General features: G+C 44.0%; 2 protein-coding genes across 4 annotated transcripts; both read left to right on the top strand.

Annotated features, from left to right (window-relative positions):
- Window positions 1–41,332: 41,332 nt before the first annotated feature.
- On the top strand, window positions 41,333–84,624 carry u2af1 (U2 small nuclear RNA auxiliary factor 1). 3 transcript variants are annotated; one of them, XM_060833897.1, is made up of 9 exons: window positions 41,333–41,441; window positions 51,168–51,255; window positions 57,867–57,933; window positions 69,576–69,625; window positions 72,739–72,837; window positions 73,045–73,178; window positions 80,068–80,160; window positions 81,367–81,450; window positions 84,332–84,624. In XM_060833897.1, the coding sequence occupies exons 1-9, from the start codon at window positions 41,398–41,400 to the stop codon at window positions 84,459–84,461; spliced, it is 789 nt and encodes a 262-aa protein (XP_060689880.1). In that variant the 5' UTR covers window positions 41,333–41,397; the 3' UTR covers window positions 84,462–84,624. The 3 variants fall into 3 exon arrangements, with proteins under 3 accessions (XP_060689880.1, XP_060689881.1, XP_060689882.1); XM_060833898.1 differs by lacking the exon at window positions 81,367–81,450; XM_060833899.1 differs by lacking the exons at window positions 57,867–57,933; window positions 81,367–81,450 and adding an exon at window positions 56,860–56,926.
- A 25,557-nt stretch (window positions 84,625–110,181) lies between these two features.
- cbsa (cystathionine beta-synthase a) lies at window positions 110,182–136,116 on the top strand. Its single transcript, XM_060833888.1, has 16 exons — window positions 110,182–110,256; window positions 110,987–111,150; window positions 111,814–111,920; window positions 115,621–115,755; window positions 115,837–115,916; window positions 121,555–121,689; window positions 121,872–121,941; window positions 122,317–122,408; window positions 125,209–125,334; window positions 125,509–125,593; window positions 125,822–125,927; window positions 126,180–126,257; window positions 126,498–126,632; window positions 130,436–130,544; window positions 132,075–132,159; window positions 135,495–136,116. The coding sequence occupies exons 2-16, from the start codon at window positions 110,990–110,992 to the stop codon at window positions 135,596–135,598; spliced, it is 1,608 nt and encodes a 535-aa protein (XP_060689871.1). The 5' UTR covers window positions 110,182–110,256; window positions 110,987–110,989; the 3' UTR covers window positions 135,599–136,116.
- The last annotated feature ends 8,063 nt before the right edge of the window (window positions 136,117–144,179 follow it).

Genomic DNA, 144,179 nt, shown 5'->3' with positions numbered 1-144,179 from the left:
GCCTGTACTGTGCTGTACTTTTCTGTTTTAGATTAGATTACTTACAGTGTATAAACAGGCCCTTCGGCCCTACAAGTCCACACCGACCGTCCGAAAAGCAATCCACCCAGACCCATTCCTCTGCATTTACCCCTTCACCTAACACTACGGGCAATTTAGCATGGCCAATTCACCTAACCTGCACATTTTTGGACTGTGGGAGGAAACCAGAGCACCCAGAGGAAACCCACGCAGACAATGTGCAAACTCCACACAGACAGTTGCCTGAGGCGGGAATTGAACCTCGGTCTCTGGCACTATGAGGCAGCAGTGCTAATCACTATGCCACCATGTCACTCACTATGCTCTATGGCAGTGGTTTGAAACAGATTCTAAATTTGCATATTAATCAATCAAAACTTGCATCTCCTTTCTAACAGAGTTCTCCGTCAGCCATTTTAGGTTTGTCCATTCCACTTACACCAGTTGTATGATCCTTTGATCCATCGGTGTTGGACTGGGGGGGACAAAGTTAAAAATCACACAGCACCATATTATAGGTCACCAGGTTTATTTGGAAGCACTAGCTTTCGGAGCGCTCAAGGTCATAGTCCAACAGGTTTATTTATTTAAAAAGCTGAGCTATCATGAGAATGCAATTTAAAAGAATTTCTGGGATTTACATATCAAAGAACAGAAACCAGCATATCTCATCATAAAAGGTGAAAGGTTGTTTATTGCATCACATCTCCATGACACCAGACTCCTTTGGCTATAAATTCTGTGAGCACAAACGTAACCTCCACAATCATCTGATGAAGGAGCCGCGCTCCAAAAGCTAGTGCTTCCAAATAAACCTGTTGACCTATAACCTGGTGTTGTGTGATTTTTAGCTTTATGAACTCTGTGTTGGTGTGCCCTCTCTCACTGCAACAGACAAAGGAGTGTTGTTCCAAAATCTTGTGATTTCAAATAGACCTGTTGGACTATAACCTGGTGTTGGGTGAGTCCTAAGAAGATTCACGTGTCTGATCCTGGGTTTAGTGGGATTGCCTTTTGAGGAGAGGTTGAGTATGTTAAACCTGTACATGACAGCCAACCTAATAGAAAGATGCAAGATTCTTAGGGGTCTTGACAGATTAAATACGGAAAGGTTGTTACCCCTTATGGGAGAGTCTACAATCAGACACATACTCTCAGAATGAGGGAAATGAGCAACTGTTGTGATAGACAAGGGTCACCAAAGTACAATATGAAACACACTTATATTGAGTTTATTAGTGACTGTACAGGCCAGAATTAATTCTTTGATGAATAGCTGTCACATACACAGGCACAATATTTAAATGAGGTGAAATCCAAACACACATTCTGTGCCAAAGCCTGACAAATAGAACTGCAGATGCTGGAAACTAAATCCAAAAACAGAAATTGCTGGAAAAGCTCAGTAAGTCTGGCAGCATCTGCGGAGAGAAAGCAAAGTTAACAGTTCTCTCAGAGCAGTTATTCTGCGGAAGTCTTTACAGAAAACGCAGAGACTGGGTCATTAAGTACAGTGAAGGCTAATATAATCAGTTTTTTTAATTGGCAGGAGAATTGAGGGTGAGAAAGAAAAGGCAGGAAAGTGGAACTGAGGATCATCAGATCAGCCACGATCGCACTGAATGGCAGAGCAGATGGCCTCTTTCTGCCCCTCCATCTTATGGTCTTATGGAAAGGATGTACTTCCTATAGGAACAATTGCAACAGACGGGAGAGACTGCTGCGCATTTGGCACTGATTTTTGTGTCCTCACTATCCATTGGAGCAGTGCCAGATTGGAGGGTGGCAAATGATCATGAAAGGGAATAGGGATAATCCTGGGAATTACAGACCAATCAGTCTTATGTCTGTGGTGGGCAAAATATTGGAGAAAATTCTGAGAGACACAATTTATATTATTTGGAAAACCATAGCTTGATTAGAGATAAGCAACATGCCTTTGTGAGGGGCAGGTCATGCCTCACAAGCCTTGTTGAATTCTTTAAGGGTGTGACAAACACAGTGAGGAAGGTAGAGCAGTGGATGTGGTGTACATGGATTTTAGAAAGGCATTTGATAAGGTTCCCCATGGTCGGCTCATTCATAAAGTGAGGAGGTATGGGATACAGGGAAATTTTGCTATCTGGATAAAAAGTTCACTGGGCCACAGAAGACAACAGGTGGTGGTAGATGGGACGTATTCAGCCTGGAGCTTGGTGTCCTGTGGGGTTCCGCAGGGATCTGTTCTGGGACCTCTGCTCTTTGTGATTTTTATAATTGACTTGGATGAGGAAGTGGAAGGCTGGGTTAGTAAGTTTGTCGATGACACAAAGGTCGATGGAGTGGTGGACAGTATGGAGGGCTGTTGTAGGTTGTAACGGGACATTGACAGGATACAGAGCTGGGCTGATAAGTGGCAGATGGAGGTCAACCTGGAAAAATGTGAAGTGATTCACTTTGGAAGGTCAAATTTGAATGTACATTACAGGGATAAAGGCAGAATTTTTGGCAGTGTGGAGGAACAAAGGGATCTTGAGGTCCATGTACAAAATTGTCACCCACATTGATAGAGTTGTTAAGAAGGTATATGGTGTGTTGGCCTTCATTAGCAGGACAATTGCGTTTAAGAACCATGAGGTTATGCTGCAGCTCTATAAAACCCTGGTTAGACCACACTTGGAATATTATGTTCAGCTCTGGTTGCCTCATTATAGGAAAGATGTGGAACCTTTAGAGAGGGTGTAGAGGAGATTTACCAGATCGCTGCCTGGACTGGAGGGCATGTCTTATGCTAAAAGGTTGAGGGAGCTAAGGCTTTTCTCATTGGAGTGAAGAAGAGTGAGAGGTGACTTGGTAGAGGTATACACGTTGTTGAGAGACATAGATAGAGTGAATTTGCAGAGACTTTTTCCCAGGGCAGAAATGTCTATCTCAAGGGGACATAATTTTAAGGTGATTGGAGAGAGGTTCAGGGGAGATGTCAGAGGTCGGTTCTTTACACAGAGAGTGATGGATGTGTGGGATGCACTGCCAGTAGGGGTGGTACAGTCCGATATATTAGGGACACTTAAGCAGCTCTTGGACAGACACATGGATGATAGTAAAATGAAGGTTATGAAAACTGGACTGAAGGGTCTGTTTCTCCTCTGTATGACTCTATGACCTGCCGTCCCTGATATCAGTCGAGTGAACAGGTAGAACAGGTGGGCGGCATGGTGGCACAGTAGTTAGCACTGCTGCCTCACACTGCCAGAGACCCGGGTTCAATTCCCACCTCAGGCAACTGTCTGTGTGGAGTTTGCACATTCTCCGCGTGTCTGTGTGGGTTTCCTCCCACAGTCCAAACATGTGCAGGTCAGGTGAATTGGCCATGCTAAATTGCCCATAGTGTTAGGTGTAGGGGAATGGGTCTGGATGGGTTGCTCCTCTTTGGAGGATCGGTTGGACTTACTGGGCCGAAGGGTTCAGGCCTATTTCCACACTGTAAGGAAATCTAAGTTAGTTTGATCTTCGAGTAGGATAAAAGGCCAACACAACATGAAGGACCTGTACTGTTCTATGTTCTAAATGTTCACTCAGCTGATATCAGGGATGGCAGGTCATAGAGGAGAAACAGACCCTTCATTCCAACCAGCTATCCCTCAACTGAACTAGTTACAGAATCCTCTCCAACAACTGACCCACCAGTGATGGCAGAGTCACCAGGCTGTTGTCCTGTAGCTTTTCCATGCAGCCATCCTGAAACAATGGCACAATACTAGTGACACTTGAGTCTTCTGACAACTCACCAATGTTTTTAATGATAAATATCTCTGCAAGGGGCAGTGCAATTTCTTCCCTAGCTTTCCACAATGTTCTGGAACACATTTGATAATGTCCCAGGGATTTATCTACCTTCATGGGTTTTAAGACCTCCAAGGTCCTCTGAGGAAGGAATAACAGCAAAACAGACTATTACTGAAATGGTGATAAATAGCATCATGCTGCTGTGCAGAGGGATCTGGGTGTGCTAGTGCATGAATCACAAAAAGTGGGGGGTTTGCTGGTGTAGCAGGCAATTAATAAGGCAAATGGAATAATGTCCTTCATCGCTAGAGGGATGGACTTTAAAAACAGGGAGGTTATACTGTAGCTGTATCAGGTGCTGACGAGGCCACACCTGGAATACTGTGTATAGTTTTGGTTTCCTGCCTTGAGGAAAGATGTGCTGGAGTTGGAGGGGTGCAGAGGAGGTTCACCAGGTTGATTGGGACTATACTCATTGGAATTTTTTTTTATAGATATTTTTATTGGGAATTTAACATTTTGACAAATTTACAAAAATAAGCAGAATTTTCAAGCACAAACATTAATATAAAAATAGATCTTAAATATATAGTCATCAAAATTCAACTAATCCACAATCATCCAGAGTGTATAGTTGAGTCGCTTACATCCTTCAAATAAGAGAAAATGTTCTCTAATACACTCATAACAGTATGATAAAAAAGGAAGCTATTTCCAAACAATAAGAACAAAAAAAATTAAACATGTTTGAATGGAGATCTTCCCCCTTGTTCTCAGGGGGCCTTACTACCTTTCCAACGTTCCACCATATCCTCTCCCAAACAGTGTCCCACCTTCGACCCGGGCGCTCCTTAATAGGATTTAGATATAATACCGAGCTAGAGTTAACAGTGAGCGCCGCACCCCCACCCCTCCCCACCCATACCTGAGTATATCTAATAGCATCAATGCCACATACAAACACACATAACTATAAAATTACAACTCCAACAGATTACAGTTAAGTATAATAACATAGCAAGGAAGACAACCCCGCTCCCAGAGGCAAAAGTAAAGTAGAATAAAGTATCCATTTCTCCCCACGGAGTGTGGGAGAGGCAAGCCAACATAAATTGTCTCTTACGATTTATTTAACCGAGTCTAAAAGTTTCTTAGCCTCTTCCGATGATCTAAAATTATACTCGGATCCTTCGTGGGTAAAGCATAACGTCGCTGGGTAGCGTAAGGTGTATTGAATATCTAAGTCCCTTAAACATTTCTTCACCTCATCAAACGCCTTCCTCCTTCGTGCCAAAGCCGGGGAGAAGTCCTGAAATAACATAATCTTGGATCCTTCATGAATCATAGCTTTAGGATCCTTTCCAAGCTTTCTGGAGGCATCCAGGAGTATCTGCCTCTCCCTATAACTCTGCAGCCGGAACAGGACCGGGCGTGGGCGCTGGTTTGGGCCAGATCCGCGTACTGCGACCCGGTAGGCCCACTCCACCCTTACCCGGTCAGTTTCAGCCCCCAGGTTTAAAAGCTGGGGCAGCCATCGCTCCAGAAATGCTGCTAACTGTCCCTTCTCTTCTTGTTCAGGGAGGCCCAGCAACCGAATATTCTTTCTCCGATTTCTGTTGTCAATATCATCCATGTAGATTTCAAAGGCCCGGACTCTCTGCTCCAGAGCTCGCACCCGTTCTGCAGCTGTTTGAGCTGCAGCCTCGGAGGTCGTGGCCTTTAGCTCCGCCCCCTCCACTCGGCCCTGCAGCTCCTCCATGGTTTGATTCTGTTTCTGCAGCTTTTCTTCGAATGCATTCCATCGCTGTCGGGATTCTGCGATGAAATTGACGAGTGTCGATTCCAATCTGGCAATCATCTCTATAAGGCCTGTTTTTACATCAGCTGCAGCCGGAGGAGAGGAGGGTGGGGGAGGGGTCTTTGTTTTCTGAGAGCTGCGGGGTCCCTTTGATTTACTCATTATCCACTCAGTATTAGACTGTTTAAATATAATATTCAGCAGCTAATTAAGATTAAAGAAATTTTTTGGGTGGTTTGGCAAGTGTGGTGGGGGCAGGAAACCCACTTTACCCAGGTTTTGGGAAGGGCTCTGTAGACTCAGACTTGCTGAGTCGCCGCCATCTTGGATCCCCCACTCATTGGAATTTAGAAAATTGGGGGTGGGGGGGGGTGTTATAGAAACATCAAAAATTATGAAGGGAGTGGTAAAAGCAAGGAGATTGTTTCCATTGGCGGGTGAAACTAGAACTAGGGGGCATAGCCTCAAAGTAACAGGGAACAGATTTAGGACTACGTTGAGAAGGAACGTTTTCAATCAGAGGGTTGTGAATCTGTGGAATTCCCTGCTCAGTGAAGCAGTTGAGGCTTCCTAGAATGTTTTTAAGGCAAAAATAGACAGATTTTTGATCAGTAAAGTAACTAAGGGTAATGGCAAGCACATGGGTAAGTGGAGCTGAGTCCATGGAAAGATCGGCCACAATCTGATTGAATAGCAGAGCAGGCTCAATGGGCCTGTTGGCCTACTCCTGCTCCTATATATGTTCTTAAGAGATTAGTTCTACTTGGCCTGTATTCACTAGAATACAGAAGGACAAGAGGGGATTTGATTGAAATGTATAAAATTCTAACAGGACTAGACAGATGAGATGGAAGGAGGATGTTACCCCAGCTGGGAGGTCTTGGACTACGGCATAGATCATCTCAGACTGAAAGGAGGCAAGATTTCTTCACTCAGAGTGAAGTGAATTTGAGGGATTCTCTACCACAGAAAACAGTGGAGGTCAAAATCAGTGAACACATCCAAGAAAGTTAAATAAATGTTTAGATTTTAAAAGCATCAAGGGGCATGGAGAGAAAACAGGAATATGGCCCTGGCACAGAGGATCAATTCTAATCATACTGAATGACGGAACAGGCTACAATGGTCCACTCTTGCTCCTAGTTTCTATAGAACAGTATAACATAGGAGCACGCCCAGGGACCAACCTTGTCTGCTCCTTCCAAGCCCCTGGCCCAACTTTCAATCTACCCCACACCTCAGAACCAAAATCCAAAGTATGTCCAGCCATTTTAAAACATTGGGTTTGTGGATCCAGGATTTCTCTCAGCTTTGCACCTCTCAACCAGGAACAAAAGTTGCAGTCCGTCTATTTCTCTTCATATTTCCTTAGCTAACAATTGTGAAAGAGCTATTGGGGTCTGACACAGCAGTGTCATCATCTCACATGACAAAGCTGTCTTCCTGTGCACATTCTCCCTATATCTGCATGAGTTTCCTCCGGGTGCTCCGGTTTCCTCCCACAGCCCAAAGATGTGCAGGTTAGGTGAATTGGCCATTTTAAATTGCCCAGAGTGTTAGGTGCATTAGTCAGAGGGAAATGGGTCTGGGTGGGTTACTCTTCGGAGGGTCAGTGTGGTCTTGTTGGGCCAAAGGGCCTGTTTCCACACTGTAGGGAATCTAATCATGATGCCATTCTGAACTAATTCCATTTGCCTGCACAAGGTTCTTATGCCTCTATTTCCTGTCCGTTCCTGTATCTGTCTAAATGCTTTTTAAACATTGCTATCATATTAGTTCCCTGGCAGCACGTTCCAGGCACTTAACACCCTCTTTGGAAAGAAAATGTGCCTCCCACAACTCTTTTAAACTTTCCCCCTCTCACCTTAAACCTACATCTCCTAGTATTTGATTTTTTCATCAAAAGAAAACTCTCTCATAACTTTATACATTTATATTAGATCGACCCTCAGCTTCTGAAAACAATCTAACCCTCTTCATAACTAATACACTGCAATCCAGACAATAACTTGTAGCCAGTCATTTGAACACAGCATTCTTCTCTCATGCCCACATGTCCTGGAGAAGGGTTACACCCAGAACGTTGACTCCTCCCCCTCTTGATGCTGCCTGGCTTGCTGTGTTCCTCCAGTCTCCTACCTGTCTACTCTGAATTCCAGCATCTGGAGTTTTTTTGTCTTTACACATCAGTCCTGGGCATCCTGCAGTGTTCCAGTGAATCTCAGCGCAAACTGGAGGAACAACGTCTCACCTTCAGACTAGGCATTTTACAGCCTTGTGGACTTAATATGGAGTTCAACACCTTCAGGTTGTGAACGAGCTCCCATTTTTTCCCTTTCTTTTAGCTTTGATTTGGAGACGCCGGTGTTGGATTCTTCTCGCTTGTTATCATCCCCTCTCTACACTCCCCCCAGCCCAGAGAAGACTGTCTATTCTTTCAAGTCTAGCAGGAGACACAACATTGTTCTACCATTCTCCCATCCCGATCACTTAATCTGAACTGTTAACATCTTTTCTCTATCAGCACCCTACATCCTCTGCTCCTTCCCCCAAACTATACCAGAAATGCTGTCCCCCCCCACACGCCAGCTCTCATGAAGAGTCATCTAGAGTCAATACCTTAGCTTGTTCGCTCTCTCCATGGATGCTGTGTAACCTGCTGTGATCTCCAGCATTTGTTGTTTTCAATATCCTGGTAAAGCTCTGTTGCACCCTCTCCAAAGCCACCACATCCTTCCTATCGCGTGACAAACAGAACTACACACAATAATCCAAATGTGGCCAAACTAAAGCTTTATACAGCTGCAACTTTTATACTCAATGCCCGACAGTTGAAGGTAAGCATGCCATAGAGTTTCTTTACCACCTTATCCACTTTCAGGGAGCTATGGACTTGGGACCTCAAAATTCCTCAATGTCTCTAAGGGTCCTGTCATTTACTGTCTACTTTCCTTTCATTTGGCCTCCCAAAATACACCACATATTGCCTGGACTAAACTCCATATGCCATTTCTGTGCCCAACTTTCCAATTGATCTATGTCTTGCTGTATCTTCTGACAAGCTTCCACACCCTCCACAACATCAGCAATTTTCATAGAATCGCAGAATCCCTACAGTGCAGGAAGAGGCCATTCAGCCTATCAAATCTGTACCGACCCTATACAAACCCAGCCCTTGCACCTTATTCCCAGGAATCCACATTTATCATAGCTATTCTACCTAGCCTGTTTGACACATCCCTGACACCAAGGACAACTTAGCAATGTCAATCTAACTAACTTGAATATCTTTGGACTGTGGGAGGAAACTGGAGCACCTGGTGGAAACCCATGCAGACACGGGGAGGACATGCAAACTCCACACAGTAATTGAAGGCTGGAATCAAACCCTGGTCCCTGGTGCTGTGAGGCAGCAGTGCTAACCACTGAGTCACCATGCAGCCCTTTTCCTCATTCCCTAACTGGGAATCTAACCATAAATGCTGTCCCCTCCATACTTCAGCTCTGATGAAAAGTTATCTAGACTCAAAACATAGCTTGTTCTCTCTCTCCATGGGAATCTAACCCAGGTCATGGCAGTTAAATTGCATAATCTTAACTATTAGATGACCGGAGAAGATTAGAATTGGAATCCCTGCAGTGTGGAAACAGGCCCTTCGGCCCAGCAAGTCCACACTGACCCTCCAAAGAGTAACCCACCCAGATCCATTCCCCTATTACTCTACATTTCTCGCTGACTAATACACCTAACTACACATCCCTGAACACTATGGGCAATTTAGCATGGCCAATTCACCTAATCTGCACATCTTTAGATTGTGGGAGGAAACCGGAGCACCCAGAGGAAATCCACGCAGACACAGGGAGAATTGGAGAAGAGAAGGTTTAGGGGAGATCTGATAGAAGTGTATAAGATGATTAGGGGTTTAGATAGGGTAGATACTAAGAACCTTTTACCGCTAATGGAGTCAGGTGTTACTAGGGGACATAGCTTTAAATTAAGGGGTGGTAGGTATAGGACAGATGTTAGGGGTAGATTCTTCACACAGCGGGTTGTGAGTTCATGGAATGCCCTGCCCGTATCAGTGGTGAACTCTCCTTCTTTATGGTCATTTAAGCGGGCATTGGATAGGCATTTGGAAGTTATTGGGCTAGTATAGGTTAGGTAGGATTCGGTCGGCGCAACATCGAGGGCCGAAGGGCCTGTACTGCGCTGTATCCTTCTATGTTCTATGTTCTAATGTGCAAACTCCACACAGTCAGTCGCCTGAGGTTGGAATTGAACCCGGGTCTCTGGCGCTGTGAGGCAGCAGTGCTAACCACTGTGCCACCGTGCCACCCACAATTTCATTCATAAATTCACTAATCAGGCCACAGACATTTTCATCCAAATCATGTACATATATTACAAATAATAGAGGTCCCAGCACTGATCTTTGTGGAACACCCCTGGTCAGAAAAGTACCCCTTCACAACCACCCTCCGCCTTCTATGACCAAGCCAATTTTGTATCCAACGTACCAACTCACTGTAGATTCTATGTGATATAACCTTCTGGACCAGCTTACCATGAGGGACGTTGTCAAATGCTTTTGTAAAGTCCATATGGATAACATGGTGTGCAAGACCGAAAGATTCGATCGGTATTGAGGATTATAGAGCAAACATGGATAAACGGAGTTGAGGTACAGGGGAACCAATGGGCTAACAAGTCATTGAGGGACTGAATGGCCTATTCCTGCATGTTTCTATACAACTGCCTGACTGAATATAAATGTTCTCGCTGCCTTTAGAAACACAGCCCACTCACCCTAGCATTGCACAGGCAAGGTTTGGAACCCAAATTCAGAGACACCCCCAATTTGGCTTAGAGACAGTTCTGGAATTTAACAAGCTCAAGCCAAGCAGACTGCTATTGCTTGGGTGGGGACTTCATTGGGGAACTGTGGAGTTGTAAGATTTGGGGATGCAGCCATTACACCGAGTGGGATCTGTATTTACAGTGAGCATGGACTTCAGATTTATCAAGGCAGATCAGAGGGTAATGCAGCTGGTGACAGGTTTACCAACCCTGGTTTGGTTTCTTTTGTTTAACTGTCTACAAGATGTGGGTATCGCTGGCTGGGCCACATTTACTGCCCATCCCTAGTTGCCCTAGAGAGGGTGGTGGTCTTGTTGAACCACAAAGTGGAGGTTCTGGTGTCGGACTGGGCTGGACAGAGTTAAAAATCACACAACACCAGGTTATAGTCCCACAGGTTTATTTGGAAGCACTAGCTTTCAGATGCTTAACAGCAATCTAGGTTTGTTCAATATATTGTATCAGGTGCATGCATGACAGTGTGATCTTTGGCTATAAATTCTGTGACTGATGATCCTGCTCCACAATCACCTGATGAAGGAGCAGCGCTCCGAAAGCTAGTGCTTCCAAATAAACCTTTGGACTATAACCTGGTGTGGTGTGGTTTTTAACTTCTTGAACCACTGCAGTATATGTACTGAATGGACAGTCATAATGTTGTTAGAGAGGGAGTTAGATTTGTGGATATTGTAGCTAACTCTAACCTATCACAGTTCCCAAAAGCAATGAGAAGTACTATCCAGCAATTTGCAGGGCTTATTCAATTCTCCAGAAAACATCAGTAAAACAGATCCATGCAGAATGCAGGCTGCTGTGAGATGGCCAGGCTGGCATCCGCCCCATTGTGCCCAGGCTCTGGCTACTCTTTTGATGCAAGTTAAGCAGATAGTTTGCGTGCTGATTCTACCATCCCTGCAATTTGTTTGTTAGGAGCCTCAGTTTCCAGATGAGAGTTTTAATCTATTAAACAGCGGATCCATTTTCCAGTTCACAGCCACAGAACAAGCTTGGCAAATCCTTCCTGTGCGCACTGTATAAGAGCAAGCATGATGTTTCACACAAATGTTGGCCAGAGTTCAGGCCAAGCTCAGCACTTTCCTCTGACTGGTCTTTTGAGTGAAGGCAGTTATGGTGTGAGTGAGTAAATCCTTTGATCCCAATGATCTCAGCCGAGGTACTGAGTCAACATTGGCTCTGCTGCCTGAGGCTCCATTTTCATCAGTACAATCTCAAATTCTAGTTCACCTGGGAAACCTCTGAACATGCTCAAATTCAATCAAAGTACCATAATCTGACAGAAGAAATGGGAACTCAAACTCGCTGCAGCATCTGCCTTTCAACATCGACTTTGGTTTCATGTTCTGCCCTGGAATTTACAGTGAGCAATAGATGCTCTGAGATCACAAAAAATGCAGAGCAACAGTGAGCAGTATATAAACATTCTAACAATGAATGGGGAAAAGTCATGGGGAAAAGGTTATAGGATTCTGGATTAGTGGTGCTGGAAGAGCACAGTAGTTCAGGCAGCATCCAACGAGAATCTGGTTTCCAGCATCTGCAGTCATTGTTTTTACCACCCTGGGAAAAGGTTCTACTCTATTATAAGGATATGATAACTGTACATTTCAAAAAGAATGACAATACCGGGCACAGTCAAGGTGGATTTATGAAAGAGAAATCACTTTTGATAAAGTTGTTGCAGCATTTTGAAAACATTGCTTGCGCCTCACCCAGTAGATACCATATTTTTGAATTTTCAGAAGCTTTTGAAAAATTCTGAACCAGAAATTTGTCTATAACATCAGAGCACGTAGTTTGGAAGAATTTAGTAGCATGGATTGAGATTTGGTTAACAGACAGAAATCAAAGAAATAGGAATAAATGGCTCACTCCCAGAATGGCAGCCTCTTAACAGTGAAGTAACACAAGGATCAGTGCTAGGTCCATAGCTGTTCACAATCTGCAGAAAGGATTTGGATGTGAGGACAAATGTGCAAATTCTTAAGGAATTATAGAAAATAACAAGGAGCCAGTACATCTCATATGCAAAATGTTACACAGTGTGAGGATCAAACTGCCCCAACTGCCAGTTTGTCTGAAGGCGTACAGATCAGTTCTGATGGTCAATGTGTCCCAAAGAACAACTATGAAAATTGGAAACTAAAGACAATCATTACCAGAAAAAGTTAGTCAAGAGGAAAATGTGACTATTCTAAGTAGAGCAGAGAAAGTCACTGTAAAATATAAAATCTGGATGCATGTACAAGGTGAGGGGTAGGATGTTAGTGCCATGAATTGGGAACATGAAGTACAAAGATGCAAGGCAAGAAAAGTTGCCTGGACTGGAGGTTGTGTCTGATGAAGAAAGGTTGAGGGAGCTGGGGCTTTTCTCACTGGAGTGAAGAAGGATGACAGCAGAATGAGTAGTAGTGTGCAAGATGATGAGAGGCATAGATAGAGTGGATAGCCCAGAGACTTTTTCCCAGGGTGGAAATGGCTATCATGAGGGGCATAATTTTAAAGTGATTGGCGAAAGGTTTTGGAGAGATGTCAGAGGTAGGTTCTTTACACAGAGAGTGGTGGGTGGGTGGAATGCACTGCCAGCAGTGGGAGTACAGTCAGAGACATTAGGGACATTTAAGCGACTCTTGGATAGACACACGGGTAATAGTAAAATAAAGGATACATAGGTTAGTTTATTCTCACAGTAGGATAAAAGGTTAGCACAAACATTGAGGCCTGAAGGGCCTCCACAGTGCTGTACTGTTCTATGTTCTAAAGTGTAAGCTCAGGAGGTCCAAGAGCAAATATGCCTCTAGAAAGACACCACAATTTTGAAATAAATCCAATAATAAGTGGGGGGGGGCATCAAACAGAGCAGTCCTGAAAGAGATAGAGGGCAAGACAGAGAGCAAGGTTTAACAAGGACAGAAATTTGCAGTTTTTGAGAAGATTTGTAGCTCAGGTTGAGGTTCAGGTTGTAAGTTTGTTCGCTGAGCTGACCTCCAGAGTCTCACTGATGATGTTCCCTAACATGGTGATGAAATGTCTGAGAACAAACCTTCCAGCTCAGTGAGCAAACGTACAACCTGAAGGACAGAAATTTACTGCAGACCAAGAATAACACCAATAGCAGCGACCCATGTGATCAGGAATTCTTAATATATGAAACATAAGACAGTACATGACATCAGCAGGCACTGTGGCCCCTGGTGTTGTGCTGAACATGATGCCTAAATTAAACGAATCCTTTCTGCCTGTCCTTGGTCCATATCCCTCCATTCTTGCATATTCATGTGCTTATATTGAAACCCCTTGCACATCCCTATCGTATTTGCCTCCACCATCACCCATCTCAGCACATTCCAAACTCTCTGTGTACGACCATAAGACCATAAGACATAGGAGTAGAAGTAAGGCCATTCGGCCCATCGAGTCCACTCCGCCATTCAATTGTGGCTGATGGGCATTTCAACGCCACTTACCTGCACTCGGGCGTAGCCCTTAATTCCTTGCAAGATCAAGAATTTATTAATTTCTACCTTGAAGACATTTAACGTCCCAGCTTTCACTGTGGCAATGAATTCCCCAGGCCCACCACTCTCTGGCTGAAGAAATGTCTCCTCATTTTCATTCTAAATTGACCCCCTCTAATTCCAAGGCTGTGTCTATGGGTCCTACTATTCCCGCCTAACAGAAACAAACCCCCAGCGTCCACCCTTTCTAAGCCATGCATTATCTTGTGTAAGAAACTTGTCCCTCACATCTCCTTTGAACTTTACCCCTCTCACCTTAAATGCATGTCCCCTTGTATTAGACATGATTGTCAACCCGAGTTATGTATCATATTATTATAAGACTTCAATCAACCTCCGCTCAGCTTCTGCCACTCTAGAGAAAATAACCCATTTTCCTAGCTTCTCCTTATAGCTCATTCCCTCTAATCCAGGGAACATCCAGATAAACCTATTCTGCACCCTCTCCAAATCCTCCACTTCCTTCCTGTAATGTGGTGATAAGAACTGAAATGCAATAGTTCACCTGTGAGCTAACCAAATTATTATAACACTGCAACATGACATCCTGACTCTTGTAGTCAATTCCCCAATAAAGCTTGTCATACGCCCTCTTTACCACCCCACCAACTTGTGTGGCTACTTTCAGGGAGCTATGGACTTGAACCCTAAGATCTCTCTGTACATCAATGTTATTCAAAGTTCTGTCATTGATTGTATACGTTTCATTAACATTCGATCTGCCCAAGTGCAGTACCTCACCTCACACTTACTTGGATTTAACTCCATCTGCCATTTCTCTGGCCATATCTACAACTCATCTATATTCCAGCATATCCTTTGACAACTTTCACACTGTCCACAACTCCCCCGATATTTGTGTTGTCTGACCACGAACAAAATAGAAAAGAAAATTCAAAAAAGATGCCAAACAACAAGGACTACTGGAAAGAATTTGGGGTTCACACAGAGGTCCAGACTGGGGACAACCAGCCTATCAAATGGGTGGAGATGCCTCCAATGGGAGTCCCCACAATGAATCTCTGGAGCTGGCCATCAATGAATGGAAACTATGGGGAGGTTCAGAGGCAAACTGGGAAACATCTGACAGAGGTACCAGAAATCATGTGAAGAGCAGAGAATCTGCCCATGTTCTGTCTGATGTCATGGCTCCCACATAATTCCTACCATGGACCAATTGGCAGCAGACATGGAGGAAGAATATCTCATCTTCCTCCTTGAAACCTTCAACCACACGACATCAACACTGATTTCACCAGGTTCCTCATCTCGCTTCCCCCTCACCTCATCCCAGATCCAACCCTCGGCACCGCCCTCTTGAACTTTCCTACCTGTCCATCTTCCTTCCCACTTATCCGCTCCACCCTCCTCTCCTACCTATCACCATCACCCCCCACCTTCATCTACCTATTCCACTCCCAGGTACCTTCCCTCCAGCACCCCCCACCCTTCCATTTATCTCTCAGCCCCCTTCCCCCCTCCACATTCCTGATGAAGGGCCTACCTTATGCCCAAAACATTGACTCTCCTGCTCCTCGGATTCTAACTGACATGCTGCGCTTTTTGAGTGCCACACTTTTCAACTGTGATCTCCAGCATCTGCAGTCCTCACTTCCTCCCAGCAGACATGGTGAGTTAGGACCAGTAGAACAATCAGTGCCCACCCGATATGCACTCACACACATGCCGTTCATTGGCTCACAACAAGAGGAGACTGAGGGACTCTGGCATCCTCCAGGTGCAGCACACACCCCAGCCAGCCAGAACCATCTGCCCCTCCACCCACAGGTCACCAGAGGATGCCTCCCAAAGTCACCTGAGGCAAGGTGGAAAAGCAGCATCAAAGTGAGCAGTAGAGAAAGAAAGATTAATATATGTAGAAATCCCAGGTGTCAAAATTCGACTTCACACTGGATTATTATCAAATAGAGAGAGTAAATCTTAGCAGGACTTATACACTTAATGGTAAGGTCCTAGGGAGTGTTGCTGAACAAAGAGACCTCGGAGTGCAGATTCATAGCTGTTTGAAAGTAAGAGGAGCAAGTAGTGAAGAAGGTGTTTGGTATGCTGTCTGTGGGGCGGCACGGTGGGTCAGTGGTTAGCACGGCTGCCTCACAGCACCAGGGACCTGGGTTTGATTCCTGTTTCAGGTGACTGTCTGTGTGGAGTTTGCACATTCTCCCCGTGTCTGTGTAGGTTTCCTCCGGGTGCTCTGATTTCCTCCCACAGTCCAAAGGTTTGCAGATTAGGTGAATTGGCCATGCTAAATTGCCAAGTCAGGGGTAAATACAGGGTACGGGAATGGGTCTGGATGGATTACTCTTCGGAGGGTCGGTGTGGACTTGTTGGATGGAAGGGCCTGTTTCTGCACTGTTGGGAAGGTAATCTAATCTCATCTTTTATTGGTCACAGTGTTGAGGACAGGAGCTTGAAGGTCATGTTGCAACTGTACAGGACATTGGTTAGGTCATTTTTGGAATATTGCATACAATTCTGGTCTCCTTCCTATTGGAAGGATGCTGTGAAACTTGAAAGGGTTCAGAAATGATTTACAAGGATGTTGCCAGGGTTGGAGGGTTTGAGCTATTGGAAGAGGTTGAACAGGGTGGGGCTGTTTTCCCTGGAGCATCGGAGGCTGAAGGGTGACCTTATTGAGGTTTATAAAATCGTTAGGGGCATGGATAGGGAAAAAAACAAGGTCTTTTCTCTAGGGTGTGGGACTCCAGAACTAGAGGGAAAAGGTCTAAGGTGAGAGGGGAAAGATATAAAGGAGACCTAAAGTGCAACTTTTTCATGCAGAGAGTGGTGCGTACATGGAACAGGCTGCCAGAGGAAGTGGTGGAGGCTGGTACAATTGCAACATTTAAAAGGCATCTGGAATGGTATATGAATAGGAAGGGTTTGGAGGGATATGGGCTGGTTGTTGGCAGGTGGGACTGGATTGGGTTGGGATATTTGGTCGGCATGGATGAGTCGGACCAAAGGGTCTGTTTCCTTGCTGTACATCTCTATGACTTTACAGAAACATAGAAAATAGGTATAGAAGTCGGGCTTTTGTACATACATTGCTGCTCCACTATTTAATATAGTACTGATAGCTGATCAACTGCCTCAGCGCCATATTCCAGTTCTCTCTCCATACTCCTTGATGCCTTGAATGTACAGAAATCTATTTCTACCTTTACCCCACACAGTGACTTGGTCTCAACTATTTTATGTGGTGACAACTTCCACAGCCCCTTGTCATAAATTTATTGATTTCAATTAGATCTCCGTTCATTCTTCTAAACTCTAGTGAATACTGGCCCAGTCAACCAAGTCTCTCCTCACATGACTATCCTGCCATCCCTGAAATCAGTTTTGTGAACCTTTGTTGCACTCCCTCGATGGTAACTATATCTTTAAGTATTCTTAGGAAAATAGACCAAAACTGCTCACAAAACTCCAGGTATACTCTCACAGGATCCTGGATCAGTGGAGCAGGAAGAGCACAGCAGTTCAGGCAGCATCCAAGGGGCAGCGAAATCGACGTTTCGGGCAAAAGCCCTTCATCAGGAATAACCTGCACATCCGCAGTGAGACTTCCTTACTCCAATATTCAAACTCTCCTGCAATGAAAGCCAATATACCATTTACCCGCCTAACCTCTCACTGCTCCTGCATGCTTACTTTCAATGAATGTGTACAAGGAAAGCACAGTTTATTTTCTACATCAGCTTTTCCGATTTATTACCATTTAAATAATAGGCTATCATTCTGTTTTTCTTACCAAGTGGATAACGTTATACTTATCTATGTGATACTCTGTCAGTTATGCTTCTGACCACTTTCTCAACTCGCCTAAATTGCCCTGAAACCTTTTTACAAACTCTTCATCACCCACACTCCAGCAATAACTGGTGTCATCAACAAATGTGGAAATATTGCATTTGGTTTGTTCATCTAAATCAAACGTACATCAATATCTGGGGTGGAAGCACTGATCCCTGTGGTACCTCACTGCTCACTCCAAAGGCAACACATTTATTTCCACTCTCTGTTTCCTGTCTGTTAACCAATTCTCAATCCAAACTAGTATATTATCAACATTATCATGTGCTTTCATTTTGCACTCTTATTTCACGCACTTAAAAGCTTGAAAATCAAAATAGATTCCATTAACTCTGGCTCTCTCTCTTCTATTTTGTTCAACATATCCTCAAAAAACTCCGGTTACTTTGTCAAATACTAATTTTCTTTCATAAATTCATGTTGACTTTGTGTAATCCAATTTTCTAAGTGTCCTATATCAAAATCTTTCTAATAGATGGGGACATTTTCCCTCCAATCAATATTAGGCAAACTAATTATTCATGTCATAAAAACAGAAATTGCTAGAAAAGCTCAACAGGTCAGGCAGCATCTGTGGAGAGAAATTAGAGTTAATATTTTGGGTCCAGTGACTCTTCCTCAGAACCGATGGCAGCTAGGAAAATGTGTGTTCTTATGCAGAAGTAAACATGGTGGGAGGTGTTAGGGAATAATGATAGGTGGAGACAGAGCCCAAACAGGGAGGAGAGTTGGACAGTTGAAAATTGAAGGTGAAATTGATAAAACTTTCCCAATTCTGGATGAGAAAGGGAAGCAGTATCAATGATATCATCAATATACCAAAGAAAGAGTTGTGGGTGGAGGCCGGAATAAAACTGGAACAAAGAAGACAGGCATAACTGGGCCCATGAGGGTACCCCTAGCTACCCCTGTGACCTGAAGAAAATGAGACGAGTTAAAAGATAAATATTTCGGGGGATCCAAGATGGCGGCGACCCAGCAAGACTGAGTCCACAGTGCTCTACCCAAAACTTGGGAAAAGTGGGCTATCCACCCCCACCACACTCACTAAACCATTTATAATAGTTGTTAACCTTAAATAGTTACCTATTAGTACATTTAAATAGTCTAATACTAGCTGGAAAATGAGTAAAGGGAAGGGAACAGGCAGCTCTAAGAAAGCAGGGACCCCTCCCCCACCCTCTCCCTCTTCATCTGCAACAAAGGTGTCTTCAGCTACTTCAGGAGATTTACCAATGAAGATGAGCTTTGAGGAGATGTTTGCCAGGTGGGAGGCGAAGATTAATGCTTTTATCGATGAGTCTCGGCAGAGCAGAGAAGCACTATCAGCCGAGCTGCAGAAGCAGGGCAGAGACATTCAGGAATTGGAGTGCTGAGTCAGAGAGGTGGAGTCGAAGGCCGCAGCCTCAGAGACTGGGATAAAATCGGCAGCCGACCACATCCGTTTTCTCGAGAATCGAGTCCAGAACCTAGAAAACCACATTGATGACCTCGAAAATCGATGTCATAGAAAAAATATTCGGTTGTTGGGCCTGCCCGAGCAGGAAGAGGGAGGTCAGCTGACAGCATTCTTAGAGCATTGGCTGCCACAACTTTTAAATCTGCATAATGGATCAGGCCAGGTAAGGGTAGAATGGGCCTACCGGGTCACAGTACGTGGGCCCGGCTCAACCCAGCGCCCACGCCCGGTCCTGTTCCAGCTGCAGAGCTATAGGGAGAGGCAGATGCTCCTGGAAGCCTCAAGAAATCTGGGAAAAGATCCCCAAGCTATGACCCACAAAGGATCCAGGATCATGCTGTTCCAGGACTTCTCCCCAGCTTTGGTCCGAAAGAGGAAGGCATTCGATGAGGCGAAGAAGCGTTTAAGGGACTTAAATATCCAGTACGCCTTACGATATCCAGCGACGCTACGCCTTAGCCACGAAGGATCCATATATAACTTCGGATCACCGGAGAAGGCTAAGGAATTCTTGGACTCTCTTAAATAAACTGTAAGAGATTGTGGACGCTGGTCTGCCTTTCCCATTATTTTGGTTTACATCCCTTCATCTTTTCTTATCTTTCCCCCTATGTGTGTATGTATATATATATGTTGGGGCGTTTGGTTAATGTTGATGGGGAGAGGTGGTTACCTTATTCTATTTTACTTCTGTTTTTAGGAGCGGGGTTGTTTTTCTTTCCCCTGTTATTTTGTGGTATTATATTTAAGTATTACATGTTGAGATTGTAATCTTATAGTTATATATGGTATTAATATTCCCAAATATATTTAGATGTGGGTGTGGGTGGGGTGTTCACTGTTAACTCTAGCTTTATATTATATTTGAATTCTCCTCATTTTATTGAGGAATACCTGGGTCAAGGGTGGGGCACTGGTTGGAAGAGGGTAAGATGGACTGTGGGAGAGGAAGTGACGCTCCCTGGGAACAAGGGAGAAAATCTCCAATTCGGAATGTTTTATATTTTTTATACTTAGAAAGAGTTTTTTGTTATATTGTTTTGAGTGTATCAGAGAATCTTTACTTTTGTAAATCTTGTATGCTCCATGCTGGGGATGTTCTAGATAGGGTTTCCCCTCCCGAGGGGTCTCGGATCTGTCCAGATGATTATGGCTGAACAGTCGGTTAAGTGGTGCACCTGGAATGTCAAGGGGAGTAATTCGCCAGTTAAAAGGAAGAAAATATTATCAAATCTTAAGAAGGAGAGAGTTGATATAGCTCTCCTACAGGAGACACACCTGTCGGATAAAGAACACTTAAAATTACGACAGGGTGGATTTGATCAGGCCTTTTTTTCCTCTTTTAATTCAAAAAGCAGGGGAGTCGTTATCCTTGTCCGGAAGAACTTCCCTTTGAAAATTCTAAATCAGATAAAAGACGAATCTGGACGATATATTTTGATTAAAGCCCTCATAAATGGAGAGGAATATGGGATCTTAAATGTATACTGCCCCCCGGCACACCCCTTTAAATTCATAACGGAAGCTTTTTCAAAACTGATGGCCTTTGGTGCCCGTCATACAATTATAGGGGGAGACTTTAATTGTATTATGGATCCGGAAATAGACAGGATTCCCAAGAGTGCCGCTGGAGTATCTCCCAGATCTAGACAACTGGCGGACCTGAATAAAGAATTAGGATTGGTAGATGTATGGAGATGTCTCCATCCACAGGGTAGAGATTTTTCTTTCTACTCTAATCCACATAAATGTCACACAAGAATTGATATGTTTTTTGCCCCATCGATTTTTCTAAACTCTATAGCAACCTGTAAAATAGGTACTATAGCAATCTCTGACCATGCCGCTGTATACATGGAAACTAAGGTAAAGAACAATGGGACATCTGCTCGGCATTGGCGTATGGACCCCTTCCTGATAAAAGATAGCAAATTTTTAAAGTACTTCTCCCAAGAACTTAAAACTTTTTTAGAAATTAATACTGGTACGGCTAGCAATCCGTCAATGATGTGGGAGACCATCAAAGCTTATGCACGAAGTTTGATCATCTCCTATTCAGCGACCCAGAGGAAAATGAAGGGAGAGCAACAGCGTCTGCTCGAAGCTCGCCTAAAAGCAGCCGAAACAGCAGACGCTGATAGACCTTCTATCACAAAATTGCAGAGGATTACAGCTCTTAGGACAGCTTTAAACACCGCGCTTACTCAAACGGCTAAAAGGGAAATATTATTTGCGAAACAAAGATTATATGAATATGGCGACAAACCGGGTAGATACTTAGCATTTCTTGCAAAGAAAAAGAAAGCCCCTCAAACTATTCCGACCATCAAGGAAAGTACAGGTACCCTGACTCATGATCATAAAAAGATCAATGCGACCTTTAAAGAATTTTATTCTGAACTATATAGATCGCAGGATTGTGAAGATAGGATTAGGAGGATGCAGTCATTTTTTTAAAAATTTGACCTTCCCGGGCCTGACTCCGGAACAGGTGTCGGCCCTAAATACCCCTTTAACAGTCCAAGAAATACTTGAGGAAATTAGGCAACTTCAGAGCGGAAAAGCACCGGGCCCAGATGGTTTTCAAGCTGAATTCTATAAAGAATTTACAGGAATATTGGTTGACCCACTTATGGATATGTATAATTTTGCGCATAGTCAGGTCTGTCTCCCGCCCACGCTGAAAGAAGCAAATATTTCTCTTATCCTCAAAAAAGGAAAAGACCCAGAAGATTGTGCATCTTACAGACCAATATCCTTACTAAATGTAGACTTTAAAATTCTCTCAAAAATGTTAGCACTAAGACTAGAAAGGGTACTGCCATATATTATAAAGGAGGACCAGATGGGATTTATTAAGGGCCGCAGATCATCCAATAATATCAGAAGGGTCTTGAATATGATCCAAGCCTGTCATCAGGGAAAGATACCAGGAGTAGTAATTTCATTGGATGCGGAAAAGGCATTTGATAGGGTTGAATGGTCATATTTATTTTACACATTGGAAAGGTTTGGCGTTGGACAGGTGTTTACCAAATGGGTTTCAACATTGTATAATGACCCCAAAGCAGCTGTTATTACTAATGGGTTAAGATCGGATGGCTTCAGTGTGGGTAGGGGCTGCCGTCAAGGATGTCCTCTCTCACCATTGTTGTTTACACTGATAATCGAACCATTAGCAGAAGCCATCCGGACTGATCCTAATATAACGGCCCCGAGGATTGGTACACGTAAACACAAAATTACCCTCTATGCAGATGACGTTCTCTTATTCCTCAGTAATCCTTTAATGTCAGTGCCTCGTCTAATTCAAGTTATTAATACATTTAGTGCATTCTCAGGCTATAAAATTAATTTTTCAAAATCGGAAGCCATGCCAATGGGTGGTCTGGCTATGATACCCCACTTAATGGACGGATCCCCTTTTCCCTTCCGTTGGTCCCTGGAGGGCTTCTTATATTTAGGTATTTTTATCACGCCAGTATTTGATCAGCTGTATAGGGCTAATTTTGTACAATTAATGGAAAGGATAAGGCAGGACCTCCAGCGATGGAGAGACCTTCCGATTTCCTGGCTAGGGAGAATAGCATTAATTAAAATGAATGTTCTGCCCCGTCTCCCATATCCTATGAGAATGCTCCCGCTGATGCTGCCAAGGCTAGCCCTACGTAAATTATATGGCTGGTTGGGCTCCTTTATTTGGAACCATAGACGGCCCCTTATTAAGCTGAAGAAGCTACAGCTTCCACAGGCAAGGGGAGGACTGGACTTCCCAGACTTTAGGAAATATCAGTTAAGCTCCCTACTAAGTTACATAGCTGATTGGGTTTCATCTGATCCACAATCAATTTGGCTGGATATCGAAGCCTCCCAAGTAAAATACCCACTTATTAACCTTTTATTTTCAGATAAGAGGAAAATCATTACAGACCACTGTAAAAATCCCATAATATTAAACACAATTAAGGCCTGGAATATAATGCGGCAAAATGAGGGTAACTCACATAAAACATCCCCCCATGCACCAATAGTAGGCGCATGGGGATTCCAACCGGGGATTACAGATGCCACCTTTAAACTCTGGAGATCCAGGGGCATCTCATGCTTAGGGGACCTATTTAAAGATGGGATCCTGATGTCCTTTGAGCAGCTGCGTCTGAAATTCGGAATACCTAATGGGGATCTCTTTCGATACTTCCAAGTTCGAGATTATATACAGAGGAAGACTACATTAATAGATAGTCTTTATAAATCAGACAGAGAACGTAATGTCTTACGACCAGCGGGGGCATCCTCCGTTAGTACTATATACCATTTGCTACATGATGGAGTCTCAGGAGACATGGATGACCTGCTTAAAACATGGGAGCAGGACTTGGGGCTAGAAATCTCTGAGGATATGTGGAATGACATTTGGGAAAATGCTAGAAGAATTGCTATCTGTAACAGAACTCAGGCTATCCAACTAAAGATACTTCATAGGGCCCATATAGCTCCGGCTCGACTGGCAAAATTTAAGGCAGGAGCATCTCCAATGTGTCCTAAATGCAAAATAGAGGTGGGTACTCTTGTACATTGTCTGTGGACTTGTCAGAAAATCCGCAGATACTGGACTAAAGTGGCAAATACCCTGACAGAAATTTTAGGAACGGAAATTAAGGTGGACCCTGTATCTCTCCTTTTGGGCTTTTCGAACCTCTCATCTCTGGATATGCACGGGAAGAGACTATTTTCTATTCTCTCTTTCTGTGCAAGGAAAAATATTTTGGTGAACTGGGTGGCTGAGGGCCCCCCTGGACTTTCAAATTGGCACAGATTAATTATGGAATATATCCCCCTTGACTTCCTCACAAATATGGTGCACCGAAAGACTGAATTATTTTATAAAATATGGCAGCCCTTTTTGAATTATATAAATGCAGATATTTCGGCTATCCTAACAAGGGCTTTTATTTAGTGAAGATTTCAGACCGGGCTGCTCCGGGGCCCCTTGGGAGAGGAATCCTGTGCGAATACGGGTTTTATTATATTTGATGTTTATACATTCCGAGCATGTAAGAGACTTAGGTATACACTCTGGTTAGTTATAGGTTAGATTAGTAGAAAGTTGAGTTTTTTTTTCTTTCTTTTTTCGTTTTTTTTTCTTTTTTGTTTTCTTTCTTTCTCTTTTCTTTGTTAAATTATGACTATTGTATATATGATTTAATTGTACATCAATGTTTGTATTTGAGAGTTTTGTTTATTTTTGTAAATTTGCAAAAATGTTAAATTTCAATAAAAATATCTACAAAAAAAAAGATAAATATTTCAGGGTGAGGATGAGCTCAGCCAAGTGGAGGAGGCTGGCTGGTGGTGGATGGGGACGGTCTAGGCTTTGTTCCCGGAAGGAGGAGGCTGGCTGGTGATGGATGGGGACGGTCCAGGCTTTGTTCCCGGAAGGAGGAGGCTGGCTGGTGGTGGATGGGGACGGTCCAGGCTTTGTTCCCGGAAGGAGGAGGCTGGCTGGTGATGGATGGGGACGGTCCAGGCTTTGTTCCCGGAAGGAGGAGGCTGGCTGGTGGTGGATGGGGACGGTCCAGGCTTTGTTCCAGGAAGGAGGAGGCTGGCTGGTGATGGATGGGGACGGTCCAGGCTTTGTTCCCGGAAGGAGGAGGCTGGCTGGTGGTGGATGGGGACGGTCCAGGCTTTGTTCCCGGAAGGAGGAGGTTGGCTGGTGGTGGATGGGGACGGTCCAGGCTTTGTTCCCGGAAGGAGGAGGCTGGCTGGTGGTGGATGGGGACGGTCCAGGCTTTGTTCCCGGAAGGAGGAGGCTGGCTGGTGGTGGATGGGGACGGTCCAGGCTTTGTTCCCGGAAGAAGCAGAGAGACCTGAGACCATCCTAAGAATTAGGAGGGCTGATAGGGGCAAGTAAGACTAAGGAAAATCCAAAGATATTTTATACGTATATTAGAAGAAAGAGAGGAGCTAAGGAAAGAGTATCCACTGAAAGGACACAGGAAGAAATTTATGCTTGGACCCAGAGGAAATAGGTGAGGTCCTTAATAAGTACTTTACTTCTAGGAGAAAAAACACGGATGGTGTAAAATTAGGGACATATATGTTGATATTTTACGGCACATTGTTATTAAAGAGAAGGTGGTCAAGGGTATCTGAGAAACATTAATGGAGATAAATCCCCAGAACCTGTTGGGATGTATCCAAAGATACTGAGGGAATCAAGGGAGGAGATTGCTGAGGTCCTGACAAAGATCTTTCTATCCTCATTAGTCACAGGTAAGATCCCAGAAGACAGGACAATAACCAATGTCATTCAGAAACTAAAACAGAAGTTGCAGGAAAACCTCAGCAGATCTGGCAGCATCTGCAAACAGAAATCAAAGTTATTATTTCGGGTCCAGTGAGGCTTCCTCAGAACTGATTGAGGCTAGGAAAATGTCCGTTCATATGCAGAAGATAGAGTGGAGGAGGGGGTAGGGAATAAATAACAGAGAGAGAAGAACACTTGGACAGACAAAGAAGCTGGCTGGAGAATGTTGGTAGTGAGTACTGGCAGACTATGTGATAACAAAGCCTGCTGTGTGTGGTAGCGGACAAGGACGTGGGAGTGTTCAGACTCTAAAATTATTAAATTTGATATTGAGTCAGGAGGGCTGCAGGGTCCTCTAACGGAAAATAAGGTGGTGGTTTCCAGCTTGCACTGAGTTTTGCTGGAGCACCGCAGCAAGCCTGCGACAGAGATGTTGGCTGGGGAACAGGATAATGTTTTAATGTGGCAGGCAGCTGGAAGCTCAGGACTTTTCTGCAAGCAGAATCTGCAAAGTGGTCATCCGGTCTGTGCTTTGTTTCCCCAATATAAAAGAGACCACATTGTGAGCAGCAAATGGAGCAGAGTACATTGTGAGAAGTTGCTGCTTCACCTGGATGGTACGTTTGGGCCCTAGGGTACGAGGAGGGAGAAAGTCCTGACAAATCTATCACTGCTTCAGAGGTCAGATTAGTAGCTTTAGCAAGCAGAATTAAGGAGAATCACAAAGCCTTTTATTCTTATATAAGCAGCAAGCGGGTAACTAGAGAAAGGATTGGTCCACTAAAGAATAATGAAGGAAGGCTGTGTGTCGAACCTGAGAGAATGGGTGAGATTCTGAATGATTACTTTGCATCAGTGTTCACTGAGGAGCGGGACATGAGAATGTTGAGATTAGAGATAGAAGTTTGATTACTCTGGATCACGTTGACATAAGGAGGGAAGATGTGTTGGGTAGGCTAAGGGATATTAAGGTGGACAAATCCCCAGGACCGGATGGGATCAATCCCAGGATGCTGAGGGAGGCGAGAGAGGCAATAGCTGGGGCCCTGACAGATATCTCTGTGGCATTCTTAAATACAAGTGAGGTGCCAGTGGACTGGGGAGTTGCTCATGTTGTCTCCCTGTAAAAGACCGGTAGTAGGGATATTCCAGGTAACTACAGACCAGTGAGCCTGATGTCAGTGGTGAGGAAGTTGCTGGAGAGGGTACTGAGAGACAGGATCTATTTATATTTAGAAAAGAATGGGCTTATCAGTGATAGGCAACATGGTTTTGTGCGGGGGAGATCGTTCCTTACCAACCTAATAGAGTTCTTCAAGGAAGTAACCGTTGATAGATGAAGGAAGGGTTGCTGATGTCATGTACATTGAATTTAGTAAGGCGTTTGATAAGGTTCCCCATTGTAGACTAATGGAGAAAGTGAAGTCACATGGTGTGCAGGGTGTTCTAGCTAGGAGGATAAAGAACTGGTTGAGCAACAGGAGACAGAGAGTAGTAGTTGAAGGAAGTTTCTCAAAATGGAGAAAGATGACCAGTGATGTTCCACAGGGGTCAGTATTGGGGCCACTGTTGTTTGTAAGATACATAAATGATCTGGAAGAGGGCACTGTTGGTATGATCAGCAAGTTTGCAGATGACACAAAGATTGGTGGAGTAGCAGAAAGCATAAGGGACTGTCAGAGAATACAGGAGAATATAGATAGACTGGAGAGTTGGGCGGAAAAGTGGCAGATGGAGTTCAATCCAGACAAATGTAAGGTGATGCATTTAGGCAAGTCTAATTCTAGAGCAAACTATAATGTAAACGGAAGAGCCTTGAGAAAAGTTGATGAGCAGAGAGATGTGGGAGTTCAGGTCCATTGTACCCTGAAGGTTGCTGCACAGGTGGATAGAGTGGTCAAGAAGGCATATGGTATGCTTGTCTTTATTGGACAGGGTATTGAGTATAAGAGCTGGCAAGTCATGTTAACATTGTACCAGACATTGGTTCGGCCGCATTTAGAATACTGTGTACAGTTCTGGTCGCCACATTACCAAAAGGATGTGGACACTTTGGAGAGGGTGCAGAGAAGGTTTACGAGGAAGTTGCCTGGTATGGAAGGTGCTAGCTATGAACAGAGGTTGAGTAGGTTACGTTTATTTTCACTAGAAAAAAGGAGATTGAGGAGGGACCTGATTGAGGTTTACAAAATCATGAAGGGTATAGACAGGGTGGATAGAGACAAGCTTTTTCCCAGGGTGAAGGATTCAATAACAAGAGGTCACATTTTCAAGGTGAGACGTGAAAAGTTTAAGGGGGATACACGCGGTAAGTACTTTACACAGAGGGTGGGGGGTGTCTGGAACACGTTGCCAGCAGAGGTGGTAGAGGCAGGTACGATAGATTCATTTAAGATGCATCTGGACAGATGCATGAGTAGGTGGGGAGCAGAGGGATACAGATGCTTAGGAATTGGGCGATAGGTTTAGACAGTGGATTTGGATCGGCTCAGGCTTGGAGGGCCAAAGGGCCTGTTCCTGGGCTGTACATTTTCTTTGTTCTTTGTTCTTAATTGTTAGCCACTAACAGTCTCCATTAACAGCTGTTCACCCTCCCAGCTATTCCTTCTGATATCCTATGCATTCTCATCCCACATGCTTCTCGTGTCGGTGACTTACACTGCCTTCCCAAGATACACAAAGCCAACACAGCTGAACGTCCCATTATATCAGGCAATCTGAGACCTGTGTGAGAACCTATCTGGCTATGTCGCGGGCAACTCGAAACCCATTGTACAAGGAACCTCCAGCTTCTGTCACAACACTACAGACTACTCACAGAAACTCAGCGTCCACACATCAGTATTGCAAGTACACAAATAATCTCAAGATGTTGCACTTTGTCTAGTTTCCACCCTGAACACACTACAAAAACCATCCCTTTTGGACAAGCCCTACCTATACACAGGATCTGTGCTGATTAGAGGAACGCAATGGACACTGAAGGTACTGAAGGACGCCCTCATAAGAACAGCATACAACTCAACTCATCGATCGCCAGTTCCAATGTGCCACAGCAAAAAACTGCAATGACCTCCTCAGAAGACAGACATAGGGCAAGACCGATAGAATACCCTTCATCATCCAGTACTTCCCCAGGGCAGAGAAACTGCACCATGCTCTTTGTGGCCTTCAACATGTCACTGATGACAATGAGCACCTCACCGAGATCATCCCTACACCTTCACTTCTTGCATTCAAACAACCACCAAACCTTAAACAGACCATTGTTTGCAACAAACTACCCAGCCTTCAGGACAACATCAAACACAATACCAATCAACCCTGCCACAGTAACTGCAGCAAGTCATGCCAGATCAGCGACGTGTAGGAACAATATCCACCGTGAACATGGTAAATACTCGTGTGACTCAGCCAATATCGTCTATGTCATGTACTGCAGGCAAGGATGTCCCGATGCATGGCATATTGGCGAGACCATGCAGATGCGACAAAGACAGATGAATGGACACTGCACAACAATCACCAGACAGGAATGTTCCCTCCCGGTCAGGGAACACTACAGCTGTCAAGGGCATTCAGCCTCCGATCTTCGGGTAAGCGACCTCCAAGGCAGACTTCAAGATACTCAACAATGTAGAATTACCAAGCAGAGACTGATAGCCAAGTTCCATACCCATGAAGACGGCCTCAACCACGATCCTGGGTTCATGTTGTGCTACAGGTGACTCCACCGCACTGTTCTGTATCTGTAAAACCTTCCTTATTCTCCTGTTATGACAGCATCACCTTGATCAATTGTTATGACCTCTCTACCTTAATTAGTTTGTACACTTTTGGATTACTTATTACACTCTCTCTCTCTCACCCTCACACACATTTTCTCTTAAGTTAGCATGTATGCGTGTGTGCACACAAACACATACATATACATCTATGGGAGAATCATTTCATTCAAGACATTTGCTTATTTGCAGATACATTCTATTTTGTTCAAATAACACTCAACTTGTAGTCACAGTCATTCAATGTGGCATTTTATAAACTCCTCCTTCTGGAACAAGACCAGCCTGATCTAAAACTCAAAGACAGATTCTGAACAAGGCCTCACACCTACAATTCAGTTTCTGACCTGAGATGTCACCTTTCGTATCTCTGCCTGATTGAAGTTTGGAAAGTTAGGCAGGCACTGATAAAACCTTAAATTATCTCTGGTCAGTGACTTGAAACAGATTCTGAATTTGTATCTTAATCAATCGAAACTTTAATCTCCTTTTTAACAGAGTTCTCCACCAGTCATTTTAGGTATGTTCACTCCATTTGCACCAATTGTATGATCTTTCAATCTCTCTGCTTATAAAATCTGTTAAAAATCACACAATGAATCCAAGATGGCGGCAGTCTGAGAGATCTGCTGTGCTGGGCTCTGTGCCATATCCCAGGCAAGCTAGACCTTTATCCTCCCCCCCTTGCTAAGCTTCCCAGGAGAAAAATTGATAATATAGAGTTGAAGAACATCTCGAGCTGCTAAAACAGTGATTTGACAGCTCTAGGATCAGGATGAAGGCAAATAAAGGAACAGGGGTGAAAGGAGTACAGCAGGCAGGGCACTCCCCTATTATGTCGGGGATGCCTGTAGCCATTGCTCAAACTCCCACGGCAGCTCCTTTGGATTTAATAGGGCAGCAGCATTCACTCTCAGAGTTTGCTAAACACCAAGTACAGATTGAGGCAGCACTGGAGCCGATCTCTGCCAGGCTGAAGAGGCATGAGCGGGAAATCCAAACACTGAACCGACGAGTGGAAGCGGATGAGCAGAGGACCGCAGTATCGGAGACTGTGGCAGAGGACACAGGAGATGGATCTGAATGCTGGACGATCAAGTCCGGGTACTTCAGGAAAACTAAAGTAGAAGGAAAAACTTACAGCTCCCAAAGCGCGAGGAAGGCGAGGACCTGGTTGGATTCTTGGAGCAGTGGTTCCTGAAGTTCCTGGGGCTGGAGGTAGAGTTGGGCCAGGGCCAGGTGAGTGTGGAGCAGGCCCACTGGATCGCAATGTGCAGGTCTGGGTTGGATCAGCACTCCCGCCTGGTCTTAATGCAACTCCAGCACTATAAAGAAAAACAGTTACTGATGGAAACAGCAAGAAGACTGGGAAGAGATCCACAGGCTTTAACACACAAAGGCTCAAGAATAAGGTTCTTTCAAGACTTCTCTGGAGCCATAATTAAGAGTCATAGAATCATAGAGATGTACAGCACGGAAACAGACCGTTTGGTCCAACCCAACCAGATATCCCAACCCAATCTAGTCCCACCTGCCAGCACCCGGCCCATATCCCTCCAAACCCTTCCTATTCATATACCCATCCAAATGCCTCTTAAATATTGCAATTGTACCAGCCTCCACCACATCCTCTGGCAGCTCATTCCATACACATACCACCCTCTGTGTGAAAAAGTTGACCCTTAGGTCTCTTTTACATCTTTACCCTCTCACTCTAAACCTATGCCCTCTAGTTCTGGACTCCCCGACCCCAGGGAAAAGACTTTGCTTATTTACCCTATCCATGTCCCTATTAATTTTGTAAACCTCTATAAGGTCACCTCTCAGCCTCCAATGCTTAAGGGAAAACAGCCTGTTCAGCCTCTCCCTGTAGCTCAGTTCCTCCAACCCTGGCAACATTCTTGTAAATCTTTTCTGAACCCTTTCAAGTTTCACAACATCTTTCCGATAGGAAGGAGACCAGAATTGCACGCAATATTCCAACAGTGGTCTAACCAATGTCCTGTACAGCCGCAACATGACCTCCCAACTCCTGTACTCAATACTCTGACCAATAAAGGAAAGCATACCAAATGCCTTCTTCACTATCCTATTTAACTGCGACTCCATTTTCAAGGAGCTATGAACCTGCACTCCAAGGTCTCTTTGTTCAGCAAAACTCCCGAGGACTTTACCATTAAGTGTGTAAGTCTTGCAAAGATTTGTTTTCCCAAAATGCAACACCTCGCACTTATCTAAATTAAACTCCATCTGCCACTTCTCAGCCCATTGGCTTATCTGGTCCAGATCCTGTTGTAATCTGAGGTAACCTTCTTTGCTGTCCACTACACCTCCAATTTTGGTGTCATCTGCAAACTTACTAACTGTACCCCTTATGCTCGCATCCAAATCATTTATGCAAATGACAAAAAGTAGATGACCCAGCATCGATCCTTGTGGCACTCCACTGGTCACAGGCCTCCAGTCTGAAAAACAACCCTCCACTACCACCCTCTGTCTTCTACCTTTGGCCAGTTCTGTATCCAAATGCTAGTTCTCCCTTTATTCCATGTGATCTAACCTTGCTAACCAGTCTCCCATGGGGAACCTTGTCGAACACCTTACTGACGTCCATATAGATCACAGCTACCGCTGTGCTCTCATCAATCCTCTTTGTTCCTTCTTCAAAAAACTCAATCAAGTTTGTGAGACATGATTTCCCACGCACAAAGCCATGTTGATTATCACAAATCAGTCTTTGCCTTTCCGAATACATGTACATCCTGTCGCTCAGGATTCCCTCCAACAACTTGCCCACCACTGACGTCAGGCTCACTGGTCTATAGTTCCCTTGCTGGTCCTTACCACCTTTCTTAAACAATGGCCAACCTCCAGTCTTCCGGCACCTTACCTGTGACTATTGATGATACAAATATGTCAGCAAGGGACCCAGCAATCACTTCTATGGCATCCCACAGAGTTCGAGGGTACACCTGATCAGGTCCTGGGGATTTATCCTTTTTTATACGTTTCAAGACATCCAGCACTTTCTCCTCTGTAATCTGGACATTTTGCAAGATGTCACCATCTATTTCCCTACAGTCTATATCTTCCATATCCTTTTCCACAGTAAATACTGATGCAAAATACTCATTTAGTATCTCCCCCATTTTCTGCGGCTCCACACACAGGCCGCCTTGCTGATCTTTGAGGGGCTCTATTCTCTCCCTAGTTACCCTTTTGTCCTTAATATATTTGTAAAAACTCTTTGGATTCTCCTTTACCCTATTTGCCAAAGCTATCTCATGTCCCCTTTTTGCCCTGCTGATTTCCCTCTTAAGTACAGTCCTACTCCCTTTATACTCTTCTAAGGATTCACTCGGTCTATCCTGTCTATACCTTACACATGCTTCCTTCTTTTTCTTAGCAAACCCTCAATTTCTTTAGTCATCCAGCATTCCTTATAACTACCAGCCTTCCCTTTCACCCTGACAGGAATATACTTTCTCTGGATTCTCGTTATCTCATTTTTGAAGGCTTCCCATTTTCCAGCCGTCCCTTTACCTGTGAACATCTGCCTCCAGTCAGCTTTCGAAAGTTCTTATCTAATACTGTCAAAATTGGCCTTTCTCCAACTTAGAACTTCAACTTTTAGATCTGGTCTATCCTTTTCCATCACTATTTTAAAACGAATAGAATTATGGTTGCTGGCCCCAAAGTGCTCCCCCACTGACACCTCAGTCACCTGCCCTGCCTTATTTCACAGGAGTAGGTCAAGTTTTGCACCTTCTCTAGTAGGTACATCCACATACTGAATCAGAAAATTGTCTTGTACACAGTTAACAAATTCCCCTCCATCTAAACCCTTAACATTATGGAAGTCCCAGTCTACGTTTGGAAAGTTAAAATCCCCTATCATAACCACCCTATTATTCTTACAGATAGATGAGATCTCCTTACAAGTTTGTTTCTCAATTTCCCTCTGACTATTAGGGGGTCTATAATACAACTAGGAGAAAGTGAAGACTGCAGATGCTGGAGATCAGAGCTGAAAAATGTGTTGCTGGAAAAGCGCAGCAGGTCAGGCAGCATCCAAGGAGCAGGAGAATCGACATTTTGGGCATAAGCCCTTCTTCAGGAATGAGGAAGGTGTACCAAGCAGGCTAAGATAAAAGGTAGGGAGGAGGGACTTGGGGGAGGGGAATGCGATAGGTGGAAGGAGGTTAAGGTGAGAGTGATAGGCTGGAGAGGGAGTGGGGGCGGAGAGGTTGGGAAGAAGATTGCAGGTCAAGAAGGTGGTGCTGAGTCTGAGGGTTGGGACTGAGATAAGGTGGGGGGAGGGGAAATGAGGAAGCTGGAGAAATCTGAGTTCATCCCTTGTGGTTGGAGGGTTCCTAGGCAGAAGATGAGGCGCTCTTCCTCCAGGCGTCATGTTGCCATGGTCTGGCGATGGAGGAGGCCAAGGACCTGCATGTCCTTGGCAGAGTGGGAGGGGGAGTTAAAGTGTTCAGCCACGGGGCAGTTGGGTTGGTTGGTCCGGGTGGCCGAGAGGTGTTCTCTGAAACGTTCCGCAAGTAGGCGGCTGTCTCCCCAATATAGAGGAGGCCATATCGGGTGCAGTGGATACAGTAAATGATGTGTGTGGAGGTACTAGGTGAATTTGTGATGGATATGGAAGGATCCCTCAGGGTTTTGGAGGGAAGTGAGGGGGGAGGTGTGGGCGCAAGTTTTGCATTTCTTGCAGTTGCAGGGGAAGGTGCCGGGAGTGGAGGTTGGGTTGGTGGGGGGTGTGGACCTGACGAGGGAGTCACGGAGAGAGTGGTCTTTCTGGAACGCTGATAGGGGAGGGAACACTTTAACTCCCTCTCCCACCTTGGCCTCCTCCATCACCAGACCATGGCAACACGACGCCTGGAGGAAGAGCGTCTCATCTTCCACCTAGGAACCCTCCAACCACAAGGGATGAATGCAGATTTCTCCAGCTTCCTCATTTCCCCTCCCCCCACCTTATCTCAGTCCCAACCCTCGGACTCAGCACCGCCTTCTTGACCTGCAATCTTCTTCCCAACCTCTCCGCCCTCACCCCCTCTCCTGCCTATCACCCTCACCTTAACCTCCTTCCACCTATCGCATTTCCAAAGCCCCTCCCCCAAGTCCCTCCTCCCTACCTTTTATCTCAGCCTGCTTGGCACACTCTCCTCATTCCTGAAGAAGGGCTTATGCCCGAAACATCGATTCTCCTGCTCCTTGGATGCTGTTTGACCTGCTGCACTTTTCCAGCAACACATTTTTCAGGTCTATAATACAATCCCAATAAGGTTATCATCCCTTTCTTATTTCTCAGTTTCACCCAAATAACTTCCCTGGACATATTTCCGGGAATATCCTCCCTCAGCACAGCTGTAATGTTATCCCTTATCAAAAATGCCACTCCCCCTCCTCTCTTGCCTCCCTTTCTATCGTTCCTGTAGCATTTGTATCCTGGAACATTAAGCAGCCAGTCCTGCCCATCCCTGAGCCATGTTTCTGTAATTGCTATGATATCCCAGTCCCATGTTCCTAACCATGCCCTGAGCTCATCTGCCTTCCCTGTTAGGCCCTTTGCATTGAGAGAAATGCAGTTTCACTTGTTAGTCATACCTTGTCCCTGCCTGCCCTGACTGTTTGAGTTGCTTCTGTTCTCAACTGTACCAGTCTCAAGTTGATCTCTTTCCTCACTATCTCCCTGGGTCCCACAATCAACCCCCCCAACTCCCATCCCCCCACACACCTTACTCGTTTAAATTCTCCTGAGCAGTTCTAGCAAATTTCCCTGCCAGTATATTAGTCCCCTTCCAATTTAGGTGCAATCTGTCCTTCTTGTACAGGTCACTTCAACCCCAGAAGAGATTCCAATTATCCAAAAACATGAATCCTTTCCCCATACACCAGCTCCTCAGCCATGCATTCATCTGCACTATCCTCCCATTCCTGCCCTCACTAGCTCGTAGCACTGGGAGTAATCCAGATATTATTACTGGGAGAAAGGCATTTATTGAAGTCGGGGGAGGGGGGGGGAGGTGGAAACGTTATGGACAATGGTACAGTTTTTCTTTGCTTTCTTTACCCCTTTACTCTTCTCTCTCCCTTCTTGTGATTGCCGGTTTTATAGATTCTGTACTGCCTTGGTGTAAAACCTGATTTATTTAACATTTTGAATAGTTGGTTATTATCTGGGGATTTCTCTTTGTTGTCCTTTTCTGGATTGGGGATGGCTATATCTGTGGTTAAGATGTATGGAGATGAGGTGTGGAGGGGGAGTGTGGGTGTCCATGGTTAACTCTCAGAATGTAAATAACATGTTCTCTTTGTCTGTGAATTGCCTGGGACTGGGGCATGGCCTCAGCTGGAAGGATCCAGGACGGTAGCAAGGATTGAGGATTGCTTCCTATGGGCAAGGGGGAGATCTCTAGTGAATTGGGATTTATTTAGGTGCTTGTTTCAGTTAAATATAGTGGTTAGCTTTTTAGTTATAGTAGTTTTCATAGGAGTAGTTTTTAGATTTTATAGAGTTAATGTTTTTCTTGCTCGATGCACTTCAGATAAGCTTCCTCCTGTTGGGAAACCACGGGCTTCCTGGATGACCATGGTTAGTGATTTGTTCAGGTGGTGCACCTGGAATATAAAAGAAAGAAGGTGCTGTCAAGCCTTAGGAAGGAAAGGATGGACATCGCCGTTGTGCAGGATACATATTTAACTGATAAGGAACATCTGAAACTGCAGGGGGGGAGGGGGTTATGATAGGCTATTCTTCTCCTTCTTTAGCTCTAATAGAGGAGTGGCTATACCAGTAAGAAGGAACCTCCCATTCCAGGTAACTGAGCAAATTAAAGATGAATATGGACGGTTCATCATTTCTAAAGCTCTAATACATGCAGAAGAGTGTGGCATCCTGAATGTTTATTGTCCCCAGCGCACCGTTAAATTCCTAATAAGATGCAGATGCTAAATTGATTAATCTTGGGGTGCGCTGTCCCATTATAGGAGGGGATTTTAACCATCTAATGGAGACTAGGGTAAGGATGATGCTAAGGGGCCTGGTGATCACACCTGCACAGTCTAGGCAGTTGGTGGGATTGGTGGGCGTGTGAAGGTATCTCCACCCTAATGGAAGAGAGTTTACTTTCTATTCCAAACCAGACGAGTGCTACATGTGAACTGACATGTTCCTTAGCCCTTCGGTTTGTTTGGACAGAACACTGGCTTGCAAAATTGGGAATATAAATACCTTGGATCATGTGCCAGTATATTTAGATGTTAAAATCAAGGGTGGCAGAATAGATGCACGGCACTGGCGCATGGACCCATTCCTGTTAAGGGATAGCAAATTTGTTAAGTACATTGCAATAGAGTTCTGGGCTTTCTGGGATACCAATTCAGGTCTGGCCAGTAATCCGCCGGTACTTTGGGAGACCACTAAGGCATATTTACAAGGCCTGTGTATTTCATATTCAAAAACTAGTAAGAGGCAGAGAGGAGAGCAGCAATGGATGTTGGAGGCCCAGCTGAAGAAGCATATGATAATAGGCCTTCAGTGGTTAAGCTGCAGTGGGTTATGGCTCTCCGGGCTGCTCTTGACTCAATGCACACACAGATGGCAAAAACGAAGTCTCCTTTGCTAAACAAAGATTGTTTGAATTTGGAGATAATCAGAAACGATTTACAAGGGATATTTCTCGGGTTGGAGGGTTTGAGGTATAGGAGGGGCTGAACAGATTAGATTACTTACAGTGTGGAAACAGGACCTTCGGCCCAACAAGTCCACACCGACCCACCGAAGCGCAACCCACCCATACCCCTACATTTACCCCTTACCTAACACTACGGGCAATTTGGCATGGCCAATTCACCTGACCCGCACATCTTTGGACTGTGGGAGGAAACCAGAGCACCCGGAGGAAACCCACACAGACACGGGGAGAATGTGCAAACTCCACACAGTCAATCGCCTGAGTCGGGAACTGAACCCGGGTCTCAGGCGCTGTGAGACAGCAGGGCTAACCACTGTGCCACCGTGCCGCCCAAGCAGGCTGAGGTTGTTTTCCCTAGAGCATTAGAGGCTGAGGGGTGACCTTATAGAAGTTTATAAAATCATGAGGGGCATAGACAGCATGAACAGCCAAGGTGTTTTCCCCAGGGTAGGGGAATCCAAAATTAGGGGGCAGAGGTTTAATGTGATGGGGAAAAACTTAAATGGGACCCAATGGGCAATTTTTTACACAGAGAGTGGTGCGTGTACGGAATGAGCTGCCAGAAGAAGGGGAGGAGGCTGATAAAATTACAACATTTAAAAGACACTTGGATGTGCAAATGAATAGGAAGGATTTAGAGGAATATGGGCCAAGAGCTGGAAAATGTGGTAAGCTTAATATAGGATATCTGGTCAGCATGGACAAGTTGGACAGGAAGTTTCCATCTCTATGAGTCTATTAGCCAGCATGACTTTGTGCAGCAGAGGTCTAGTCTCATAAATTTGATTGAGGTTTTTGAGGAGATGATGAAGACGACCGATGAGGGTAGGGCAGTGGATGTTGTCTATATGGACTTTCCGAAAGCATTTGACAAGGTACCTCACAGCAGGCTGGTCCAGAAGATTAAGTCACATAAAATCCACCTGAGTTCGTACATTGGATATAAAATTGTCTTAGTCATAGAAGATAGAATGTAGTTAGAGTCATATAGTTATTCAGCATGGAAGCAGATCCTTCGGTCTAACCAATCCACACCGCCGATAATTTCAAACTAAACTAGCCCTACCTGCCTGTGTTTGGCACATATTCCTTCAAACCTTTCCTATTCATGTACTTATTCAAATGTCTTTTTAAATGTTGTAACTGTAACTGCATCTACCACTTTCTCTGGCAGTTCATTCCACACACGAACCACACTCTGTAAAAATAAAATTTGCCGTTCGTGTCCTTTTTAAATCTTTCAGATACGTCCCACATTTCTGAATTCCCCTACCTTAGGAAAAAGATCCTCATCATTCACCTAATCTCTGCCCCTCATCATTTTATAAAACTCAATAAAGTCATTCCTCAAATTCTTACACTTCTTTCAAAACAGTTCCAGACTTTCCAGTTTATTATTTGCTACTATTTACCTGCGGTTCCTGCATACTAGTTTTCTGAAATTCATACATGAGGATATTGAGATTCCTCTACACTGAAGCACTCTGACGTTTCTCTCCATTTAGACAAGTTGCATTTCTATTCATCCAACCAAAACGGATAACCTCATAGTTACCGATGTTAAACTCCATCTGCTAAAATTTGGCACATACACCTAACCTATCAATATTTATTTGCTAATTTCCTATTTCTTTCATTGCAACTTACTTTTTCACCTATTTTGGTGTCAGTTGCAAATTTGCCTATGGTACTTTTTATTCCAAAATCCAACTCATGAATATAGATTGTAAATAGTTGTAGCCCAAGGACCAAAACCTGTTACACCCCACTAGTTACACCTTGCCAACCAGAAAAGACCCATTTATTCAAACTCGCTATCCAAGTTAATAAATTATCTCAAACCCCCATGTGATCTTGGCTTGTGTAGTAACCTTATCAAATGTCTTCTGGAACTCCAGACATAATCTACAGGATCCCAATTATCCATACTCACTGCTATATCTTCAAAGAGCTTCCATATTACTGACTGTGTGTGTTAACCAGTTAATGCAGATTGACTGAACATGTTTTGCTGAAATAAAAAGACATTTTGCTCAAATCTTTCAACTTTCGTTCATCAGGACAATTCACAAGAACCTTTAAGAGAAAACCAACGTTTATACTGCATGCTACGAAACTGATTGACTGGCAAGTAGTCTCTGACTGGTATAAGTATTGCCAGGGAGAATGCACTAATCAATGATGATTTACAGTGTATTTCTGATGAAGGGCTTACATCCGAAACGTCGATTCTCCTGCTTCTCAGATGCTACCTGACCTGCTGTGCCTTTCCAGCACCACTCTCTCAACTCTGTACTCCCAAATGACATTCTTGGTCTACGCACAGCACAGGGATTGCAGTGGTTAAAGAAGGCAGCTCACCACCAACAAGGGACAATATATGCTGGCCAAGCCAGCAGTACCCATGTTTCACAAGTAAATACAAAAAACTACCAGGTTTTGTTTCAATTTTAAACCAGGCAGATTGACACTAACTAGGAGAAAGTGAGATCAGCGTCAAAAAGTGTGGTGCTAGGAATGCACAGGCGGTCAGGCAGCGTCCAAGGAGAGTCAGCGTTTCGAGCATAAGCTCTTCATCAGTAACATGGCTCGTCAGTGGAGGAGAACTTCTTCAAGATGAGCATCCTTTGAAGAGGCTTCGCAGTAAGGTTATAATCAACTAGGATTGTAGATGCTGGCGATCACTGTCAAAAAGTGTGACTATGGAAAAGCTCAGCCGGTCAGGTAGGATCCAAGGAGCAGGACAGTCAACATTTTGAGCATAAACTCTTCACCAGGAATGTGGCCACATTTGTGGTCACACATCAATTGTGTTGTGCAAATTCCAGCTAGTGGGCTATGGTCAGGACCTTGTATGATGATGCTGCTCCTTAAACAAGGTTATGTCGGCCTTGTTTTTTTAAGATGGTTCATAAACACACAGGTCTATGTTTGAAGGATTTTAGGGCCAGTTTGATTATAGCTAACAGATAGTGCCTCAGGAAAAAGACTTTCAAGTTTTAAATAAATGTTTACAATGAAAGGGGAGTAGCTAGTTCTCCCAGCTCAGCTGTCCTCTGGTTTGGTTTGATTTTAGCAAGCAGTCTGTTGTGAAACTGCTGGACTCAAAGAAGCAGGTCCATTCTGAACTTCCCTCTCCATAATATCGCTCCTGTAAGACCCTGTGTTTGATTTTAGCCATGGAGGTGTTTGTGGGTATTATTGAGTGTGTTTGGAACAGTATCTTTGGGTTGGGATGGTCTGTTGGATTTTCAGGTGGATTAGGTTGTTCCATGGTCTGTTCTCCTTTGTTTTTTGTTTCATTCAGTAATCTTTCAAATAAATTCTGTTTTGTTTAAAACTGAGTTATTGGGCCAGTTGCATCACTCCTGGAAATCCACTCAACACCTGTTTAAGACAACTTGCAAAGTTAGTTCCTAATGAAGGTCTTATGCCCATAGCATTGATTCTCCTACTCCTTGGATGCTGCCTGACCTGCTGTGCTGTTCCAGCACCATATTCTCAACTCTAATTACCAGCATCTGCAGTCCTCAATTTCTCCTTGCAAAGTTACTTTCTTCAAACATTTTGAGGGGATCTGGCCTGGTCCATAATACCTGTTTGTCATGAACTACCAAAGGAATGTGATATTTGATAACCACTGGTCTTTGGAGCAGACAGCCTATTGGCATGACATTACACCAGTACTAAAAATCATTTACCACATCACTTACTTAGAGTTATAGTACAGTACAGATATTCGGTCCAAGCTGACCAGATATCCTAGCCTAATCCAGTCCCAGATGCCAGCACTTGGTCCTATATTCCTCTAAATCGTTCCTATTAATACACCCATCCAGATGCCTTTTTAAATGTTGCAGTTGTACCAGACTCCAACACTTTCTCTGGCAGCTCATTCCCCACCCCCAACACACACACCCCCCCCCCCCCGCTATATACAGACACACCTGTGTGTGAACAAGTTGCCCTTTAGGTCCCTTGTAAACTTCTCCCCTCTCACCCCAGTTGTGAGAGAAGTTAAACATTTTACAAATAACCTTGTTTGTGTCGTGTACCTTTCCCATTACTATTGTATGTTACTCCATAGTGACACAGCTCCCCTCAGCATTGGCGCCATTCCTGAGCTCACCCCTCCCCCCAGCCGTCCATGAACACTCCAGCCAATCAGGTACCGCCGCCTTCTTGGTCACGTGCTGCCTTCCTGCCCCGTCGCCGGGTGATGCGGCGGTGCCTGCTGGGATTGTTTTTGTCGATGCCCCAGTGCGTGGTGACGTTTCCGGAGGACGTGGTGACGGAAGGTCGGTGCGCGGGCCCAGCGGCTGAAGATGGCGGAGTATCTGGCCTCGATCTTCGGCACCGAAAAGGACAAGTGAGTGTTGTCCGATAGCGGAGCTGGGAGAATCTCCCGGCCGCTCGCTAGCTCGCCCCATCCGGCTCGGCTCAGCTCGCCTCGGCGCGGAGCGGCGCTTGGGGCAGAGTGCGCCAGCCTCACAGACCAGGGGCCTCCACAACATGGCGGAGCGGCTGCTCGTAGCGAGGGATAATGGGACCGAGGCGGAGACGGAGGCCCGGGGGAAAGGCGCGGGCCCGGGCGGACCCGGGACCCGGGAATAGAGCGAGGGTTAATTGTGAAGGTGGTGTGGGGGGTGGGGAAGGTGTTCGGGCCCGCTGTGAAAGCAGAGGCAGCAGCATCTCCCGGGGATCCGAAACCCCGAGGGGGACAAGATGTCGCCGAGATCCCGGCAGCGAGGCTCATCATCTCGAAACTGGGGAGAGCTAGCACAATCGCGATGGGCCGACTGTCTCTTTTGTGTTAAACCATAAGAAGTACGACACTCGGCCCTTCGAGCTTGCTCTGCCGTTAATGAGATCCATGACGTGGAGGTGCTGGTGTTGGGCAAAATTTAAAATCGCACCACACCAGGTTACAGATTTCGGACCAGTGCTCCTTCTTCATATGGCTGTGGAGCAGAATCAAAAGACACAGAATTTATAGCAAGAGATTGTAATGTCGTGCAACTAAAATTATATGTTGGACAAGGCAAAAGTGAGCACAGCAGATGCTGGAAATCAGAGTCTAGGTTAGTGGTGCTGGAAAAGCACAGCAGGTCAGGCAGCATCTGAGGAGCATCCCGAGCACCACTCTAATCTAGATATAAAGAACAAAGAAAATTTACAGCCCAGGAACAGGCCCTTTGACCCTCCAAGCCTGAGCCGATCCAGATATACTGTCTAAACCTGTCAGTCAATTCCTAAGCATCTGTATCCCTCTGCCCCCCCACCTACTTATGCATCTGTCTGGACCCATCTTAAATGAATCTACTGTGTCTGCCTCTACCACCTCTGTTGGCAACGCATTCCAAACGCCCACCATCCTCTCTGTGAAGTACTTATTGCGTGTATCCCCCTTAAACTTTTCACCTTGAAAGCGTGACCTCTCATTATTGAATCCTTCACCCTGGGAAAAAGCTTGTCACTATCCACCCTATCTATACCCTTCATGATTTTGTAAACTTCAATCTCCTTTTTTCTAATCAAAATGAACCTAACCTACTCTACCTTTCTTCATAGCTAGCATCTTCCATACCAGGCAACATTCTCTTAAATCTTCTCTGCACCCTCTCCAAAGCGGCCACATCCTTTTGATAATGTGGCACCCAAAACTTACACAGTACTCTAAATGCGGCCAAACCAACGTCTTGTACAATTTTAACATGACTTGCCAGCTCTTATACTCAATACCCTGTCCAATAAAGGCAAGCATACTATATGCCATCTTGACCACTCCATCCACCTGTGCAGCAACCTTCAGGGTACAATGGACCTGTACTCCCAGATCTTTCTGCTCATTAACTTTTCCCAAGGGTCTTCTGTTTACAGTATAATTCGCTCTATAATTGTTCTTGCCCTAAATGCATCACCTCACATTTTTTCTGGATTGAAAACTGTCTGCCATTTTTCCGCCCAACTCTCCAGTCTATCTATATTCTCCTGTATTCTCTGACAGTCCCTTATGCTTTCTGCTACTCCACCAATCTTCGTGTCATCTGCAAACTTGCTGATCATACCAACAGTGCCCTCTTCCAGATCATTTATGTATATTACAAACAACAGTGGCCCCAATACTGACCCCTGTGGAATACCACGGGCCACCTTTCTCCATTTTGAGAAACTCTGTCTCCTGTTGCTCAACCAGTTCTTTATCCTCCTAGCCAGAACACCATGCACATCATGTGACTTCATCTTCTCTATTAGTCTTCCATGGAGAACCTTATCAAACGCCTTACTAAAGTCCATGTATATGACATCAACAGCCTTTCCTTCATCGAACAACTTGGTCACTTCCTTGAAGAACTCTATTAATTTGGTACGGCGTGATCTCCCCCACACAAAACCATGTTGCCTATCACTGGTAAGCCCATTCTTTTCTAAATATAAATAGATCCTATCCCTCTACCTTCTCCACCAGCTTTCCCACCACTGACGTCAGGCTCACTGGTCTATAGTTTCCCGGAATATCCCTACTAGCCTTCTTTTACAGGGGGACAACATGAGCAACCCCCCAGTCCTCTGGCACCTTGCCTGTGATTAAGGATGCAGCAAAAATATCTGTCAGGGCCCCAGCTATTTCCCCTCTCGCCTCCCTCAGCAACCTGAGATAGATCCCATCCAGTCCTAAGGATTTATCCATCTTAATAACCTCTAGCCTACCCAACACGTTTTTCCTACTTATGTCAATGTGATCCAGACTAATCAAACTTCTATCTCTAATCTTAACATTCATCATGTTCCTCTCCTCAATGAACACTGATGCAAAGTGTTGGACACTGATGAACAAACCTAGATTGCTGTTTTAGAATGGGTTGCAGGTTTTGCTTCATTAATATGTAAACCCCGAAAGTACTTTTAAATCACATTCTCAAGTTAACTTAAGGTTTTTTTTAAAAAATTGTCATTTCAGCTCAGACAATGCATTAAAGGTGTATGGTCAGTATCTGCATACCAATCTTGAGTCAGACTGGTTCTATTTCAAAAGTTGGAATTTATAAAATAAAATGGATTGACTGCCTGCAGGTTGTGTGCTTTTTGAGCAAAATAGAATGTATCTGCAAATGCAATTTGGCAAATGCGAATTCACCCCATAGACTTGTGTGTGCATGTGTGAGAGTTCATGTGAGGGTCTGTGTTTGCATGTGTGAGTCTGACAGAATATAAGCCTGTAAGAGGGTGTGTGAGTGTGTGTGTGAGAGTGAGAGAGTGTAGTGGGATGGCCTCCAAGGCAGGCATTGTGATACTCGACAATGCAGAGTGGCCGAACAGAAGCTGATAGACATGTTCGGTACCCATGAGGATGGCCTCAACTGGGACCTTGGGTTCATGTCACACTACAGGTGATCCCACTACAGTATACGAATGCGCATACACTTACTCACACTCACACGGACCCTCTCTCTCACACACACTTTCTCAAACACGTGCACACACCTCCTCACAGGCTTATACTCGAATACTCACCAAGCATGTGCGCACGCAAGCACCCTTGCGCACTCGGATGTGCACACACACACACACACACACACACAAGTCTATGGGGTGCATTTGCAGACACATTCTATTTTGCTCAAAAAGCAAACAATCTGCAGGCAGTCAATCGATGTAACATTTTATAAATTTCTACTTTGAAAATAAACCAGTCTGACTCAAGATTGGGATACAGACAGACTCTAACCTCACACCTTTAATGCATTGTCTGAGCAGAGATGTCACTTTTTTTTCATAAAACCTTATGTTATCTCAAGAATGTGGCTTAAAAGAACTTCTGGGATTTACATATTAATGAACTGAAACCTCCAATCCATTTGTTCAACATATCATTTCAATTGAATGACACTAATCTTTTGCTATAAATTCTGTGTCTTCTGATCCTGCTCCACAGCCACCTGATGAAGGAGCAGCGCTCTGAAAGCTAGTGCTTCCAAATAAACCTGTTGGACTATAACCTGGTGTTGTCTGATTTTTACATTAATGAGATCCTGGCTAAATTGATTATCCTCAGCTGTCCTTTCTTGCTTTTCCCCATAACCCTTCTTTCCTTTAATCTGCTTATCTCAACCTTGGTAAATTGTAAGTCAGTGAATCTTGATTGGGGAAAAGAAATTATTGCAGAGGGTTCTTAGGGATAGGATTTACTCACATTTGGAAAAGTATGAACTTAGTTCCGATAATGTGGAGATGCCGGTCAGGCTCACTGGTCTACAGTTACCTGGAATATCCCTACTACCCTTCTTTTTCAGGGGGACACCATGAGCAACCCCCCAGTCCTCCAGCACCTCACCTGTGTTTAAGGATACCGCAAAAATATCTGCCAGGGCCTCAGCTATTTCCCCTCTCGCCTCCCTCAGCAACCTGAGATAGATCCCATCCGGTCCTAGGGATTTGTCCACCTTAATAAAGTTAAAAATCTCACAACACCAGGTTATAATCCAACAGGTTTATTTGGAAGTGCTAGCTTTTGGACCACTGTTCCTTAATCAGATTAAGACCATAAGACATAGCAGTGGAAGTAAGGCCAGTCGGCCCATCAAGTTCACAGTGCTGTTCAATCATGGCTGATGGGCATTTCAACGCCACTTACCCGCACTCTCCCCGTAGCCCTTAATTCCTTGCAAGATCAAGAATTTATCAATCTCTGCCTTGAAGATATTTAACATCCCGGCCTCGACTGCAATCTGGGGCCATGAATTCCACAGGCCCACCATTCTCTGGCTGAAGAAATGTCTCCTCGTTTCTGTTCTAAATTGACCCCCTCTGATTCTAAGGCTGTGCCCATGGTTCCTAGTGTCCCTACCTAACAGAAACAAACTCCCAGCGTCCACCTTTCTAAGCCATACATTATCTTATAAGTTTCTATTAGATCTCCCCTCAACCTTCTAAACTCTAATGAATCCCAGGATCCTCAGCCATTCATCGTATGTTAGGCCTGTCATTCCAGGGATCATCCTTGTGAATCTCCACTGAACACGCTTCAGTGCCAGTATGTCCTTCCTAATGTCAGGGGCCCAGAATTGGACACAGTATTCTAAATGGGGCTTAACTAGAGCTTTATGAACTCTTCATAGCACATCGCTGCTTTGACATTCCAACCCTCTTGAGATAAATGACAACATTACATTTGCTTTCTTAATACAGACTCAACCTGCAAGTTAACCTTTAGAGAATCCTGGGCAAAAGTGAGGACTGCAATGCTGGAAATCATGAGTCTAGATTAGAGTGGTGCTAGAAAAGCACAGCAGGTCAGGCAGCATCCGAGGAGCAGAAAAATCGACGTTTCAGGCAAAAGCTGTCTTTAGAGATTCCTGGACTAGCACTCCCAGATCCCTTTGTACTTTGGCTTTATGAATTTTCTCACCATTTAGAAAATAGTCCATGCCTGTATTCTTTTTATTTCCAAAGACCTCGCGTTTGCTCATATTGAATTTCATCAGTCATTTCTTGAGCCACTCTCCTAAACTGTCTAAATCTTTCTGCAGCCTCCCCACCTCCTCAGAGCTACCTGCCTGTCTGCCTCACCTCGTATCATTAGTGAACTCCGCCAGAATGCCCCAGTCCCCCCGTCCAGTTCATTGATATATAAAGTGAACAGCTGCAGCTCCAACACTGAACCCTGCGGGACACCACTTGTCACCAGCTGCCATTCAGAAAAAAGAATCTTTTATCCCAACTCTGTGCCTTCTGTCAGACAGCCAATTCTCAATCCATACCAGTAGCTCCCCTCGAACACCATGGGCCCTCATTTTACTCAGCAGCCTCCCATGTGGCACCTTATCAAAGGACTTTTGGAAATCTAGATAGACCACATCCACTGGGTTTCCCTGGTCTAACCTACTTGTTACCTCTTCAAAGAATTCTAATAGGTTTGTCAGGCATGACCTCCCTTTACTAAATCCATGCTGACTTGTTCTCATCTGACCCTGCACTTCCAAGAATTTAGAAATCTCACCGTTAATGATGGATTCTAAAATTTTACCATCAACCGAGGTTAGGCTAATCGGCCTATAATTTTCCATCTTTTGTCTTGATTCTTTCTTGAACAAGGGGGTTACAACAGCGATTTTCCAATCACCTGGGACTTTCCCTGACTCCAGTGATTTTTGAAAGGTTACGACCAACGCGCCCACTATTTCTTCAGCCACCTTCCTCAGAACTCTAGGATATAGCCCATCCGGACGAGGAGATTTATCAATTTTTAGATCTATTTTCTAGCACTTTTTCTCTTTTGTAATAGCTGCCATACTCAACTCTGCCCCTTGACTCTCCTTAATTGTTGGGATATTACTCCTGTCTTCTACTGTGAAGACTGACACTAAGTTCTTCACCTATTTCCTTATCTCCCATTACTAGTCTTCCAGCATCAATTTGGAGCGGCCCAATTTCTACTTTTGCCTCTCGTTTGTTTCTTATGTACTGAAAGAAACGGATGCTAATTCAGTGCCCTGAAAGCTAGTACTTCTAAATAAACCTGTTGGACTATAACATGGTCCTGTCATTTTTAGCTTATTCGGATAGGTAGAATGGCTTTCTGTAGAGAAGGTTATGTCTCACAAACTTGATTGAGTTTTTTGAATTAATGAAAAGATAATTGAGGAAAGGGTGGTGTACTCTGTTTGTACGTACTTTTACATGGCCTTTACAAGGTCCCACCTATCAGCTGATACAAAAGATGAAGTTACAGGGGATCTGTGGAGAACTGGTAGGATGGATACAAAACTGGCTTTGTCGTAGAAGACAGAATAGCAGTGGAAGGGAGATTTTGTGATTGGCGATCTGTGACTAGTCTGTTCTGCAATAATCAGTGCTGGGGTTCTATTGTTTGTAATATAAATGATTTGGACAAGAATGTAGATGGTGTGATTAGTAAGTTCATAGATGGTGCAAAGATTGGGGGAGCTGCAGTTAGTGAGGAGGATTACCAGAGGCTACAGCACATATGATAATCTGGAGATTTAGGCAGAGAAATGGCAAGTGGAATGACATCCGTATCCTGTGAATGCATTTTTAAAAAAGGTTAAGAAAGTCATTTCCCACAGGGCTGAAGCAAGTGTCATCACAGAACACACATTTTGACAAAATTATACTCTGAATACTTAGAATTGAGCAGTACCAGTGTGATACCATTAGCGTCAGCCATATGTTCTAGTGATTGGCTGATCACTTTCTGAACACCCCATGCCATCTACTTTTAACCTACCTTTGATGCATGGATGAAGAGTTACACTTGACTTATATTTCTTGAAACTTAATGACTAAAGGGGTGATTTTTCTGAAGATTTATCACTAAAGGGGTCAGCAAGGATAGATTTGGAAAAAATCTTTTTGCAATTGTGTTTGACATGGTGTGAAAATTAGAACTAACCGTGTAAAGTTTGGTGACAGTTCATGAAGAAGCAGAAGTTTGGAACTCTAATGGTATTTGATTCATGATTCGTTCATTTTAAATGAGATTGCTGAACAGTTTTTAACCGTGGTATGAAAGGAATGAGGCAAAGGCAAGTATGTGGAGTTAGGTCACAGGTCAGGCTCTTTCTGATTGGATGGTGGAACAAGATCGACTGGGTGAATATTTGAGAGTGCAAGCTCCAATTATCTTGTGATTGCTTGTAGTTGATGCTGCCTGACCTGCTGGGTTTTTTCAGCACCACACTCTAAACTCTAATCTCCAGCATCTGCAGTCCTCGCTTTCTCCTGGTAGTTAAGTTCAGCCTATGATCATTAGCAGGAAGAGGTATGGAGCCAGTAATTGAAGAACAGAATTTCTTCTGCAGTCTAAATACAGTGGCTTCAGTCTTCTCAATCTTTACTGTCAAAATATTTTCTCCAATTAATCAAGGGTTAGTAGGAGTGAACAAGATGAGACCCATCTTTAGCTCATGTTGTCAAATGCTGATAGTTTTCTGGTGTGTGGGTGAGAAGTCATGCATTTATGAAGCATTATGGCCCCAGGACAGCCTAACACGTTTAGCTCCAAGTACATTTGAAACAAACCAGGGAAATATGCTTTCTTAATAAAGAATTCTATAAGCTGAAGCTTCCATCATTGATTTTGCCTTAGTTACTTTTTAAATAAAAACTTTATAAGCATTCACTCTTAAACAGTGGAACCATTATCTGGGACTGGATAATCTACTCTTAATATAAAGCAAGTTTCTGCCTTAGATATGATCACTATTTCCTGCTGGACGTAGATAAAGCTAATCTAATTCTGATTTCTGTTGCTTTTACAAGTCACAGATTTGAAGCCAACACAGTAGCGAGACCTATTCATGTATTCCTGATGATGTGATGCTTGGATCCAATTGCTATTAGCCTGTGGGACACCTGTGATCAGACACAAATAAATCATCTGCTCCTCTGGTTTTGAAGGATACACTCTTTGACTGCAATAGCAAATTGTTAAGAAAACAATGTGATTCTCCCACAGATTGAAATTTATTAGACCATTGTGTATTCCTCCTAGAGAGCTGTGGCACCTGGATTTTGCAATCTGTTCTTAAGAATGTCAAGACATACAAAATCCAACCTTTTAGTTAGAGGTTTTGAGCATATGATAGAGATGCCTTACTTACTGTAAGCACCTTACTAATGGGGGTCCCCTGGTGAAGCAGTTGCTTGTTACTCCAATCTCCTGTGCTTGCGAGAGAACTGTCTTGAGACAATCTCCTTGTGAACTAGTCTGACTGTGAGGCCACACCTATCTATGTAATCATATGTTGTCTTGATGATGTTACTATAATAAATAGGAGAATAGGCCATTCACCCCCTTTAGCCTGCTCTGGTATTCACTAAGATCATGACTGAACTGATCTTAGCAACTTCACTTTACCTTCTGCTTGTTGTAACTCTTGGCTTCCTTTATTCAAAATTTTGCCGATCACAGCCTTGTGTATATTCAGTGAACCTTCTTCAGCTGCTGTCTGGGATGGAACATTCCAAACATCATTTTAATCAGCTTCTTAAAGGAAATGCCCTTCATTCTGAAACTGACCCCCTTATTCTACATTCTACCATGAGAGGAAGCAACCTCTATCGTATCAAGCCTTTTCAGAATTGAATGTTGCAATAAAATCAATTCATTCTTTCAAATTTCAATGAGGAGAGTCAAACTTGCTTAACCTGTCTTCGCAGGACAAGCACTTTACCCTAAGGATCAGCCAAGTGAATCTTGTCAATGCAGATATAGTCTGTCTTAAGACCAGACCTATACCTAGTACTGTAGGAGTATGCACACCTGTGCCCAGTATATTTATAAGTGGCAACAAATAAAAAGGCTTTCTGACTTTTATACACCCCTTTGCAATGGAGGCTGCCTTAATTGCTTACTGTCACTGTATGTTAACAGTGATGCGTAAACAAAGTAATCTGACTCTGTACTGCAACATTTTGCGGTCTCTGTCCATTGAAGTATTTTGGCGTATAACAAATTGAAAGAGAGAGCACAAGAGGAACAAATGGCAAGATAATGGATAGTGTCAAAGTAAGAGGGCATGTAATATAGCCTAAATTCGGTTCATAGGCAAATGGTGTACTCATTTCCACACTAACTTTTAAGGTACAAGAGCAAATCTCAATACTTTATCCTATATTTATTAATCTTGGAGGCCATGATGAATTTGGAATCTGAAATTTCTTTTCAGTATCTCAGAATTCTGTTAGATGGTTAATTATACTTTTTAAATTTGCAACTTACATTTAGATGTGAGGTCACACTGAGTGGACCCTCACCTCAAATATTGCAATCATTATAGTTCTTGCTGCTCAAACCTGTCAGAGTTTCAGCAGTTGAGCTGCTGCTGATTCAATGTCTCTTGCCCAAGTTGGGTACATCAGCAAGCCAGACCCTCTGGTATTATTTGGCTTCATTGTATTAAAGTAAAATTTGGAGCAGTTTGAAATGTAAGTGTAATGTAAAAATAAGTGTATTTGACTGAAGAAGGGGAATCATATGGAGAATATTTCTCATTCAAATTAGAAAGCACTGAGATTAAAAGTTACGTTGTGACTGAATGTTGTACTGAGCAGATGTGTCCTCTTATAACAGGGTCAACTGTTCATTTTATTTTAAAATTGGAGCCTGTCGTCATGGAGATAGATGTTCTCGTTTGCACAACAAGCCAACTTTCAGTCAGGTGAGTTTGCTATTTGTTCATAATATGAAATTATAACTGTATTCAACAGCTCTCCAGGAGCTGTCACTCATGCACATGCTAGTCAAAGGTGATGCACACTGCTTTAATGCTTTTAACAATCTTTCCCATTGCTAAGATTATTGCCGCCTCCTGTAAATCAGGACTGTTCTTATCTTTTGTGTCTGCCTACCTCCTTCTGAAATGCTGGAATCATGACTCTGGTCTACCAGTTTGCGGAAGCGTTAAACTGGTTGGGAAGTCTCCAGCTTCTTGTTTTTCCTGCCAACTTATGTACTAGAGGCTAATCCAGCCTTCCTTTATGAAGCTTTTTTAAAACAAACACCTTGGGAAGAGCAGCCAGACTCCATATATTTCTAGACAAAATTGTGCCAGTGCTGCAAGCTGTTGTGCTTTCTACTTTATCTAGGGTAAATCCATCAACTACAATTTGTACTACACATGTTTATTGATGAAGAAACAGCTGCTGCGGCATAGAATCAGGTGTGCTTTCTCACTGTGTCTGTTTTGCAGAGATTCTCATCCAGCTTGCATCATGAGTACATTAACTGATGTTGACACACCTCCTCCTGTACATCTCAAACGGATGGCTCATTTTAATGTACAATTGACCAGCTTTTCAAATCTCTACACTGGGGAAACAGTTTATTTCATTTGTTTTCAGTACTGAGTACACATGTCACTATGAGGAAACAATCTGTGTTTTGATGACTTACATTTGTCCATTGTGGTATTACAGCAGACCTTCAAAGCCCTTCATGTCATGAAGACATTTTAGTTGCAGTAACTTAATGGTTCAGTGCTGATTATTCTGTGTTGAGTTTTCAAATCCATGTGCCATTTCCCACAAATAAATAGCTATTTCCTCATCCACAAACTATCTGCTTCCCCCAGTACCGGAAGAAGCTATGCTGAGTACAGGCTTTGACTTTTAGTTTTGTAATGGATACTTCATTTCTCAAGTTGGCCCATGCAGAGCCTATGGAATGACCGTATTTTTCTGTCCTCCAATTGTTAAATGGGGCAAGATATTTTCTACTAAGTTACTTTTTCAGATTCTGTTTGCTGTATGTAATTGGACTTCAGTTTGACTTTAATTCCGATTTCAGTTATAAAGCTAGTTCTGGTGAAGGGGCTTTACAAAGTAAAACTGACCCGCACATGCCCTGCAGGTTAGTATCCCCACTTATGCCATGAAGTTTCAAATGTTGGGGAGAGCAGTCCTGCTGTTGTTGAATAGCTGAATGCAAACTTAATATTGTGCTGCATGGGGATTTTCATCAGGCAATAATTAGATATGATTGGATGAAATGAAAATCTGGAATTCAGTTTGTTTCCTTCCTCCATGTTAAAGAAAAAAATACCAGCTCACATGATTGATATTTTCGGATAGGCCAAACTTACCCTTGCTCTTTTCCCATCGGCTTGGCTGAGTGGTTAATGAAATGAGATTGAAGTTGATTGATAGGAGAGCTCTTGAGGCACAATGATCTTGTTCCTCCCTCTTCGTTAGAAGGTCCAAGTTTAGATCCCACCTGCCCCAGGCATGTCATAACATCTGAACAGATTACAAAGAAAAATCTAAACCTTTTAATTTAGATAATCCTGACCTCTACCCATCTTTTTTGAAGTCCCAAAGCCTCCAGCACTTACTGAGTTGATTTTTCTCTGTTGTTTTGGGCATAGTACAGTTGATTTGCAGCTTGCCCTCTCTGTGGCCTTTCTGTTTAATATGAGGAACAAGGAAATTGATGTTTTGGGCATAAGCCCTTCATAAGGAATAATACATTTGGGCCAAGGGGGCTGAGAGATAAATGGGTGGAGGGTGGGGCTGGGAGGAAGGTAGCTGAGTGTCCAATAGATAGATGAAGTTGGGAATGAAAGGTAATAGGAGGGTAGAGCGGATTGGTGGGAAGGAAGATGGACAGGTCGAGAGGGTGGTGCTGAGTTGGAAGGTTGGTTTTGGGATAAAGTGGGGGGAGGGGAATTGGGAAACTGGCGAAATCCACATTGATCCCATGTGTTTGGAAGGTCCCAAGGTGGAAGATGAGGCATTCTTCCTCCAGAAAGCAGGTAGTAAGGGTTTGGTGATGGAGGAGACCCAGGATCTGCATGTCCTTGGAGTGGGAGGCCTACTTGCAGGTCATTTCAGAGAAATCTCTGGCTCACAAGCACTAAGCAATCCCACTGCCCTGTGGCTGAACACTTTAACTTCCCCCTCCCACTCTCCCCAAGGATATGCAGGTCTTGGGCTTCCTCTATTTCCAAACCCTTACCACCCGTTGCCTGAAGAAAGAACGCCTCATCTTCCACCTCCAACCACATGGGATCAATGTGGATTTCACCAGTTTCCTCAATTTCCTTCCCCTCACCTTATCCTAGACCCAACTTCCAACTTGGCACCCCCCTCTTGAACTGTCCTACCTGTCCATCTTCCCTCCCACCTATCTGCTCTACCCTCCTCTCTGATCTATCACTTTCACCCACACCTTCATCTACCCATCGTACTCTCAGCTCCACACACCCCTTTCCGATCCCCCCACCCGTGCCCCCAGCCCACCCTCTCTCATTTATCTCTCAGCCCCCTTGGTCCTGATGAAGGCCTTATGCCTGAAACGCCTATTCTCCTCCTCGGGTGCCACCTGAACGGCTGTGTTTTTCAGCGTTACACTCTCAACTCTGATCTCCAAAACCTACAGTCCTCAGTTTCTCGTGTCTATTTAATACTATGAATGATACGGCCATAGGCTAAATCTGTATCATGGGCTGCGGATTAATGCTTCAAGATGGTAGTTGTCAAATGTTCATTCAACACCAGATCAAGTGTGAATTGTGAAGAGTTGAGAAACAGCTGCATTGCCCTAATAGACCTTGGTAGCTGCGTTGATGCTGAATTTCAGCAAAGTTATCATGCTTTATATTCAAGCACAAGCTGACACTTGGTATTTGTTTTTGTTACTTGTGCCTGTCTAGGTCCCACGTGATACTTTTCAAATTCCCAAACATCCGCTCCAAAGGTCTACATTTTGTCAGGGAGCTAGTTTCACCTGTCACCAGAATGGTTTTGATTCCTTCAGCTTTCCTTTTTACAATAACAGTACAAGTTATGTGGAAGCTGAAGCAGTATTGCAATGGCAAATTGTCTCCCATTAAAACTGCTGTGTCAGAGCACATCTCTGTCCCATCATAACTGCTGTTAGGGCTGATCCCTCCTATCACATCTGCGCCATTAGGGCCCATAACTGCCTTTAGAGCCCATCCCTTCCATTGTAACTGCGGTGTTAGGGCCCATCCGTTCCTGTAGTAACTGTGCCGTGGAGAATGCCTGAAGTGGTGGATATGACAGTTGTTTTTCCTGTTTAGCTGTTTGGTAATCTTTGGCCTTAACTGTTGGTATACCTATTTTCTCCCTCCTTGATATGGTTTTAAGACAACAAATTTAATATCCTCAATCCTGGGGCCATATTAGTTACTGTTCAGGGCAATGGCTGCGTCACATGGATCTTGGAGTATGGTTAGAGTGGTTAACTATGTTGATTCCCTGCAACATCCATGAGGTTACCCTTGATTGCAGCATACGTTCCAGAATGTCATTATAGTGAAGTAATGTGGCATGTGTATTTGAATTTCACTTCTCATGGCATCTTCACACCACCTGTCAGCAATGTTAGTGAAACTTCTGGCCAATATTGCAATTTAGTTTTGTAATTGGCTGTTCTCAAGACCGCCATTGTCTGGTTCTGTCTCTGCAATCTGTTAATCCTTTATATTAGCTTTGAGAAGCATTTCTACTTGCTGATCTCCCTTCTGTTGTGATGCTCCAAAGCATGTAAAATTTTCTGTTTCTTTCTGTACTATTCTGCCTCTGCCACTCTTGATCGCAGCTCAGGGGGCCTGTTTTCATTTTTGATCCTTGACCATCTCTGTCATTAGACTTGAGGAACAACAGAGTGAATACAAATGTGAACACATACACTCCACAGAAGGAAGCTGTTGCCAGTGTTCAGGAACTGTCCCTGCTCATTTTAGTTAACCCTGCAAACATCTGATACTGAGACAATTCTGCTTTGTGTCTTGTTCCTGCTTAGGTACTTCAGCTGGTGTGTTTATTGCTAAATTATCGGAGGTCGTGTTCTGCATTTTCATGGGGTGCATGTGGAATTAATTGAAATCTCTGTGCACCTCTACCTCTAAGCATTTTGTTGGCTCTTTCATCGCGGGTGCTGCTTGTGATGTGCTGCTTGCTTTTTGATTCAATGAATCATTGCAGCTTTGTAATTGGAACAGATATGCAAACCCTTTGTTAAAGCTGTCATTGCATATCTATCTCCTGTTAACGTAATAATTGAGAGTAAATCTTGTCGGGCACCACTGTGCTTGGTTTGAGATGGTAGCCATTTGCACAGAGCTTTCTAATCATACCAGCTGCTTATAACTCTGCTCCTAGGCACCAAGCTATTTCCCTTTTTAAAACTGCTTATCCATGTTAAAAATTGACTAAAATGTTCCTTTCAAATTGCAGCTTCTATTTCTAGGAGCTTGACGAGCTGCTGAACAATGGAGGTTTTATTTCTACCAATTTGTTTTGCATCTAGGTGAAAATCCCTAGTTACATAGTGCAAAATCATGGAAAATGATATTGCAGTACTAACCCAGTGCTACTGGCTATTCTGGCTACTTCAGGACAGTTAAACATTACCACTGACAAAATGAGCATGATGAAAACTACACACCTGAAATAAATATAAGTGTCAACAGATGTATCTCTGTCATGACATTTCCTTGTGAAACGTTTGGGTACAGGATTGATGACTTTGGGTGTTAGAAGTTGGCACAAATTCCATTTTGATCGCTGTGTGAGATGGAAATGCTGCTTTTGAAAAAAAAGACTGAGTTGCACATATTCCCAGCAAGGGACAGCTGTGGTTATTCCTGCTTTGTGAATTCCATCCAAGACATCGAACCTTCTTCCCATCTAATTCAGCAGCTGCCTTGTAATGTGCATTCTCTCTGATTGCAGATTAAGTTGAGTTTGTGTATTGCTTTTGCTGTCAGCATGATCCCATCTGCATCCATTTCAAGAGTATAACTACTTGACTGGCTAAAACAAGTAATTTTTCAAACATGTCTCAGTTATTAAACTTGGTGACTGTTCAGCAGGAGCTCAGGGTAAGCCTGCTGGTATATTCATGCCATTTTCCCCTGATGCTGCTCGTGATGAAGGCAGTTACAGCTACTTTTAATTTTAACATATTCATGGTGGGTGTGGAGGTCTCCACGTTTTAGTACTGAGCCTTTCCTGCACTGAATGAGAACAGGGACCAATCTCCAAGATGACGTTGTAAAGATAGCCAAATTAAGCAACACTGGGACAAAATAACTTGGATTTCATGGTCAGTGAAAGATTTTATCCCACATTACTGACTCGCTGCTTCTCTACCTCTAGGCTGCCATGTTACATTAAGCTGTATACAGGGTAGCCTCATGAATGTAGCATTGTTTATGATCATGTCAGAGTTCTCTCCACTCCGCAGTCCTCTCCATTATGTGCAGCAGCCAATGGGATTTCCTTTTTTTCTTCTGCAGACCATCTTGATTCAAAACATCTACCGTAATCCCCAAAATAGTGCACAGACGGCAGACGGCTCACACTGTAAGTCCCACCATTGGAGATCTGGGTTTTGGCCATTTTGTAGAGCAGTAGCTGTTGGTCTCACCTGATTTGAGGCCAGTTCATACAAAGATGAGGTGTAAACAAAACGTTGGCATTGATCCAGGGCTTGATGTTCATTTCCCAATAGGCACTACTATTCAAATCTTAAGTGTGCACACATGTTTGCACAGACTTTGTGGGCACCTATAAGTCCTTTCCCAGAATCCAGAGTTGGGAAGGCTGTTCATGATTAATTTGACATGAAAGAGAATGTCTCAGAAAACATCAAACCCTGGCTAGTGAGTGCTGCCAGCGTTGGCTTCTAGACATCAGGTTTTGTGCTGGAGATGATTCAATCTCACACTGAGCTCACACTGGGTAAGTAGAGGCTTTTCAGTACCATGCATTGCTGAGATGTGCCAACAACTCAAGACCAGTATCCTGATTCCGTATAACCTCAATATAAATTTGTGGGAATCTCCTGGTATATAATTCCTGATAGGACAGTCTTTGTGTACTGACTGAATGTTAGGGCCTGGAGTCTGGGGCTAGGGTCTGCAGTGGTAAAGCTGTTGTTAATTCCCGTGGTCCTGTGGCTGCACTTCCTGACGTGTTTAAAACAGAATGCATCAGAAAAGCAAATGGTTTTGTAGATGATGCTCACTATGATGTGTATTTGCGAGCTTCTGTCTTAAGCAAATTTCTGATTCTGAGATATCAACCAGTTACTGGTGGTCCTGCTGCTGTTATATCATGATATCTCCATATCTTCACAGCTTTGTCAGATGGGTTCTGATGAAAATGAAGACTCATCATTCTGAAGGGATTAACTTTTTCTTTTCAGCTTCCCATTTGCCAAGTCAAAGAGCGTAAAGTAGGTTTTAAGTTGAACATTTTTTTAGAGATGTGGTGTGAAAACCTGTTACGTTTTGTATTTCAGACCATTGCGCTCTTGAACTTATACCGTAACCCTCAAAACTGTACCCAGACAGCAGACGGTTTCCACTGTAAGTTAACAAATGTATTTGCAGGTTGTCGAGTTGTATTTATAGTCAGGAGGATGTGTGTTTTGTCATCCAATTCAGTACTTTGTAATAATATAGTTTGAGCAAAGTCTAGTACATGTATGTCTTCCAATTTTCTCAACTGTCTGGCTGAGAGGGGATGGGTGGGAGGGGACATGCTGTAGATGGCAAAGATTGGACCAGAAGACTCAAGATATTGAACAGAAATTTAATGACTTACTGAACACCTCTTCCAGGATGGGATGTCATATTCAGACTAAACTTGATTGAGGGTCTAGAATGTTGCATCAGCTGTCTTTGGGTTTGGTGCTGCCTAAGCCTCGGGTCAGAACAGTGCATCCAAAGCATAATGGACTTGGTTAATTATGTACATGAAATCCTCTGTTCAGCAGTTAGCTATGATTGGCAGCAGGAAGCTCAGTTGCAGTGATGGGTCAGACCTATTTCTTGAGTTTGAAGCTGTTTGGTGGGAGGGTACAATAAATCAGCAAAGGGATAGAAGGAAACGTAACTTCAAAAATGTTCACTTTTTAAAAAATGAAATGTTAATGGACAGTCCTCTCTGAAATGTCATAAAATTGAACAGATAAACAGTAGAGATGAGATCCTGTGAAAGTGTGTATAGACGTTTTCAAAAAAAAATCAACCAACATCACTACAATGCCAGCTTGGCTGCATGGATCTCATACTTTCACTGTGGGCCTATTTCTCTCCGTTAAACAGCAAAACTGGAAAGGGTGTGCTTTTTGCGTCCTGTTAAGTGCAGCTTTGCTGTGCTCAACTGCAGTATAAATAACGTGGAATTCAGGAAATCTGGAATAAGATTTATAAACAGCAGAAACCTTTAACTGAAAGATAAACTCTTGCTGATTAGAGCTTGAATTTGAATAAAATCATACAAGCCCCTAATATATGTGGTACAATAGTATTACTGTTCAGTCCTTGCTTTCATTGATATTTTGTGTAAAGTTGGAACATGGTTGTTTCCGGAGTCAATTTACAATGGGATATGGGAAGAGGCTGGGAAAGTGGACTCAAGGCAAAGAATCAGCAAGATAACTTTGGATGGGAGAGCAGTCTCAGTGGAAGGAATGATTGTCTATGATATTTGAAGCTCCTTTTGAACTTCAATTCATGACACCGCATGAATCATCCCATTCAATTTTTAACCATACGGTGGTGTATACCTAGGTTAATTTCATAGGATAAGGATGGTGCTGGCTAGCCAACATCTGTTGCCAATCCCCAGTTGCCCTGGAGATTGTGATGTGAGTTGCTTTAAATAAGTTTGTAGTTATTTAGGCCAGACTGTAAGGAAAAGTGATTAGATTGTCTGAAAGACAAGAGTGAACTGCATTAGCTTTTCCAACAGTCTGGTAGTTTCTGTGTCACCATTGCGGAGATTGGTTTTGATTCCAGATTTAGTTAATTCACTGTTCCCTCAAGGGTAGAAATTCGTGGCAGCTGTGACAAATTTAGGTGGAGTCCGAGTCAGATATCCTTTTTATATATGTTAAAAGCACAGCTAATTATGTGTTTGAACTGGACAGCAATTCAAGAGTGGTTTAAATTACAGCTTCAACAGTGGTTAATCTACACTGGTTCACTTAAAATTAGGCTTGGGTCTTATACAGATTTCTTCCAGTAAATTTGAATGCTATGGTTGACACTTGTGTATCTGGTTGCAGTCTGAAAAGATGATCTGAACCATCAGAAAGAGACTCTACTCAGTATCTTGAGCCTTAAAGTTATATCACGTGGGGTTCAGGGTGAGCTTTTTAACTGGATACAATGACTTGAAGGTGCTGGTGTTGGACTGGGGTGGATAAACTTAGAAAATCCCACAATACCAGGTTATGGTCCAGGAGGTCTATTCGGAAACACTAGCTTCTGGAGCACTGCTCCTCCATCAGGTGATTGTGGAGAATAGGATCATGATCACAGCATTTATAACCAAAGGAGTCTAGTGTCATGGAGATCTGATACAGGAAACAATTTTAGATTAAATCTTTCACATTGGGATATGCTGGTTTCTGTTCTTTGAATATAAATCCCAGAACTTCTTTTAAATTACATTCTCAAATTAGCTCAGCTTTTCTAACAATAGGTGTGAAGTCTGTCTGTGTCCCAATACTATGTCAGACTGGCAAGCCCTCTGCACCGTTTTAGTTTTACGTGGATTAATGCAGTTTTTGAACAAAATTAAAATATAATTCTCAAAACAAATTCATCCCATAAACTTTTATATATACATCTGTAGATGCGGCAGAGTAGGTGGGCATGAGTGCACATGATTGTGTGTAAGCTTGGTTAAGTATGAGTTGAGAGTGTGGGGGGCTGTATGTGTGTGCATATGAGAGAGAGCATGTGTACGGGAGGGTTTGTGCGGCTGAGAGTATGTATGGGTGTGTGTGTGTGTGTGGGTGTGTGTGTGTGTGTGTGTGCGCGTGCGCGTGTGTGTATGAGAGAATGTACCATGTAGTGGGGTCACCTGTAGTGTGACATGAACCCAAGGTCCCAGTTGAGGCCATTACTGTAGGTACCGAACTTTGCTATCAGCTTCTGCTCAGCCACTCAGCATTGTCGCTTGTCCTGAAGTCTGTCTTGGATAGTCACCCAAAGGTCCGAGGCCGAATGTCTCAGACCACTGAGTGTTCCCTGAGTGGGAGGCTGGGAAAGTGGACTCAAGGCAAAGAATTGAAACCTGCCTATCCCATTCTAAAATATGTAAGGTTTAATCTAAAATTGTTTAATGTATCATATTTCCATGACACTGGACTATAAAATCTGATCATGATCTTATTCTCCACAATTACCTCTTGGCATTTCGAAAACTAGCGCTTCCAAATAGATCTAAATTCATACAAGGTTAACTTAATGGCAGGAGAGAATGTGATGGTGGAGGTTTTTTGGGATTGGAGGCCAGAGACCAAAGATGTTCCATCGCGATCAGTGCTGATCCACTTTTGTTATTAATATAAATGATTTAGATGTGGATATAGAAAGCATGGTTAGTAAGTTTGCAAATGACATCAAGTTTGGTGGTATAGTCAACAGTGGAGAAAACTATCTAAGTTTACAAAGAAATCTTGCTGAATTGGGTCAATGGACTGAAGAGTGGCAGATGGAGTTTAATTTGGATAAATGAGGTATTGCATTTTGGTACAACAAATAAGAGTAGGACTTGTACAGTTCAAAGTAGGGTCTAGGGTAGTGTTGTAGAATAGAGACCACGAGGGATTCTTTGAGATTTGTGTCTGGTATAGATGGGGTGGTTAAGAAAGCATTAAGCATTTCTCAGGCCTTTGAGTATAGGAGTTGGGACATTATGTTGAAGTAATCCAAGATGATCTTGAGGGCTCTTCTGGAATAGTGTCCAGTTACGGTTATCCTGTTACAGGAAGCATATTATTAAGCTGAAGAGGATTCAGAAGAGATTTACCAGGATATTGTTGGGAATGGAAGATTTGAGTTACAAGGAGATGCTGGATAGCCTGTGACTTTTTTCACTGGAGCATAGGAGGTTGGGGGGGTGACCTTACAGAGATTTATAAAATCATGAGCATTGTGGATAAGGTGAATGGCAGATGTCTTTTCCCTAGGGTGGGAGATTATAAGGTGAGAAGAGAAAGATTTTAAAACGATGGGCAATTTTTTTAAATCACAGTGGTTTATATGAGAAATGAACTTCCAGAAGAAGTGGTGAATACAGGTGCAATTATACTGTTGAAAAGATATTTAGATAAATACTTGAAGAAATGTTTGGAGAGATATGGGCCAAGTGCAGGCAGGTGGGACTCGTTTAGTTTGGGATTATGGTCAGCATGGACTGGTTGGGCCGAAGGGTCTGCTTCCGTGTTGTATAATTATTATGAGGTGTTCGTGGCAGTTGGGTCATAAAGCACACTTGTCAGGGTTCAAGGTAAGGGCAAATCTGCATGCTCTCTGGGAGATGGCTTCTCAGGTCTGTTTACCACAAAGTGTCCGTTACTCAAATCCTCAGCTCGGGCACTTCCTGGGTATTGTGTAATCGGTAGGTTTTGATCGGGGGTGCGGCTCCTTCACAGATCCTTCATTTGGGGAAGTACAGGTCGAGTTGTAACTGAAGAAAAGCTCAGTTTAGGGCTGCCACTGTCTTGCCATCCTTCACCTCCGAAAAGCTACCTTGTTTTTGAATGTTGTTGCTTTCAAACTGTTCTGACTCTTAAGACAGCGACTTAGTTGAAGGCTGAACCTAAACTAAAATCAGTTTGGCAAAAGGGAAAATGAAAAGCAAAAAAATCATCATGTTTGTCATCACAAAACTGCTCACCCTAGGGTCATAGAAGTCTACATTGCAGAAAAAGGCCCTTCGGCCCATCAATTCTGTGCCAGTCAAAAATAATCACCTAACTGTTCTTATCCCATCTTTCAGTACTTGTCCCATAGTCTTGTATGTCTTGACATTACAAGGTTAAGTGCCTTTACTACTCATACAGGTTCTCATCACCCTAGTGAGTGAAAATTTTATTTCCTCCCAATCCCTCTATACTTCCTGACCCTTAGCTTAAATTTATGCCCCCATGGTCATTGATTCCTTCCACCATGGCAGCATCCTGGTAAATCTCCACACCCTCTCCAGTGCAATCACTTCCCTCCTGTAATGCGGATTTTTGAACTGCACTCTAAACGCTAACTGTGACCCATCCAACCTTTACGCTGTTCTAGCATACCTTCTCTGCTCTTAAGCTATGCCTCAGCTAATAAAGGCAAGTATCCCAAATGTAGCTTTATCCTTACCTGCTCCCTGAATGGGCCGATGGGCATGCACACCAAAGTCACTCTGAGCTTTCCAGGGTCCAACCATTCTTTGTGTATTCTCTTCACTTGTTTGTCCTGCCCAAGCGCATCACCTCACACTTATCTGATTGCATTCCATTTGCCAATGACCAGCCCATCTATATACTCCTATAATCAAAGGCTTTCCTCCTCGCTCTTTACCATCCCACCAGTTCTTGTATCATCCACAAATTTGCTGAACAAACCCCTACGTTCTAGTCTAAATCTTTTATATAAACCACAAACAGCATGGGCCCCCTACTAGATACAGGCTTCCATTCACAAAATAACTCCCAGCTATTACCCTGTGTTTTTGGGTGCTCAGCTAATTCTGCATCCGGTTTGCCACATTTCCTTCCAAGGGTTGTTACCTTTGGTATCAATCTCCTCTTATCAAAAGCCTTGCTGAAATCCAAGTGGACTACATCAAATGGATTGTCTACACACCTGGTTAATCAAGCTGTTCAAACATGAAGTCCCCCTAATAAAACCATGCTGACAGTTATTGATTCATCCCAGCCTCTCCAAGTGCAGATTAGTTCTACCCATCAAATTTGCTTCCAGAACTTTACCCACCCTCCAGGTTAAACTGACTAGTCTATAGTTTCCTGGTTTATCTCTTGCTTTTTATTTCTTGAATAACCATTCCATTCACTTTCCTCCAAACCTCTAGCAACTCACTTATGGCAAGGGAGGAATTGAAAATTATTTTCAGTGCCCGTAGTATTTTATCCCGTGTCTCTCAAAAGCCTGGGATGCATTTTGTCAGGCCCAGGATATTTATCTACTTTTAGGTTTGCCAGGCTACTCTGGACCTCCTTTCTATGTTACTTTAAGTAGATCACAATTGCCTGATCCCTATACCCAATTATGGCTCTCGCTGTGAATACTGGCACAAAGTATTCATTTACAACCCTACCTATGTCCTCTGGTTCCATGCACAAATTATCAGTGTGGTCGTTAATGCCTCTACTCTTTCCTTAGTTATTCTTTTATCCCTGACAGAGATGGAAATAACTGAAGGTTTTCCTTTCATTTTCTCGATTATTTTTCATGCCCCTTTTTGCTCTCCTAATTTTCTTTTTAAAGTTTTCCTCTTGCACTCTCTCTCCTCCTATACAGCCTTTGTTGTTTAGAGCCCCCAGTATCTGCTATAAGCCTCCCTTTCCTCTTTATCCGATCCTGTCAGTGCCTTGATATCCAGAGATCACAGGATTTGTGGTCCCACCTTTTATCTTCATTGAAACATGTTAGCCCCATACTCTCCCTATTATCACCCTGAACGTGTCGCACCAATTATTCCACTGTCCTGACACAGATTTGCCTCAAAGTATCTCCTCCTAGTCTACTCCAGCCAAATCATACCTGATCTTGTTAAAATCAGCTCTCCCTCAGTTTTGAGCCTTCATTTCAAGCCCATTGAACTGTTGGGGGATCTTTAGTGCACTCCCAAAGTCATTGCTTCTTTTGGTTTTGAAGTTGCATATTTTTCCCCTGACACCACAGTCTTTCGACTTCGTTGGCTGGGCACAGCTTAGGGAGGATATATTGACCTTGGAGGGAATACAATGTAGTTTTACAAGAATGATATCTAGACTTCAATAGTTAAGTCATGAGGACAGGCTATTTTCTGTAGAATTTGGAAGGATAAAGGGTGATCTGATCAGTGAATTCAGCGATTAATGGAAAAGATAAGGTAGATAAACAATTTCCACTGCTTGGGGATTCTAAAACTGCGGGGTATAGTCTGAGAATTAGGGCCAGATTGTTCAGGAGAGGTATTCAGAGGCACTTCCACACACAGGGTGAGAGAGATTTGTAACTCTCCCACAAATAACAGTTGAAGCTAGATAGGTTGTTAATTTTAAATTTGAGATAGATACATGTTTATTCTACAAAATGTAAGGGATATGGACCAAAGGCAGGTATACAGTCATGTTGGAAGGAAACTGACATTATGGTCCAACTTGTCCATGCTGACCAGACATCTCAATCTGGCCTCACCCTATTTTCCACCTTTTGGCCCATGTCCCTCTGAACTCTTTCCGTTTTTGATGACCATCCAGATGCCTGGTACATGTTGTAATTGTACTCCCCACCACAATTTTCTCTGGCAGCTTGTTCCATACATGCCCCACATTCTGCATGAAAATGTTACACCCCCACGTCCTTTTTAAATCTTTACTCTCTCACCTGTGCCCTCCACATTTGGACTCTTTTTTTTTTTCCCCCACCCTAGAAATAATGGCCTTGGCTATTCGCCCTATCCATGCTCCGCAGGCTTTATAAACCTTGACACAGTCACCTTCCAGCCTCTGACACTCCAAAGGAAAGAAGCCCCAGCCCATTCAGCCTTTCCCTATATCTCAAATTTTCCAGTCCCAAAAACATCCTTATTGATATTTTCTGCACACACTCAAGTTTAACCACATCTTTCCCATAGTGGCCTCACCAATGTCCTGTATATCCAGGACATGACATCCCAACTCCTATACTCAATCTTCTGACCAATTTAAAGGCGAGGGTGCCAAACGCTTTCTTCACCACCCTGTCCATCTATGACTGCACTTTCAAGGAGCTATGAATCTATACTCCTCAATCTCTCTGTTCGGCAGCACTCCCCAGAGCCTACCATTACGTGTGTAAGTCCTGTCCTGATTTGCTTTACTAAAATGCAACACCTCACATTTATCTAAATTAAACTCCATCTGCCATTCACTGGTCCATCTGGTCAAGATCCTATTATATTCCGTGAAAAAGATTTTCTTAATCCACTACACCACTGGTTTGGTGTCATGTGCAAACTTACCAAATATTCCTCCTGTATTCACATCCAAATCACATATATCAATGACAAAAAGCTGTGGACCCAGCACCGATCTTTGTGTCACTCTGCTAATTGTAGGCTTCCAGTCTGTAAAGCAACCCTCCTCCACCACCCTCTGTCTCCTATCTTCAAGTCCATGTTGTATCCAATTGGCTAGTTTCCCCCCGGCTTCCATATGATCTACCCTCACTAACCAGTCCATCATGCAGAATCTTGTTGACCATTTTGCTGAAGTCCATATCGAGAACCGCTCTGCCTTAATCAATCCTCTTTGTCACTTCTTAAACTCAAATCAAATTAGTGAGACATGATTTCCCACGCACAGAGCTGTGTTAGCTATCCTGAATCAGTCCTTACCTTTCCAAATACATATAAATCCTGTCCCTCAGAATCCCTTCCAACAATTTACCCACCACCGACATACGGCTCACTGGTCAATAGTTCCCTGGCTTTTCCTTACAGCCTTTCATAAATAATGGCACTACATTAGCCAACCTTCAGTCTTCCGGCACCTGTTGATGATACAAATATCTCAGCAAGGGCCCAGCATCATTTCCCTGGCTTCGCACCAAGTTCTGGGGAACACCTGATCATGTCCCAGGAATCTAACTACTTTAAGACCTCCAGTACCACCTCTGTAATATGAAGTTTTTTCAAGATATCACCATTTATTCCCAAAGTTCCCTAACTTCCATATCCTCCTCCACATTAAATAAATGAAATATTTGTTTGTTGTCTCACCCGTTTCCAATGATTCCTTACGTGGGCAGCCACCTTGATCTTTAAGGAGCCCTGTTCTCTCCCTCGTTACTCTATTGCCCTTTTGTAGTTATAGAATCTCTTTGGATTCTCCTTTACTCCATTTGCCAAAGCTATCTCATGTCCCATTTTCACCGACCTGATTCCCTCTTTAGTATGTTCCTACTGCCCTTATACTCCTCTAAGAATTCACTCAATCCTTGCTGTCTATCAGTCTATACTGACATATGGCTTATTTTTCTTGACCAAAGCTTCAATTTCTCTTGTCATCCAGCATTCCCTACTTCTGCCAAACTTGCCCCTCGCACTAACAGGAAGATAGTGTCTCTGAATTTGCGTTATTTTAAAGGCCTCCTACTTCCCAACTGTCCCTTTACCTCCAAATAGATTCCCCCAAACAAGTTTTGAAAGTTCTGAAAGTATGGAGTTAGGCACAGATCAGCCATGATCTCATTGAATAGTGGAACAGACTCAAGGAGCAGACAGGCCTACTCCTGATCCTATTCTTGATTACATGAAGTGGATGATTCTGCATTTTGCAGCCACAGTCACTTTGATCGTGATTGGAATTGGAAAAGGCAGATATGGCAGCCAGTCTATTCCCTTTTCCTGAACAAATTAGCCATTTCTGACCGTGTTTTTCTGTGAAGTCTGTTGGACTGTGGTTTGGATCAGGTTACGTTTCTGCTCAAGATTGCAGGGGCTAGGAGACAAATAATAACTAAATTGGTCTCAACTTGAGTTCAACCCACGTGGATTGTGAAATCTAATCATTGCAGGCAGGATGTGATCAGTTTATTTTAAAAAAATGAATACAGAAGCTGCAGTGTCCTCAATTGACCAAGTCAATTTCAGTTTGGCATGACTTGTATTAATTGGGTGGGTAATGTCCCATTGCATCATAAAGGTGCACATGAGAACACAAACTGGTCTTGTGTAGTAGGCTTTAATTCTATGTTTCCATTGTCTTTTATATTACTTTGGTGTAAGTTCATTTCATTTAGAAAGCTCGGTATGTTGTGTGTGTCATTTTCTGTCCCATTCTAATGTTTGCAGTCACAGGCAGAAAAGTCTTGAGTGGTCATCATTGCTTTTGCTAATGAGCTTAAAGCTGTTGCTCAGAGACACAGCAATGTCTTCTTTTGAGCTGAACCTAGATATTTTCTGATCTTACAGGAACTGACTGTAACTGAAATTAAACAATAGGTTTTCATCTTTGTTTGCAGTATTTGTTGACCCAGCAATGTCCAAAATACTGTTCACAATTCCCTTTACAAACCCGAAGGGAAGAGGCTGTCCACAACTCCAGAATAAATGAATACTGTCCACACCTCCCCACATGGACTGGAACAGATGAATATTCTCTATACCTCCCCACATGAACAGGAGCTCCTTTTTACAATTTACAATTCATTCTGTAGACCCATTTACAATGGATAAGGGAGCCAAAGTATGGGCAGTTAAACTTGTTGATGTCACATAGGTAGGAGAGGAAGTTGTGAAGAGGGCATGAGCTCTGCAAAGGGATATAGTTTAAGTGAATGAGCAAACATCTTGCAAATGGAGTGCAATGTGGGAAGGTGAACAATTGACCATTTTGGCGCAAAGAATAAAGAAGCATATTATCTAAGTAATGAGAGGCTGCAGAGCTCTGAGATAATGAGCGATCTGGGAGTCCTAGTGCATGAATCACAGAAGATTAATCTGCAGATACAAAAAGTGAACAGGAAAGCTCATACAATTCCCCTTGCAATAAACCATAACATTTTAAGAATAGAGAGGTTATGCTTCTGGAGAACTGTGTATAGTACTGGCCACTAGGCTTACACAAGATGTTAATGTGTTGAAAGCAGTTCAGAAAAGATTTACTAGACCTAGCTGAATTGAATAGATTACTTTGCATGCTAGATCTGTACCCGCTGGAGTTTACAAGAGTCAGACTTGACTTAATTGAAACATACTAAAGCTGGATTTATGTTTGAAAGTGATGAATTTAGGGGGTTACAGGGGTAGAGCTGGAGAATAGGACTAGCTGGTTAGTTCTTACAGTACCAGTGGGTCAAATGACATCCTGTGCTGTAAAATTCTTATGATTCTCTGAAGATTGTGGCTTAACTGGGTGGGTATGGGAAGGATGTTCCCTCTTATGGAAGAGCTTTATGGGAGGGGTCAGTTAGCTCACTTGGCTGATAGCTAGTTTGCAATGCAGTATGATGCAAATGGCTTGAGTTCAATCCCTGCACTGGCTGAGGTTACCATGAAGGACTTTCCCTTTGCCTGAAGTGGGTGACCCTTGGGTTAAACCTCGCCAGTCATGTCTTTGTAATGAAAGAGCAGCCACATGGTCTGGTAAGATTTTGGTGACATTACCTCTTAGAATTAGGGGTGATAAATTATGAGTGATGAGGAAAAAGGAATTCAAAGGGTTAAGTCTGTTTGGAATTCCCTTCCTCAAATGGCAGTGAATGCAAAATAGTTAAATATTTTTAAGGCAGAAGTAGATAGCTTTGCCACGTGATTGGAAGATTATCATGAGTATAAGGAATGTAGAGTTGAGGTTAAAACCAGATCAACCATAATCTTATTGAGCAGTGCAGCAAGTTCAGTGGCTCCCTGTTCACATGAATGGACAGATGTACTGTCCACATCTCCCCATGTTGTCAGGAACAGGTGAATACTGTCCACACCTCCCCTTGATAAGGAACAGTCTACACCAATATGACACAAACATGATTGGGAACTTAATTTCAGTAATGATTTCAGACTAAATGATTCCTATATCTTGGGCAATTGATGGAAGCTAATCTGGCTTTGAGCTTCTGAGTGCTATGTAATTTAAGGAATTTGATATTGAATTGATGTTTTTAAATATTTAGAGTTAAAATTTAATTGATGTGTAAACTGCAAGTTCTATAAGTGAACTGTGTTCCCTGGTTTGCAATTAGCCCACTAGAAATGAGCACCCTAAAGGCAAAGTTTGTAACTAGCAACTGCTGCACTAAACTACTCTCAACAACTGGAAGGGCACATCGGTGCAGAAAAAGCCTTCAAGTACAATGCACCAGGGTGAGAAGGCTCTTTGTGTCTTGAAATGAATTAATGTATTTAGAGTTTTGTGTTGGATTTGTATAAGGTCAATCAGATACTGCAGCTTCATTTAAGATGTCGGGTTTAATGTAAATTGCAATTGTGTGAAGCTTGTCAATTTGTCTCATGTTAGGTGCTGTTGGTGATGTTGAAATGCAGGAACATTATGATGAATTCTTTGAGGTGAGTGCTGTTTGCTTTTTTGCTATATGTGCACACGAGTGACATACTCGTGAAATGCTATGGCACTATTATTTGCCTTTGTCATTGTCAATATATCGGTTTCATTTATCCATCTGAATGTTTTGCATTTAAGATGTCAGCTATTGGGACTCTAAACAAGAAATATTAGGTTGGGGTTGTTGAGAATATAAATGCAGTTGTGCAGCATCGGGGCAGGAGGTTGCTTGCTCCTAAGTATGAATTCAAGATAACATGAGACTTTTTGCTTCTACATCAGAATTACTGCATGAAAAAAGGTATTTAACCTAACCATTTATGTCTGCTTGTCCTCTGCAATTAAAATCATATTCAGCTCTCCTGTTCCTATGTAATTATCAATGTCCGACATGTAGTTGCACCTGTTTAATCTTGAATGTTGACTCTGTCTCTGCTGAAGCTACTAACCTTGAAAGTGAATTCCATGGCCTCACGACCAAAGAGGTTACCAGTGGTTTCTTTCAGATCTCACTTGTTAATTGTGTATCTCATTCTTGACTCCACAGCCTTTAAAATTCTGCTGGACTTGGGCATCCCTTTGAAGTGAATGTTTTACTTGGTCACTTCAGAGGATAGTTAACTTTTAACTATGTTGCTAGGGGTCTAGAATTGACTTTGGTCAGACCATGTAATGATGGCGAATTTCTTTACCTGAAAGAACATTAGTGAGGAATTCGGTTCTGTACTGAGACCTGAGAACAAGGCTGAGAGGGGGTGAGAATCCTGTGAGCACGGAGGTGGGATCGATTGTTCCACAGAGGTTTTAAAGTGTAAAGAGCCACCATTTCCATGGTACTTCCACGCCAACTGTTTTGAAAAGTTGGAAGGGTTTTAAGGCACCACAGCTGTTAGCACTCCAGCTCACAACCATTTCTGCTTTGAAGCTCATGACTTTGAAGTTTTCAACCACAGTTTGGGAAATACTATGCTAGAAAAAATATAGAGAAAATTTCTGGCATCATCCTTGTAAATCTGTGGGTTTTTATATCTGAAAAGGTTGACAAACTGGGTGTTTATTGGGTAAAGAAGCCTGAGGGGTTACCTAATAGATGTTTAACATTATTCAGTTGTAAAGTGAATATAGAACAGGGACAGTGCTCCCTCTTGTGGGGAAAGAAATAAATAGAAGCCATCACAAAAAGATTCAATTGGAATTTCAAACAACATGTGGATTCTGCTGTCATCTGGTAGATGTTTAAGACAAATGGTCTGTCTCTGTTCTGTATATCCTATTTAATTCGTCCAAGCAAATCTAAAACCACGAGATTTGTATATTTTTGTTGTAAAGGTAGTGCATATTCTTTACATTGTGCACTTGCTTTCCAAAATGACCCTATGTTGTCAAGCAGTCCTTCTAATATCTTCCACCTCAGTCACCTTTTTAACTCTGCCATAATTCAGTTGCATGTTTTAATTGGAAAAGATTCTTTGGGCAAGATCTATAAGCAGTTAGAAGCAAATGGTCATCTTAGCAATAGACAGCATGATCTTGTGGGGTGGGAGATTGTGTCTCACTGACTTGATATGTTTTTTGAGGAGGTGACTGAAATGATTGAGGGAAAAGTTGTTGTCTACATGGACTTCAGTAAAGCCTTTGACAAGGTCCCTCATGGCAGACTGGTACAAAAGGTGAAGTCAGGTGGTTTCAGGGATGAGCTGACAAAATGGATACAGAACTGGCTTAGTCTTAGGAGACCGAGGGGCAGCAATGGATGGATGCTTGTCGGAATGGAGGGTCATGACCATTGGTGTTCCACAGGGATCAGTGTTGAGACCGCTGCTGTTTGTGATCTATATAAATGATTTGGAGGAGAGCATGGCTGGTCTAATTAGTAAATTTGGAGATAATACAATGGTGGAGTTACAGGTAATGAGGAAGATTGTCAGGATATGGATCATTTGGCGGCATGGGTAAAACAATGGCAGATGGAGTTTAATCTGGACAGATATGCTGTGGAATACTAAATATTGTGGGTGTAGGTTTGCTCGCTGAGCTGGAAGGTTCATTTTCAGACGTTTTGTCACCCTACTAGGTAACATTATCCAGAGGCCACTGAAGAAGTTTACAGATATTGTAAGTGAAGACAATTTTAGTATGGAAGGGCAAAATGTGTTGGTGCAGGCCTGGAGGGCCTGTTCTTGTGCTGTCTTTGTTCTAATCAAGCTGGTCGCTTTGTCCTGGATGATGTCGGGCTACTTCAATGTTGTTGGAGCTGCACCCATCCAGGCAAGTGGGGAGTTTTCTGTCACACTCCTGACGTGTGCCTTGTAAATGGTGGGCAGGCTTTGTGGAGTCAGAGGTGAATTCCTTGCTGTAGGATTCCTAGCCTGTGATCTCCATTTGGTAGCTATATGGGGAGTTCAGTTCATTTTCCGGTCAACAGTAACCCCCTAGGATATTGATCATGGGGGATTTGGTGATAGTGTTGAATGTCATAGGGTGTTGGTTAGATTCTGTCTTATTCAAGGTGATCATTGCCTGGCATTTGTGTGGCTAAGTGTTAGTTGTCAACCTAAATCTGATTATTGTTCAGGTGTTGCTGCATATTGGTAAGGATTGCTACACTTCCAGTTTTGATGTTCAAATACTCCTGTTCACCTTTCTGGTTGAATTGTAACCTTGATTATTAGGTTTAACCTACTACCTGATTGGTTTCATTGTTTAAACCAGATTCAACTAATTTGCTTGAAATGGGAGTGCTATACATATTTTTGCAATACCATTCTGTCTTCTATTTACTATCTTTATCTCGATGATTGGATAATTAAAATCTTGCAGCAGAATATTGTATTAGTAATTTGACCACAGCTTAGCTTTTCCATTGATTCCATGCTATGTGGAGCTCCAGAATGTACCCTGACTAAACAAATATGCAAGTTTTGAGATCCTGCTATTCCATTGCAGTCCTTTCCTCTCATTGTGGCCCTTCACTCAACACATGATTTCTTTTTTGCATGCATTTTGGTTACTTTCTTCCGGCAATTTGTTTCCCACATGCGCAGTTTTTGAGGGGTTTTGTATTTTCTACCTGCCCTAATTCTGTGTGGATAACTGTTGTGTTGTCCTTTGTCTGCAGGAGGTTTTTACAGAAATGGAGGAAAAGTATGGTGAAATCGAAGAGATGAATGTCTGTGACAATCTGGGTGATCACCTGGTTGGAAATGTCTATGTAAAGGTGAGAATTTCAAACAGTGGCCCTGCCCTCCTCGCTGACTGCCTTGTGTGCTATAGAGCTCAAGCTTTCAGAGTGAACCTGCTCGGCTGTGCTTGACGTTTTTAGTAAAGTATTTTGAGTGTTGCTTTTGGGATCTTCAGTGCCTGCCTCTATCTGAATTCAGTCTTATTATCTATATCCTCTGACTCTACTTATTTACTGTTTCAGTTTCGCCATGAAGAAGATGCAGAAAAGGCTGTGAATGATCTGAACAATCGCTGGTTCAATGGACAACCAATTCATGCAGAGCTGTCACCGGTAACTGACTTCAGAGAGGCTTGTTGCAGGCAGTATGAAATGGGGTGAGTATTCACATCAGTTATTATGCTGCTGTTCTTACCTTCCAAAAAGATCAAAACATAAATCATGATAGAAGCATGGCCCATGTACGGTAAACAATGAGGCTAATTTCAATCATAAGTAGCAATCTTCCATTTTTTTTAGCTTTGCATATTGATTTTGATGGGAATTTTGTCCCTCTGTCATCTGCTGATTACTCAGGGGAACTTAGATTGGACCCTTCATAAGGCACTGCCTGGACCATGGTGCAGGCAGGTTTAATTGCCCTGCTTAAGGTCATGGGTGTTTTTTTTAATGGATAGCAATAGTGTGCAGGAATTTGGGGAGAAGGCACTAGATGAGTCAGAGTAGATAATAGAGTCAGTGCAGCAATTAGGGGCTAACTGGCTCCCTCTACTGCAACAACTATGATCACAACTGATGTTGAATAGTGGAGCAGGTTTAAAGGGCTGAATGGCATACTCTTTATTCTGTGTTTCCTTTGTGTAAAGGGAGGATGTTTTTTTCTCTTGTGGGATTTTAGAACTGGTGAGCATGGTTTAAAGCAGAGATCAGGAGGAACTCTTATGAAGGGTGGGGTCAATAGTATTTGGACTTTATAGGAATGAGGGCAAACTCTCTAAATGGGATCATATCTGGGCCGAAGGAAGATGGTTGTGGTTGTTGAAGGTAAGTCATCTCACCTCCAGTTCTTCAAGGGAGTGTCCTTGGGCCGACCATCGAGTTCCTTCATCAATAACTTTTAATTCATCATAAAGTCAGAAGTAGGGATGTTTGCTGATGACTGCACAATGTTCAGCACCACTGGGAACTCCTCCGATACTGAAGCAGGTCATGACATGGAGAAAAGAAGTGAATGTACATTTACAGACAACACAAAAATAGACACCAGCAAATTGTGAGCGACGTACAAACAGTTTCCAGAGAGACATTGGGAAGTGAAGGAAATGGACAAAAGGTGGCAAGTGGGAAAATGTGAAGTTTTGGAAGGGAGAGCAAAATTGGAGAAAATCCACAGAAAGCTGCGACGTGTAGGGACTTGAGGATACTTGTGCACAAAACACAGACACAGCACACATATGGTAGCGGGAAGAGAAGTGGAATGTTTCTTATTTGAAGAGTAAGGAAGTCTTATTGCAAATGTACAAGGTGCTGGAGAGATTACATCTAGAGCACTGTACACAGTTTTAGCCCCCTTTCAGGAAAGATATAACTTTGGAGACAATTCCGAGAAAGTTCACTAGGATGATCCCTTTGTGGGGAGCTTGTCTTTTGAGCAAAGGCTAAACAGATTGAGACTCTCCTCCCTGGAGTTTAGAAGGATGGGAATGAGGAGGATGGGAATGAGGAGGATGGGAATGAGGAGGATGGGAATGAGGAGGATGGGAGGTGATCTCATTGGATCATGTGGGATTCTGAAGGGGCTTGACAGGGTAAATGCTGAGAGGATGTTCCTCTCTGAGAATCTAGGACCAGAGAGCATGGTCTCAAAATAAACAGGTGTAATTTAAGACTGAGAGGAAGAATTTCTTCTGAGGATTGTGTGTGTGTTTGGAACTCCTTGCCCCGGAGAGCTGTTGGGGAAGAGTTCAGGTGTATATTAATGGCTGATCAGAAGGAGAATAAAGGGTACAGGGACTGTGAGGAATATTGGATCCGTTGTTATTCAGTTGTGTGATGACACAGGCAATTATTTTTGTTTTCCTATTTTTTACAAATTCAAATACATCCAGGCTTAGGCTGACATGTGGCAAGTGTTATATTCATGCACTCAAATACCAGACAGTGATGATATCCAACGAGAGATAATCTAACTACTGCCCCATAACATTCAATGGCAATACTGTCCACTAGCAGCATCTTTGGAGTTACCGTTGACAAGAAACTCACCTGGACTTGCCACATGAAGAACATGACTTTAAGAGAAGGTTAAAGGTTAGGAATACTGTAGCAGATAACTCGCCTGTTGACTCCCAAAGCCTGTTCACCATCTTCATAAGGCACAAGTCAGGAGTGTGATGAAATACTACCCATTTGGTGGTTGGAGCCGCATTCATCCAACACTCAAGAAGCTTTACGCTGTCCAGGGCAAAGTATCCCACTTGATTGGCACCACATCTACCAACATTCACTCCCTCTGCATGTCGATGCTCGGTAGCAGCAGTACAGTCTATTCTGATGTAACATGATCATTCCATTTTCGTGTGATGCCGCATTATAAGAAAATCAAGTAATAGCAGCATCGTTTAAACCAATGGGATTAGAATCACATTATAGCCAACACAGGTAAGGAAAGTTTGCATTCTACGAATAATGATCTAAATTCTTCAATCACACTATAGCTAATTCGCATTGAAGAAACGTGCGTAATAGCAGAACTGACTATATGTACAACCTACAAGATGCAATGCAGAAATCCACCAAGGATCCTTAAACCAATGACCTTCCCATCTCAAAGGAAAGATTTATCTTTCAATCAGATGGTAGGGATGAACCAGAGCAGATAAGTGAAGTAAATGTGGGGGAACATCTCAGCAGTCATGAAATATATGGACTTCAACAAAATGTTTGAGAAAGGACCACATAAAAGACTGGTTCACAAAATTGATGCACGTGTGATAAAGTCAGTTAAGAAAGCTAATGGATGCTGGACTTTATATCGAGAGGACTGGAGTACAGGAATGCAAAGGTTATGTTACAGTTATACAAAACCCAGGTTAGACCCCACTGGGAGTGCTGTGACCAGATCTGGGTACCACACCATACGAAGGATGTAATGGCCTTGGCGTACAACATACGTTTACAAGGTAGGTACCTGGACTTCGAGGGTTAAGTTAGGAGAAGCGATTATACAAATTAGGCCTGGTTTCACGAGAGTTTAGAAGATTAAGGTGTGGTCTGGTTGAAGTCTTCAAGATATTAACAGGAAAAGACAGTTTATCATTATCTATTTCCACTTGTTGGAGATTCCAGAATCTCCTCAGCCCATTGGCCTAATTGATCAAGATCCCTTTGTGATCTTAGCTAACCTCCTTCCCTGACTATGCCACCAATTTTGGTGTCATCTGCAAACTTACTAACAATGACTCCTGTGTTCTTATCTAAATCATTCAGATAAGTGACAAACAACAGTGGACCCAGCACCAATTCCTGCAGTACACCAGTGGTCACAGGCCTCCAGACAGAAAAGCAACCTTCCTCTGTCACTGCCTCTTGCTGTTAAACCAGTTTTGTATCCAGTTGACAAGCTCTCCCTGAATCCCATGTGACCTAACTTTACTCATTAGTCTGCCATGTGGAACTTTGTCAAAGGCTTTACTAAAGTCCATGAGGACAACTTCTGCTCTGCCCTCCTCAGTCTTTTTGGTTACCTCTTCAAAAAAAAATCAAGTTTGTAACATACTATTTCCCACACACAAAGCCACACTAACTATCCGTAACCAGTCTTTACGTCTCCAAATGCATGTAAATCCCATCTCTCGAAATCCGCTCCAACAACTTACCGACCACTGATGTCAGACTCACCAATCTATAGTTCCCGGACTTTTCCTGCGTTTTTCTCCAAGTCTGACAGGAGGAGTATACCACTCCATTGACTGTCATAATTGCCCCTTAAACATTTGTAAGCATAGAATTGCCTGAAAAGACCCACACTTTTCCCAAGTGCAGTGTTTGTAGGCTGCTGCTAACACACTATGCTGGGAAAATTTAAAACCTATATTATAAGGCTGGAATAAAAGCTCTGAATACAACCTTTGTTTTTTTGAAAATAATCTACCCTTATTTTAAGTATGCAAAAGAAAAAAGAACTAAATTTTTAAAGTAAATGATTAGCTTAAATTTTTTGTTGAGGTTATTAAGGTGGACAAATCTCCAGGACCAGATGGGATCTATCCCAGGATGCTGAGGGAGGCGAGAGGAAATAGCTGGGTCCTGACAGATATCTTTGCAGCATCCTTAAACACTGGTGAGGTACCGGAAGACTGGAGGCTTGCTCATGTTATCCCCCTGTATAAGAAGGGTGTAGGAATATTCCGGGTAACTACAGACCAGTGAGTCTGACGTCAGTGGTGGGAAAGTTGCTGGAGAAGGTACTGAGGAATAGGATCTATTTATATTTAGAAAAGAATGGGCTTATCAGTGATAGGCAACATAGTTTTGTGTGGGGGAAATCGTTCCTTACCAACTTAGTGTTCTTTGAGAAAGTGACCAAGTTGATAGATGAAGGAAGGGTTGTTGATATCATATACATGGACTTTAGTACAGCGTTTGATAAGGTTCCCCATGGTAAACTAATGGAGAAAGTGAAGTCACATGGTGTGCAGGGTGTTCTAGCTAGGTGGATAAAGAACTGGTTGAGCAACAGGAGACAGAGAGTAGTAGTTGAAGGGAGTTTCTCGAAATGGAGAAAGATGACCAGTGATGTTCCACAGGGGTCAGTGTTGGGGCCACTGTTGTTTGTGATATACATAAATGATCTGGAAGAGGGTAGTGTTGGTATGATCAGCAAGTTTGCAGATGTCACAAAGATTGGTGGAGTAGCAGAAAGCATAAGGGACTGTCAGAGAATACAGGAGAATATAGATAGACTGGAGAGTTGGGCGGAAAAGTGGCAGATGGATTTCAATCCAGACAAATGTGAGGTGATGCATTTAGGCAAGTCTAATTCTAGAGCAAATTATACAATGAATGCAAGAGCCTTGGGAAAAGTTGATGTGCAGAGAGATGTGGGAGTGCAGGTCCATTGTACCCTGAAGGTTGCTGCACAGGTGGATAGAGTGGTCAAGAAGGCATATAGTATGTTTGTCTTTATTGGACGGGGTATTGAGTATAAGAGCTGGCAAGTCATGTTAACATTGTACAAGACATTGGTTCGGCCGCATTTAGAATACTGTGTACAGTTCTGATCGCCACATTACCAAAAGGATGTGGACGCTTTGGAGAGGGTGCAGAGAAGGTTTACGAGGATGTTGCCTGGTATGGAAGGTGCTAGCTATGAACAGAGGTTGAGTAGGTTAGGTTTATTTTCATTAGAAAAAGGGAAATTGAGGAGGGACCTGATTGAGGTTTATAAAATCATGAAGGGTATAGACAGGGTGGATAGAGACAAGCTTTTTCCCAGGGTGAAGAATTCAGTAATGAGAGGTCCTGCTTTCAAGGTGAGAGGTGGAAAGTTTAAGGGGGATACACACGGCAAGTACTTCACACAGAGGGTGGTGGGTGTCTGGAACACGTTGCCAGCAGAGGTGGTAGAGGCAGGCACCGTAGATTCAGTTAAGATGGGTCTAGACAGATGCATGAGTAGGTGGGGAGCAGAGGGATACAGATGCTTAGGAATTGACCGACAGGTTTAGACAGTGGATTTGGATCGGCTCAGGCTTGGAGGGCCGAAGGGCCTGTTCCTGGGCTGTAAATTTTCTTTGTTCTTTGTTCATGTATTAGGGGATATGTTAAAATCGGTGTAGTTAGGCCATAGGGTAGCCACGATCACATTGAATGGTGGAACAAGCCGGAGGAGCAGAATAACCTTCTCTTGTTCCTCTGTTCCTAACAAAAGGTATTGAGGACAAAAAGCAGCAAGATGTGCTCAGAGGTTCTGTTTTACTGAAGGATGGTAGACAGTGGTGTTCCCCAAGTGTCACTGCTGGAGCTATTGTTTTTTAGATGGCTAGACGATTTAATTATTGGTCTAAAACGTTTTAAAATTTATCAGCAATGTCACATTTGAAAGTGCAGCAGACAGAATTTAATGTAGAGATATGTGGTAATTGGGGGAGAATGTGAATTCACTGGCACGATGCTAAAGATTGTGTGGGGGTCAGGAAAACATGAGGTGTCATCCCTCATCCCTGGTACCTTTCTGATAAATCTCCTCTGCACGCTGCAAAGCCTTCACATCCTAAAGTGTGCTACCCAGATTTGGATGCAATGCCACAGCTGCTTCTCCATCCCTCACTGGCTTGCTCTCCTACAAGTAAGTTATCTTTCTCCTCTGGTGAAAAATCAAGGCTTTGTAAGATAGTTCTTTTCTTTATCAGGGCACTTACTTTGGACCCATTTGTGATATACATTATCCCTTTTATAATTTTGTCCAGGATGTGAAATGGCCTACAGTGCTCTGGAAGCACCAGATCAAAGGAATAGGTGTAGGTTATTTATCCCACGGAGCCTGTTCCACTATTCTGGATCTTGGTTAATATTCTCAATGTTACTTTCCCCATGGTGTCTCCAGAAGTCTGTCAATTTCTGTCGTGAACCTGTTCAGTGACTGAGTTTCCACAGCTCTGGGGTAGACAATTCCAAAGACTCGCCACCATTGAGGAGATTCCTCCTGATCTTAGTCTTAAGTGGCTTCTCCCTCCTTCTGAGACTGTCCTCTGTGACCCACCCACCAGGGAAATGTCCTATCTACAAGCACCATGTCACACCCTGTAAGGGGTTTAATCCGTTTCTATTGAATTACCTCTGTTTTTCAAACTTTTTTGTTTCATTTATTGATTTAGTCTGTTTGTGGTTGAGCCAACACTTATTGCCCAGAGGGGAGTTAAGAATCAACCACAATGCTGTGGGTCTGGAGTCACTGTTAGGTCAGCTAAGGAAGGCAGATTTCCTTCTCTTAAACAACATTGCTGAGAAATTGAGGTAGGACCAAAACCTTGATTCAAGTGGATGGGTTTGCATTGTCTTAGTGGGTGGGAGAAGTGATATGAACTTTGTGGAATAATTGGATCAGATTTGCAGAGATTATTAGAACCAAATGTAAGTAAAACAGTGACACTCCGATATGAGACAGGAGCAGTGTAGACAACAAGGGTGAGGACTATGGAATAATAAGACATGGGGTACTAAAGGATTCAGACATTCGACACTGTTGCCTGTTCTGTTTTGCAGCGAGTGTACACGAGGAGGCTTTTGCAACTTCATGCACCTGAAGCCAATTTCACGGGAGTTACGTCGTGAACTGTATGGACGGCGTCGTAAGAGGTCAGTTCTTACTGTTTAGGTGGCTGGGTGTAAAATGTCTTTATTTTTCAAAATGCTTTCAATTTTGGGAGTTTAGGAATCTTGGTAAAAGCTGAAAAAGCTAGTGTAGTGTTGGCAGTAGGTTCTTGTGAATCAGACCCCATGTCGTCATTTTGGTGAGTAGTTTGGAGCTAATTCAGTGCAGTCAAATGTAAATTGTCACAGTCAAAGCTAGCTTATGCACTTTGGATTTGTGGCCTGTTTTCATCCAACTGTCTCATGTTGGCTGGAATCTGGAAGCAGTCCTGTGTATTACCGTCAAACTTATTGAAGACTTGTTAACCTTATTACTCCACTTTGTCTCCTTCCCATGGCAGCTCTGAGTGCAGCTGAGAAAGTGTTGGGGATGTCCCCTCTCACCTTCACTTTGTCATGTGCAAAAAAAATCACAATTTATATTTCTTTGTGGCTTGCTGTAGAAATGCAAAGCTTTAAATGTATGTGATTCCTGGTGTTTAAATGTCACATAAAGCCCTACTATGTTGGTTTATTTAATGTAGAAGCAAATACAAATGGATCAGTCTGCACAAGCAACTTATGCCTGTACTTGACTGAGGAGTCTGAAATTATATTAACCCACTTTGTTCCCATATTCCTTCATCCAGCTGCCTAATGACTAACCCTGGAAAATAATTCACTGCCAAAGTTTCTCCTGCCCCAGTATATAAATGTGGGGTCTCATTCCAGACCCTTAAACAGTGGAAACAGTCTACTCCTCGCTGTCCTGTCATACACTTCCATAATTAGACATTTCTAATATGTTCCCCTGTAATCTGTAGCAAAAGGTACCCAGGTTCTGTCAATTTTTGCACTCATACCTGGCAGCATCCCAACAAGTCTCTGCTGTACCCTCTCTCAAGTCTCAGTATATCCTTCTGATAGGGTGGACCACAATACTGGGTGCAGTTATTTAAGTTCAGTGTTATGGTTTTAATTAAGGTGTTGTATAGACTCAGCATTCTCTTACCCTATCCCTCCTATGATAAGACCTGACATTTTATTAGCTTTTTTTCACTGTCTTGTCATGTTGGCAAGATGCAATTAATGCTCTGTGAGCTGTAACCCTAGATCTTTTGCTGTCCCACACACCAAGCCTACTTCCATTCCCAGTTTAATTACTGCTGTTTTTTTACCAAAAAATGCCTCACCGTTTCCCATGTATTTCAGCCAGCAGCAGGGTAGCCGTGTGACCTCGTCTGGTGACAAACGGCTGCTAACCATCACCCCAAAACACTTAATGGCTGCTATCAGGTGAGTACAATCCTTCTCCAGTCTGAACATCAATGGCATGTATCAGACTAATTCCATTCTAGTTAATGAGACAGCACATAGTTGGAAGATGCATTGGAGTGGATGAGATATCAGTGACCCAGAAGTGGCCAGTGGGAGGAGGGGATGGGAGGGTGTTGTAATGGGGAAGGCTAATCCCTCATTGAAAAGTTAGTAGCACACTAGGTGGAGGTGGGCTGATGACCCATTGCTTTTCTTATTCCAGTTTGGGTTTTAACATCTTTTTTTAAATTTCTTTTTGTCTTTTATGGCATTCTCCCACATTGTGGGCAGCAGTGTTCTGCAATCAGATGCCTTGATATTTAGTGGCATAATTGGTATCATTGTCACTGAATCCCCCTCTACTATTTGCCAGAACTGAACTGGACTAGCCACATAAGTATTGTCGCTACAAGAGCCGGTCAGAGCCTGGGTAAACTGTAAAGAGTAACTCACCATCTGATTCCCCAAAGCCTGTCCACAAGGCACAAGTCAGGAGTGTGATGGAATACTCCCCACTTCCCTGGATGGGTGCAGCTCCAACAACACTCAGGAAGATTGACACCATCTAGGACAAAGCAGCCGCTTGATTGGCACCATATTCATATACACTTAATCTCTCCTCTAGTAACACTGAGATAATGGTGTGTACTATATGTACAAGATGCACTGCAGAAATGCACTAAAGTTCCTCATACAGCACCTTCCAAACCCCCAGTGACTTCTGTCTGGAAGGACAAGGGCAGCAGATAAATGGGAACACCACCCCCTGCAAGTTCCCCTCCAAGCCACTCACCATCCTGACTTTGGAAATACATCATCACTCCTCTAGTGTCGCTGGGTTCAAATCCTGGTGTTCACATCATTGTGTCTCTACACAGCAATGGTTGAAGAAGACAGCACACCAGCACCTTCAGAGAATTGTGAAAATAAACCGTGGCATAGCCAACCCCATCCCATGAATGAACTTTTGAAAAATCCCATTCCACTCTATGAGCAGGACTGTGCTGCAGTCAGTCCCAAAGACTTGTCACTTCATCTATACTCGACATTCAGTTGAGTGGTAATGGGGTTGGCTGGGGGAACAGGTTTTACAAAGATCCTGCCTGGTGACTGTCAGCCTGGCACTATCTGTGCCTCAGGGTTCCATATGGCTGATTTGATTCTAGACCCAGAGCAGTGCTGCTCTCTGAAGATAGGCTCAAGGGAAGGGATGACTAGGGGTGCCAATTCTTAAGATCAAGAATTAACGTGACTGACAGATTAGCCCTTGCAAACCCTCTGAATATGGTGGTGGGGTCGGAGGGCTAAAAGCTATAACAGACCGTACTTGAAGTTGGCATTTTGGCCCCATTATTAACATTAATATAGAGAGAGTACAGCATCGATTCACCAGGATGATGCCACAATGAGGAATTATTGTTCAGTGGCGAGGCTTCAGATCCTGGGACTGTTTCCACTGGAGCAAGAAAGTTAGCAGGAGACTGACTAAGGTTTAGTTTGGATGGAGTGAATGGGGAACAACCGTGTCCTCTGAGGAAAAGTGATGTAATGTAGAAACTTATCACCATGAGTGGAAAGATTTAAAAGTCATTGCTCAGAGGGTTGTTGCAGCAACTGATGCTCTACAGTGCCAAAAAAGTGTATAACTGAGGGCAAAGGTCAAATGAAACAGTTTGAAGTGTGCATGTTTACAGACTGTAACCAGGGTGTGGGCAGTCAGATTAGGTTGGGGTCTGATGCAGGGTTAGGGAGAGAGTGGGTTTTAATTTGTATAGACTATGGAACACATAGGATTAGTGTGGAATTGGTACCAGGTGTTGGGAACAGTGGGATTACTTTGGGGATTAGTGCATAGGTTATGGTGAAAGCACAGAATTAGTTTAGGCTTGGCTCTGGGGAGAAAGTTGGATTAGTTTAGGGTTGATACAGGGCTGTGTGGAGAGTGCAGGATTAGTATGGGAATGGTTTTTGAATAATGTGGAGAGCAGGAATTAGTTTGAGAATTGGTATGGAGCTACAGGGAGAGTGCAATTAATATGGGAATTGGTACAGGGCTGTAGAGTGGAATTAGTTTGGCAATTGATTTGGAATTATGGAAAGAGTGGGATTAGTTTGGGAATTGGTAAAACAAAATTATGGAGAGAGTGGGATTCATTTTGGAATTGGTACAGAGTTATGATTCATAGAATACAGCACTGAAGAATGGCTTTGACCATTATCAGCTCTTGGAAAGAGTTTTCGATCAGTCCAGCTGTCCTGTTCTTTTCCCATTGGGTGTCTAGTTTATCTCCACTTCCCTTTGACAGTGACTGAATCTGTTCCCACCACTCTTTTTGTGTTGCTGGGTGAAGGCAACTTTGGTTTTAGAATCTTCACTTAATCTCTGGTTCTTTTTGTCAGTTAACTTAAATGGTTGTCCTTTGAACAGCTTTCTGCCCCTGGACCAGGGTCTGTTATTTACTTTAACCACTTACATTGATTTCCCTCCCTTAACCTTCTCTGCTGTAAGAACAATAGCAGTTTCACTGATTTTTTTTCCCACACCTGAACTCCCTCATTCCTGGTGCCATTCTGGTCAATCTCCTCTGCACCCTGTCAAAACCCTTAATGTCCTTACTGAAGTATGGTATCTAGTGAAAGAGGCAGTGATAGTTTGGGTCTGATTCAGGGAGAGGGTAGATACTATGGCCTTTGGACTTTTGGTTTCTGGTGGGAATGATCTGTTGGGACTTGTCAGAGGACTGCTTTGCAGTCTCATTGCTTCCGGGTGATGGGGCACTGGGAAAATGTCTGGGTATCGGGCAATGTGGGGCACAGCCCATGTTGTGAAATCTATTGACAATTTTGTGCTTTGTAACAGACACAGGTCAAGGTCAAGATCTCGTGAGCGTAAGCGATCTCGGTCACGGGAACGTGGAGGTCGTGCAGGACGGGATCGAGATCGTGATCGGAGGCGATCCAAGGATCGGGAAAGATCTGGAAGGTTCTGAGGGTGTGACATCGGTTTGCATGAAAGCTCATTTAGAAGTACCACATGCAACTTATTGGAATTTAATACTTTTTATGTTCAAGTTTAAAGTAAAACTTAGGTTCTGTTTCCTTTTGATGTTCAATAAACCTTTTTAAAATAAAAATAGAACTCATGCGACCTGACCAGTACCAGTTCCAAGTTTTCGCTCACCTATTCCTCGTGTGTGTGTGTGTGTGTGTGTGTGTGTATGTATGTGTATGTGTATGTATGTGTTGGGGCCAGTTTACACACTGTATGTTTGGTGTTGAGTAAATTTTGGGAGGTGTTCTGGTTCGCACCCTGATTTGCTGTGCGATTTATAGATTGCTTCTGCAGCACGTTCTTGCTGGAATCTTCTTACTGCTTTGGAACAGCCAGTAGAGTGAGCTTACTGATCTGAATTTAATGCATTCACATTGAAAGCAATCCTAGAGTATTTGAGCTAAAGCTAGGTTACTTCCACCCTCTTGCGAAGTTTGACGTACGGCGATAGAGGCCATCACCAGCTTCCAGTGCACAACTGATTGAGTAGATCAGTTACTTAGTGGGAAATGGCAGCTGGATGTTGGGTTTAGTGTGTGATGGCTTTGGCTCTGCTTATGAAAGGGCAGATCTGAAGGGGAAAAAAGACATCCTTCTGGTTAAACTGCAACATTTATCTATTTTAGTTATGTAGTCGTCTATGACAAGAGGTTGCAATTGGGGTGAGTGAAAGCTACTTGTGAGGTTTAATCTCACTGTCAAATGTACATTGCTGCTCTCAGTTAATTCTCTGCAAAAGGATTGCTTGTTAACTAACTACCAGATTAAAGAGATGGTGAAACTGGACTGTGTGGACCACTTATTTCAGAAGCAGGATGTAATAACATCCAAATTGTAAATGTGCCATAAATTAATACTAAATATAAGTCAATTGCTTCTAAAGCTATAGACAGACTAGTGGGATGGGCTGAAATGCATGTGATATGTTGAGGTTCCCAAGAGCTTGTTCACAGCAATGGCTGGTTAGTGTGTCAGCAACACGCAACAGTAACAGGTAGTGTGCGAATACTAGAGAACTTACAGCTGGCCAGTGGGACCAGTGATGTGAGGGAGAGGTGAGAACCAACAAGGGTAAGAGTGACCAAATGTCGGAATGCTCCATTTATCCTGCAGTTAGTATATTCAGCATGTTCGGTCAGAAGGTTAAATGAGCAAAATTAGGCTATTTGGCTCATTGAGTCTGCTCTGATTTGTCCTCATCTCTACTTTGTCTTCTCTGCATAGGCTTAGATTCCTTACTAATCAAGACCTGATTTATCTCTATCTGGAATATGCCCAAAGATTTGGCCTTCTCAGCCTTTTTGCTGATGGGTTCCACAGATTCACCACATTCTGGCTGAAGAAATTCCTCCTTATCTCAGTTCTAAAGGGCCATCCCTTCACTCGGGCTGTGCCCTTGGGTGGTCCTCCTGCTAGTATCTCCACATTCACTCAGTCTTCGGTAAGTTTCAATCAGATTTCCCCTCATTCCTCTAAACTCTTCAGTACAAACCCAGAGTCTTCATATGCCAAACACTTTATCCCCAAGATCATTCGTGTAAACCTCTGGACCCACTCCAAGGCCAACACATTCTTCCTTAGATTCGGGGCCCAAAATTACTCAATATTCGAAATGCAGTCTGACCAGAGCGTTATACAGGAGGACATCAGAAACAAAAACAGAAATTGCAGGATAAGCTCAGCAGAACTTCTGAAGAAGAGTCACTCGACTCGAGTTGTTAACCCTGATTTCTGTCCACATGCTGCCAGACCTGCTGAGCTTTTCCAGCAATTTCTGTTTTTGTTTCTGATTTACAGCATCTGCAGTTCTTTCAGAAGATTTGTAGCTCAGGTTGAGGTTCTGGATGTAAGTTTGCTCGCTGAGCTGGAAGGTTTATTTTCAGATGTTTCGTCACCATACTAGGTAACCTCTTCAGTGAGCCTCTGGATGAAGCATTGCTGATGATTCCTGCTTTCTATTTATATGTTTGGGTTTGTGATGTTATTTCCTGTTCTTTTTCTCAGGGGGTGGTAAATCAGGTCTAAGTCGATGTGTTTGTTGATAGATGTATTCAAAAAGAACAAGTACCCAACGAACACAGTCCACCGATTTCTCAGCAACAAACCCGAACAAGCAGACAAAACACGTCCAGAAACCCTAGCCACTTTCCCCTATATCAGAGACATCTCTGAAGTGACTGCCAGACTACTCAGACCCCTTGGCATCGTGGTAGCCCACCAACACACTAAAACAGCAGCTACTGAACTTGAAAGACCTTATACAGACAACAAGCAAAACTAATGTCATTTACAAAATACCGTGCAAGGACTGTAACAAACATTACATTGGACAAACAAGCAGAAACTAGCCACCAGGGTACATGAACATCAACTAGCCACAAAATGACATGGCCCTCTCACTAATATCCTTCCTTACAGATGAGGAAGGACACCACTTCAACTGGGACAACACATTCATCCTAGAAAAAACCAAACAGAGACCCGCACAAGAATTCCTAGAAGCATGGCACTCCAACTGGAAATCCATCAACAAACACATCGTCTTGGATCTGATTTACCACCCCCTGAGAAAAAGAACAGAAAATAAAATTACCACAGGAAATTACATCACCAACCTAAAGATGTAAATAAAAAGCAGGAATCATCAGTAATGTTTTGCCTGGAGGCCCACTGAAGGTGTTGCTCTTGTATGGTGGTGAAACGTCTGAACATGAACCAGCTCCGCGAGCAAACCTACATCCAGCTGTTCTTTCAGTTTTTAATAAGAAGTGCATCTCTGCTCTTTATTCTAGCCTCCTTGAAGTGAATGTTAATGTTGCATTTACCTTCCTAACCTCCAACTGAACCTTCATGTTAACCTTAAGAGGATCCTGAGCTAGGACTCCCAAGTTCTTTTGTGCTTCATATTTCCAAAGCCTTTCCCCATTTAGGAAATAGCTTACACCTCTACCAAAGTACACAATCTCTTTTTTAAAAAATGTATTCACTGGTTGAGATGTCACTGGCTACGTCAGTATTTATTATCCATCCCTAATCACCCAGAGGGCAGTTAATCGTCAACCCCATTGTTGTGGGTCTGGAGTGATATGGCCAGGCCGGGTACGGATGGCATTTTCCTTCACTAAAAAACATTAGAAAATCAAATGTTGTTTTCCAACAACTGATAATGGATTCATAAGCATTGTTAGTTTCCATTCCAAGTTTTTATATTGAATTCAAATTCCACCATCTGCCGTGTTTGGGATTCAGACACAGGTCTTCAGAGTAATACCCGGGTCTCTGTATTAACAGTTCAGCGTTCGTACCACTAGGCTCGCTCCTTCCCTTTCCATCTGCCAATTCTTTGTCCACTCCTAACTATCCCAGTCCTCTTAGCTCCCTCAACACTAGGTCACCTACTTTGTATCATCTGAAAACCTAGCAATAATGCCCTTATTCCTTAATTCAGTTTATTAATGTAAAACATGAATAGTTATGGTCCCAACACTGACCCTTCTGGAACTCCACTAGTCACCAGCTGCCATTCTGAAATAGACCCTTTTGTCTGCACTTTCTGCCTTCTGCTAACCAGCCTGTGAGGCACCTTGTCAAAGGCCTTCTGGAAATCCAAATAGATCATATCCACTGGGTCTCCTTTGTCTAACTTGGTCATTGCTTCCTCAAAGTATTCTAACAGATTTGTCAGGCATGACCTTACCATTGACGAATCAGTGTTGACTCAGCCCTATTTTATCATGCACTTCCAAGTGCTCAAACTCCATAATTTCCTCCTTAATAATGGACACTGAAATGTTACCAATGACGTAACTAGCAGATGACCCTGCACTTCCTTAACCCTATTACATTGGCCATTTTTCAATCCCTTAGGACCTCCTCTCGTCCTGTGATTTCTGAAAGATCGCCATCAATGCCTCCACAATTTCCTCAGCTATCTCCTTCACAACTCTAATGTAGTCCATCTGGTCCTAGCACCTTCTTTCCTCCTTCACTACTCTCACCTCTGCCCCTGACTTTCTCTAAGTTCTTGGATGCTACTGGTCTCTTTTGCTGTGAGCTTGATGCAAAGTACCTCTTCAGTTCCTCTGCCGTTTTTTTGTTGCCCATTCCTACTTGTCGAATGTTATTTTTCCAGCGGTCCATGTCCACTATTGCCTCTCTGTTATCTTTTATGTATCTTTTTTCAAACAAACGCTTGCAGTATTCTTTAATGATGCTGGTTGGTTTACCCTCACAGTTGGCTCCATGTCAAACAAACTTGCAACATTTATAAAGCAGCTCGGTTGAATTTGACTGAGCCACCTGTGCAATGCCAAATTGCTTGAGTTTTGTTAGGAAATTGGTGACATATTAACTCCTGGTCAGTAGACTTACTGCTATGTACTGATTGATAACCTTTGCCTTTGTAAAGGGCATGCTCATAAGTGGCTTTAAAATTAATTTCTTGGAAGTTGGGACAGAATGCTACTCTTCAAATACATGAAATAGGTTTGTGATTGAATGCTTACTAGAAACTTGTATTTTACTGATACCCAAGTGACCACAGGTAGGAGATTTGAATCTGGTCATTTACATAAATTTGTTTAATGCTACTCCATTCCAACTGTGTGTAATTTCTAGTTCGAGTTCTGATTCAGAGTACTGACTCATTTCCCTCTATCATGTCCTCCCCTCTGAGCTAGAAATAGATCTGGCCTTATCACTGTATGGAGCCTGGGTTACTTGGGCTTCACTAAGCCCAAAATAGGAAAGGCAACTTGTCACCGACTACCAGCGTTCTCACGTTCAGATCCCTGTCATTGAGTTGTGGTCAGCCATGTTTGGAAACTGAATTCAATAAATTTAACAACTGCCAGTCAGTAGCAAAATGAGATGGAAATATGATTTTAGATTCCAGAACCTGCACCTGTACAGGGGAGGAGGGAATCTGTGATTCCTTGTAGGATCAGGACATCTTCACAGATTCCAGGGCCTCAAACTCCTGTAACCTGAGCTTCCTCTTTATGGGTTTAAATTTTACCTGATTCCTGTGGTATTGTCCAGCAGCTTTTTTTTTAAAATTTCGTTCATGGGATGGGTATCACTGGCTAGGTCAGAATTATCAGCCATCCCGAGGTGTCCTTGAGACAGTGATAGTGAGCTGCCTTCTTGAACTAATGCAGTCCATGTTCTTTCGACACACCCACATCGCTGTTGGGAAGGAAATTCCAAACCGTGTGAGAGTGAAGGCATGGTGATATATTTCTAAGTCAGGATGGTGACTGGCATGGAGGGGAGCTTGCAGGTGGTGAGGTTCCCTATCCTTGGAAGGTGTGGTCTAGTGTGCTTTGGTGAATTTCTGCAGTGCATCTTGTAGGTAGTACACACTGCAGCTACTGAGTGTGGGTAAAGCTTTGTGAATATAGTATTTATGTGGTGAGCCCAGAGTGTGGTGCTGGAAAAGCACAGCAGGTCAGGCAGCATTCGAGAAGCAGGAGAATCGGATGTTTTGGGCAAAAGCCCTTCATCAGCACCACACTCTCGACTCTAATCTCCAGCGTCTGCAGTCCTCACTTTCTCTTGTTTCTGTGGTGAGTGCAGTTCAGTTTCTGATCAGAGTACAGATATACAGCACAGAAACAGACTCTTAGATCCAATTCATCCAAGCCAACCAGATATCCTAAATGAATTTAGTCTCATTTGCCAGCATTTTGCCTCTATCCCTCTAAACTCTTCCTATTCATAAAACCATCTAGATGTCTTTCAAGTATTGTAATTGTATCAAACTTCCACTACCTTAGGGTGTAGGTTTGCTCGCTGAGCTGTAGGTTTGATATCCAGACGTTTCATTACCTGGCTAGGTAACATCATCAGTGGTGACCTCCAAGTGAAGTGAAGCTGTTGTCTCATGCTTTCTATTTATATCTTTCTCCTGGATGGGGTTTCTGGGGTTTGTGGTGATGTCATTTCCTGTTCGTTTTCTGAAGGGTTGATAGATGGTATCTAGATCTATGTGCTTGTTTATGGCGTTGTGGTTGGAGTGCCAGGCCTCTAGGAATTCTCTGGCATGTCTTTGCTTAGCCTGTCCCAGGATAGATGTGTTGTCCCAGTCAAAATGGTGGTTTTTTTCATCCGTGTGTAGGGCTATGAGGGAGAGAGGGTCGTGTCTTTTTGTGGCTAGCTGGTGTTCATGTATCCTGGTGGCTAACTTTCTTCCTGTTTGTCCTACGTAGTGTTTGTGGCAGTCCTTGCATGGAATTTTGTAGATGGCGTTGGTTTTGTCCATGGGCTGTACTGGGTCTTTTAAGTTTGTTAGTTTTTGTTTGAGAGTGTTGATGGGTTTGTGTGCTGCTAGGATTCCAAGGGGTCTCAATAGTCTGGCTGTCATTTCTGAAACTACTTTGATGTATGGTAAGGTGGTTAGGGTTTCTGGCTGTGTTTGGTCTGCTTGTCGTGGTTTGTTCTTGAGGAATCTGCGCACTGTGTTTTTTGAGTCTCTGTTCTTCTTGAATACGTTGTAGAGGTGGTTCTCCTCTGTTTTTCGAAGTTCGTCTGTGCTGCAGTGTGTGGTGGCTCGTTGGAATAGTATTCTGATACAGCTTCGTTTGTGTGTGTTGGGATGGTTGTTGGTGTCATTAATTATTTGGTCAGTGTTTATCAGTTTTCTGTATACGCAGGTTTGTAATTCTCCCTTGTCCTTTCTTTGTACTGTGACGTCCAAAAATGCGAGTTTGTTGTCAGTTTCTTCCTCCTTGGTGAACTTTATGCCTGTGAGGGTGTAGTTGATGATGTTAAATGTCTCTTCTATCTTGTTTCGTTTTGTGATGACAAAGGTGTCATCTACGTAGTGAACCCAGAGTTTTGGTTTGATGGTTGGTAGGGCTGTTTGTTCTAGCCTTTGCATTACTGCTCTGCTATGAATCCTGATAGCGGCGATCCCATGGGTGTGCCATTGGTTTGTTTGTAGATTATGTTGTTGAAAGTGAAGTGAGTGGTGAGGCACAGGTCCACTAGCTTCATGATGTTTTCATTGGTAATGTGATTGATGGTGGTTGGGGTGTGTGTGTGATGGTCTCTTCTAAAACTGTCCCACTTCCTGTGGCAGCTCGTTCCATACACGTACCACCCTCTGTGTGAAAATGTTATTTGGGTCCCTTTCAAATCATTCCCCTCTCACCTTAAACCTATGCCCTCTAGATTTGGACTCACCCACCCTCTGGAAAAGTCTGTGGCTCTTCACCCTATCCATGCCCCTCATGATTTTGTAAACTTCTGTAAGGTCACCCCTCAGCCTCCAGTGCTCCAGGGAAAACAGCCCCAGCCTGTTCAGCCTCTCTATAGCTCAAACCCTCCAACCCTGACAACATCATCATAAATCTTTTCTAAACCCTTTCAAATTTCACAATATTATTCCAAAAGCAGGGAGACCAGAATTGCATGCAGCATTCCAAAATCCTGTGAAGCCACAACATGACCTCCCAACTCCTTTACTGAATGCACCGACCAGTAAAGGCAAGCATACCAAACGCTGCCTTCACTATCCTATCGACCTACGACTCCACTTTCCACTAACTATGAACCTGTACTCCAAGCTCTTTTTTTTTCAGAAACACTCCCCAGGATCTTACCAGTAAGTGCACAAGTCCTACTTTGATTTGCTTTTCCAAAATGCAGTACCTCCCATTTATCTAAATTAAACTCTGTCTGGCACTTCTCAGCCTATTGGCCCATCCACTCAAAGTCCTGTTGTACTCTGAGGTAACCTTCACTGTCTAAGCCACCACTAATTTTGGTGTCATCTGCAAATTTACTAACTATACCTCCTGTGTCCACATCCAAATCATTTATAAATGACAAAAAAAGCAGTGGATCCAGCACTGATCCTTGTGGCACACCGATGGCCTCAAGTCTGAAAAGCAACTGTGCAACACCACCCTCTGTCTCCCACCTTCGAGCCAGTTCTGTATCCAAATGGCTAGTTCTCTCTATATTCCATGTGATCTAACCTTGCTAAACAGTCTACCATGTAGAATCTTGTCAAATGCTTACTGAAGTTCATAGAGATCGCATCCACCACTGTGCCTTCATCAATCCTCTTCATTACTTACTCAAAAAAAACTCAAGTTAGTGAGACATGATTTCCCACGCACAAAGGAGAAAGTGAGGTCTGCAGATGCTGGAGATCAGAGCTGAAAATGTGTTGCTGGAAAAGCGCAGCAAGTCAGGCAGCATCCAAGGAACAGGAAATTCGACATTTCGGGCATAATTCCTGATGAAGGGCTTATGCCCGAAACGTCGAATTTCCTGTTCCTTGGATGCTGCCTGACCTGCTGCGCTTTTCCAGCAACACATTTCCCACACACAAAGCCATGTTGACTATCCCTAATCAGTCCTTGCCTTTCAAATGCATGTACATCCTGTCCCTCAGGATCCCCTCCAACAACTTGCACACCACTCATGTCTGGCTCATGTCAGTCTATAGTTCCCTGGTTTTTCTTTATTGTCTTTCTTAAACAGTGGTACCACACTAGCCAATCTCCAGTCTTCTGGCACCTCACCTATGACTATCGATGACTCAAATATCTCAACAAGAGGCCCAGCAATCACGTCCTTACGATCCCACAAGGTACTCAGTGAACTGACTGTGGACAGGTCCTGCACCAGTTCCACAGCCTGAATAACATCCCACCATTCACTGTGGGGAGACTGTATTCCCACAGTGGCTCAGTAGTTAGCGTCAGATCACCAGGAACCAGGGTTCAATCCCAGCCTTGGGTGACTATCTCTGTGGAGTTTGCACTTTCTCCCTGGGTCTGCGTCAGCTCCCTCTGGGTGCTCCGGTCTGCTTTCTCAATCCAAAGCAGCCTACAGTGTTCAGGGATGTGTAGGTTAGGTGCATTAGTCAGGAGTAAATGTTGAGTAATGGGGTAGGGAAATAGGTCTGGGTGTCTATGAGCAGTTATCCACCTTTATGCATTTTAAGACATCCAACACCACCATCTATGTAATATGAACATTTTTCAAAATGTCACTATTTATTTCCCAAGTTCTCTAGCTTTCGTACCCTTCTCCACAGTAAACACTGATGCAAAATACTTATTTAAGTATCTCCCCCATCTGCAGTTCCACACACAGGCACCCTTGCTGATCTTTGAGGGGCCCTATTCTTTCCCTAGTTACCCTTTTGTCCTTAATATATTTGTAAAAACTCTTTGGATTCCCCTTACCCCATTTGCCAAAGCTCATATCACCGTTTTGCCCTCCTGATTTCCCTCTTAAGTATACTCCTACTACCTTTATAGTCTTCTAGGGATTCACTCAACTGTTGATGTCTATTCCTGACATATGCTCCCTACTTTTTCTTGACCAAAACCTCAATGTGTCCAGTCATCCAGCATTCATGATACCAAGTAGCCTTGCCCTTCACTCTAATAGGAACACACTGTCTCTGACCTCTGGTCAGTGGTAATCCCCAGGCTGTTCAGTGATGGTAGCACTATCAAATGTCATTGGTCAATGATTAGGATTTATTTTCTTGGAAATGGTCATTGATTGATATTCTAAACCTGGATATTGTCCAGATCTTGCTGCATTTGAACGTACCATATGAAATTGGAGCAGGAGTAGGCAATTCAGCCTTTTGAGCCTAGTCTGCCATTTAACATGATCGGGGTGATGTTATCCTGGTCTCAACTCACTTTTCGGCCTGTTCCCCATAGCCCTTTATCCCTCTTTTCATCAGAAACATTTCTAATTGTGTCTTGAATCTGTTGATGGATGATGCCTCCACTGCACTCACTCCACCTGGAGATTTCTTCTCATCCCAGTTTTGAACTGACCTCCTCTCACGTTATGTCTATGTCTTCTTGTTTGAGACTGTCCCACAAGGGGGAAACATTTGTTCACCTTCCTCCTTTAGTGTTTTATACACCTCACTCAGATCTCCCCTTGTTCTGAACTGAAGCACAAGTGCAAGCTGTTCAACCACCCCTCACACGCCAGCCCTTTCATTCCTGGGATCAGCCAGGTGACCCTCCTCTGAACTGCCTCCAGTGCCACCACATCCTTCCCCAAGTAAGGAGACCAAAACTAGTCACAATACTCCAGGTCTCACTAATGCCTTTTATAATTGTAACAATACTTCTTTACTTTTATAATCCAGTCCTTTTTAAGTAAATGCCGGAATTCCATCTACCTTTCTTTTTGATATTCTTTGTCATTTCAAATTGAACCACATGTCTGCAGAGCTGCCTTACAGTATAGATGTTATTTCAGATCAGTCTTCAACCCACCTTTCTGTGGATTGATCGTTTATGTTAATATCGGGAAAAGGCTGGAGAGGGGAGTGAGGGGTGAGGTTTAGCCATGAGCAGGGCTGGTCGAGGTTGGATGCTCTGCAGAGGGTCAGTGTGGTCTCAATGGGCTGAATGGCCTGCTTCCACACGGTAGGGATTCTTTGATTATGACTATACACCGTAGCTGCACACCCACTTACTGTGGTTCACACAGAAGGACACCCAGATCCCTCTGATGGACTTTGAAACTGCTTCCTATATAAATGATCATTTGCCCTTTTAGTTTTGCGACTGAAATGGACAGCCATCATATTAAACTCCAGCTGCTAGATTCAGACCAACTCTCCTAACCTATCAACACCTGTTGATAAAATGTTATTTCCACATCACTGCCTGCTTTCATGTATTCAGTGTGTGGGACATGGGCATCACTGGCTGGTCAGTATTTATCGCCCGTCCCTAGTTGCCCGTTGTAAAGGTGGGAGTGAGCTGCCTCCATGAACCTCTGTAGTCCATGTGCTATGTTGACCCACAATGCCATTAGGGAGGGAATTGCCGGAGTTTGACTCAGCAACAGTGAAGAAACGTTGATATTCTTGGCAGGGAGTGGCTTGGAGGGGGATGTGAAGGTGGTGGTGTTCCGATATATCTTCTGCCCTTGTCCTTCTAAGATGGAAATGGTTGTGGGTTTGGATGGTGCTATCTAAGGTGTCTAGGAGACTGAGAGGGAATCTTATAGAAGTGTATAAGATCATGAGAGGCATAGATGGGGTGAACGCAGTCAGTCTTTTTCCCAAGATTGGGGAATCGAGGACTAGAGGACATCACTTTAAGAGTAAAGGGGAAAGAATAAGCAAACGGAATGTTGTCAGTGGAAGTGGTTGAGGTGGGTACATTAACAACATTTAAAAGGCATTTGGGACAAATACATGGATAGGTAAGGATGAGAAGGATATGCAGGGAAATGGGGTTCACATGGATGGACATTTTGGTCGGCATGGACCAGTTTGAGTCAAACGGGCTGTCTCCGTGCTGTAGGACTCTGACACTGAGGATCTATGGTGAATTTCAGCAGTGCATCTTGTAGATGGTACACGCTGCTGCTACTGAGCATCAGTGGTGGAGGGAGTTGATGTGGTGCCAATCAAACAGTTGCTTTGTGCTGGACGGTGTCAAACTTCTTGGAGCTGCACCCATCCAGGCAAGTGGGGAGTATTCCATCACCCTCCTGACTTGTGCCTTGTAGATGGTGGACAGGCTTTGGGGAGTCAGAAGGTGACGAGGGAAGTTAAGGACCATATAAAGACAAAAGGGAAAAAGTATAACATAGCAAAGATAAGTGGGAAATCAGAGGACTGGAAAGCTTTTAAAGAACAACAGATGATAACTGAAAAGGAAATATGCAGAGAAAAAAAAGGTAAACTGACCAAAAATATAAAGGAGGATAGTAAAGGCTTTTTTAGATATGTGAAAAGAAAAAAAATGGTTAAGTCTAAGATCGGGCCCTTGAAAACAGAAATGGGTGAATTTATTACGGGGAACAAAGAAATGGCAGAAGAGCTGAATTGGTATTTCAGATCTGTGTTCACTGGGGAAGACACAAGCAACCTCCCTGAGGTAATAGTGGCTGAAGGACCTGAACTGAAGGGAATTTATATTTGCCAGGAATTGGTGTTGGGGAGACTGTTAGGTCTGAAGGCTGAGATGTCCCTGGGGCCTGATGGTCTACACTGAAAATGTGTTGCTAGAAAAGCGCAGCAGGTCAGGCAGCATCCAAGGAGCAGGAGAATCGACGTTTCGGGCATGAGCCCTGAAGAAGGGTTCATGCCCGAAACGTTGACTCTCCTGTTCCTTGGATGCTGCCTGACCTGCTGCGCTTTTCCAGCAACACATTTTCATCTCTGATCTCCAGCATCTGCAGTCCCCACCTTCTCCCTGATGGTCTATATCCCAGGGTACTGAAGGAGGTGGCTCTAGAAATCGTGGATGCGTTGGTGATTATTTTCCAATGTTCTATAGATTCAGGATCAGTTCCTGTGGATGGGAGGGTGGCTAATGTTGTCCCACTTTTTAAGAAAGGAGGGAGAGAGAAAACAGAGAATTATAGACCAGTTAGTCTGACCTCAGTGGTGGGAAAAATGCTGGAGTCTATTATAAAGGATGAAATTACGACACATCTGGATAGTAGTAACAGGATAGATCAGAGTCAGCATGGATTTATGAAGGGGAAATCATGCTTGACTAATCATCTGGAATTTTTTGAGGATGTAACTCTGAAGATGGACGAGGGAGATCCAGTGGATGTAGTATACCTAGACTTTCAGAAAGCCTTTGATAAAGTCCCACGTAGGAGGTTAGTGAGCAAAATTAGGGCACACGGGTATTAGGGGCAAAATACTGACGTGTATTGAAAGTTGGTTGGCTGACAGGAAACAAAGAGTAGTGATAAACGGCTCCCTTTCGGAATGGCAGGCAGTGACCAGTGGGGTACCGCAGGGATCCGTGCTGGGACCGCAGCTTTTTACAATATATGTTAATGATATAGATGAAGGTATTAAAAGTAATATTAGCAAATTTGCTGATGACACAAAGCTGGGTGGCAGGGTGAAATGTGAGGAGGATGTTAGGAGATTACAGGGTGACTTGGACAGGCTAGGTGAGTGGACAGATGCATGGCAAATGCAGTTTAATGTGGATAAATGTATGGTTATCCACTTTGGTGGCAAGAACAGGAAGGCAGATTACTACCTAAATGGAGTCAAGTTAGGTCAAGGGGAAGTACAACAAGATCTAGGTGTTCCTGTACATCAGTCGATGAAAGCAAGCAGAGCTTAAAATTGTGTTGTTGGAAAAGCGCAGCAGGTCAGGCAGCAAAAAAGGAGCAGGCTAATCGACGTTTCGGGCATAAGCCTTTCTCTAGCATCTGCAGGACTCTCTTTCTCCTAATGAAGGTAAGCATGCAGGTACAGCAGGTAGTGAAGAAGGCTAATAGCACACTGGCCTTCATAACAAGAGGGATTGAGTATAGAAGCAAAGAGGTGCTTCTGCAGCTGTACAGGGCCCTGGTGAGACCACACCTGGAGTATTGTGTGCAGTTCTGGTCTCCAAATTTGAGGAAAGACATTCTGGCTATTGAGGGAGGGCAGCGTAGGTTCACGAGGTCAATTCCTGGAATGGCGTGACTATCTTACTCTGAAAGATTGGAGCGACTGGGCTTGTATACGCTTGAGTTTAGAAGACTGAGAGGGGATCTGATTGAGACGTATAAGATTATTAAAGGATTGGAACTCTGGAGACAGGAAACACATTTCCGCTGATGGGTGAGTGCCGAACCAGAGGACACAGCTTAAAATTACGGGGTAGACCATTTAGGACAGAGATGAGGAGAAACTTGTTCACCCAGAAAGTGGTGGCTGTGTGGAATGTTCTGCCCCAGAGGGCAGTGGAGGCCCAGTCTCTGGATTCATTTAAGAAAGAGTTGGATAGAGCTCTCAAGGATAGTGGAATCAAGGGTTATGGAGATAAGGCAGGAACAGGATACTGATTAAGGATGATCAGCCATGATCATATTGAATGGTGGTGCAGGCTCGAAGGGCAGAATGGCCTACTCCTGCACCTAATGTCTATTGCCTATTACTCTCCGCAGTATTCCTAGCCTCTGACCTGTTCTTCTGGCCATTGTGTTTATGTGGTGAGTCCAGTTGAGTTTCTGATCAATGATAACTCCCAGGATGTTGATAGTGGGAGAATTCAGTGATGGTAATACCATTGAATGTCAAGGGATGGTTAGATTGTCTCTTGTTGGTGTTGGTCATTGCCTGGTATTTGGGTGATGTGAATGTTACTGGTCACCTGTCAGCCCAAGCCTGGATATGGTCCAGAGTTTGTTACATTTAAACATGGACTGCTTCAGGATTTGAGGAGTCGTGAATGGGTGCTGAACATTGTGCAATCATTAGCAAACATGCCCACTTCTGACCTCACGATGGAGGGAAGGTCATTAAAGCAGCTGAAAATGGTTGGGTCTAGGACACTACCCTGAGGGGCTCCTGCAGAGATGTCCTGGAGCTGAGATGATTGACCTCCAACAATCATAACCATCTTCCTTTGTATCAGGTATGACTCTAACCACCGGAGAATTTTCCCCAATACCCATTGATTCCAGGTTTTTTTAGATTAGATTCCCTACAGTGTGGAAATAGGCCCTTCGGCCCAACAAGTCTACACTGACCCTCTGAAGAGTACCCCCCCCACCCCCGACTAATGCACTTAACAGTATGGACAATTTAACATGGCCAATTCACCTGACCTGCACATTTTGCTCAGGCTCTGTGATGCCACCCTCTATTAAATGCAGCCTTGATGTTGAGGGCTGTCCCTCTCCCCTCCCCTCTGGAATTCAGCTCATTTATCCATGTTTGACCCAAGGCTGTAATGAGGTCAGGAGCTGAGTGACCCCAGAGGAACCCAAACAGGGGGGTCACTGAGCAGGTTATTGCTGAGCAGGTGCGGCTTGATAGCCCCGTTGGTGACGATTTGTGTCACTGTCCTGTTACAACACGGGGTAAACTCTCCGGCTTAATTTAAACCAGCAACACAGAAAAGATTTATCCCGTGCAATAATCTGTGAAAGTTTCATAGGCCAAGAACTATTTAAAGTAAAATTTAACAACTTTATTTCTTAAAGTATAACAGAGAATAATAACTAACATCTATTTACAACTCCTTTCTCCCACCCTGGATGGCGCGGTGGCACAGTGGTTAGCCCTACTGCCTTACAGCGCCAGAGACCCAGGTTCAATTCTCGCCTCAGTCTGTGTGGAGTTTGCGCATTCTCCCCGTGTCTGCGTGGGTTTCCTCTGGGTGCTCCGGTTTCCTCCCACAGTCCAAAGATGTGTAGGTTAGGTGAATTGGCCATGCCGAATTACCTGTGGTATTGGGTAAATGTAGGGGAATGGGTCTGGGTGGGCTCCTCTTAGGAGGGTCGGCGTGGACTTGTTAGGCCAAAGGGCCTGTTTCCACACGGTAAGTAATCTAATCATCTATCTTTTACCTTCCCTTCCACAGTACCAGTCCGATAAAATTCCTGATTAAGATTTACAAAACAACACCTTCTTATCTCAAAACCAGGCAGCTTTCGGTTCTTCTCTGTATTCCTGTCATCTTTTCTCCTTGGGGATTTTGCTTCACAGGTTACTGATTGATAAAGGTACCTTCAAGAGAGCTATTTTTCGAGCGGTCTGTACATGCTGGTAGCTTGGCAGATCTCCTCCCAAATGTTTAATTTTCCCCGGTCTTATACTCCCAAAGCATCATATTGTGTCATTGGCTTTTAAGATTGACAATATACAAAATTAAACTTTATTGGAGTTTTTTTTAGGGGGTATAATTTAAACTGATTGGTCAAATTTGAATCTGTTTCTGTCTCCAAGCAACTAGCAACCCCGGTATCTGGAGCACATGTTAATTGTGACTTATTGAGAACACTTGGTGCTGTCACTGCTAGCTTTTACTCTCTAGCATGTGGATGAGGGTAGGGCAGTTGACGTGGTATACATGGATTTCAGGGAAGTAATTTATAAGATTCCATATGGTAGCCTTTTGGAGAAAATGCAGAGACATGGGATTGAGGGTGATTTAGCAGTTTGGATTAGAAACTGGCTTTCTGAAAGAAGGCAGCGAGTGGTGGTTGGTGGAAAATGTTCAGCCTGGAGTCCGATTAATAGTGGTGTGACACAAGGATCTGTTTTGGGACCACTGCTGTTTATCATTTTTGTAAATGACTTAGACGCAGGCATAGGTGGATGGATTAGTAAATTTGCAGACGACACTAAAGTCGATGGAGTAGTGGATATTTTGGAAGAATGTTACAGGTTGCGGGGGACTTGGATAAACTGCAGATTTGGGCTGAGAGGTGGCAAATACAGTTCAATGTACTAAATGTGAGGTGATGCGCTTTGGGAAGAATAACAGGAAGGCAGAGTACTGGGTCAATGGAAAGCTTCTTGGTAGTGTGGATGTGCAGAGGGCTCGTGGAGTCCATGTACATAGATCTTTGAAAGTTGCCACCCAAGTTGATAGTGTTGCTAAGAAGGTATATGGTGTGTTAGGTTTTATTAGTAGAGGGATTGAGTTCCGGAGCCACAATATCATGCTGCAAGTATAAGCCAGCTTAACATGTGGCTGCGCAGCTGGTGTAGGAGGGAGGGCTTCAGATATGTAGATAATTGGGATGCCTTCTGGGGAAGGTGGGACCTGTACTTGAAGGACGGGGTTGCATCTGAACTGGAAGGGGACCAATGTCCTGGGTGGGAGGTTTGCTCGAGTAGTTTGAGAGAGTTTAAACTAGTATGGCAGGGGGTGGGAACCTGAGCTGTATACCGGAGGTGAGAGTTGATGCAGATGAGGCAATAGCAAGAGGTAGACCAGCTAGTGGGAAGGATTTTCCTGGGAAGGAACCAAGGGATCAGTTAAAGTGTGTTTGCTTTAATGCAAGGAGTATCAGGAATAAAAGTGATGAACTTAGAGCATGGATCAGTACCTGGTGCTATGATGTTGTGGCCATAACAGAGACATGGGTTTCTCAGGGACAGGAATGGTTGCTGGATGTTCCAGGGTTTAGAGCATTTAAAAAGAATGGGGGGGGGGGGGGGGAAGAGGAGGGGGTGTAGCACTACTAATCAGAGAGGGTATCACAGCTACAGAAGCTTCCATTGTCGAGGAAGATCTGCCTACCGAGTCAGTATGGGTGGAAATTAGGAACAGCAAGGGAGCAGTCACCTCTTTAGGGGTTTACTACAGGCCCCCCAATAGCAGCAGGGAGATGGAAGAAAGCATAGGTCGGCAGATTTTGGAAAAGTGTGGACGTAGTAGGGTTGTTGGGTGACTTTAACTTTCCTAATATTGATTGGAACCTCCTTCGAGCAGAAGATTTGAATGGAGCTGTTTTTGTAAGGTGTGTTCAGGAGGGTTGCCTAACTCAGTACATTGACAGGCCGACGAGGGGAGAGGCCATTCTAGACTTGGTGCTCGGAAATGAGCCGGGGCAGGTATCAGATCTTGTGGTGGGAGAGCATTTTGGTGATAGTGACCACAACTGCCTCACATTCTACATAGCTATGGAGAAGGAGAGGATTAGGCAAAATGGGAGGATATTTAATTGGGGAAGAGGAAACTATGATGCAATTAGACATGAGTTAGGAAGCATGGACTGGGGGCAATTGTTCCATGGTAAAGGCACTACAGACATGTGGAGACTGTTTAAGGAACAGTTGTTGCGAGTGATGAATAAATATGTCCCTCTGAGACAGGCAAGAAGGGGTAAGATAAAGGAACCTTGGATGACGAAAGTGGAGGAGCTTCTCATCAAAAGGAAGAAGGTAGGTTACATAAGGTGGAGGAAGCTAGGGTCAAGCTCAGCTCTAGATGATTACAAACAGGCGAGGAAGGAGCTCAAAAATGGTCTGAGGAGAGCCAGGAGGGGGCACGAGAAAGGCTTGGCAGAACGGATTAGGGAGAACACAAAGGCATTTTACACTTATGTGAGGAATAAGAGAATGGTCAAAGAAAGAGTAGGGCCGATCAGGGATAGCATAGGGAACTTGTGTGTGGAGTCTGAGAAGGTAGGGGAAGCCGTAAATGAGTTTTTTGCTTCTGTCTTTACGAAAGAAACAAACTTTGTAGTGAGTGAAACCTTTGAAGAGCAGGTGTGCATGCTGGAATGGATGGAGATAGAGGAAGCTGATGTGCTGAAAATTTTGTCAAACATTAAGATTGACAAGTCACCAGGCCCGGACCAGATTTGTCCTCGGCTGCTTTGGGAAACGAGAAATGTAATTGCTTCGCCACTTGCAAAGACCTTTTCATCCTCGCTCTCCACTGGAGTCGTACCTGAGGACTGGAGAGAGGCAAATGTAATTCCTCTCTTCAAGAAAGGAAATAGGGAAATCCCCGTCAATTACAGACCAGTAAGTCTCACATCTGTTGTCTGCAAGGTGTTAGAAAGGATTCTGAGGGATAGGATTTATGACCATCTGGAAGAGCATGGCTTGATTAAATGCAGTCAACACGGCTTTGTGAGGGGCAGGTCATGCCTCACAAACCTTATCGAGTTCTTTGAGGATGCGACTAGAAAAGTTGATGAGGGTCGAGCTGTGGATGTGGTGTATATGGACTTCAGCAAGGCATTTGGTAAGGTTCCCCATGGTAGGCTCATTCAGAAGGTCAGGAGGAATGGGATTCAGGGGAACATAGCTGTCTGGATACAGGATTGGCTGTGGTAGTAGAAGGAAAATATTCTGCCTGGAAGTCTGCGGTGAGTGGTGTTCCACAGGGCTCTGTCCTTGGGCCTCTACTGTTTGTAATTTTTATTAATGACTTGGATGAGGGGATTGAAGGATGGGTCAGCAAAGTTTGCAGATGACACAAAGGTTGGAGGTGTCTTGGACAGTATAGAGGACTGTTGTAGGCTGCAGTGGGACATTGACAGGATGCAGAGATGGGCTGAGAGGTGGCAGATGGAGTTCAACCTGGATAAATGCGAGGTGATGCATTTTGGAAGGTCGAATTTGAAAGCTGAGTACAGGATTAAGGATAGGAATCTTGGCAGTATGGAGGAACAGAGGGATCTTGGTGTGCAGGTACATAGATCCCTTAAAATGGCTACCCAAGTGGACAGGGTTGTTAAGAAAGCATATGGTGTTTTGGGAAGAAAGTGAGGACTGCAGATGCTGGAGATCAGAGCTGAAAATGTGTTGCTGGAAAAGCGCAGCAGGTCAGGCAGCATCCAAGGAGCAGGAGATTCGACGTTTCGGGCATGAGCCCTTCTTCAGGAAGAATTCTGAAGGGCTTATCTTATGAGGAGAGGGTGACTGAGCTCGGACTTTTATCATTGGAGAAAAGGAGGAGAAGAGGGGACCTAACTGAGGTATACAAGATAATGAGAGGCATAGATAGAGTCGATAGCCAGAGACTATTTCCCAGGGCAGAAATGACTAACACGAGGGGTCATAGTTTTAAGTTGGTTGGAGGAAAGTATAGAGGGGATGTCAGAGGCAGGTTCTTTACACAGAGAGTTGTGAGAGCATGGAATGCGTTGCCAGCAGCAGTTGTGGAGGCAAGGTCATTGGGGACATTTAAGAGACTCCTGGACATGCATATGGTCCCAGAAATTTGAGGGGGCATACATGAGGATCAGTGGTCAGCACAACATTGTGGGCTGAAGGGCCTGTTCCGTGCTGTACTGTTCTATGTTCTATAAAAAACGCTGGTGTGGCCACACTTGGAATATTGCGTACAGTCCTTGTCGCCCCATTACAGGAAGGATGTGGAAGCATTGAAAAAGGTGCAGAGGAGATTTACCCGATGTTGCGTGGTCTGGAGGGAAGGTCTTATGAGGAAAGGCTGAGAGACTTGGTTGATAGAGTCATAGAGTCATAGAGACGTACAGCATGGAAACAACTCACCCATGCTGACCAGGTATCCCAACCCAATCTAGTCCCACCTGCCAGCACTCGGCCCATATCCCTCCAAACCCTTCCTATTCATATACCCATCCAAATGCCTCTTAAATGTTGTAATTGTACCAGCCTCCACCACATCCTCTGGCAGCTCATTCCATACACGTACCACCCTCTGTGTGAAAAAGTTGCCCCTTAAGTCACTTTTATATCTTTCCCCTCTCACCCTAAACCTATGCCCTCTAGTTCTGGACTCCCCAACCCCAGGGAAAAGAGTTTGTCTATTTATCCTAACCATGCCCCTAATTATTTTGTAAACCTCTATAAGGTCACCCCTCAGCCTCCGACGCTCCAGGGAAAACAGCCCCAGCCTGTTCAGCCTCTCCCTGTAGCTCAGAGCCTCCAACCCTGGCGACACCCTTGTAAATCTTTTCTGAACCCTTTCAAGTTTCACAACATCTTTCCGATAGGAAGGAGACCAGAATTGCACGCAATATTCCAAATGTGGCTTAACCAATGTCCTGTACAGCCGCAACATGACCTCCCAACTCCTGTACTCAATACTGAAAATCTTTTCTGAACCCTTTCAAGGGTCTGTTCTCATTGGAAAGAAGAAGGCTAAGGGGAAGATTTGATAGAGACATACAAGATTAGATAGGGTAGACAGTGAAAGTCTTTTTCCTAGGATGATGACGACGGTTTATATGAGGGGATAGATGTCAGAGGCAGTTTCTTTACTCAGAGAGTGGTAAGGGTGTGGAATGCCCTGCCTGCCAACCTAGTTAACTCAGCCACATTAGGGACATTTAAACAATCCTTGGATAAGCACATGGATGATGATGGGATAGTGTGAGGGCGGGGGGGGGAGTGAGCTGAGAATAGTTCACAGGTCGGCGCAACATTGGGGGCCAAAGGGCGTGTTCTATGCTGTATTGTTCTATGTTCTTAAAGGTACAGTGCACCCACAACTTCATAACAATACACCAACAGGGTGGTGGCTGTACAGAGCACTTTTCACAAATAGCATACAATATTAGTTCAGACGTTACGTTTATCTGTCTCAGATTTAAAATTAAGAGACTTGGGCCCAAATCAGGTGTATGAGGTCACATATCAGCCAATCTCCCATTGAGTGGTAGAACAGGATTCAAGGGCTGAATGGCCTACTCCAGTTCATATGCATTGATTTTCGGGAGGAGACTCCAGTTGCATTTATTCTACTGTCTGTGTACAGGACATTATCGGGCAATTTCCAAATTGATGGGTATGTCCCAGTATTATAACTGCATGGGAACAGCCCGGCTATGGGTTTATATATCATTTATAAATCAATCCATATGCTTCACAGATGGATTATAAGTAATACCTGAGACTGAGCTGAGAGAGTGATAAGTGAGTGGTTAAAGGTTAAAGCATGTTGTAATGCAAGTGGAATCCATTTTTGGAAAAACCCATCTAGGTCACTTATACCCTTGAGGGAAGGAAACTGCCATCCTTACCTGGTCTGACCTACACATGACTCCAGACCCACAGAAATGTCGTTGACTCTCAACTGCCCTCTGGGCAATTAGGGACAGGCAATAAATACAGGCCTAGCCAGTGACACTCACATCCCATGAATAAATAAAAAGAAAGAAAGTCATTTAACCTTCAAACCTGCTCCACCATTCAATATGGTCATGGAGGTCACCCAGTTCAGCCCCCTGCTCATGCTTTCTCCCCATACCCTTTGATCCTCTTAGCCCTGAGAAGTATATTGAATGATCTTGAGCAATGTAAATGTAATTTTGAGTTTTATATGATGGTGATAAAACACTTATCCTAATTATGTTTTAATTGGCAGTGTGCAATCTCTTCATGCGTTGACATGATCTGAAATGTTATCCAACTGACTTGGCATGGACAGAAATTTCCGCCACCTACAATCAGACCCCACCACCAGGGATATATTTCCCTCCCCATCCCTATCTACGTTCCACAGAGACCATTCCCTCCATGACTCCCAAGCTCTCCACCAATCCATCCCCCACTCCCACACCTTCCCTTGCCACTGCAGGAAGTGTAAAACCTGCACCCACACCTCCTCCCTCACCTCCATCCAAGGCCCCAGAAGGATCCTTCCACATCCCCCAGAGATTTTCCTGCACATCCAAACACCTCATCTACTGTGTCTGTTGCTCTCAATGTGGTCTCCTCTACACTGGGGAGACAGAATGCCAACTCTCAGAGTGTTTCAGGGAGCATCTCTGGGAAACATGCACCAAACAACCCCATCACCCTCGGGCAGACCACTTCAACTCCCCCTCCCACTTTGCCAAGGACATGCAAGTCCTGGGCCTTCTCAATCGCCAAATCCAAGCCACCTGGTGCCTGGTGGAAGAACGCCTCATCTTCCATCTTAGGCCCCTCCAACCACACGGCATCAGTGTTGATTTCATCAGTTTCCTCAACACCCCCCCATCTTATTCCAGATCCAACCCTCCAACTCAAGCACCATTCTTGACCGCTGTCTTGACCTGTCTTATCTGTCCATTTTCTTTCCCACCTATCACCATCACCCCACACCTACATCTATTGCCTTCCCAGCTACCTTCCCCCCTGTCTCCCTCACCCTCCTATTTATATTTCAGTAACCTTCCCCCCACCCCACATACATTCCTGATGAAGGGCTTATGCCTGAAACAGTGGACTCTCCTGCTGCTCGGATGCTGCCTGACCTGCTGTGCTTTTCCAGCACCACACTTTTCAAAGTGAGAATAAAGACTTGCCTGAATGAAGGTTTCAGTAGGAGATGGACTGAGGTGGGTATTGTCTCAATATGCAGGAGTTGGGAAGTTAGCAATTTTGCTGAGGATCTGGGGTCTGAATTTCAAAGTTACAAAACATGTTTCTGCCTGAGCCACAGACCAAAGAGAGAATAGAGTTCAGAAAAGGACATCCTGACAATGGTTCCAAAGAATAAAATCCAGCTTCTCCAGGGTTGAATGACAGGTAATTTTGTCATTGTTTGCAGTATTTGAGTAGAATTCAACAGAATCAAAAGGGATATAGAGAGAACAAAATTTGCTCTTTTGAAAACTGACACAGACTGGGCACAGACTGCGTTATCTGTTGTAACTTTGCCAGAGATTAGATTCAAAGATGTAAATGTAACCTTGAGTTTTATAACAGTGATAAAATACTTAATCTAATTATGTTTTAGTTGGCAGTGTGCAATCAGTTCACATGTTGACATCCCCATGGTATATATAAATGTTCATTTATATAAATGATTTGGATATGAACATAGGATGTACAGTTAGTAAGTTTGCAGATGACACCAAAATTGGAAGTGTAGTGGACAGCGAGGAGGGTTACCTCAGAGTACAACGGGATCTCGATCAGATGGGCCAGTGGGCTGAGAAGTGGCAGATGGAGTTTAATTTAGATAAATGCGAGGTGCTGCATTTTAAAAAGGCAAATCAGAGCAGGATTTATACACTTAATGGTGAAGTCTGGGGAGTTTTGTTGAAAAAAAGAGACCTTGGAGTGCTGATTCATAGTTCCTGAAAGTGGATATACGGGTAGATAGGATAGTGAAGGAAGCGTTTAGTATGCTTGCCTTTATTGGTCAGTGCATTGAGTCCAGGAGTTGTGAGGTCATGTTGCAGCTGTACAAGACATTGCTTAGATCAACTAGGAGAAAGTGAGGACTGCAGATGCTGGAGACCAGAGTTGAAAAATGTGGTGCTGGAAAAACACAGCAGATCCAGTAGATGTAGTGTACCTGGACTTTCAGAAAGCTTTTGATAAAGTTCCACATAGGAGGTTAGTGAGTAAACTTAGGGCGCATGGTATTGGGGGCAAAGTACTAGATTGGATTGAAAATTGGTTGGCTGATAGGAAACAAAGGGTAGTGATAAACGGCTCCATTTCGGAATGGCAGGCAGTGACCAGTGGGTACCACAGGGATCAGTACTGGGACCGCAGCTTTTTACAATATATGTTAATGATATAGAAGATGGTATCAGCAATAACATTAGCAAATTTGCTGATGATACAAAGCTGGGTGGCAGGGTGAAATGTGATGAGGGTGTTAGGAGATTACAGGGTGACCTGGTCAAGTTAGGTGAGTGGGCAGATGCATGGCAGATGCAGTTTAATGTGGATAAATGTATGGTTATCCACTTTGGTGGCAAGAACAGGAAGGCAGATTACTACCTCAATGGAATTAATTTAGGTAAAGGGGCAGTACAGAGAGATCTGGGTGTTCTTGTACACCAGTCAATGAAGGTAAGCATGCAGGTACAGCAGGTAGTGAAGAAGGCTAACAGCATGCTGGCCTTCATAACAAGAAGGATTGAGTATAGAAGCAAAGAGGTTCTTCTGCAGCTGTACAGGGCCCTGGTGAGACCACACCTGGAGTACTGTGTGCAGTTCTGGTCGCCAAATTTGAGGAAAGACATTCTGGCTATTGAGGGAGTGCAGCGTAGGTTCACGAGGTCAATTCCTGGAATGGAGGGATTACCTTACACTGAAAGACTGAAGCGACTGGGCTTGTATACCCTTGAGTTTAGAAGACTGAGAGGGGATATGATTGAGACATATAAGATTATGAAAGGATTGGACACTCTGGCAGCAGGAAACATGTTTCCGCTGATGGGTGAGTGCCGAACCAGAGGACACAGCTTAAAAATACAGGGTAGACCGTTTAGGACAGAGAGGAGGAGAGACTTCTTCACCCAGAGAGTGGTGGCTGTGTAGAATGCTCTGCCCCAGAGGGCAGTGGAGGCCCAGTCTCTGGATTCATTTAAGAAAGAGTTGGATAGAGCTCTCAAGGATAGTGGGATCAAGGGTTATGGAGATAAGGCAGGAAGAGGATACTGATTAGGAATGATGGTGCAGGCTCGAAGGGCTGAATGGCCTAGTCCTGCACCTATTGTCTATTGTCTGTTGAAATTGGAGAACTCTGGGCTGCAAGCTGCCCAGATGGAAGATGAGGTGTTGTTCCTCCAATTTGCAGTGTGGTTCTTTGTGGCAATGGAGCAGGCCAAGGATGGTCATGCTGCAAAGGTGTGGGAAGGGGAATTGAAATGGGCGATGACTGGGAGGTCTGGTCAGCCCCTCCAGGCCTGTCTGAGATGCTTGGCAAACCATTCCTTAAGTTTACGTTTGGTCTCCCTGACCTACCTCTGCAACTGGAGAGCACTTCCACCAGCTCCCACTAGACCCCACCACCAAGATCATCTTCCCCACCCCACTCCATCCTGCTCTGATTTCTGCAAGAACTGTTACCTCCAACGGTCCTGGGTTTGTGCCACTCTCCCCACTGACCTCACCACCCCCTCCCCAGAACCCCCAGGCACCTTCCCCTGCAGCTGGAAAAGCTGCAAAGCCTGCCAGTTACACCCCACCCCCTCTCACTTCCACCCAGGGCCCAAACTGTCCTTCCAGGTGACACAGAGGTCCACCTGCCTCTCCTCCACCTGCCTCTCCTCCACCTGGTGCTCCTCCACCTGCCGCTCCTCCACCTGCCTCTCCTCCACCTGCCTCTCCTCCACCTGCCTCTCCTCCACCTGCCTCTCCTCCACCTGGTGCTCCTCCACCTGCCGCTCCTCCACCTGCCTCTCCTCCACCTGGTGCTCCCGCTGGGGTCTCCCCTCCATCGGGGAGACTGAGCTAACACTTGCTGAGGCAGTGAATGCCCTCTCCTTCCCCCCTGGTGAAGGGGGGGGGCCGGACCCTGGTCCTGGGGGGAGTTTCCGGTGAAGGATAAAAAGCTGGAAATCTTTATTTAAATCGCTCCAGGTTTTCAACATTTGTCAGGGTTTTAATCGCCACATTTTCTGCTGCGTCCTGATTGGCTCATCCAGGAAGCGTCAGGTCTGCCTCACCCAATCAGAGCAGCCCCTCGGGGGTGGGGCCTGGATTTGATACAAAAGTCACTCGGAGGCGGCTCTGGACCAATCGCCACCGGGATCCCGCCGCAGCTGGAGCCGTGTCCCCGGCAGCGACCGAGCCTCAGGTACAGGGGGCCCTGGGGGCGGTGGGAGCGAGGGCAGGAGAGTGAGACCCCCCCCCTCCCCGTACCCCCCCCTCTGCTCTCCCCGTACCCCCCTCTCCCTGTACTCTCCCCGTACCCCCCCCTCTGCTCTCCCCGTACCCCCCTCTCCCTGTACTCTCCCCGTACCCCCCCTCTGCTCTCCCCACCCCCCCTCTCCCCGCACCCCCCCCCCCCGCCCCCTGCCCCCCGCCTGTTGTAGAGACGGAGCGGTCTGTTGCTGATCCTGTAACAGACAGCAGCCCCTCCCAGCTCTCGCTCTGTCTGTGTCTGTGTCTGTGTCTGGCCCGGGGTAGCCTCAGGGCTGGGGTTCACTCTGACCCTTGTCCCTGTCTCTGGGGCCCTCTCTCTCCCCCCACCCCCCCTTCTCCCCCCCCCCCCCTCCCCCTCTCTGTTTCTGCCCCCTGGCCTCAGGGCTGCAGCAGACTCCCACCAGGAATGAGGGTGGAAACGGGCAGCGCGTTCAGACACAGTCTGTTACTGTCAGAGCACAGCAATGGAACGGGTTAAAAGCCAGCGCCAGATCTCTGAGCATGTAACCTGATCTATTGTCAACAAACCATTTCAGAACAACAGGAGCTGGCTTCTCTGCTGCTCTCATTAAAACATTCTCACTTGTTCAGTTCAGGGGAGGTAGGTTTCCTGCTGCAGTAATTCTCAGATGTTCTTGACTGAATCGTTGTCTTTTTCTCAGCCCATGATGCAGTCTGAAGGAAGGCAGATGAATGGATCTCTGCAGGAGCTCTCCAATGGGATCGATGATAATGAGAGAAAATGGATTAGACCAGACCTACCGAGTAAATGCACCTGGCACCTGGGGATTGCTCAAACCCAGTCCCCCCACAATCACCAGAGTCTGTGAGTCACTTCCCCCTGTGTCTGTGTGTGTGTGTGTGTGTCCAGAGGGTTAATGACCTCTACACACAGTTGCTGAGCACTCTCCCTCACTTTGTCTCTGTATTTAGGAGTTTGGTCGGTCACCTCAATGCCAGTTCTGGATCTATTTAAATCAGGTTATTTTTAAGTGAAGTATTCTGATCGATGAGACTGTAATTTGTGTCAGAGTCTGATAGGTCCATGCCCCCCCCCCCCCACCCTCCAATCCCTCCTGATTGGCTCATTGCTGACTATCTTCATATGATTGGACCTGTAACACACACCCCCATGTGGCAGTGCTGTGGATTGGTCGAGCAGATTTGGGTGGCAGTGCCATGTTCCCCCACACCCCCCTTTCCACCCAGACATGGCCCATTGAGCCCCAGTAACAGAGGGCCTGATCCCAAGCACCACAATCATGGCCCATCCAGTACAAGGATAGCAGGCTCATCAAGTCTGTACGCTCAATAAAACCCGATGAGGCAAAACGGTGACGTGGAGTTAACACACTGAGGAACAGAGAGATTAATCATTCCGCAGGCCAGGCTGAGGAATGCCGGGGGAAATGAGAGCAGGAGGGGTTATTGTGCTAAATGCTGCGGTGTGATTGCTTGCTGTTTGTAATCTAGTTCCGTGTCTTCACAGGCCATCAACTCCTGACATCCTGCCCAATATTCTCAGCAAAATTGGCAACACCCCAATGGTTCGCCTGAACAAGGTCCCTCAAGCTCATGGGTTGAAGTGTGAGCTCTGTAAGTATCTGAGCAGGCAGCGAGCAGCTACTCCCCCACCCGAGGAGTGCGTGTTCACTTATGTGGCTTCTCTCTTCATGATAAATTGGGCACAGTCACACAGAAATTGCATTAAGACAAGTTGTGGAAGGCAAATGGAGTATTGGCTTTTATGGCAAGGAGATGGAGTATAAAAGTTGTATTAAATATTTCCAGATGTGGGTCATTCAGCCCATCAAAGCTGCTGTGCCATTTAATGTCATAGCTTATCTGAGCGTGGCCCTAACTTTGTCTAGTCTACCTCCTGCATCAACCAAGAATTTAATTCAGTCAGTGATCCAGTCTCACTGCTGTTTGGGAAGTGGATTCCACAGATCAACAGCTCTCTGAGAATACATTATATGTTGTCTCCATCTCAAATGTGAGATGCCTCATTTTTAAAGTGTGTCCCCTTATTCTCTCCAGTCCCTCTCCCACCAGGGAAACATTCTATCAATATCCATTCTGTCAAATCCCCTCCGGATCAGATATGCTTCAATAAAATCACCTCTCATTCAATTAATCTTCAGTCAATGCAGATAATCTCTTCATCCCAGCAATCAATCAAGTGAAAATTCTCTGAACCTCTTCCAACACACTTCTACCCTTCCTTAAACAATGAGACTAGTAATGTACACAGTGTTCCAGGTTAACATCCCATTCACATTTCCTGACACTCAGACTCTTCCTTCTGCAATGAACACCAAAATCCCAATTTATCTTCCTCATGAATAAAAGCAAATTACTGCGGATGCTGGAATCTGAAACCAAAAGAGAAATGCTGGAAAATCTCAGCAGGTCTGGAACCATCTGTAAAGGAGAGAAAAGAGCTGACGTTTGAGGTCTGACTGACTGTTTGTCAATCTGTTCAAAGTCTGTCCATTTAGCATGGTGATAGTGTCACACAACACAATGGAGGGTATTGTCAATGTGAAGGTGGGACTTTGTCTCCATGAGGACCATGTTATGGTTACTCTCCATGATACTGTCATGGACAGATGCAGCTGGCAAGTTGGTAAGGATGAGGTCAAGTATGTTTTTCCCTCTTCAACAACAAAAACAGAAATTGCTGGAAATTTCCACAGGGCAGTATCGGTGGGAAGGAAGAAGTGTTAAGATTTCAGATCTGGTGAAGAGTCACAGAAATGAGGAGAATGTGAAAACTCCTCACAGACAGTAGCCAAGAGTGGACTTGAACCAGTTCCTTGACACTGAGGCTAACCACTGAGCCATTTAAGTTTGTATCTGCCACCTGCTTCATTCTCTGCTGTGCCCTCTTCAGGTGCAGTTTAACTAACTCAGCTACCCAATTTAATCTCTCCCTCCCCACTGATACATAATCCAAGTGTGAGATCTCCAACTTGGAGCCTGTCAAACTTTCTTTAATTTCAAAGGTCCTCTCACTTCATGTCTGAATGTTAAATCAAAGGGAGTAAACTGAGTTGATTCATTTGGGGCATCTCTAATGGCAAACAATCTGAATGGATACCTTTATCCCAATCATTTGGGTAATCCTGACTGTATGCTCTTAACACGGTCTTCAGGGTCTGATGCCACCTTTCTAAAGCTCCCTGGGATTCAGGATGGTACGCACTGGATATGAAGTGCTGTATACCTAAGCTATCCATGACTTCCTTAAACAGCCTAGCAGTAAAGTTGGACCCTTGGTCTGACTGAATCTCTCTGGGTAACCCAAACCACATGAAGAAAGCTACTAAATCTCGACCACCCTTTTTTTGTTTTTGCCTTTAATATTCCATAATGGAATCGTCAGTCGGATTTCCGGAAGCATGTCCGTTATGGTTAGCAAGTACCAGTTCCCACTTTGTTTTAGGGAGGGGACCTACATTATCAATTATAACCCGTGTAAAAGGTTCTTTGAATGTAGGAATTGACAACAAAGGGGCTGGTTTTATTACCACCTGTGACTTAGCCACCATTTGGCATGTATGACACATGGTAAAAGTTAACCACATCCCAGGCCAATAGAAATGCTTTTGTACCTTGGCCTGGGTCTTTTGTACCCCGAGATGACCACCTACAGGTAGTTCATGTGTTACCTGTAACACCACCCGTCTGTGTGCTACCAGCAATATATCTACTATTGTCTTGTTTGCAATTGAGGTTTTTCTAATTGTACTGCACTTGTCTGTTTCTCTGACGTACCTACGTGCTTGACCATCTCCATTACAACTTCAGTTTTCCTTTTGAACCTGGTTCAACCCAGTTCTAACCTATGTCCTTCCTCAGTCTTTCTAAACTTTCTTGGCAAATTTGGGAAGCATCTTGAAACTTTAGAACCTCTTTAGCAATCTTAAGAGCCATTTCTCTCTCCCTTAATTTAACCAACCACAAGTGACTGAAATTAAAGCAATTGTCTCACCTACATTTTATTTAAAGGTCTCTGATGCTAATTAGCAAATGTTTAAATCAGTTGGGATCTTTTGTACCCCCAAATCTGTTCAAATGCATCCAAATCTCAGATTTTCTGTCTAAACCTGTCCAAATCTCTGACCCAGCTCCCAAACTGTTATGACACGGTGGTGAACCCCTTTCTTAATTAAATCAAACACCCAGAAAAGCTCACCTTGCCGTGTAATCTGTTAAAATGAGTGACCGGGAACTCTCAAATTCCACAATTTAAAGAAGATAATATTAATTTATTCTTTAACTCTAAAAGTGAAGAAAACTTAACTGCTTCCAAATCTTAACAATATGCTGTTCCAATAAGACACTTATTAAAATTACATAAACTTAACTTCAAACCACAGCCATTGTTGTCTTCAGCATCAGTCGTCTTCCGGCTGAAGATCTCCCTGAGCAACCATCTTTATTTTTACTGCGAATATCTTTCATATGAAAGGATACCTTTGATAGTGTTTCCTAATGTCTTGGGTCTCTTTCAATGGCAGTTGCTCTGTCTTCAATTTTCAAAATGCCTGCATTTTTATATCCCCAACATTGAATCATCCTGTTGGTTCGATGATGGCAGAATGATAAATTCAAACTTGAATGGGTTTTAGTATCCTGGGGCATAATTTTAATTTGGTTAAATTTTATTTGTCAAAACAGCAACCAACTGTGGTATCCACTTCTCAACCAAATGTTAACACATTTTCAGTTTTCCAGTACACTGAGACTGCTCATGTAAGCTCTGTGCGGAACAGCATTCACTCTCTCTCAAAAGTACAGTTCACACCTTCAACTTCATAACAAAGGGAATATAAGAAACTGATTCGAGGTGGTGTTTAGCTTTTGATCAACTAGAGTCATCTGGCATTGGCAGAAAGAGTGGAGGCTGCAAACAAATTAGGTGTGATCTTATTAAACGGCAGAGCAGATTGATGGGCTGAATGGTCACTTTCTACTCCAGAATATGTACCTGATACACAGCTGTCTCTCATAGAGGTTGCCTGAAATCTCTCTTGAACTCTGCCCTGAGGCCAGTTCCTCAGCCTCCCTGAAACTAGCTTAAGGACTCCATGTCAAATCCAGCCCTAACGTCCCATACCCTCCCTGAGTGCTGCGGGCCCATGTACAAGTCTCTAACCCCCAGGAATGCCAGGACCCCACACCCCATCTTCCTGAGAGTTTGCTCCTCCCTGTAGCTCAGACCTATACTGAGTGACTGGAAAGTGACCCTGGGGTGAACGTTGCTGACTTCATATTGGTTTGGTTTCAGTGGCAAAGTGTGAATTTTTCAACGCTGGGGGCAGCGTGAAGGATCGTATTGCCTTGAGGATGGTGGAAGAGGCAGAAAAGGCTGGAGATCTGAAACCTGGTGATACCATCATTGAGCCAACCTCTGGAAACACGGGTAGGTTGTTATCCAATAGTTATCCATTGACCGTTTTCCCCCAGTAAACAGTTGCTCATGAATAATGTATGTTCCTCACAGGAATTGGGCTGGCATTGGCTGCTGCTGTTAAAGGATATCGTTGCATTATTGTTCTTCCGGAGAAGATGAGCACAGAGAAGGTAAAAGCAAGTCAACCAGGGTGGGGAGTGGGTGGGAATGGGGAATACAGACCCATCCTTTACGAAATCATGGTATCACGGTCTTTGGAAGCAGACCATTTGGAACATAATAATTTTTAAAATTGGAATACCAAGGATGCTGGAAGCTGGAATAAAAATCAAGTCCATGTAGATTCTGTGACATGAGCAGACATTGGCTGAGTGGGATAGTCACTCGACTCATAACCCAGAGATCCAGGTCATGTTCTGGGGAGGGAGATTTGTTTTTTTTTAATTCACGTGGGAATGAGCTTTGCTTACTGCTTGTCTCTAGTTGCCATTGGGACGGTGGGAGTGAGCTGCCGTAGTCCACCTCCTCTGTTGACCGACAATGCCCTTAGGGAGGGAATTCCATGATTTTGACCCAGTGACAGTGAAGGAATGGTAACATTTCCAAGTTGGAATGGTGAGTGGCTTAGAAGGGAACTTGTATCTGCTTATCCTTCTAGATGGAAATGGTCATGGGTTTGGAAGGTGCTGTCTAAGGATCTTTGGTGAATTTCTGCAGTGCATCATGTACACACTGCTATTACTGAGTGCCAGTGGTGGAGGGAGTGGATGTTTATGGATGTGCTGCCAATCAAGTGGGTTGCTTTAACCTGGATGGTGTCAAGCTTCTTGTGTTGCTGGAGCTGCAGTCATCCAGGCAAGTGGGAGTGTTCCATCACACCCCTGCCTTGTGCCTCGGGGATGGTGGACAGGCTCTGGGGACTCTGGAGGAGAGTTGCTTGCTGCAACATTCCTCACCCCTGTCCTGTTCTTATAGAACATAGAACATAGAACATAGAAGGATACAGTGCAGTACAGGCCCTTCGGCCCTCGATGTTGCGCCGACCGAATCCTACCTAACCTATACTAGCCCAATAACTTCCAAATGCCTATCCAATGCCTGCTTAAATGACCATAAAGAAGGAGAGTTCACCACTGATACGGGCAGGGCATTCCATGAACTCACAACCCGCTGTGTGAAGAATCTACCCCTAACATCTGTCCTATACCTACCACCCCTTAATTTAAAGCTATGTCCCCTAGTAACACCTGACTCCATTAGCGGTAAAAGGTTCTTAGTATCTACCCTATCTAAACCCCTAATCATCTTATACACTTCTATCAGATCTCCCCTAAACCTTCTCTTCTCCAATGAGAACAGCCCCAAGTGCCTCAGCCTTTCCTCATAAGATTTTCCTACCATTCCAGGCAACATCCTGGTAAACCTCCTCTGCACTCGTTCTAAAGCTTCCACATCCTTCCTATAGTATGGCGACCAAAACTGCACACAATACTCCAGATGAGGCCGCACCAGAGTCTTATACAACTGCAACATGACCTCAGGACTCCGGAACTCAATTCCTCTGCCAATAAAGCCCAGTACACCATATGCCTTCCTCACAGCACTATTTACCTGGGTAGCAACTTTCAGAGATCTGTGTACATGGACACCAAGATCCCTCTGCTCATCCACACTACCAAGTAGCCTACCATTAGCCCAGTAATCCATCATCTTGTTATTCCTACCAAAGTGAACGACTTCGCACTTAGCTACATTGAATTCCATTTGCCACATTTCCGCCCAGCTCTGCAACTTATCTATATCCCGCTGTAACCTACCACTTCCTTCCTCACTATCCACAACTCCACCAACTTTTGTGTCATCCGCAAACTTGCTTACCCAGCTTTCAAGTCCTTCCTCTAGATCATTTATAAAGATAACAAAAAGCAATGGTCCCAAAACAGATCCTTGTGGTACACCGCTAGTAACTGCGCTCCAAGATGAACATAATCCATCAATTACTACCCTCTGTCTCCTTCCAGCCAGCCAATTCCTAATCCAAACCTCTAATGTATCCTCAATGCCATACCTCCGAAGTTTTAGCATAAGCCTACCATGGGGAACCTTATCGAACGCCTTACTAAAATCCATATACACAACATCTACTGCTTTACCCTCATCCACTTCCTTGGTCACCTTCTCAAAGAACTCAATAAGGTTTGTGAGGCACGACCTGCCCTTCACAAAACCATGCTGGCTATCCCTGATCACGTTATTCCTACCCAGATGTTCATAAATCTTATCCCTTACCATTCTCTCTAAGACTTTGCCCACCACTGAAGTCAGACTCACTGGCCTATAGTTGCTAGGGCTATCCCTACTCCCTTTCTTGAACAATGGGACCACATTCGCTATCCTCCAGTCCTCTGGTACTATTCCTGTTGACAACGACGACATAAAAATCCAGGCCAATGGCTCTGCTATCTCCTCCCTAGCTTCCCATAGGATCCTGGGGTAAATGCCATCAGGCCCAGGAGACTTATCTATATTCATCCTTTCCAATATTCCCAAAACCTCTTCCCTGCATATTTCCAGGGCATCCATTCTAATTATTTGTGATTCCATATTCACATCAGCAAGTGTCCTGTTCCTGAGTGAATACTGATGAAAAGTACTGATTTAATGTCTCTCCAATCTCCTCCGCCTCCACACACAACTTCCCACTACTATCCTTGACTGGACCGATACCTACCCTAGTCATCCTTTTATTCTTGACATACCTATAGAAAGCCTTTGGGTTTTCCCTAATCCTACCAGCTAAAGACTTTTCATGTCCCCTTCTCGCTTCTCTTAGCTCCCTCTTTAGCTCCTTCCTGGCTACCTTATAACACTCAATCGCCCCTACTGAACCTTCACGCCTCATCTTTACATATGCCGCCTTCTTCCCTTTCACAAGGGACTCCAATTCCTTACTAAACCACGGCTGCCTCACAAGGCCCTTTACACCATGCCTGACTGGTACATACCTATCGAGGACACGCAGTAGCTGCTCCTTGAACACTCCCCACATCTCATTAGTGTTCTTCTCTTGAAGCCTGTTTTTCCAATCCACACATCCTAAGTCATGCCTCACTGCATCATAATTTCCCTGCCCCCATCTATAGCTCTTGCCCTGCGGCACACGATTATCCCTCTCCATCACTAAAGTAAAAGTCACCGAGTTGTGGTCACTGTCCCCGAAGTGCTCACCTACCTCCAAGTCTAACACCTGGCCTGGTTCATTACCTAGAACCAAATCCAATATAGCCTCCCCTCTTGTTGGCCTGTCGACATATTGTGTCAGGAAACCCTCCTGCACACATTGTACAAACACCGACCCATCTAATGAACTCGAGCTATAGCTCTCCCAGTCAATATCTGGGAAGTTAAAGTCCCCCATAACAACCACCCTGCTACCTTCACTCTTTTCCTGAATCATCCTCGCAATATTATCCTCTACTTCTCTAGGACTATTAGGAGGCCTGTAGAAAACACCTAACAGGGTGACCTCACCTTTCCTATTTCTAACCTCAGCCCAAACTACCTCAGATGGCAAGTCCTCTTCCATCGTCCATTCCACTGCTGTGATACTGCCATCGTCCATTCCACTGCTGTGATACTGATTCTTGTAGCTACTATTTATATCACTAGTCCAGTTGAGTTTCTGGACAATAGTAATTCTTGGGATGTTGATAGTGGCAGATTCAGTGATTGGTAATGCTGTTGAATGTCAAGGAGTGGTGGTTAAATTGTCCTTTACTGGTGATGGTCATTGCTTCCATGAATGTTATATGTCAGCCCAAGCCTGGATATTATCCAGATCTTAGGCGAAAGTGAGGACTGCAGATGCTGGAGATCAGAGTCCAGATTACAGCAGGTCAAGCAGCATCCGAGGAGCAGGAAAATTGAGGTTTTGGGTAAAAACCCTTCCTCAGGAATGAGTCCATTCTCCAGATTACTTCAGTATCTGAGGAGTTATGAATGGTGCTGAACATTGTGCATGTTAGGCGAACATCCCCACTTCTAACCTTATGGAGGGAGGGTCGTTGAAGCAGCTGAAGATGGTTGGGCCTAGGATATTACCCTGAGGAGCTCCTGCAGAGATGTCCTGCCAGGGCAGATGGTTCAAATTTCCTTTTGAAGATTAATGTAAATTCCACTAACAAATCTGGAATATGAAGCTAGTCTTAATGGCAGTGACCACCAAAGTATTATCTGTAACATGGAGAAATCTGCGTTAATTTGGAAGAGTTGGTGCAGATTTCTGAAGGGAAAATAATGTTTAACCTGTTGAAGATTTTTTTGAGCCTGTTACCTGTTCAGTGAAGGTACCACTATTGATGTGGTGTACATGGATTTCTAGAAGACATTTGATACGGTGCCACACAATAGACTTAAGGAAAGTTATAGTCATGGTATGAGGGACATTGGCAACATGGATACAACCGAGAGGATGGCAGTGTCGAACTTTAAGAGGACCTTAAGTGAAGTGGCAAACAAATGGCAGATAAAGTTCAATGTAGAGAAGTGACAGATAGAACAGGTCTCTTTATACTATAGGGGAATATACAGGAACAGAAATACCATGTGTGTGCATATGGATGAGTAAAGATGGCAGGGTTAATAAACTGTATAGTACTGAAGAACTTGAGAGACACCCTTTAGATCTGAGCTAAAGGACGTGAATGCATTGGAGAGAGTGTGAATGGGGTTATAGAGTCATATAGCATGGAAACAAGCCCTTGGGTCCAAATATGCCAACCATGTTCACCAATTAAACTAGTGCCACTTGCCTTGGTTTGGCCAATATCCCTCCCATTCATGAACTTCCCCAAATGTCTTAAACGTTGTAATTGGAACTATATCCACCACTTTCTCTGGTAGCTCATTCTGTAAAAAGTGAGGTCTGCAGATGCTGGAGATCACAGCTGAAAATGTGTTGCTGGTTAAAGCACAGCAGGACAGGCAGCATCTCAGGATGAGGGAATTCGACGTTTCGAGCATAAGCCCTTCATCAGGAAGCCTTCATTCCTGATGAAGGGCTTATGCTCGAAACGTCGAATTCCCTCATCCTGAGATGCTGCCTAACCTGCTGTGTTTTAACCAGCAACACATTTTCAGCTGGTAGCTCATTCCACCATGAACCACTCTCAACATAAAAACGTTGCCCCTCAATCTTTCTCCTCTTGCCTTAAAAATATGCCCCCTAGTTTTGAAATCCCTACCCTACTGCCAGTCACCTTATCCATGCCCCTCATGATTTTACAAACCTCTATATAAGGTCACTCCTCAGCCTCTGACATTCCAGGGAAAACTAGCCCCAGCCCTATTTTTATAACTGAAACCCTCCAGTTGTGGCAACATTCTGGTCAATATTTTCTGAATCTTCTCCAGTTTAATATCCTTCCTATAGCAGGGTGATCAGAACTGCTCACAGTACTCCAGACAAGACCTCACCAACCTCCTGTGCAACCATAGTATGACATTCCAACTCCTGTATACAAAGGTCTGAGCAATAAAGGTGCCTGGGAAACTTTAGTTATAAGGAAAGATTAAAGAAGTTGGAAGTGTTTTCCTTGGAGGCTGAGAGGAGATTTGATTGGTGTTTTTAATGATTGAAGTATTCAATGCACGTTGGGCTTGGGGGAAGTTGCAGTTCCTGACTTCTGCTACATGGGGAAACAGCCTCTCAGCATCTACCCTACCAATACCCCTCCAAATTGGAACTGGGTTTCTCCCTGAGTAGCTGTCCCTCCTGGTTACCTTGCCTGTTGACTTTATTTTCTGAAGGTTGATGTGTTACGAGCTCTCGGAGCGGAGATTGTACGGACACCAACGAGTGCCAGCTTTGATTCACCAGAGTCTCATGTTGGTGTTGCCTGGAGACTGAAGAATGAAATCCCCAACTCTCACCTCCTGGATCAGGTGAGTCCAGGTGTCTTCTAGTTAATGGCTGGATTTCACCCCCACCCCCTCTCCCCATCCCCTCTCTGCCTGCCCAAATGGAGGGGAGGGGAGGGGGTGGGTGGGAAGTGGGGAGATGCCTCTTTGGGCAGTGGGAGCTGTTTATTGTTCAAAGCTGTGACACGTTTCTCTCTCGCCTGCAGTATCGGAATCCTGGAAACCCACTGATTCACTATGATCACACTGCGGAAGAGATCCTGAAGCAATGTGAAGGTATGAGATGATTGCAATTATGGGATAGCAGGGTTGTCATAATGCCTTCAGTATTGCACTTGCTGCTGTTTATTGGGAAGTTTTTGGATCAAGCCTAATTCTGTAACGAGAATGGGGACAATGAGATTGGGGGTGGGGGTGGGGGGGGGGAGGAAGAGGTGGTGGTAGATGATGTGGGAAGGGGAGTCCTGGGAATATCATGGGTAGGGAGTTGTGGGAGTAAGGGGGAGGTTTAAGACTTGGGGGAAAGGTCAATCCTGGCAGTTGGGGGGGGGGGGGGGGAGAGTAGAGTGTGGGGGGAATGGGAGTGAGGGCAGGATGACATGGGATTGGGAAGGGGACTCATTCTTTCTTTCCTCCTTTTTTTTCTTTTAGGAAAAGTGGACATGTTTGTGGCTGGAGCAGGAACTGGAGGAACAATCACTGGGATTGCCAGGAAACTGAAGGAGAAATGTCCAGGCTGCAAGGTACCTGGTCAGGGATCTGCAACATCAAAAGCCAGGACCAGGAGGAGGCCATTTAGCCCTTGGTGCTGTCCCACCATTCACCATGTTCCTGACTGAGCCTCTATGCTAGTGCTATATTTCTGTTTTCTCTCCATACCCTCGCTCCCTATGAAACCTAAACATTTATTTATCTCTTTCATGGATATAGTCAGTGATTTGACCTTCTCTGTTTTCTGTGGTAGAGAATTTCACAGGTTCACCAGCCTCTGAGTGAAGAAATCTATCTTCATCTCAGTCTGAAATGGTCTACCCTGTATCCTGAGGCTGTGTCCCCTGATCCTAGACTTCTTGGCCAGGGAAACCTATTCCCTGGATCAAGTCTGTCTAATCCTGTTAGAATTTTATACATTTCAGTCAGACTCCCTCTTGTCCTTCTAACCTCTGGGTCTGCTGGGCCTGTATTCACTAATCTCTCCTCGACAATCCGAACCATTCCTGGTATCAGCCGGGTGAACCTCTGTTGCACTCCGCCTATTCCAATTATATCCTCTCTTCGATAAAGAGATCAAAAATGCACACAACGCTCCAGGTGTGATCTCACCAAGGCCTTGTACAACTGCAGTAAGACATTCCTCATTGTCCATCATTACAAGATGTTGTGTTCACAATGTGTCATTGGTAGATTAGATAAGATTAGGTTACTTAGTGTGGAAACAGGCCCTTTGGCCCAAGTCCACACTGACCCGCCGAAGCGCAACCCACCCAGACCCATTACCCTAGGTTTTACCCATCGTCTAACACTACGGGCAATTTAGCATGGCCAATTCACCTAACCCTGCACATTTTTTGGCCTGTGTGAGGAAACCGGAGCACTCGAAGGTAGTATCCCTGCCTCTGGGCTAGAGGGTTCGAGTTTCATCTGCTCCAGAGCTGTAACATGTCTGTACAGATTAAATAAAAATATCCTAACATCTGCCTTCCTAATCTCTTGCATCACCTGCCTTTTTCACTGACTGACTGATGTACAAGGACACCCAAATCCATTTGCACATTCACATTTCCCAACATATCACCACTTCAATGACATTCCTTTTTTAACACACAAAGGTATATAACTTCCCACATGTTCATGTTATACTGCACCTGCTGTGTGTTAATCCATGCACTTGTCTAAATCTTGAAGCATCCTTGTATCCTCCTTACAACGCTCAATCTCATTCACTCGGTCATCAGCAAGTTTGGAAATATTGGTTTTGGTTTCCTCATCCAAGTCATTTATATATAGTGGATAGCCTGGCTTCAAATATGGGCCCATGTGGCACACCAGTAGGCACTGCCTCTCACCTGAAAATTAATGTGTTTATTCACACCTTCTGTCGATGAGCCAATTCTCAGTCCATTCAACTACGTTCTCCCTATACCCACTGAGTTCTTACCAAAGATCATATCCAAAGTTGTCTTGAGATCTAAATACACCATGACTGCTGGTTTTCCCTTATCTACCTCGTAGTTACATCCTCAAAACATTCCAATAATAGAATCGTAGAGTCATGCAGCATGGAAACAGACTCTTCAGTCCATACCAACATAATCCCAAACTAAACTAGCCCCACCTGCCTGCTCCTGGCTCATATCCCTCCAAACCTTTCATATTCATGTCCTTATTCAAATGTCTCTTAAACATTTGTAATTGTGCCCACATGCCCATCCCACATAGATCCCACATAGATCTGTATTTCAAAAACAAAATGCCCCTCATTTATTCTCTTAAATCTTCTCTCTCATGAGTTAAGGGTGATTTTGTTTTTTATAAATCCCTGCTAGTATTGTCCAACCCTGTTAACGCTTTCCAAATAGGAGTATGGATCACATAGAGGCAAAAGGTTTTTAGTTTTAAAAAGGCATTGTCAGCATAGCCTTGGTGGAACAGCCTGTGCTGTTCTGTTATCACATCTTTTGTAAATACACGTGTTTTTCCCACTGCTGATAGGAGGCTAACTGTGTGTAACACTGTGTACTCTTCCTCCCTTTAAGTCAGGTTAGATTTCTCACCCTACAGTCTGGAAGAACTGTTCCAGACTCTACAGAATTTTTCAAAAATGACCAGCGTATCTGAATTCCAAGGTCACTTCCTTTAGTATGGTGGGATGTAGATTTGCTCACTGGGAGTTTGTCAGCCTTTAACCCTGTTAATTTCCCCAGCATTGAGAGCTTCCTAATATTGATTGCCCCCGTTCCCTCTCTCAACTTTTGACACTAACATTTCTGGCAGGTTTTGTAATTCCGACATGTCCTTTAATTGTGAACTATTGCCTATCAACTATCAATACCTTCAGGAAACCTATTTATTCAGGGGATTTGTTGGCTTTTTTGTTTAATCGATTGGGATATTTGTTACATCCCATCTCACACTGTCTCTCAAAGAATTATTACCTACCTACCTGCCTGAGAATGGATGCTGGCTTCATCACAATTGAGTACTGCTCAGCTATTTAAGGTGATTAAAAGTCCACCATGTTGCTGTGGGTCTAGAGTCACACGCAGGCCAGACCAGGTAAGGATGACAGATCTCCTTCCCGAAAGTGCTTGGGTGAACCAGACGGACTTGTTTTTTTACAATGACTTGTGATTAGTCGTCATTGTCGCCTGTTACTGAGGCCAATTATGTTGTCCAGATTTATTTAGCCATGTTGATTTCTGAATTTGTTTAGCGTGGACCTGAGGACTATTACTTCATTGCACTGTAAGGATATTGTGCCTGGGGGAGTTGTTTTCATTGACTCTAACTCTGGGCCTTGTGCTCCTGACTTGCTGACTTTAGATTATTGGAGTTGATCCAGAAGGTTCCATCCTGGCAGAACCTGAACATCTCAATCAAACCGACGTCAGCACATACGAAGTGGAGGGTATTGGCTACGATTTCATCCCGACAGTTCTGGATCAATCAGTGAGTTATCATTTGTTCTGTCCAGTCTTACCCAGGAACTCGGCCTCATCTGGACTTTCTCCTATCATTTGGTGGTCTTCCTCCAGACGAGTGCTTGGTGTCCTAGGGCTGGTCTTATTACTTTGCTTCCTCAGTGGTCTGGTCCTTGGTACTGACTGTTGTCAATCTCCACAGGTTGTGGATAAATGGTACAAGAGCAATGACAAAAAATCCTTTCAAATTGCTCGTCAGCTGATCAGAGAGGAGGGGCTGCTGTGTGGTAAGAAATTGGGGGTTTGTGAGGTAGAGGTGTGGGCAGGGATCAGGATGGGGGGCTGGAATACCATTGGGACCTCTCGTGTGACTGTAGGAAGAATTCCTGAGGAGGTATTGAGCTGAGTAGAGAGTGGTAATGTGGGGTTAGTGAAGAGGCGTGGGATCCTGGGCAGTGATTGGGTTGGAGCACCACGACAAGAGCCTGGATCTGAGATGCCAGCCTGTATTCCAGGTGGAAGTTCGGGGAGTGCTGTCTCTGTTGCTCTGGAAGCTGCAAAGGAGCTTGAGGAAGGTCAGCGCTGTGTGGTCATCCTCCCGGATTCAATCCGCAACTACATGTAAGTCCCAGCCTTCACGTGACCCTCTCCCTCACCCCCAACCAACCTCAACATCCGGCAACGCTGTCCCCACCCCAACCACAGTCAGTCCGCCTACTCACCCTTCCCTTCGCTTCCTCACTCTCCCTTTTCACCAAAACTGTGGGTATGGGGAGGATGATGGAGTGGGTGGATGGATGGATGATGGAGTGGGTGGGTGTGGAGAAGTGAGGGAAAAGCTGCTTTCGCTGACTGATATCATTCTGTTTCCAGGACCAAGTTTCTCAGTGATGACTGGATGACACGGAAAGGATTCCAAGTGAAACCACCAACCTACTACAAGAAACCCTGGTAAGAGAACTCCCAGCAAACCCTCATTGGGGGACAGGGGTCCCCTACACACACTGACCCCACCTCTCTGGGGAGGTCAGGAGGGTCCCCCGCGCACACTGATCCCCCTCTCTGGGGTACAGGGGGTCCCCCATGCATGTTGCCCCCCCCCCCCCCACTATCTGGGGGGCAGGGGGTTCCCCCGCGCACGCTGACCCGTGTCGGGGTTGAGGATGATGTAAAGTTTGTCCCTCTTCTTAGGTGGTGGACATGTCATGTTGAGCAACTTAATATCCCGCCTCCACTCACTGTGCTGTCGTCATTTTCCTGTCAGAGGACCATTGAGATTCTTCGCAAAGAAGGTTATGATCAGGCTCCTGTTCTCGGTGATCGGGGGTAAGTGTTCAAGGGGCCACTGTTTGTTTATCCCAAAAGGGTTCCATTGCCCCACTCTCTCCATGTTTCATTGTCTTCCTACAATTGTAATGTGTTTCATGTCGTATCATTAAATGATGTAGTTATTCAGTTCCTCCTAGTGTTTAATAACTGCCATGTGTGAAACAGGATGTCTGTCTCTGTTTGTGTTGTTGTGACATTGCCTGGCCAACTGGATTGGGTTGTTCCTCTTTGTTAAAACTAACTCTAACTGTTATAACCTTGGATAGGTCTGGACTGCACCCTCTGAGTGCAGTGGGCCTGGTCCCACAGTGTGCTCCATCAGCCCTGAGATAATGGACTAGAGAGTTTGTCTCTTGTAATCTTTCACATCTCACTACAGGAGTGCACTGAAAATCTCACATTGCTTTCCTGCAGCTCCAGTTCATCGACAAATCCAGATTTCAAACAGAAACACAAACCGGCCATTTGGCCCTTCTAACCTGCTCCACTATTCATCCTGATCGCCCCAATTGCCTGTTACCGGTTTTCACTTGATATCCTTTTAATTCTTTTAGCCCCAACTCTGATATCAACTCCTTTGAAATCATTCCGTGTTTTGATCTCAACCACTTCCTGTGGCAATGAATCCCACAGGCTCCCCACTCTGTGTGAAGAATTTGTCCTGAGCTCAGTCCTAAACTGCCTGCCCTATAACTATAGAGTTTGACACTGGAACGTCCTTTCTGCATCTACCCTGTCTAGTCCTGTCCGAACTTTACAGGTTTCTGAGATTTCACAACAGCTACCCCCGTCTCCCCCACCCCCAATTCTCTGACCTCCAGTAAATACATTCCACACTCCTGACACCTCAGTCTCTCCATCCCTGGTAAATCTTTGCTGAACTCCCTCCATAGCTAGAACATCCATCCTCGGGTAAGATCAAAACTACAGGTATAGTCTCACCAAGGCTCTATACAATTGCAACAAGACATCCCTGCTCCTGTACTCTAACCTTCTTGCTAGGAAGACCAACATACTATTTCCCTGCCTGTATGACCTGCCTCAGTGACTGGTGTACATGGAGTACACATTCATCTCTCTACTTTGTAGCCATGATCTGCCTTCCTGTTCCCAAAGTCAAGGCCCTCGTACTGCATCTGCCATTCACTTTCCCACACATTCCGCCTGTCCAGTCATTGCTTGTTCAAACTGCTGTAAAGACGTCCGGTTACATGCTTTTCAGAATGTGTTGTAATCAGATTTTAAAAAACCAGTTTTGACAACTTGTTCCCTCATTTCAGGACACTGTTTGAAGAGACACTGCCTTTCCACATTAGACGCACCCTGTTGTCTTTGCACAGACTGAGGGCCAGTTCCTCCCGAGGCTGTCTTGGGGTTGATTGGTTATCCTCCTTCCAAGCTCTCCCACACCATCAGGTCACTTCTTTCCTCCTCTGCTTCCCTCATGTCCATCCTGATTGCTCATCCCAAACACTGCAGCCAGCAGCAAGTATTGGTCATGCATCAACTCCAGACCCTGTCAACTTGCATGGACACATTCTTGGATCACAGCCACAGGCTTTCTGCCAATAGCAAACCCAGCATAAACCAGTAGCTGGAGCTGCTGCTCAGACAAACATGCAGGCAGTGATTGCATGTGACCTACCGTATTTGGCACTCTTCTCTGCCAGGAGATGCTAATACACTTAATGGTAAGGTCCTAGAGAATGTTGCTGAACAAAGAGACCTTGGAGTGCAGGTTCATAGCTCCTTGAAAGTGGATTCACAGGTAGATAGGATAGTGAAGAAGGAGTTTGGTATGCTTTCCTTTATTGGTCAGAGTACTGAGTACAGGAGTTGGGAGGTCATGATGCGGCTGTACAGGACATTGCTTAGGCCACTGTTGGAATATTGTGTGCAATTCTGGTCTCCTTCCTATCGGAAAGATGTTGTGAAACTTGAAAGGGTTCAGAAAACATTTACAAGGATGTTGCCAGAGTTGGAGGATTTGAGTTACAAGGAGAGGCTGAACAGGCTGCGTCTGTTTTCCCTGGAGCATCAGAGGCTGAGGGGTGACCTTTTATAGAAGTTTACAAAATTATCAGGGCCATGGATAGGATAAATAGACAAAGTCTTTTCCCTGGGGTCAGGGAGTCCAGAACTAGAGGGCATAGGTTTAGGGTGAGAGGGGAAAGATATAAAAGAGACCTAAGGGGCAACCTTTTCACGCAGAGGATGGTACGTGTATGGAATGAGCTGCCAGAGGATGTGGTGGAGGCTGGTACAATTGCAACATTTTAAGAGGCATTTGGATGTGTATATGAATAGGAAGAGTTTGGAGGGATATGGGCTGGTTGCTGGCAGGTGGGACTAGATTGGGTTGGGATATTGGTCGGCATGGACAGGTTGGACCGAAGGGTCTGTTTTCCATGCTGTACATCTCTATGACTATGTTCACCAGAGGCAGCACAAGGGGTTTACCCTCTCTTCTCCGTTGTTCCCATTGTGCTCTCCCCTTGTGGGAGAGTCTAGGACCAGGAGGTGTAGTCTCTGATTGAATAGGAATCAAGTTAACGCAGATGTGAAGGAATTCCTCAAAGGATTGTCTTTGGAACTCCTTACTATGGAGAGCTGTCGGGGCAGTGTCCTTGTGTATATTGAATAATGTAGAGAGTTTGTTGATTAGTTGGGGCATCAAGGGTTACAGGAAAATGGATGTGAGGAATGTCCAATCAGCTGTGTCCCTACTGAATGGGGAAACAAGCGAAACAGACTGCTCCTGTTCTGATTTCTTATGGTCTTCTAGTTGCTTCCATGTTGAACTGTTTGTCGGTGATTCAGTCATCTTTCTGATCTATTCTCACTTTCCCTGTTTGTGATATTGAACATCTCGAGTTTTGGCTTCATTGTGAGCAGGGTGGGTGTTGCCTGGGTCACTGCTGCTTCCTGCTACCAGCTGGTTTGCTGTTGTTCCATGGAGGGTTGTGTCTCGTTAATCCTGGTGCTGTGAACCAATCACCGGTGTCTCGAGCCTCAATGCTGACAGAGGATGGAGTCTACATCTTAGTCTCTATATCTTTGGTCTTTCTGATGCTATCACTTCAACTCCTCTCAGATCTAGGATTTTTTTTTAATATAAAAGTTACCAACCTGAATATTCTGTCTGGGAAGTCTGTCCAACACCATCTACACCTGTCTCGCAACGACAACATAGTTCAATCCAGCCCCTGTGTCTCAAAGGAAAATGCTGGAGAAATGCAGTAGATCTTGAGGCCTTTGTAGAGAGAGAACCTGAGTCAATGTTTCGAGTGACATATGGCCTTTCATCAGAACTGATGAGGTCTCGATTCTGGTGACGAGCCCTTAAGGCTGAAACATCATTTCCATTCCTCATTCCCATCTCAAAAACCTGCAATGCCCTTGTGTCCCTTTTCAGAACATACACTGCTTTACAGTGTGGAAGCAGGCCATTTGACTCTTTTAAGGCCGCATTGACCTTAAGAGCATCCCACCCAGAACACTCCCCATCCCTGTAAACTTGCATTTCCCATGGCTATTGTACCTAGCCTGCACCCCACCACTCGCACCTTTTCGACATTAAATTGTAAATCATCCTTGCCACCTCTGGTATGTCCCTGAATTCTTCAGGGCTTCTGTTTGAGCTGGAGGAAGGTGGATGGCACTTTGAGGTGGGGGTGGGGGAGGGTGGGTGCCTTTGTGGAAGGGTGCGTGGTGGTGTGGGGAGAGTGGAATGTGTTGGGACTGGGGTCAGTGGCTGGGACATGCTGCCAGATACTGTGAATGTTCTTGTGTGATTTCAGGGTGCTTCTGGGAGTGGTGTCTCTGAAACAGATGCTCAGCTCCATCATGGCTGCAAAGGTTAAACTAATGGACCCAGTCACTCGCGTTCTCTGCAAGCAGTTTGGGAAGGTAACGTTCTCCACTGAGTAGATACAGGGGCTTGGGGTCTCTGTTAGAATCTCACAGCGATACTACCCCAAGACAAGGTGATCCATGAATGTGATCCACTGGTGTCACTGCCATCGATCTTACCCCAGTGCCCTGTTTGTTTATCCAGTTCTCCTCCAGTTTGTGGTTGAACCTATCACCATCGCCCTGGGAACTGAGGCAGTGAATTCCAGATCCTCATACCTCACCATGTCTCTGTAAAAGAGAAATGTTTCCTCCTGTTACCTCTGGTTCCTCTGCCATTTGTCACTAACCTTCCAGCAACAGAAAACAGTTTCTCCTGGTTCACTCTATCAAAACCCTTCCTTACGTTGAACACACTGATTTTAAATTTCCTCATCTCCTCTGTTCTGATGAGAACGGTCCCAACATCTCCAGTCTCTCCGTGGCCCTGCTGCCATTGTTTGTGCAACCTCGTCAAGATGTGAACGTTCTTCCTAAATGTTGCTAAGAATTAGACCGGATACAGCAGCCGTGGTCATGGTTTTTAAAAAATTTAACATACCTTTTTGATTTTGTGCTGTACATTTTTTTTTATATATGATGCTGGATGGGATTTATTAGCGACTCATTGAGCCTGTCCTGAGCTTCAATGGTTTATGCTCCCAGATGTCGTCCTCCCCTTTCTGTCCACCCTCCCTCCTCTTGTTTGTTTCTCTCTCTCTCTGCCACTCTTTCACAATTATACTTTTTAAAAAAATAATTTTCTCACTTCCTATTCGAGTGAGTCACCCTATTTCCCTTGTGTTCCTGTCTATTTTCACCAGTCAATATTCTCCTCAACTCTGTTACTCTCCTCATTGTTTGCTATGTTTCCGAGTTTTGTGTCATCATTATGGGTGGTTCTTTGTTATCAGGTGGCCACCTTTCAAGATCTGGTGCTGGACATGCTGAACAGCCAGACCGCTCTTCCCATCGGTAGGAATGATCCGGAGGGTGGGGTGGGCATTATTTACTGGGGCACGAGTGGGGATGTGGTCAGGACAGCACGAGGTTAGACAGTAAATTTCCTGCCATTCTGCCCCATCAAACACTCCCAGGACAAGGACAACACTGGGTTAGATACAGAGGAAAGCTCCATACGCACTGTCCCCATCAAACACTCCCAGGACAGGGAGAGTGTGGGGTTAGATACAGAGTAAAGCTCTCTCCCCACCCTCTGCATTGTCCCCATCAAAGACTGCTTGGTTGATGACATGGTTTGTTGTGGGGTTAAAATGGAAGGCGATGTCATTTTATTTAACCTCTCCTGACTGAAATAGAACATGGAGGTAACTGAAACTGAGGGCTTCAGGCTCTGGTCTTTTGTATTGTGGCCTCTGAGGTGTATGTTTATTGAAGAGTGAAGAGTCAGCAGGCTATTGAGCCTCATGTCTGTCAGTGTGGTTTGTTAGTGTCATTTGTGGATTATCCTGTCCTCCTGGGGAAGTTGATTTGGACTGTCTGATTCTCCAGATATTCATGATTATCTGATTGTAATTTTGTGTTTAGGTTGAGAAGAATGATGATCTGGGGAAGCTGTCCTCTATCCTGGAGACGGGTGCATTTGCTCTGATCATGAATGAGCAGGACCAGTGTAAGTAATTTCAGTCAAACATCTTCAAAGTACAGACATTGCCCAGAGTCCTCGTGATTAACCTCCATCACAGTTTGCTGCTCAACATTAGAATTGAATCTCAAACAATTATCCTCCATGTTAAATTTCCATATAATTTAGTGGTGACAGGGTGGCACATTGATGTGTCAGTGCTGGGGACCCAGGTTTGATTTTCCTAGCTTTGGACAAGTCTGTGTGGAGTTTGCACACTCTCTCCCTGTGCCTGCGTGGGTTTCCTCCAGTGCTCCAGTTTCCTCCCACCGTCCAGAAATGTGCAGGTTCGGTGGATTGGCCATGGGAACTGTGGAGTTACAGCAATAGGATGGAATGCTCTTCAGAGGGTTGGTGCAGGCTTGATGGGCCGAATGGCCACATTCCAGACTGTAGAGATTCTATGAAGTGAAAATTAGCCCCTGCCGAGTGACATTTAATGATTTCTTTTCAGGCTGTGTCAGACAAGGAAAGCAGAATGTTATTTAAATGAAGAATTCCATGGTAGAGCTGGGTCGGTGTGTTCTAGTAAATAAATCACAGTAGTTTAGATGGCAAATACAAACATAGGGGTGATAGATTTAGGACAGATATCAGGGGTACTTTCTTTACTCCATTGTAGGAGTATGGAATGGTCTGCTTGCAACAACAGGAGACTCGCTGATTTTTAAGGGCATTGGACATAAATGTGGATAATAATGGAATTAATTTCACAGGTCAGCACACCAAGGGCTGAACGGCCTGTACTGTGCTGTAATTAGATTTGATTCCCTACAGTATGGAAACAGGCCCTTTGGCCTAACAAGTCCACACTGACCCTCTGAAGAGTAACACACCCAGACCCACTCCCCTACCCTGTATTTGCCCCTCACTAATGCACCTATCACTACGGGCAATTTAGCATGACCAATTTACCTGACCTGCACATTTTTGGACTATGGGAGGAAACCGGAGCACCCAGAGGAAACTCATGCAGGCACTGGGACAATGTGCAAACTCCACACACAGTCACCTGAGGTGGGAATTGAACCCAGGTCACTGGTGCTGTGAGGCAGCAGTGCTAACCACTGAGCCACTATGTTGCCCTGTGTTCTATACGAAATGGCCCCTGGACCCTGCTCCATCATTCCAATAAGATCGTGGCTTATTTGTCATTTTTAAGTTCCAGATTCCTGTCTACTCCCAATAACCTCGACATCCTTGGCAAACACCACTTTTATTTTAATGAATTGAAATAACGTAGGTGCTGGAAATCTGAAGTAAAAGCAAACATCATCTCTAGTGACAGAAACAGTTAATGTTTTGAGTCTGGTATGGCTTCTTCAGGAGCATAATACTGAACTGAATGTTAACGTTTATCTCAACAGATGCTACCAGACCTGCTGAGTTTCTCCAGAACTTCCATTTCTAAGAATCTCTCCACCTCCATTTTGACATAGAGCAGCACGAACAAATTCACTGAATAAGTCAGACTGTTCTGAAGTCACTCTACCCTCAGAAAAGTTTTCTCCTCATCTGTCCCAAGAGGGTAATTCCTAAAGTAACCCCCCCCAACTTGCCCCTCTAGTTCTGGACTGACCATCCACTTTGTCAAGACCATTCAGGATGTTATTGACTTCAATCAAGTCATTGCTAACTATTCTGAACTCCAGTGGAAACCAATCAGTCTGTCTAACTTATGTCATAAGACAACCCACTTATTCCAGATGTCAGTCAAGTTAGCCACCTATGAACCACTTCCAATGTATTTACATCCTTCAAAGTAATGAGACTATCCCAGCACCTAATGTTTAATAGACAATAGGTGCAGGAGTAGGCCATTCTGCCCTGCCATTCACTACTATCATGGCTGATCATCCTCAATCAGTATCCTGTTCCTGCCTTATCCCCATAATCCTTGATCCCACTATCCTTAACAGCTCTATTTAACACTGTTGTGGTTCTGCTCGCCGAGCTGGAAGTTTTTGCTGCAAACGTTTCGTTCCCTGGCTAGGTATCTCTAGTAGCCATACACTCAGACAACCAGCAACATGAATTTGACTGGGAAAACACCACTATCATAGGACAAGCCAGACAGAGAACAGCCAGAGAATTCCTAGAAGCATGGCATTCATCCCCGAACTCCATCAACAGACACATTGACCTGGACACCATATACAAACCACTACAGCTGAAACTGACACCCGGAAACGGCAAGAACATCCATCAACAGACGCATCGACCTGGACCCCACATACAAATCACTGCAGCTGAAACTGACACCCGGAAGCGGCAAGAACAAACCAATATAAATACCGGAAGAAACATCAAAGCAGCGCTTCACACGAGGCTCCAACAGCACTGATGATGTTCCCTAGCCAGGGAACGAAACGTTTGCAGCAAAAACTTCCAGCTCGGCGAGCAGAACCACAACAACGGATACCCGAGCTACAAATCTTCAATCAGATTCTATTTAACACTTTCTTGGACATTGGTAAGATACAATGTCCTTCTCTGCTTTAGCATCTTCAAAATGAACAACTTTATATGTTCCTACATTATACTCCATCTGGCAGATTTGTCTCCATGTCTCTTTAATGGCTATCAAATCCTACTTATTGATAGCAAGACTAATTGACATGAATTTTGAGTATTCTAATAGTCTTGTTTTATTTTAAAACATCAGTCAGTACTATCTAGTGTTGATTGTTGGTGTATTCAAAGAAGCTACATTCAACTAACTTCTGGGGTGAAGGGTGCTGCCTTTTAAATATTCAGCAAGTTAGCTCAGGCCTCTGAGTTAAGAAGAATGAGGTGATCTGATTGAATGTGTCACATTCTGAGGGGGCTTGACAGGCTGTGGACTGAGGATGTTTCTCTTTACATTCTAGAGGTGGGGGGTGGGTAGTAAAGTTTGTAAAAACAAGGAGTCTCACATTTGAGATAAAAGAATACAGGAAATTTATGCTGAGGGTTACTAATGTTTGGAATTCTCAGAACAGTGGGGTATGTGTCATTACTTAATTTTGAGCTGTTTTTGTCAGTCGAGTTCAGGCTTTTTGAAGCAGTGGAGTTAAAGCTATAATCTGGTTGTTTTATCGAAAAAGCAGGTTCAAGGAGCTTAATAGCCAACTCTTGTATTTATTGCTTATGGATACACAGCGGATATTTGGGGGAATAAAACCGGCATTGGCCATTCCAGGGCCTAACTTCCATGCAAAGCCTATCTCCAAATGCCATTTTTCTTCATGATCCGTCTGTTTCCAGGCCCCACTAATAGTATTACCCGGCTGCTCCTTTCCCTCTGTCCTCATTAACAGTCTGTCCCTGTTTTTTGCTTCCAGCTGAAGTGGATGGTATTCACTGTAAGAAACCAGTCGTACTTGGTGTTGTGACCACAATTGATCTACTCTGCTTCATCAGTCAGAAGGAGATGGCTTTGAAATGAAGGGCAGTCTTCCATTCAGCAGACTTTGGTACATTGTCTGGTGTGGAGCAGAAGGTTCCTTTTCTCATTTAGCTGGTCTAGGCTCTGTTACACTACACTCAGTACTACAAACTAAATACAGTAATGAACTATGCTTTATTCCCAGCAGTCCTCAAAAGGCTGCCTACACCTTGGAATTCCAAAATGTTTTTTTTCAATTTTAAGAGTACCTCAAATCATAGGCCATTTGGCCTGAAACATTAACTTTCCTGCTCCTCGGTTGCTGTCTGACCTGGTGCTTTTCCAGCTCCACGTCCATTGATTCTGATTTGCTATCTCCAGATTGTACAGCTATTTATGTTTCATTTAAATGTACCTCAATTGATGATTATTCCTCTGTTTAATGAAGTGTCCCCTGGAGTTTATTGTCCTCTATCCACTCCGTTTCCAGTGAATGATCATGAGTCTGTATTATCACTGGATTGACTTTTTTTTCTATTCCTAGGTTAAGCTGCGATTTAATAAATGAATATATTTCAGATGTTCCTTTCAATGAATCAGTTTTTACTTTTGAGTAGCGGGGCGGGGGGGAAGCATTAACCAGAAGTTCAACATGATAAAGACAATGGTTACATGGGCAAATGAGAGATGAGAGGCTAGGAACACCAGTGCGTAACTCATCTCCTGACTCACCATAAGCCTGTCCACCATATAGAAGGCACAAGTCAGGAGTGTAATGGAATACTCACCATTTGCCTGGATAAATGCAACCCTCAACTCTCGAGATGAATGACACCATCCAGACCAAAGCAGCATATTTGATTGGCATCACTACCCCCCCACCCCCCATGCACATTCCCTCCACCACCAATACTCAGGAGCAGCAGGATGCACAGCAAACATTCACCAAAGCTCCTCAGATAGCACCTTACAAACCCACAACCATTTCCATCTCGAAGGACAAAGGCAGCAGATACATGGGAACACTACGGCTTCCAAGTTCTCCTCGCCAAGCTGACTTGGAAATATGTCATTCCTTCAGTGTCACTGGTTCAAAATCCTGTAAGTCCCTCCCTCAGGGCATCATGGATCTACCTACTGCAAACAGACTGCAGCAGTTCACTACCACCTACTGAAGGGTAAATAGGAAAGGAACTGAATGCTGGTCGATACAGGAATGACCACATCGCCTAAATCAATTTTTAAAATGCACAGGTTAGAGTGTCTAAAACTTCTGAATTATCCACAACTTTAAGAAGAAATGTTTCGTATACCTTCCTTAATTGATGCTCAACCAGCAGTTCCCAGATTAGGAAGGTATGTATTATCAGTTTATAGAATCACAGAATCCCTACAGTGCAAATAGAGCTTGTTTGGCCCATCAAACCTGCACTGACTCACCAAACAGCATCCCACCCAATTACATCACACTGAAGCTAAAGCTGAAAGTGCTATTGTGTTAAAAAATTAATTCTGATGAGTTGATGCAAATCTCACCAAGGATCTGAAACAGGCAAGATTGCTCATGTTGAAAATGTGTTGCTAGAAAAGCGCAGCAGGTCAGGCAGCATCCAAGGAACAGGAGATTCGACGTTTCGGGCATAAGCCTTTCTTCAGCCTGAAGAAGGGCTTATGCCCGAAATGTCGAATTTCCTGTTCTTTGGATGCTGCCTGACCCTGCTGTGCTTTTCCAGCAACACATTTTCAGCTCTGATACTCCAGCATCTGCAGACCTCACTTTCTCCTTGAAGATTGCTCATGTTGTAAAACAATATTGAGGAAGCATATGAGGCTCCTGTGGCAGGTCATGTCAGAATATGTAAAATATCAGAACTGATCACTGACATTTCTCCCAGCCTGGTTCTCAGAGGGACACAGTGAAGTTTTGTACAATGTGCCATAAACGCATAAAAGTAGATAAACTCCCAGGATCTGATCAGGTGTACCCTCGAACTCTGTGAGAAGCTAGGGAAATGATTGCTGGGCCTCTTGCTGAGATATTTGTATCATCGATAGTCACAGGTGAGGTGCCGGAAGACTGGAGCTTGGCAAACGTGGCACAACTGTTTAAGAAGGTAAGGACAAGCCTTTGACCAGTGAGCCTGATGTCAGTGGAAGGCAAGTTGTTGGAGGGAACCCTGAGGGACAGGATTTACATGTATTTGGAAAGGCAAGGACTAATTAGGGATAGTCAGCTGGGGAAATCAGATCTGACAAACTTAAAGATGGAGTTTTTAGAAGAAGTAACAAAGAGGATTGATGAGGGCAGAGCAGTAGATATGATCTATATCGATTTCAGTTCAACAAGGTTCCCAATGGGAGACTGGTTAGCAAGGTCAGATCTCATGGAATGCAGGGCGAAATAGCCATTTGGATATGCAAAAGTGAGCACTGCAGAGACTGGAAATCAGAGTCTAGGTTAGAGTGGTGCTGGAAAAGCACAGCAGGTCAGGCAGCATCCGAGGAGCAGGAAAATTGACATTTCGTGCAAAAGCCCTTGATAGGAATGGAGGCAGGGTGCCTGCAGAGTGGAGAGATAAATGAGGGTGCTGGGGAGAAGGTAGCAAAGAGTAGATTGGTTGGATGGAGGTGATAGGTCAGAGGGGAAGGTGGAGTGGATAGGTAGAAAGGGAGATTGGCAGGTAGGACAGGTCATGGGGACAGTGCTGAGCTGGAAGGTTGGAACTGGGGTATGGTGGGGGGAGGAGAAATGAGGAAACTGGTGAAGTCTACATTGATGCCCTAGGGTCAAAGTGTTCCAAGGCGGAAGATGAGGCATGCTTCCTCCAGGTACCAATCAACCCCACTGCCCTGTGGCCCAACATTTCAACTCCCCCTTCCCACTCTGCCAAGGGCATGCAGGTCCTGGGCCTCCTCCACTGCCATTCCCTCACTACCTGACGCCTGGGTACACATACCACCCTCTACGTGAAAACGTTGCACTTTAGGTCTCTATATCTTTTCCCCTCTCACCTGAAACATATGCCCTAGTGAGTTTTGAGAAAATTTGTAGCTCAGGCTGAGGTTCTGGATGTAGGTTTGCTCACTGAGCTGGAAGGTTCACTTTCAGATGTTTCATCACCATGCTAGTTAACATCTTCAGTGGGCCTCCGCCGAAGCACTGCTGATAAGTCCTACTTTCTAGTTATATGTCGAGACCACCCCTGAGAAAAAGAACAGGAAGTGACTTCACCACAGGAAACCAACCCAAAGAAGCCCAAACATGTAAATAGAAAGCAGGACTTATCAGCAGTGCTTCACCTGAGGATCACTGAAGATGTTACCTAGTAGGGTGACGAAACATCTGGAAATGAACCTTCCAGCTCAGCGTGCAAACCTATATCCAGAACCTATGCCCTCTAGTTCTGGACTCCCCCACCCCAGGGAAAAGACTTTGTCTATTTGTCCTATCCATGCCCCTCGTGATTTAGTAAATCTCTATAAGGTCACCCCTCAGCCTCCAATGCTCCAGGCCCTAGCCTATTCAATCGCTCCCTATTGCTCAAATCCTCCAACCCTGGCAACATCCTTGTAAATCTTTTCTGAACTCTTTCAAGTTTCACAACATCTTTCTGATAGGAAGGAGACCAGAATTGCACGCAATATTCCAACAGTGGCCTAACCAATGTCCTGTACAGCCGCAACATGACCTCCCAACTTCTGTATTCAATACTCTGACCAAATGCCTTCTTCACTATCCCATCTACCTGCGACTCCACTTTCAAGGAGCTGTGAACCTGCACTCCAAGGTCTCTTTGTTCAGCAACACTCCCTAGGACCTTACTCTTAAGTGTATACAACCTGCTAAGATTTGCTTTCCCACAATGCAGCACCTCACATTTATCTAAATTAAACTCCATCTGCCCCTTCTCAGCCCACTGGCCCATCTGGTCAAGATCCTGTTGTAATCTGAGGTAACCCTCTTCGCTGTCCACTACACCTCCAATTTTGGTGTCATCTGCAAACTTACTAACTGCACCTCTTATACTCACATCCAAATCAGTTATATAAATGATGAAAAGTAGTGGACCCAGCACCAATCCTTGTGGCACTCCACTGGTCACAGGCCTCCAGTCTGAAAAACAACCCTCCACCACCACCTCTGTCTTCTACTTTTCAGCCAGTTCTGTATCAAAATGGTTAGATTAGAGTGGTGCTGGAAAAGCACAGCAGGTCAGGCAGCATCCGAGGAGCAGGAAAATCAATGTTTCGGGCAAAAGCCCTTCATCAGAATGGAGGCATGGACCCTCTAGGGTGGAGTGATTTTGAGGGGGGGGTGGGGTTACTGGGGAGAAGGTAGCAAAGAGCACAATAGGTGAATGGAGGTGGGGATAGAAGTGATAGGTCAGAGAGGAGGGTGCGCGAAGGAAGTAAAGAGTACAATTGGTTGAATAGGGTGGTGTGTGTATGGAATGAGCTGTCAGGAGATGTGGTGGAGGCTGGTACAATTACAACATTTAAAAGGCATTTGGATGGGTATATGAATAGGAAGGGTTTGGAGGGATGTGGGCCAGTTGCTGGCAGGTGGGACTAGACTGGGTTGGGATATCTGGTTGGTATGACAGGTTGGACCGAAGGGTGTGTTTCCATGCTGTACATCTCTCTGACTCAATGCCAATTAGTGGGAAATCCCAAGCTAGCTCCTTTAATATCTATACTGGTTTCTGGAAAATACTACACTATCTAGTACAATGTTGATGATAAATTGTATAGGACCAGAGTCACAATCAAAAGGGCATCAGTATATCCTCACTAATACAGTTCCCACAAACCAGGCCTGTGAGGATCATCACAGCTAATGTAGTGTTGAAAAATGAATTCAGATTTTTATTCATTATGGACTACCAATAGAAGTACAGTTTGACCAAGGTTTCAACTTTGTGTCTAAACATCTTCAGGGCATTATGCATAGTGTGGGTATCAAACAATTGAAGACCACAGCACACCAAGAACACAAGGAGTTTTAAAAGACAGCATCAGATTTGAATGATTAAACAACAACTGAAGCGCATTGTTCTGAATATTCACGTAACTGGGATTGGACTTTGTTATTTGCAATCAGTGTCACCAAAAGGATCTGGTAAAAATCTGTCCAAATTGACCTGTAGTCATGGTAACTTGTCATATGAAGGGCATTACCATTGATCAAGGAAACATTTTTATGAGAGGAAGATGAAACTTCAACATGGATAAGAGCCGTTGTTTCTTGAGAGACTTTAAACCTTTCACAGGCAAACATGAAAGAAACAACAAATAAACATGCAAAAACAAGAACATTTCAAACAAGAGACAAAGTGTTAGTGTTATTATCTTTACAAGGGGAAACTTTGAAAGTGAGATTCAGTGTCATTCGAAGTCATTAAAAGAGCTAATCAAGTGAATTATCTGTTAGATACTCCTGATCTGGAAGAAGAACTGGTTATGTCAGATTAATGTGTGAAAATGATACCACTGTAGACAGGAAGGTAGAGGAACACATATGTCAAGTGCTGAATGTAGTGAATGGTAGAGATAGTGAGAATAAGGTAGAAGGAAATGTAGACGATTCACAAATTGATTCTCCTACCATCCAATTAGCCAATAACGAAAGATTGAGAATAATTAGACTCCACATTCTTGTATTTAAAGGAAAAGACAATGGAACCTCTGGATCAATTGGACTGCATTTGCTGGAGTTTAGAAGAATATGAGAAGATCTTATAAAAACCAATAAAATTCTAACAGGACTTGACGGGAAGGATGTTCCCAATGTTTGGAGAGTCCAAAACCAATGGTCACAGGCTGAAGATACAAGATAGGCCTTTTAGGACTGAAATGAGAAATGTCTTCACTCAAAAGGTGGCAAGCCTGTGGAATTCACTCCCACAAAAAGTGGTCAAGGCCAAAATATTGAATGTTTTCAGTAAGGAGTTAGATATAGTTCTTAGGGCTAAAATATCAAAGGGATGGGGAGAATGAAAGAACAGGAGACTGAGTTGTATGATCAGCCATAATCACACAAGTCAAAGAAATCTGTAGAGATTCACGAAGACACAATGGAATCTAGTGCAATCTGCACTATCAAAACATCATCCTTATTGTTAAAGCCCAGAAAAACTAGTTCAGGTAAAAACTGAGTTTCAAAATATATTTTAAAAATCATTTGTTTGAACTGACTTCATCAAACCCTTCAAAATAACAACTGAGGCTGGTTACTTAGGAGTGAGTGGGTCTTATAGTAAAATGATGAATTGGGCATCGAGAAGGCAGTGGTTGTTAAAATATTTATTAATGGGACTTGGGTGTCACTGGCTTGGCCAGTAGTTATTACCTATCCTGAACTGCCCAGGGCCCACTGTCAATTGTTGTCATAGAGAACACTTGACAGATTAATACATGGAATGGATTGATTGTCAGAAATGCACAGCACAAGAAAAGACCATCACATCCATGCTAGACTAGAACAACCAACTATTCTAATCCCATTTCCCAGCTCTTAGCCCATAGCCTTGTATGCCTTGGCATTGGACAAACCTTTCTGGTTTATCAATGTCCTTTAGGGAAGGAAATCTGTTACCTTCATCAGGTCTGAGCTACATGTGGCTGCAGACCCACAACAAAGTGATTGACTCTTAATTGCCCTCTGAATTGGCCCTAGCAAGCCACTTTATTCAAGGACCAGTCAGCCATGAGCAAATGAAGAAGAAACCCACCAAAATCGAACTGACCACAATTCCTTGGCCACCTTAGATTTAAACATCAAAAATGTTAGATTGCTTTGGGGAGTTTCTTAGTTCAAGATCAAAGAATTGTTTGTATTATTACAAAAGATAATATTGGCAATGTCACCAAAGAGCATAAAATAATGGGGTAATAGTTTGGAAATTAAGGTAACCAGAAATTGGGTGGATATTTCAGAAAGCATGAATAAAGATCAATAATGGAAATTTGACTTTTTAAAAGAAGTTTTTATGGTACAGGGAGCAAGTTAGGAATATATAGTTATATTTGAGGACCACAAGTAACTGGAATATGGAATGGTTTGAATATTCCAGATTATAAAGGTTTACCAAGGTTTTGACATGAAGTGTGATTTCCTGGAATGGTTCAACATTAATGAGAGCTATGATTTGCCATCTCCTTACTTCAAAATCAAGTAAGTTTGAAAAAGGAGACAGGTAAAGATTTGAAGAGAGATAAAAGATGAGGCTCATGGTGTTAATTGCTGGTCTGACTTGGTTTGGAACAGTTGGATTCATGGGCTGACGGTTGCCAGGCAATACTCTGCTGAAGTTGGTTCTTGTTTTTCCAGTACCTCAGTGTGTCAGTTGAAGAGAAAAATATCCCCAAAGTGTTCAGTAAGCAAATCTATGTCTCCTTAGAAAAAGAGGAAATCTTGCAGCAGAAGCAGCTACACAGATGGAGCCTGAGAAAGTTCCAGACCTCTGTTTCTGACCACCTCCTAAACACTGAAAGCTGAATTGTCACTCTTATTCAATCACACAAGTCTGACTGACGTTTCAGCTGAACTGAAGCCTGGTTTGAAGATTTTCCATCACTCAACAGCAGTCAACATTTTGGTCTCATTGTTAGTAATTCCTGGAAACTCTGAGCCGTCATCCCATTTAATCCCTGAAATTTGGACACCCCTCCAGGAGTCTGTCCTGCTTTTTGCCATTTTCTTTAAAAATCCACTTCACATTTGCACAGCTTTGTTGGTCTTTGTTGGCTAGGGATTAAGGGGCTATTTTTATTTCAGATTATTGTTTAGTTATGAATTAGTTTTATTTTTACCACTTGTTTAAAGTTTTGCTGATAACAAACTCAAAAATAACTTATAGTCATAGAGATGTACAGCATGGAAACAGACCCTTTGGTCCAACCCGTCCATACTGACCAGATATCCCAACCCAATCTAGTCCCACCTGCCAGCCCCCGGCCCATATCCCTCCAAACACTTCCTATTCATATACCCATCCAAATGCCTCTTAAATGTTGCAATTGTACCAGCCTCCACCACATCCTTGTTTAAGAAACCTTGTTAAAGTCTCTTGTGTTCCAGTTACAGGAATGGGAAACAATTTGGCCATTTTGATGTTTGATTTAAAGCATTTATATTCAAGGTACAGTTTGCGGAGCAGAGCTTTCTTCTGATCAGAGCTGTAAAGGTCATTTGCTGGAGGGTCTCAATGGATTTTGCTCATAGGGTGTGGGCATGACTGTCTAAACCAGCATTTACTACTCATCCCTAATTGCCCTTTAGAAAGTGGTGGTGAGCTGCCTTCTTGAACTGCTGCAGTCCATTTGGCGTAGGCGGATCCACAAGATTTTGACCCAAAAGGTACAATAGTATACTTCCAAATTAGGATGATAATTGACTTGGAAGGGAACTTGCATGTGGTAGTTCCCACGTCTGCTGTCCTTGATCTCTCAGACAATGGAACTAACAGATTTAGAAGGTACTGGTGGGGGAGCCACGAATTGTTGCAGCGCATCTTGTAAATGGTACACACTGTTGCCACTTAGCATCAGTGGTGGATGAAGTGAACATTGAAGTTGTTAGATAGGGTGCCAATCAAGGGGGTGGGAGTGTTCCAATGTACATGTTGCCCTTGTCTTTCCA

The sequence above is a fragment of the Hemiscyllium ocellatum genome, chromosome 12 (genome assembly GCF_020745735.1).
Source record: "Hemiscyllium ocellatum isolate sHemOce1 chromosome 12, sHemOce1.pat.X.cur, whole genome shotgun sequence".
In the NCBI taxonomy this organism is placed as follows: Eukaryota; Metazoa; Chordata; class Chondrichthyes; order Orectolobiformes; family Hemiscylliidae; genus Hemiscyllium; species Hemiscyllium ocellatum.
The sequence above is the reverse complement of the archived record's forward strand: the minus strand, read 5'-3'. Positions and strand labels throughout refer to the sequence as shown.

What these genes read in the sequence shown, in the direction of transcription:
- u2af1 (XM_060833897.1), top strand. Translation starts at nt 41,398, where the DNA reads ATGGCGGAGTATCTGGCCTCGATCTTCGGCACCGAAAAGGACAA. An exon ending in TATGGACGGCGTCGTAAGAG is followed by an intron (nt 80,161 to 81,366) that starts GTCAGTTCTTAC and finishes CATGTATTTCAG; the next exon opens with CCAGCAGCAGGGTAGCCGTG. An exon ending in CACTTAATGGCTGCTATCAG is followed by an intron (nt 81,451 to 84,331) that starts GTGAGTACAATC and finishes GCTTTGTAACAG; the next exon opens with ACACAGGTCAAGGTCAAGAT.
- cbsa (XM_060833888.1), top strand. Translation starts at nt 110,990, where the DNA reads ATGATGCAGTCTGAAGGAAGGCAGATGAATGGATCTCTGCAGGAGCTC. An exon ending in GCCAACCTCTGGAAACACGG is followed by an intron (nt 115,756 to 115,836) that starts GTAGGTTGTTAT and finishes TGTTCCTCACAG; the next exon opens with GAATTGGGCTGGCATTGGCT. An exon ending in GATTCAATCCGCAACTACAT is followed by an intron (nt 125,928 to 126,179) that starts GTAAGTCCCAGC and finishes TTCTGTTTCCAG; the next exon opens with GACCAAGTTTCTCAGTGATG.